Source organism: Xiphophorus maculatus, chromosome 12 (genome assembly GCF_002775205.1).
Source record: "Xiphophorus maculatus strain JP 163 A chromosome 12, X_maculatus-5.0-male, whole genome shotgun sequence".
NCBI lineage: Eukaryota > Metazoa > Chordata > Actinopteri > Cyprinodontiformes > Poeciliidae > Xiphophorus > Xiphophorus maculatus.
Window position 1 is genome coordinate 2276764 of NC_036454.1, and position 142606 is coordinate 2419369.

The 142606-nt window shown below is 40.7% G+C and overlaps 6 protein-coding genes across 12 annotated transcripts; 4 read left to right on the forward strand and 2 right to left on the reverse strand.

Annotated features, from left to right (window-relative positions):
• Positions 1-208: 208 nt before the first annotated feature.
• On the forward strand, positions 209-23847 carry LOC102219343 (discoidin domain-containing receptor 2-like). 6 transcript variants are annotated; one of them, XM_023343619.1, is made up of 21 exons: positions 209-556; positions 11160-11258; positions 11357-11459; positions 11579-11654; positions 12061-12213; positions 12370-12517; positions 12625-12733; positions 12804-12993; positions 13765-14005; positions 14128-14229; positions 14307-14443; positions 14548-14659; positions 15930-16046; positions 16651-16725; positions 17251-17268; positions 17764-18008; positions 18700-18827; positions 19273-19470; positions 20170-20404; positions 20473-20622; positions 21477-23847. In XM_023343619.1, exons 2-21 carry the CDS (start codon positions 11198-11200, stop codon positions 21609-21611), a joined length of 2733 nt encoding a protein of 910 aa, XP_023199387.1. In that variant the 5' UTR covers positions 209-556; positions 11160-11197; the 3' UTR covers positions 21612-23847. The 6 variants fall into 6 exon arrangements, with proteins under 6 accessions (XP_023199387.1, XP_023199389.1, XP_023199388.1 ...); XM_023343621.1 differs by having other exon boundaries at positions 14310-14443; XM_023343620.1 differs by having other exon boundaries at positions 14131-14229.
• Positions 23848-32935: 9088 nt separating this feature from the next.
• On the forward strand, positions 32936-39692 carry LOC102219592 (protein-lysine 6-oxidase). Its single transcript, XM_023343201.1, has 7 exons — positions 32936-33780; positions 35555-35663; positions 36676-36807; positions 37491-37647; positions 38165-38260; positions 38383-38498; positions 38834-39692. The coding sequence occupies exons 1-7, from the start codon at positions 33255-33257 to the stop codon at positions 38838-38840; spliced, it is 1143 nt and encodes a 380-aa protein (XP_023198969.1). The 5' UTR covers positions 32936-33254; the 3' UTR covers positions 38841-39692.
• Positions 39693-43321: 3629 nt separating this feature from the next.
• On the forward strand, positions 43322-57529 carry sncaip (synuclein alpha interacting protein). Its single transcript, XM_023343739.1, has 12 exons — positions 43322-43450; positions 46964-47051; positions 47138-47210; positions 47996-48531; positions 48685-48859; positions 48925-49151; positions 49899-50078; positions 50767-50880; positions 51865-51990; positions 52071-52240; positions 52336-52425; positions 53367-57529. The coding sequence occupies exons 2-12, from the start codon at positions 46995-46997 to the stop codon at positions 54307-54309; spliced, it is 2691 nt and encodes an 896-aa protein (XP_023199507.1). The 5' UTR covers positions 43322-43450; positions 46964-46994; the 3' UTR covers positions 54310-57529.
• A 5969-nt stretch (positions 57530-63498) lies between these two features.
• Positions 63499-68250, reverse strand: LOC111610268 (RING finger protein 214-like). Its single transcript, XM_023343206.1, has 6 exons — positions 67927-68250; positions 67009-67238; positions 66807-66940; positions 65829-66057; positions 64920-65129; positions 63499-64693 (listed from the first exon to the last, which is right to left on the reverse strand). The coding sequence occupies exons 1-6, from the start codon at positions 68045-68047 to the stop codon at positions 63968-63970; spliced, it is 1650 nt and encodes a 549-aa protein (XP_023198974.1). The 5' UTR covers positions 68048-68250; the 3' UTR covers positions 63499-63967.
• A 1515-nt stretch (positions 68251-69765) lies between these two features.
• snx2 (sorting nexin 2) lies at positions 69766-91842 on the forward strand. Of its 2 annotated transcripts, XM_005809745.2 has the most exons (16): positions 69766-69965; positions 74480-74579; positions 75724-75884; positions 76026-76092; positions 77016-77059; positions 77409-77550; positions 77801-77879; positions 79503-79578; positions 82222-82335; positions 82728-82821; positions 83483-83688; positions 84533-84676; positions 87248-87259; positions 88926-89006; positions 89087-89158; positions 89453-91842. In XM_005809745.2, exons 1-16 carry the CDS (start codon positions 69864-69866, stop codon positions 89501-89503), a joined length of 1545 nt encoding a protein of 514 aa, XP_005809802.1. In that variant the 5' UTR covers positions 69766-69863; the 3' UTR covers positions 89504-91842. The 2 variants fall into 2 exon arrangements, with proteins under 2 accessions (XP_005809802.1, XP_023199680.1); XM_023343912.1 differs by lacking the exon at positions 87248-87259 and having other exon boundaries at positions 69768-69965.
• Positions 91843-136290: 44448 nt separating this feature from the next.
• Positions 136291-142413, reverse strand: ppic (peptidylprolyl isomerase C). Its single transcript, XM_005809746.2, has 6 exons — positions 142183-142413; positions 139783-139896; positions 139309-139402; positions 139010-139077; positions 138677-138793; positions 136291-138286 (listed from the first exon to the last, which is right to left on the reverse strand). The coding sequence occupies exons 1-6, from the start codon at positions 142285-142287 to the stop codon at positions 138158-138160; spliced, it is 627 nt and encodes a 208-aa protein (XP_005809803.1). The 5' UTR covers positions 142288-142413; the 3' UTR covers positions 136291-138157.
• Between the last annotated feature and the right edge of the window lie 193 nt (positions 142414-142606).

A 142606-nucleotide genomic window follows, 5' to 3' on the forward strand; every position in this document is an offset into this window, starting at 1 on the left:
CCTCTGGCTCAGACGGATTTATTTCCCAATAACACAAGAAATCATCTGAAAATTGTATTTGATTTTTGTTCACAGGAAAGAAAAAAACAGAGAGACGAAATTTATGAGGGGAGCCAAAAATGTTCACCATGTGGCTGAATCCCAGAACCAGAACCAGAACCGGGAGGAAGGGGTGGAAATGTCCCTCTCTCCCTCCGTAGTTCCCTTCTTAGGCTCCTCTGCAGAACTTCTCAGATGTCAGAGAGTCAGAGGCTCATGTTGCCTTCCTCCTCCTCCTCCTCTTCCTCCTCCTCCGGTTCGGAAACGGGATGTGATGTAAAAACAGAAACTTTTTTTGTCTTCGGAGTTGATCGGATTTTTCTGGATCCGAACGGATTGTTCCGAAACAAGCCGAATCTGATCAAATCAGGAGTTTTTCGGAAAGTCGCCGGGAGTTGAAGAGACGGATCGACTCCTCCACCATGACCCAGTGAGGGAACCCGAACCGAGCCGAACCGAGCCGGGGAGAAGCTGTGAAGCTGCTGCGTTGGACCCGGAGAGAAGCAGCGGAAAACAGGTAAAAAGTTCCGAACCTCCCGAACCCGACCGGACCCAGAGGTTTCTGAGATTAGATGAGGCCTTCAGGAGACCATCGGAACTCTGGGTTTTGTTCTGAACTGGACCCGCTGGTTTTCCAGGAATTATCCAGATCCGCTCCATGAACTGGGACTAATCCTTCCCAGCAGCAGAGCAGAGACTGGACCGGGTCTGCCGGACCGAAACCCGAACCTTTCACAGGTTTAATGGAAGTTAGAGACAAGCAGCAGCTGGATGGTTCTGTTGGACCTGCAGCTGGTCCAGAACAGAACATCTGGATTAATCTGGATTATTAATCCGGTCCATTCATTCTGTTCTCGGTCAGATGTTTCAGGTCGGTTCTGATGGTTCTGATCCGCTGCAGCTGGACCATCTGGACTTTCAGTCCACTGAGGAACCAGACTGCATGCTGGGACGTTGTAATGTTCTGCAGGAACCGGGTTCTGCTGTCCTGGTCGGGTCTGAGTTCTGACCCGGTGCTGGTTCTGGATCGTGACGATGGATTGGTTTAGTTCTTTACATGTCAAATATGTCAGAAAAATCTGATTATTTCTGATTGTCAAAATATTAATTTTAGTTTCTCAGAGAAAATAATCTCAGTAAAAGTTTTGGCAGCACAACATTCCCGTATCGGACCGGTCCGCCCTGCAGCCGGTCCAGACTCCGGGTCAGAGGTCACCTGCAGCACCACAGACCCTCCACCGAGGTGAACTCCTCATGTTGGTTTTATTCTCTGATCAGAGTTCCCAGTAGAAAACCAACAGGAAACTGGTTTCCACTGGTATCACCCTAAACAACCAGTTGGCCTGCTGAGGGAGTCCAGTGGTTGCTATGGAGATGTGGAGAACCGTCCTCCTAAGCCTTGTGAAGTGATGGAGTGCAACAGGAAGTGATGGAGTGGAACAGGAAGTGGAACAGGAAGTGGAACAGGTTGACCAGAACGACCTTCATGGTTTAAACACCGAATTCACTTTCACTTCAGAAAAAAAATAAATAAAGGAAAAAAGGAAGAAAAAAAAAGTCAAACTACAAAAACAATTGGACAAAACATAAATGTATGTATAAATATATAAATACATTTATAAATAAAATCAATTTTGTTAATTTTTTATGTATATTTTAATTAATCAAAATAATATCATTAGTGCTAAGAACCATACAAAGAAATGCAGAAAATGATAAACCCAAAATAACATATATAATAATTGGACAAAAGATTTTTAGTGATATTATTTATTTTTCTCTCCATCCCAACATTTTGTTTTCTTCTGGGTTTTGTTGTCAGCGGCTGCAGATGTTTCTGTTCAGAGCGTTCTGCTGACTCAGCAGCTCATGAAACATGTTTCATCATCGCGCTGAGAGGAAAACGTGTCTGCAGCCTCAGAGCGGCTCCACTGACAGCTTCCTGTTTGTGTTCTGGTTCTGATGGAGACGGAGGCTCATCTGGACTCCTTCCTCCTCCTCATCATAACAAACCTTATTCAGCTGTTTGTCTGAATCCCAGCAGTGAGTTCTCTGAGCTGGACGCGGTTCTGATCCGGTTTCAGGTCGGGGCGTCTCTGTTTGGTCAGATTCTGGTGATTCAGAGAAAACCAGTGGAGCTGGAACACCTGCTAGCTTCATGGTGCTAGCTTAGCATGCTGATGTCATCTGACAGCAGGATGTGAGGTCGTGGTCTGAGGCGAGCGGCTGGTGGACAGGAAGTGGCAGCATCATGCTGACTCCAGTGAGGTTCTGACCGGTTCTGGACAGCATGGTGAGAAGGAACCAAACACTCTGGTGTGTCTGGACCGGTTCTGTGAGAGTTCAGGGGAAACTGGGAAACTCTTCCTCCATCAGTAACTCTGCTTAGAGTCACAAAGTGAAGGCTCTCAGATGAGTGACCTTTGACCTCCAGTGGATCTCCGACACCCTGCTGCCTGTTTGAACCTGAACTCAGAAACCTGCAGTGAAATGAGGAGAAAAACCTCCAACATGAGGCTGAGATCTCACTGACTCTGTGTTTCTGCAGCAGCAGGTCAAACACCAGGGAGTTTCTTCTTCACTGAAACAGAACCTCGGTTCTGATGGTTCTGACCAACATGTGCTGGTTCCCCTAAAACAGAACCTCTTTGCTAAAAGCGATTTTTTTGTTTATCTAACCTAGGCCTGTCACGATAGCAAATTTTGCTGAGCGATTAATTGTCTCAAAAAATTATTGCGATAAACGATAATATTGTTTGAAGACCTTTTTACACTGATTTAATGGAAATGACGTAATAATGATGTGATTTCCTGCCAAAGACAGATACACTTTATTTTCAAAAGAATATTTAACACTGGAGCTGATAAACTAAATAAACAAAACAACCAAAAACAAAATGGATTCTCAGTCTCCATTAACAAAAAATGTACTTGATAAAAACTAAACAACATAAAGCCAAAGTGGAAATAAATACTGCATTCAACCAAAAGATTATGAAGTCTGTATATTATGTTGCCCTTCAGTAATAATTAGATTTAAATAGAGAAGACGGGCACATCGACTACCTGATGCAATAGTTCACACTAACAACAATCTTAGATCGTTGGTCTTTCTAAGATTGTGTGGTGTGTTACGGTAGATCGTCATGGCCGCTCCGATCTAAATCAGAGGTTTTTCCCCGACTGGGATCTTAACGCAGCCTGTTGAATGTGACAGGCAGCCAATCAGAAAGCCTGGATTCTCCTCAGTGTTTTCTGAGGGGAAATTACGGAGGGGAATCCCAAACAGCTGACACGGCGCAACACGAAGTCCAGCGGACATCGGAGATGATATGTGGAAACAACATTAATGTTTATTCAACATGCAAAGAATATAGAAATGACAAGAGGAGGAATTGGAGCGAAATTGCTACGCAGTTGATAAACCCGGTAACTTTTCAGCTGTTCTTCGTTAACGTGAGGTAAATAGGTTCTAATGATTTTCATTCAGTCAGGACTTTACGCTGACACTAGCCACATGCATTGCAGGTAGATTGTAGTAAATCATTGATTAATGCCTGACTTTAAAATTAGTTCACTGAACTTGTAGCCATTATTTTGTGCCCATTGTTGGACACCACACGGCAGGACCGAACCCAATTGAACCGTTATACCTAGGATTTCTGTCGACTAATGTGTGGTCTGTCAGGTTTTGAAAATGGGCCGACAATCGGCTGACAGCTCTAAGATCGTGTAGTCTGCGCTGGGCTTTACACTAAGGAAATGAGGAAGGGAGGATCAGTGGAGAGCACCGGAGTTGAGCCTTTTTTCATTCAGTGTCATCAACAGAAAGAGAAAAAGGTCGGAAGAGAAGATAATGCCGATAATTGAAATGACATCGATAGTTTTAATTTATCGTACGATTAATCGATTTATCGTTTATCGCGACAGGCCTAATCTAACCTAGAAAACATTTATCTGGCGTCCCTTAATTTAAACTGTATAAATTTGGATGTATTTGAACTTTCAGCAGGTTAAAGTTCGACTTTGTGGAATTTTTGATGGTTAAGAATTCAGACATTTATGTTCATGCTCTTATTTTGAAGGGCCTGTTAATGTCAGCAATGTTTCAGTTGATTCTGATTATCAGTTCAGAATTTCTGATTTTTGTGTTTTATTTTATGGGACACAGAGTGACATTTTTAGGCCTGTTGCCTAGCAACAAGAAACCCTCTTGTAAATGGTGGGGTTGTGTATGTGTGTGTTGGCGCATGTGGGTGTGTGTGTGTTGGCGCATGTGTGTGTGGGTGTGTGTTGGCGTGTGTGTGTGTTGGCGCATGTGGGTGTGGGTGTGTGTTGGCATGTGTGTGTGTGTGTTCTCTCCAGAAATGACCGTTAGCTTCAGTCTTGCCATCAGGACTCGGTGAGTTCCTGGTTGTTTGCCCTCAGAGACGTTATGAACAACATAAACTATAATCAATCATTAATAATGATCAGAAACATTTGACACATCCAGCCTGTTTTATCGTTGAACTTTCCTCACCCTGAGCAGCTTCATGTTCACCTCAGCTGGACATGAAGCAGCTCAGTCTCTGGTTCCATCAGAACCAGTTTCTGGTTCTGTTGGGGTTCTTTGGGTCTCCACGCTCAGGTTCCCAGGTGGGTGTCGGTTCAAATCCCTGCATGTTAAATCAGGCGCTGCACATTCTGCACATTCCTGCAGCTCTGCTTCTACACGGTGAGCGGCTCCGCGCCCGGACGGCCTCCTCTAAGGTTTCTGCTCTCTGCTGCCGGGCCGGCCGTCTCGGGTCGCCACCCAAACCCAAACCGGAGCAGGAACTGAAGATGAACTCAGGCTGCTCTGACTTCCTGCTCAGGTTCAGTTCATGAACTGAAGGGTTTAAACTCAACCTGACACCAGATTCACTGATTCTTTGGCTTTTCTTCAGGTTGTACCTGAATGTAACACAGGTGGCGCTCTGTGTTACATTCAGGTACAACCTGACGCTCTGCAGGGATCGGACCAAATACTCTGGGTGAATATTAATGAATATATTTTTCATCCATTTAGTGTAAAATCACTGAAATCATGAAGGAGGAGAATGTAGAAGATGAAGCCAGAACAGGATCTGCTGTTTGACCGTCCAACTGAATTTATGTCCATCTAATGATGGATGGCTTCAAACCAAATGTTTATGATTTTAGAATATTGTTACAGAATATACATATTATCTCTAAAGTCTGTTTGTTGTAGGAAACTCTAGCAGCAGATGATCCATCAGAGGTTTGTTGGTTTATCAGCTGCTGCAGCGCCGTGCAGCAGCTGAACGGTGAAATCTGATTTGAATCTTAGTTGTGGATTTAATACAGTAAAACTAAAGGAAGATCAATAGTTTTAGTCAGCAGAGATATAAAGTTACAAATACAAGGAAATAATCTTTGGTATATTTTGATCCTGACCCAAATGAAGAACCGAACCTCTGATTGGTTTTTGGTTTCCTGGGAAACGATTTAAAGCTGCGGTTGGTTAAAGCCTCAAAGTTTCTGCTGCTCAACTTTTAACTTTTATCTGAAACTTTAAGAAGCTGCACATGAATCTTCCTCCAACATTTCTGCCTCCTCAGGCGTTTATTAACATATCCACAAAGATGAGAATCATTTTTACGGAGAAAACAAACTGAAGCAGAAGGTTTCCACAGAGAGAACATCTGAACTTTTCTGTGTTTGCTTCAGAGTTTGATAAGAGAATCTGTTTGTGTTTTTAAGAAGGAAGTTTCTTCCTGTTCTGGTGGTAACAGCTGGAGCTCCTTCTCGTCTGACAGCGTCCCACATTCAGCACATCTGGAACAAAATGTTTGCTGTTGCATAATCAGAGCAGCAGCACCGACCCACAAACACGAAGCATCAGCAGGGCAGCATTCACTCTGAGACACGTTGACCCAAACTCTCCTTTCAGGACACGTAAAGTTAAAGATGAGTTTATTTACCAGCAGAAACATCGTCCTCAGTACCTCCTGGTGAAACCGCTGGACTCTCGGCTTTATCTCCATCTGGTCATTTTCTCCTCTAACTGGCTCAGTCCAGCTGAACCAGAAATAAAAACATGTTTGATGCGTCTTAAAAAACTTCCCCAGAAATCCAGTCATCTGGATCAGTTCTGGTTTCCACAGCATCAGTCCAGTCTGTGTTAATGGAAAGGCACCACATCCTGGGGGACATTTACGTCTCCAGCCAGATGAACACGTTCACGGCGGTGCAAATGAAACGGACAGGAAGTGAAGCAACAGGAGAAACGTTGATGTGAACAGAAAGTTTCCTCAGAGAGAGAATCATGTTGACCGTTTCACCTGATGCTGTTTGCTAACCCAACATGGAGTGGGACGCGTCGCCTCGCTTTCTATGGTTTCATACTTAATGTGCTGCTTATATCAAAAGAGACAAAGGAGATTTAATCATGTCTGACTCAGTTCAGGTCTTAAATCATTAAATCTCGAACTGCTCTCTGCAAACGTTCCTCCTGTTTACCTGCAGCTAAAACCTTTTTCTTCTCAGTGTCTGAGCCAAGTGAAGGAGAGATGGTTGGACTGAACATGTTGTCTGAGATTTAACTTCTCTTGTCCACCACATGATGAGACTTTCTGGTGGAATAGCGTTTTGAGCTACAGCTAGCTAAACCCTCACAAGTCAAAATCAGACTGAAAAGTGAGACTTTCAGCTGCTTTCCTTCACCATAACTTGCTAATATTTTAGCAAACACAGTCGCTAAGGGGAACAGAGGGCACATCAGAGTAAGAATGCTGGTCAGAATTGGAGCAGGAGTTATACTGCCCATCTGAGTTTGAGTTTTTGTTGAAAGCAGTTGTTCTGTAATGTTACTGACTGGGTTCTTCTCAGAGCACTTTTAAATCATTTGTTGTTTGCTGGTTTGTTAGGTTTCCTCCAGTCTTTCTAAGTCTCATGGTGTTACGTACTGATGCGTCCTTCACATAAAGCAAACCGTGCAGCGTTGGTTCAGCTGCTGCTGTGTTCTCATCAAGAGCTAAAACCCAAAAGATGCTTGAAAAAGTATAAAAAGGATTAAATATTCCCTGCAGTTACAGGTACGAAGCAGGACGAGTTTTGATGCATATATTTATGATTTCATAGAGATGAAGCTGGATGGAGTCAGCCTGCCTCCAACGCCCCAAAATAAAAACAAAATAACTTCAACTATTTCTTTGAAAAACAGCATCTTAACCAGATAAATTTAAACTAACTTTGAATTTTTAATTATGAGAACACACTAAGAATAAAGCCTCTAATACACTTTGACCTTTAACCTTATAGCTTCAGGACTATTGCATAAACCAAAGGCTCCAGACTGAGGAAACGGTTCTGGGCGTGTTGTGCTGTTGGACCATCGGGAGGCCGTCCATGTTGGCCTTTTGTCCGCAGGTTCCTCTGCTGCGTTGCTCCCAGTGAACTCTGCCTCCTTCACCCCGATGAGCAGAGATCCGTGTGAGGAGCCGAGCCGAGCCGAGCCGAGCGGGAGGAACGGATTCCTGTGTGTTTGTGTGAGCCGGAGACGGCCCGGGGAAACGGAGCACACAGAGAAATCTGGGTTGCGTTGAATGTTTGGAATGTTGAGGCTTTTGGCTTCAGTTGGTTCTGACGAAGGAGGAGGAGGAAGAGGAGGAGGGACGGGAGGAGGAGGAAGAGGGAAACAGACAAAGGAGATAAGAAGAGTGAAGAAAGAAAAGAGAAAAAACTCTGGAAAATGTTGAGAGGAGAGCAAACAGAGCTAATTAACCAGAACCAGAGTTATTTTAGATGATTGCAGCTGAAGTCCATTCCATAAATCATCTGAAGCAGCTGAAAGAAATGTTTTAAACCTCCAGACTTTAATCATCATTCTGTTATTATTGAACAGGTTTTGGTTCCTTCATTAGTTCATAGAAACTGATTGTTTCCAACTGAACAGAGAAACTTCAAACTGCTGATCAACATAGAAGTTTGGTTTTTGTTCATCGCTGAGCAGCTTTTCGTTCCGTCGCAGGAGGAAAAGCAGGAAGTCAAACCGTTTCTCTTGTTTTGGGTCGACGTAGGTTCTGGTTTGTCCCAGGTTCTGCTCTCAGCCCGGCCCGTTTGCTGCCTTTTCCTCTCTGCTGGTTTCCTGTCAGTTTAATGCACATTAAAAGCTACCGGTGCCTGTAAGGAACATTTACACCAAGCCTTCACCAAGAACCTTCTCATGTTCCACGTCTGGTTTTACTGAAGTATTTTATTTTTCCCGGCACCAAAATCGTCTGATTTTATTCAGGGATTGGAGATGAAATGAGTCGGTTTGTGTTTGAGGCGTCAAACGTTCAGTAAAGCAACTTTCTTCTTTGTTTTCCTTGTTTTGTTGGGAGGATTCATGTGTTACTGAGTTAAATTCTGCTGATTGGGTTTGGAATCAAAATGTTCCATAATTACAACAAAACAAGTTTAATCAGAAATGTCCAGAATTTGAGCCTCAATGAAAGAATCTGCTGCCTGGTTGTTGGTTTGGGGAAGATAACAGTTCAACCTTTGTGTTTTTAGGGTTCCACCTCGGAACATGATGCACACTGAGCAGAACCTGCAGAGGTTCTGCTGTATGTTTTAACTGTAGGGTGTAATACCACGAGCTGCCAGGCGTGGCGCTGTTTCAGGCCTGGCCCCTCAGCTGAGATACATTCTCATTATTTCTTTTACGGCTCCTAGAGGAGTTTTATTTCCCGCTGTGGAAATATGTTTGAAATTATTCTAAAAATGTTTGAAATGATGTTTTGTGTGCAGATGTTTGGTCGGTTTAACCGTCACCTCATCTGGATCCGGTTTGTTTTCTGTCCCCCTTGTCTTTCCCTCTGCTGTCATGTGATTTGAGCTGCAGAGATGAGCAACGGTGCAGGAATCTGAGCTCCAGCCAGAACATTACATAAAGCTGCTTCCTCTCCCTCGCTCTGCCTCCGGCTCGGCCTTTTCCTCTCTGGACGAAGTCAATAAAGTCACTTCCTGAGACCAAGACAGACATTTCTGACAGAAAAAAGTAGATTGTTTCAGGAGCGGCAGGAGGAAACGTTCAGGTCATCAGATATTTTCAGCAGCTGGTTGAGTTTTGTTGAATAAGCAGCAGAATAATCTGAACCTTCCCCAACATGTTGCTGCAGGTTTAGTTGCTGTTGGAGTTTCTGTGCTGAATGGAGACGGAGGTGAACCTGGAACATGAGCTGCAGCTTTCAGCTCCAACAGGCAGCAACTCACCTGCTGCCTGACAGGAGAGACGAAGTTACAGTCTAAAGCTAAACGGGGGGAAGTTCAAAATGTTCCCATCTTATTCAGTCATTTAGAAATTTCACAGTTTAAACTAATTTTCTAATTTTGAAGATAAATATTTTGTTTCCAAATTTAATATTGAACTTTAAACTAAATATTTAGTAAGGAAGATAAACATTTAGCTCTTAGTTTGCTAACTAAACATTTAGTTTAGAGCTAAATATTTAGCTTACCCTCTAAATGTTTAGTTAGGCAAGTGAATTAGGTAAATAATTTTTTAACTTGCTAATTAAATAATTATTTTGAAAGTGATATTTTTAAATGAATGAATGAATAACATGGTGAAAATATGATAGAAATATAATTTTCTCTGGAGGTTTTATTCATGTTGCAACTTTACTAGTTTCCAGGAAAGAATAAAAGAATATTTCATAAAACATTGATAAATTTTGGTCTTTAAAATGTTAATTGGTAATGGTGTGAAAATGAATCCTCCGTTGCCGTTGCTGTTGCCGTTGCCGTTGCCGTTGCCTGCTTGTTGCAGGGCAGCAACAGAAATGATTGTTGCACTGAGCTTGATGCTAATTTAATTAAATGTACATTTTTTCCACTGATCAACTGAAGACAAAGTATTTGTGTTGCTCTTGTTGTATCCAGATTATTTTTATCTGCCTCTCTGGGGGCTGATTGGGTTTGTTCCTCATTTTCTTTGGTTTTTACTTTAAACTTTGGGATTTTGTCTGCATTGTTAACTTTTCATGCCATGTTAAAAGAGTTTAGGTTGTTAAATCTCAGGATAATAAAAGTTGTTATATCTGGGTGTCCAGAAACATTTAAATGACCTCGTGAACTTTAACGACCTTTTAAAGTTCAGCTCTTTTCTTCCCTTCTTTGTTCTCTGGATCTTTTCTTCGTTTCTTTCTGCCTGTTTTTCTTCCTTTCTTATCGGCTCAGCATTCTTTCTTCCTGTCTTTGTGTCCTTCCCTCTCCGGTTCGTCCTGTCCTCGCTCTTCCCGCCCCGTCCAGCTGTTCTCCCCGGAGACGTTCGTCCCTCTGAATCCAGGACTTGGCAGCAGAAACTGGGCTGTGATCATAAATGAAATCTGTGCTGGAGCCTGAGATGTTTCTGTTTGTAACCTCAGAGCAGCAGCAACATTATGAAATCCCACAGAAACGCAGAGACGTCGACCTGCAGCAGTTTGGTCGAGTCTCAGAACCAAACAGAAACATTTCTGCATGTCCTGGACCGGGTCTGACAGTAATTAAATCAATTCTGTCTGTCGCTGCATTTCGTAACAGGAATGTTGGATCTTTGTCTAAAATGTTTGACGGCTGAAGACTGGAGTCGTAGACTGAAACTCTCTCAGCTCTGTGGGTTTTTTATGTTTCTAAAAGTTAAGGTCAGAAAATCCCACATCAAACTGAAACTGTCTGGATTACTGGTCACCTTGGCAACAAACTCAAAACAAGCTCAGGATGCGTGGCTCACATCCTGCTCATAACTGGATGGATCATGTAAACTATTTAATAAGATTTCATGTTTCTGTGAATATTTCATGTTTTATGATCTTCTGTTTAACTTCATTAACTCTCGATTCTGGTTCTGGTTCTGGTTGAAAGACAAATTAAAACTGTTTAGAGCTTTAAAGGAAAACTTCTCTCTAAAAAAGTAAAAATGCTTCCATAAATAAAGCAAATGGTTCTAAAAGCACATGGAGGGAAATCTGCTTCAGTTCCTGAAAATCAGAAAATATGGAATGAAGATGGAATCTGATCTGTAACCTCAGTGTAAACATCATCTGTCACTGAATAATAAGAATAAGATGATTTATGTAACTTGAATGATTTTTCCTGTTTCCTCTCAGAGATGTAGCGCTCCTGCTGGTGAGACCGTTGGACCATCATGCACCTCTTCCTGCTGCTGATCCTTCAGCTTCCAGCAGCCAGCGGACAGATCGATCCAGGTGAACACGCCGAGACAAGATGGCCGCCCCGCCGTGGCCCAAATCAAACCCCGACGGTTCTGGGAACTCCTGAGTAAAACGTCTGATTCTGTGTTCAGAACATTGTCGCTATGCGTTGGGCATGGAGGACGGACGGATCCCCGATCAGGACCTGACGGCGTCCAGCCGGTGGTACGAGACCACCGGGCCGCAGTACGCCAGGTCGGAATACTGGTTTTGTGAAATCATTTTTAATGGAGGTTCTGGGTTCGAATCCCAGCCTGGCTTCTTTCTGCATGAGTTTTCAAATGAAACCTTTTACCAACATGTTTGACTTGCAGGTTGAACTCTGAGGACGGAGACGGTGCCTGGTGTCCTAAAGGACAGCTGGAGCCTTCAGACTCCCAGTTCCTGCAGGTTGGTTTCAGAAAGGTCAAAGGTTAAAAATCAGTCTGAACAGCAGTTCTGCAGTGGCTTAAGGCTCTACATCAGGGGTCTCAAACTCCAGTCCTGGAGGGCCGCAGTCCTGCAACCTTTAGATGAGCCTCTGCTGCAGCACCTGAACAGAATAATTAGGTCATTAAGGTTCTGGAGAACTGATCTACACCAGGAGGAGGTCAGTAAGTCATTTCATTCCAGTGGTTTGTACCTGTGGCACATCTAAAACCTGCAGGACTGCGGCCCTGGAGGCCTGGAGTTTGAGACCCCTGCTCTACATGGTTTAGATGAGGGGAAGACGGTGAGGTGTGGAGTGGAAGGTGGAGCAGGAAGTCTGGTTGATGCTGATTCAGACTGAAAGGTTTGATCTGATGCTCTGCCGCAGATCGACCTGCGCAGACTCACCTTCCTGACGCTGTTCGGGACTCAGGGCCGGTACGCCAGAGGTCTGGGGAAGGAGTTCGCCGCGGCGTACCGCCTGAACTACAGCCGAGACGGACAGCTGTGGAAGTCCTGGAAGAACCGGCTGGGAAAGGAGGTGAGAGACCCGAACAGCTGCGGCTCGGTGGTGGAGGCGAGACGGAGCTGGAAGTTAAGGAGGGAACCAGTTCAAACTGGTTCACTGAGTCAGAGCCAGATTTTACTCTGTCAGTAAATTTTATTTTAGTTTTGTTTCCTTCATATTTCCACTCAGGTCCTGGAAGGAAACAAAGACACCTACGGCGTTTTCTCCAACGACCTGAAGCCTCCGATCATCGCGCGCTACGTCCGCGTCATCCCCGTCACCAGGCTGTCCACCACCGTGTGCATGAGGGTGGAGCTGTACGGCTGTCCCTGGGAGGGTACGGCGCACGCTGGGCCGCCCGGCTCTGGACAAAGATCCGTTTCAGATTTTGATAATGATCCAGCATGAAGCAGAACCTTTCAGGTTTCTCCCTGCTGTCTGCAGACGGACTGCTCTCCTACAGCGCTCCAGAGGGTCAGCTCATGATGTCGCCCGGTAACCCGTCAGTAATCAGTCTCAACGACTCCACGTACGACGGCGTCCACGAGAAAAGGTTGGGGTCGGTAAACACCAGCCGGTCCAGTTCCCCGGTTCCCTCTGACTGACGGCGTCTCTCCTAACAGGAAGCTGTTCGGAGGCCTGGGTCAGCTGACGGACGGCGTGACGGGCCGCGACGACTTCCTGGCCATCCGCCAGTACAACGTGTGGCAGGGATACGACTACCTGGGCTGGAGGAACGACACGCCGGGGACTCAGGGATACGTGGAGATGGAGTTTGTGTTCGACAGGCTGAGGAACTTCACCTCCATGAAGGTCTGCAGCTCAGCTCTCTTCTCATTTCACTCAGACATGCAGACGTTCTTTACAGCATCCAGAAAGTTCACAGTTACAGTTACGAATGATCCTAACCACACTGGCCCTGGGTGAAATGTAATTCTTTCCCTCTTAAATCATGAATTAACTGGGATTAACCACTTTTTCTGGCTCCATTTAACTAACCACACTAAGGCCTGATTACTGCCAGACCTGCAGAAAGTCCCTGACACGGATCAGAGTGGAGAGGTTACAGAGACTCTGAGGCTGTGGGACTCAGAACCCCCCAGGGAGAAACACCGTCCAGACATGGAGGAGAGAAGAACCTTTCCAGGACGAGCCGACCCAGAATCACTCCAACAGCTCATCAGTGACTCAGGAGGTTCAGAAGAACCCAGAACATTCAAAGCTTTAAAGGCCTCACTGCCTCAGTTAGAGAGGAACTAAACCTCCTGTGAACGAACAGCAGACAGATTTAAAAACATTTCACTGCAGAGGGCGGAGCCAGGAGACACGGAGGGGCGGAGCCAAGAGACACAGAGGGGCGGAGCCAAGAGACACGGAAGGGCGGAGCCAAGTGTGGGGCTGAACAGAGGGAGTTTAGTGGGCTGTGGTCAGACTCTCCAAAAAAGCAGCTAGTAACAAATGTAGCGATTTTTGAACGTGAAGAGTTTGTCTTGAAACAGATATTTGTTTTTCCCAACATTGACCCATTTGTCCTCTGAAGTCTCCTCTGTCTTTCTCTTCACTTCCACCTGTTTCCTGATGCAGGTTCACAGTAACAACATGTACAGCCGCGGCGTGAAGATCTTCTCCTCCGTGTCCTGTTGGTTTAAGCCTTCCCTCAGCTGGGAGCCAGAGCCCGTTTCCTTCTCCACCATCCTGGACGACAGGAACCCGAGCGCCCGTTACGTCACGGTGCCGCTGAGCCGCCGGGCCGCCAGGTCGCTCCGCTGCCGCTTCTACTACGCAGACGTCTGGATGATGTTCAGTGAGATCTCATTTCAGTCAGGTGACGATTCAAGCTGTCGGCGTTCCTCAGGGCTGAGTGTTCGGTCCTCTGCTTTTTACCACAAAGTCAAACTTTGTGCAGATTGTAAGATATAAAAAAATGACCATGTTTTTGTTTACTAGAAGACATCATACTGCCAACACAACAGCCACTGATGGGGACATCTGTTCCAGGAGGACATAGGGACATCACCATGACAACAGCACCAAAGACCGATAACACAGGTAAGACAACATGTCATTTTCCTTTAGATTGTTTAGTTTCCTGCAGAAACCTTCATGTTTCCTCCTGATCTCCTCAGCAGCTGCTCCGTCCCCCAGCAGCAGCTCAGACAAGACGCCCATTCTGATTGGCTGCCTGGTGACCATCATCCTCCTGCTGGTCATCATCATCTTCCTCATCCTCTGGTGCCAGTGTGTCTGCAAGGTGCTGGAGAAGGTGCAAAGATAAAAAAAACATATTTTTTAAACTCATCTTAGTTAGAATCAGTCAAAAACAGATCCTGTGAAATGAAAAGTCAAAGTTTCTTTTTTCTGACCCAGGCGCCTCGTCAGATCCTGGACGAGGAGGTGACGGTCCGCCTGTCGTCCTGCAGCGACACCATAATCCTGCAGACGCCCCCGGTGCCGCCGCGGTCCCGGCATCCTCCTGCAGGTAGCGCTGTCACTGTGAAGCCTCAACGGTTCACCTGTTCAGATCTCATGATTCATTACTGTCCCAACAAACGTCGGTCTTTATGTTCTGAAGAGACAGAGCAGGCAGCTGCATCATGTTTTCTCACAGAAAAACAGAAGTTTTCTGGACACATTTTGACTGTTGTAGGGATGAGATGAGCCATAATTCATATAAAGGTCATCAGAGGAAACATCTAGAGCTCAGATGGAGGAAACATTTGTCAGCAGAAGGCCAACAGCACACAGTCTGTCAGGACAAATGGTTTTCCAGCTGCAGCCTCAACTCTTCCAGCACAGAGATCAACACGACTGTCAGAACCGAAGCCCGACCCGCCACTCAGGCTTTGTGCTTCTGTTTATTCAGGAAGTGATGCCAGTTTTAACAGCAGGAAGTCATGATGGCTGCAGGGTGAAGCTGCGGCTTGTTCCCAGATGAAGTCCTGCTCTGTCTGAGTTCTGTTTGCTCCTCAGCTTCCTGCCTCTGCAGAGAAACATGGATGTTAAACTGGGCCTCAGGTGGGACCAGTGACATCGCTCTGAAATCCCACTGAGCTTCTAGAATCTGGATTTAGCATCGAGGCCGACTGGACATGAGTGAACGTTTAGTGTTTCCGTAGCTCTGATTTCCATCTGGTAGATTTCACCAAAGTTTATAAAACACTGGAACAGACAGATGATGGGCAACGCTAACTAAACAGCTAGCTATGCTAACTAAACAGCTAGCTACGCTAACTAAACAGCTAGCTATGCTAACCTTAAAGCACTAATCAGAAACATTAGCTCTGCTATCGCTAAAGCGCTACAACAACATGGCATTTAGCCGAAGCTAACATTCAAATGCAAATACGGTATCTTGATAACATGTTATATCGCCCTCAACAGTTCAAATTTGTTATTGCGCCTCAGGATGGGAACAGAACTGATGGTTTCAGTTTGATTGTTGTTGAGTTTTTAAAACTTTTTGACCAACTGACCACAGCAGAGCTTCAGTCAGAAAGAACATCAGTGGATTTTAAACCGTTAGTTTCTACACAACAGATTTTAAACTGTTTACAGTAAAACGATTCATTCTGGGTTTTCTAATAAACGTGATTTGTTGCACCGTAACTCAGGTAGAGAATCTGAGGAGAGGAAACAGAACTGCTGCGTGTTCCCCCACTTCAAAATAAGAGCATGGATATGAACGTCTAACTACTTTTTAACAGCCGATAACAAACCTTTATTTGCTCACGTTGTATTTTTGTCCCCAGGCCCCACCAACACCGACCCCCACTATGAGAGGGTCTTCCTGCTGGACCCTCAGTACCAGAACCCGGCCGTCCTGAGGAACAAGCTGCCGGAGCTGTCGCAGAGCGCCGAGGCTTCAGGTAAACCAGATCTTCACTCACTTTTATCTCCTCACAGTCACATGTACCGACCCAAAACGAATCTGCTCCATTTGGCAGAACCAGAACCTTTCTGTCTGCTGTAACTGGATCCCAGCTGGATGTTGATGGGAAACATTATGAGCTCCTAATTAGGCTAATTTAAATAGTTTGTTTTCAAATAAAGGTTTGAATTTATACCAGTAAAACTTTGGGTAATGTCCCTTTAATATTCCTACTCCAGAGAGGACAGATTATTCTTTTGCTCGCTTTTCAATTACATAGATTTTTTTAATTTATCATCTCTGGTTTATTTTTGTGATCATTTCTAATTGTACTTAATTTTATAATTTATATTTAGTTTTAGCCGTTTAGCTGCCAGATCTGAAGGCTTTTCTGTAAATGTTGCGTCTCTGCTCCACTTTGCCCCCTGGTGGCCATTAAGAGCGCCTCACCCTCCCAGCAGGAGAACATTTTATCGCCTCCTTCACTTTTCTCAGACTCTGTCGGTTCTGTCTTTTCTTCTCGTCTGGATCTTCCTGCATGCTCATTCTCCTCTCCTCCTCCTGCAGCTCTCTGCCTCTTTCCGTGTCTCCTCTTCCTCCAGCGCTCTTCCTCGGTAATCCTCTCTATGACCTGCTGCTGCTGACTTCCTGTCGCCAGACGTCAGGATGGCTTGGTGGTAAGAGATGAAAGGTGTGACGACTTGAGACGTTTTAAAGAACATCAGGTGGAAGAGCGGGGATTCGGAGTTTAACGCTCTGCACAGTGAAATCTAGAAAATCAAAGTTAAACAACTGAAAACAAAAAGACAGAAGATATAAAAATATTTTTGGATATTTTGTCATTCTGGGTATCAGTCAGTGGAACCGTCTCCAGTAGTACAGATACAAAAGTCTAAAAAGTATTAATATTTTGTACATATTATTAGAATGTAATTTAATAATTACTCAACACCTTAATTAGATATCTGTATAATAATACTGCAACCTCTGTATTAATATCATATTAACTGAAAAGTGATTAACTGGTTTTTACATTAATAATTATTTCTCTCTCATCCTTTACCATCTTATTATTGAAGCATTAGATACTAATTTGTTCTTTACATAATAATACTCGGTAAAAAAAAAAAGAAATATTATTCTATAATTGAGCCATAATTAATGTTTACTACATTTATCTTTTTTCCCCCAACACATTCCAGGTTGCTATTTTATGTGGTGTAAGTGTCTTTTATTATGCATGTTAAAAATATGTAATTTATTTAAAATGATCAACTTGGCTCACCATCCTTCACTCTTAATCATCTGGTGTCACATAATTATTAGATCTTATTTCTCTACATAATCAGGAAGCTTTAGTGGCTCCTCCTCCTTTTCATCACTAAGGTCACATTGTTTCTTTATTGCATTACATTCCTGCAAAGTTCATTGTGTTGCATGTTTGAGGTTTTTTTCTACCTGATCTTTTCTCATTCTACTGATTCCTGGATATTTTTATACTGAAATAAAATCTTCTTGTTAAAATCATATTGTAACTTAAACCTCCTCTAGTATTTAATTCCTCCGTCTTTGCATCGAACTGCAACATGAAGTCTGAGCTGCTGCTGGTCTTACTGCCATGATGATGATGATGATGATGATGGTGATGATGATGATGATGATGATGATGATGATGATGATGATGATGATGATGATGAAGGCTGTGTGTCTGACAGCGTGCGGCGGCGGCTACGCCGAGCCGGACGTCACCCAGTGCACGCCTCACCAGTCCTTCAACAACAACGCGCCGCACTACGCCGAGACGGACATCGTCCGGCTGCAGGGCGTAACCGGTAGCAACATGTACGCCGTCCCCGCCCTGACCGTCGACTCCCTCACCAGGAAGGACATCTCCGCCGCAGAGTTCCCGCGACACCAGCTCATCTTCAGGGAGAAGCTGGGAGAGGGACAGTTTGGAGAGGTAAAACACTGGCCTGGTTTTTACAGTTATTTCTTTTCATAATGATTACAAGGCTTAATAATCAGCTTCATGTTAATATGCCAGATTTAGCCAGAGATGCTAATTTTCATCTTAGTTTACAGATAGAAGTTGTGTGATTTACACATTTATAATAAAAATAAAAACAAATCACAATAATAAAAAAAACTGTTACTTTAAAAATTATTCAAAACATCTGTACAATTTTAATTATTATTTAGTTTAATTTAGTTACTTAGTTTAGTTTAGTTATTTAGGTTAGTAAGTACTGCTTAAATGATTTCATAAAACAGTTTGAAGAAATAATAGTTTTTAGTTTTACTGGAATTTGGAAGAGAAAATGACAAAGTTTATATTTCAGTCCCTTTGCTAATTTCTCTTTTTGTTTTGGGTTTTTCTGAGTTTTGTTTGAATCTGAAAATCTTTTAGTGACCATGAAGCCGAACCATGAAGGACTTTATATGAATCAGTCTTCATGTTTTCCAGCTCATATTTCTGTCATATCTGACTGAAGATATGAACATGATGTTTCTGTGTTTCTGTTGGCGGTGCTGGTCTGACCTGCCTGCGACCCGCCTGCGACCCGCCTGTGACCCGCCTGTGACCCGCCTGTCACTCGCTCGTCATGCAGTGATTGAATGAAGAGAATCAGAAACTCACTTCCTGTCTGCAGGTCCACCTCTGTGAAGCCGAGGGACTCCCAGAATTCCTTGGGGAAGGCTCGCCTCTTCCCGACAGAGACGGACGCTCGGTTCTAGTGGCGGTGAAGCAGCTGAGGGCCGACGCCACGAGTCAGGCCAGGTACGCAGAGAGACGGACAGGGTCAGAGGTCAGAGGTCAAACCCTGCCCCTGCCCTGCATTGATGCAGAAATTCATACAGGAGGAGCCCAGACCAGAACTGGGGACATAGAAATGATCGTAGTTTTCAGAAACCTGACATTTCTTTTTTTATTGATGTGATTTAATATTCTGATCCACTGAGAGCCATAAATCATCAATATTACCAATAAGTTGTAATAAAATACATCACTCTGTATAATTTATGAGTTTTCCTGAAACTTTTCAGTAATAATCTCATTGATTGGAATTTTTCCAACTGGTTTCCAGTCGGCACTGCAGCCTTCTGGGTTCAGCCTCCATCAGCTGGATCCAGACGGAGAGTTTAGTTTGTGTCTGAGGTTCTGACGTTTACTAAAATGTCCTCTGTCCATCTTCTGTCCTCTGTCCGTCCTGTCTGTCCTCCAGGAACGACTTCCTGAAGGAAATCAAGATCATGTCCCGGCTGGACGACCCGAACATCATCCGGCTGCTGTGTGTGTGCGTGTCGTCCGACCCGCTGTGCATGGTGACCGAGTACATGGAGAACGGAGACCTGAACATGTTCCTGTGTCAGCGCGAGATCGAGAGCACGCTGACGCACGCCAACAACATCCCGTCCGTCAGGTGCAGCGCCGCGTCGCGTGAAAACGCCGCCATACGTGATGATGTCATAAAGTCTGCTTCAAAATGAAGGAAACGTCATCAGAACCGCAGCGTGTCATAAACACAAAACTTAATAAAAGCAAATTCTGTAAAATTCAGTTCAATTCAGTTTATTTATACATTTCTAATTTACAACAAATACAGAGTCAAGTTTTACAAATAATCATTTTGTTTGAATCAGTATGTAAGAACATTATTACATTTTGTGCTGATTATTACAAAATGTGGAGATAATTCTGCTTTAGAAATCATAATCTAATAATTTGGCACATTATGTAATAAATGATCACAAACTGTGTTCATCCTAATAATTATGGTTCTAATAATAATCTTGTATTAAATACGCATTTCAATGTAAACTTTGGTTAATAAATCCTGAACTTTTGGTCATTTAGTCTAAATGACTAAAACCCAGAACATTTGGTTTGAATCTTCATGTTGTTCAAAGCAAAACGATTCAAAATGTTCAAGGATTTTATTTTAATAAAGCAGTTTTATGATGTTTTGTTACATTTTAAAGTCTGATTTAAATGCATCACTGCATATTGCAGCATGGCTTTTCCTCCTGCTGACTCCGCCTCCTCCTCTCCTCGGACTCCGCCCCTTTATCTCCTCTGGCTCCGCCCCCTCTCCTCTGACTCCGCCCCTTTCCCCCTGCAGCCTGTCGGACCTCCTCCACATGGCCGTCCAGATCTCCTCTGGGATGAAGTACCTGGCGTCTCTGAACTTCGTGCATCGTGATCTGGCCACCAGGAACTGCCTGCTGGACCGCCGCCTCACCATCAAGATCGCCGACTTCGGGATGAGCAGGAACCTGTACAGCAGCGACTACTACCGGATCCAGGGCCGGGCCGTGCTGCCCATCCGCTGGATGGCCTGGGAGAGCATCCTGCTGGTGAGGGGACGAACCCAACAGGCCCACAGGTTAAATGAGCGGATTAAACATCCTGCTGCCTCCTGCAGGGGAAGTTCACCACGGCGAGCGACGTGTGGGCGTTCGGAGTGACGCTGTGGGAAATCTTCACTCTGTGTAAGGAGCAGCCGTACAGCCTGCTGTCCGACGAACAGGTCATCGAGAACTCGGGCGAGTTCTTCCGGAACCAGGGCCGACAGGTGAGACGGGTCCATCAGAACCAGGCTGGGAGTTCTGGTCTGTTCAGAGTGTAAGAAGAAGTTTGACCACAAGGGGGAGCTGCTGTTATTTTGCTGCTTGTTATCCTGAACTTTTATTGGGATTCATGTTTTTTACTGGTTTGTTTCTTTAAAGAGAAATTCAGCCAGGATGAAAGTTATCAGTTAATGAGTTAATCTAAAGTTTATCTTATTGATTGACTAACAATTAATTGATAAGCACCAATTTTCTTAAAATCTTGAGTTTTGTCTGGTAGTAAGAGGACTGAGCATCTCTAACATGGAGGGCTGCATTTTTCAGAATAGGTCAAATTAAACAAACATTAACTGTAAGGTTTTTCTATCAGCTGTATGAAATACTGACTGAAAAAACAGAAGATTGTGATTTTCAGACATTATTAATCTTAGACATATTTACGAAACATAATTAAACAGTAATCTAGGAATAGAAAAATAAAACCTAGGAATGAAATATGAAACACTCAAGGAGTTTGTTGAAAGTTTATATTTCTAAACAGAATCAGATGAAATACATTTTGCATCCGACACCAGAGTCTCTTTCCTGCTCTGGGATGCTTCCGCCATCATTATTTCTCTTACAACCATCAACTGGCTCCGTTTAAGGTGGCGCCCCCTGCAGGATGAAAGAATGTCTAAGTGACGTTTTTAGTTGATCGATTGGAAATATTTTGTATCTAAAAACCATTAATCGACTATTAATTCTAAGCTGATTAATTGTTTGGTCCAACAGAACCAAAGTTGGACTGATTTCATCAGAAACCCTAGCCGGCTGTTTTGTTGCCATGGTGACTGAGTGCTGTTCTCCTGACCTCCAGATCTTCCTGTACGCCCCTCCTCTCTGCCCGCCGTCGCTCTTTGAGCTGATGATGCGCTGCTGGAGCCGCAACATCACGGACCGACCCACGTTTGAGGGACTTTACCAAGCCCTGAGGCCCCACGTCAACCAGTGATCCACCGGGGGCCCGCTGGGCCCGGCTGGGGCCCCGCTCCGGCTCAGGGCCCCCAGGGCTGCTGGGACTCCTGTATGGTGACAGACATGAACATGATGGACCAGAACTACTCTGCTGGAGAGTCCCGGCGGCTGAGGTCCGATCTGAGGAGAACCCGTCAGCCTGTGCTGAACCTCAGCGCCTCATCAGTCCCTTTAGGAACCAGATGAACTTTCATCGTTTGTTTTTGTGCCAGATGTTGCCTGAAACCTGATTTCCTTCCCGTTTTTGGCTCCCTTGGAGCCCAGAACCCGCCGGCGTTCAGCCGCTGGTGTTTCTGTCTGCGTGGTTCTGGTTGTTGTTGTAAAGCACTGTGTCTGTGTCTCAGTTATTCATGTTCGTAGATAATAACCCACACTGGAGCTAAAGTCAAAGTGTAGCGTAGACTTTTTGTTGTTAAGGTTTTATTGCTTTTTCATATTTTGACATTTGTTTGGTCGTTTACACAGAAGAGAGTCGAGTCCAAGTTCAGTTTCCCAAGAACTAAAGTAAATCATATTAAACTTCCTTTTTCTATGTTCAGACAGAAGTACAGCTCAGAAAACTCCTAGATTGTGAAAAATGTTTTTGTTCCTCTTTGCAGAAAATGAAACTCATGATGAAGATTTATTATGGAGTCAAACATTTCAAACCTTTATTTCTTGTAATTTTGACTTGGAGAAAATAAAACCCCAACATTTTTAACATATTCTAAGTTAAATATTGGAAACTTATGTCGAGTTTCAAATGTATTTATATAGCATGTTTCCAATAATTCAAGCTGCATAAAATGTTTTACTATGAAAAATAACCAAAACGTTAAAGACAATTTGCTAAAAGCCTTTCAGTTACTGACGCCCTCCAAAAACGGCCATTACTAGCTGCTTGTTCTCAGACTGCTGTGTCCAAACACACTCATGGAAAGTTGGGTGGAAGAAAAAAGTGCAGTAGGAAAAGGTGCAAAAGCAACAGGGAAAACAGCAACAGATGGTTGAGCACAAACTTCTCGAGTCTGGGAGTTTCACACAGAGTGGACTGAGGCTGAGGACAACGAGTGCCTCACCTGGGCTCAGGACAACCAGAACCGGGCTCAGGACAACCAGAACCGGGCTCAGGAGAACCAGAACTGGACCGAGGAGAACTAGAACTGGACTCAATAAAACCAGAACTGGACTCAGGAGAACCAGAACCGGGATCAGAAGAACCAGAACTGGGCTCAGGAGAACCAGAACTGGACTCAGGAGAACCAGAACCGGGATCAGAAGAACCAGAACCGGGCTCAGGAGAACCAGAACTGAAAGTTTTTATTTCATTTGGAAGTCAAGGTCCCAGACTCTGGAGGAGTGGAGGGAACCAGGATGAAGTTCCCACAGTCTGTGATAAACTCGGATCTTCTGCTGGTACCAATATCTGCTTCTATCACCATGGTAACAACAGCAGACTGGCCTGACCTTTAACCCCAGAGAATCTATGGAGTTTGGTTTTGAGGAAGATGAGTGACACCAGAACCAACGGTGCAGATGATCTGAACGTTTGACAGGAACCTGGACCTCCAGAACCTCAGCAGAACCTCCAGGCTGCATCAACACTGGAGCCCAGACTGAGACCTAGAGTCTGAATATTTCTGCTTAAAATATCATTTTAATGATCTGATGTAATATTCTGGTTTCCTGAGACGCTGCATGTTGGGTTTTTATTCTAACCAGAACCATCAAAAGTACAAGAAATAAAATCTGGAACATTTCACTCTGTATGTAACGAATATAGAAGATGTGAGTTTCACCTTCTGAAATGATGAAAAATATGGAGCTTTACTTTGGAGATTTGATGCAAACAGGAAGTCCAAAGGAAGAGTCCAACCTGTGTGTTCTGGGTTCTGCAGGCGGCTGTGAACCTGCAGCTGTAGATCCGATCCGTCCTGATCGGATCACGGTGAGACGCTAAAGTTTTAAAACCGGTAGAACTGAGGATGTTTCCTTTTTGAGCTGTAAAGTTCTTTACTGTCATTGAACACATCAGTGATTAAACCTTTAGAGGATTGTTGCTGTTTGGAGTCGGATCGGTCCTGATCTGACGGAACCGTTCTTCTTCTTCTGTTTGAAGCAGCAGATCACCTGGAAACTGATGGAAAGTTTCCTGGAGACGTTGAATCCTGTTAATGTCTGACAAAGTTACAACATTAAGAAGTCTATATTAAAGCTCTTATTTTATAACTAAACTTGTAGTTTCATTTCTAATTGTTTGGATCAATAATTGTGCCTCCGTGAGATGATGACAAAGTTCCAACTTTAGTTGCCAACTGAGGCTGGAGCTGCTGAGAGAAACTCAGAAACAAACTTTTCTCTTCTTCACTGCTGGAGTTTTACCTGGACAGGTTGAAACTTAATGAAGCTCAAACTGTTTCTGTTTTCTAATGCAGGATGTAAAAACAGAAGCTGAAAAGAAGAAATAATAATTTAATATTTCTCTTTTTCAAATATGAAAACATGAAACTGGGACTCGTATTTATTGTTATCAGATGAAATCAGTGGAACATATTTCATGATGAATGAATCATGTACACACACACACACACACACATACATATATGAGTATGTGTGTGTGTGTGTGAATATGCACACACACACCACTGAAGTGTGTATTATCAGATTCCCTCTGAATATAATTGATGACCACACTCCATCCGGCAGGTGGCGGTAAATGCACCTTAAGTTGGTTGCCATCCGCCAATAAAACACAAAAGAAGAAGAAGAATCTGTGACGTCATCAGTTATGCGACATTTACTTTTAATTTCTATTTACCTGATCATTGGACACACAGAGTTCGGTTCCGCTGTGGTTCTGCTTGGCCTCAGTCTGCCGTGTTCAGATGTTCATCATCTGTTTGGACTCTCAGGCGTAACTTCCTGAAGGCTGGTGGACAATGTCCCCCACGGTGGGTCTGAAGGGGACAGTCCCCAGCAATGGTTCCTACACGCTGGTTCCGTTATGTGCCTGCACCTATTACCGGACAGCAGCTGCGCTGTCTGATCAGAACAGCCAGTTTAAGATTCATTTAGAAAAGTGAAGGACAAATCCTCTCGGAGATCTAGATCAGTGGATTGGATGTCACGTGACTTACTGTGCGCCACATGCGCTGATGCTTTGCGTCAAGAATCTGTGGTCGAGAAAATAATATTCTGAAAAAAGGGGATGCGATGTTTCGCTATTAATTGTCAAGATAACAAGATCTCAGGTCAGGAAAATGGTTCCCTGGTTCCTCTGAGTTTCCTCCAGACGGTCCAGTCTCATGTTTGTCTCTTTCATTCAGAAACACATTTTCAGATTCATGGATTTAATCTGGTTCTTGTTGAAACTTTACAATTATTCATTGAATGCTACTTCCTCTTCCAGTCCTTTAAAGATTTAAACTGGGATTATTCCAGGATCAACATTTTGTTTTTCTGTTTCCAGTCAAAGCTTCACTCTGAATATCAAGATGTTGTTTCTCTATAGTTTTCTCTTTCACTCATCAGTCAGATTTCATTGAAATGCTGGATAGTTTTTGTCAATCACTGGACATTATCTGTGCTTGTAAGCTCCTATTTTGCTAAACATAATTTAGTTTTGAATAATAAATCTTTATTTTATTCATTTTATATATTTGCTGTGTTTTGGTGATTAGTAAACAGATTTTTCTTCTGAATTTTGTAATCATTCTGTTTCTCTCTCCAACTGTCAACATTTCAATAAAACTTTTGCTTCAGTATTTCAGTTATTCTGTCACAACACTGACTTTCAAAATAAGTCAGTGTTATGTTTTTTTTCTACCTTTAAATAAATTAGCAGCAAAAGCATAAATGTGCTGGATTTGTCTTTGGTTCTGAGAAAAGAGCAGCAGGGTGACTATAAACCAGATTAAGATTTTTGACCTTTTAAAACAAGAACTTTCATGACTCTTGGTTTAAACCAGCAGCAGTTTTAAAAAAATAAAAAAGTTGACACCAATTGATGAAGATCAGAGGTAACTTCCTCAAAGTATGAAATGGAAAAATCTTAATATTTATTTTCTGTTGCATTCAGAACTTCTACCTGAAGCTTAATACCTGCAGAGCAAATTTTCTCCTAAAAAATCCCAGGAACTGGAAAATTAGATCTTGATTAAAACTGGAGCTCAGTGTTGAACAGAAACGGCCTCATTGCTGCATTTCTCCACTAATTTAAGTATAAATTTTACATTTAACAACAACATTTGATTTTAGCTGCTGATGACAACACCATGTTGGAGAATGAAGAACTGCTTCGATGATCCAGTCGCTAAAGTACATGCCTTATTATGATTGTCCTTTTACTGTGTGTCCAAAAACATATAAGACAACCTGGAAACACACACACACACACACACACACACACACACACACACACACACTCTCACACACACACTCTCACACACAGGATTCATTCAGCTGCTTCTGTCCTGAGTCATATCATTCCTGAAGTCTCCCAGTGCCACTGGCAGCCATGCAAGCCCCGGCCATCACACCTCCTCTGCCGTGTTTTACAGATGATAACATTCACTTTGGTTCATCAGCTGTTTCCTGCCTTCTACAGACTTTTTGTAAGTTGATCTTAGTCTCATCTGCCCAGACCATTGTTCTTCCAGAGCTGTGTCGGGTTTTCCTGTAGATAATTTTAGTCCAATCTAGCCTTTCTATTCTTGAGGCTCATGAGTGACTTTCACTTTGCACCAAACTCTATTAACTTCCATCCAGGTTTGACTTTATGGTAGATTAGGATATCGATCCACCTCCTGGTTCTGGAGTCGACAGGTTCACGAGTCCTTTCCTTTCTCAACATGCACCAGGCTATTGTTTTCAACAATCCTAGTGTTGTTGAAAACCCTTCTTTAAATGTTTTTTATTTTATATTTGCAGGTTAATGATGTTTTGCTTCACCTGCATGGAGTGTTGCTTTTACCGCATGTTGTCTGTCCAGATGTATAGACCACACATGAAATTAAGATTAACTGATAATGATCAGCCACCCACAGGGTTGCACATGTTAAGCACAAATATAGATGCCCTCAAATAATAGCTGAGTATGTATATCACATCCATCTCTATTATAAACCTATATATTGAATATATTTAAGTAAACAAGCAAAATACAACACATATTTTTGTACATATTTCAGACAAATCCTATCAGTATTTGTTCTCACTGGTTGCTGAATGAAGTGGATTGTAGAGAAAAGGCCTTTGCTGATCAGCTGCTGCTCACCTGGAAGAGAAAAATGTGAACCTCTGATTTTGTAACTGTATGTTTTTTGAAGCAAAAGCTAAATTTAACAGACAAAGAAAGGAAGGGGCTTTGTTCTGAGATCTGGGCTCAGTGACAGAGGTTTTCATAAGGGTGGTTCAGCGGTGCCTCTGGGCCAACAGGAGGCCACAGACAGACGCATTGCCAGGTTTTCATTGTGATGTAATCTTATAAGAGCTCCATATTTCACCAAAACTTCAGCACAAACTGACAAACCATCCATTAGGAAATTAGGACTCTTGCAAAGATGTTCCATGTTTGTTAGTTTTCATAAAACCGTCCGCTGTGACAGCAGCTTTTATAACAGTATTTTTTTTCCAGATGATGCTAGAGGAGGCCCAGCCAAACCCAACCTGGCTTTAATTGCTGGTGCTGCTCTGCAGAGGTTTGGTAACAAAGACGAGTATTTTTATCTCCTCAGAGTGAGAAGTGTCACGTCCTCAAGGACACTCCGTCAGACTCACATGAAATCCTTCTTTTCTGGGTTTCTGTTCAGGTTTTGATGTCAAACTGTTGGGTCCACCACTCATACAACACTCAATACAAACAGCCCTTTCATTTGAACAGAACCAGCGTTTTCATTTGAACACTCACTTCAGCTCAGTGTTCAGAGTGAAGCGTAAAGTTAAAGAGTTTCACCCCATAAAGCAAGAAATCTGGATATTGTGACCATATTGATAAGAAACTGAGGAGGATCTCTGTCTAATACCAACCCAGCTTATTTTTATATTTAAGTCCATAGATTAGAACAAGAATAAACAGATGAAACTGTTAAATACATCAGCTGTGCCTCAGGCTGCCACCGTTCCTGCTGTCCTCAACGTTACGTAAGAGAAAACTTTCTACCAACAATCAGGTCTGGAAACAAATTTAAAATATTCCAACAACATCATTAAATGGATAAAACTAAAGAAACAGAAAGTGGAAATCTTTAAGAGACCAATTTTAACAATAACCATTAACTTTTATGCTAAAAAGTCCAACTTTACTCAAGACATTGAAGCCTCCATCATTAGAGTCATATAACCTCTGAATGGCACCAGAGTGGAGCCCTGAGGAATCCCTCATCTGATCTTTATAAATGCACAAATAAAATAATCTGATCAAAAACTACCTGATAAATCAACAGATATGTTGGTTTAAGACGAGGAAGGTTCTGTATTGGATGAATCCCACTCTAACCCACAGCTGACCCAGTTTAAGCTGTTATTCTGCAGATCGTTCAGATCTTCTCTGTTCTCCAGGTTCACCTGCACCGCTCACTAACACATGTTTCTGATCTGCAGCAGTCACGTGTGTCACGTCTCCGTTTCTTTAATTCGACCACATGAATCAGGTCTGCGGTTTTTACAGAGCAGCCTCAGGACTGTTTGGGTTGAATTCAAACATTCTTGCTGTAACGTCATTTTACTGTCCTGCATCGTTTCCAAAGCTTCCACACAGTTGATCTGCTTGTTGTCCCGTAATGTTTCATCTCTCTCTGCCGTATCGTCCTTTACAAACCCAGACCGACTCAATCTGGTCCAGCAGAGCCGCTGCTGGTGGAGTGTTTGTAATGTTTGGGGTTTCCATGGCTCTTTATGTGTCCTGTGTGCAGGAGGCCCCTGCAGGTGGCCTGCTCTCATTATGAAGCCGTGTAAACCGCTCAGATCAGGCCGACACCTGCTTCTCATTGGGCCCAGAGCTGCGGCTGCTGCTTGTATACCTGAAAGCACAGAGCGCTGCGATACCTTTGATCTTTACACAAATGCAGTAAAAATGCAGCTCCTGTGCAGACAGGTCATGTTTTCCTTTAGCTCTGAGGAATTTTGAGGAAACTTTGCACACGTGCTGCTTCAGGCTGCTGCGTGGCTACCTGGAGATACTCACTGAAAAAACCAAACGCCAGCATTTCCTTCACCAAACCCCCCGATGTATGTCAGCCTCCACTGTCTGCAGCTCTACAGTAACTTCAAGTGAAGCGAACCTCTGATTAACCGCCATGTTGGAGGTTAAACTCTTAGTGTGCAGTTTGGCAGTAAAGTTTTCAGAACTAGTCCTGTTTGGACTGATTTCATTCCACCTTACAGAGATGAAAATAATCCTTCATTCCTGTTGGAAAAGAAGCCAGAACTGGAGGAACGCCCTGCTGCTGTTGTTTTTGTCGTGTGACGTTTCCCAGCTCATCAGCTTGTTTTCCAGGTTTTCCAGGATCAGACTCCTGACGGAATGACTTCCATGCAGGCGAAGCAGCTGATCGTTTGCAGATCCTCCTGCTGTTACAGGAGGGATGAGAGAACTGGGTCATTAGAGGACGAGGAAAACTCATCATCCCCGACTGAGTCAGCATGAAGCTGGGAGGATCAGGATGCTTCACAGTCCAACATGAACTGACTGATATTAACACATTTCAGTGTTTGTCTGATTATACTTTGTTCTAAGTTCACAAACATTTAGTTTTGAGTGTCTGCTGACTTAGACTTAGACTGACTTTATTGTCATTTTGCATGCACAGGGTGAATACAGAACGAAATTTTGTTGCATACGGCTCAGGACAATGTTTTGAGCTTTCAATGTTGTGAGGTTACTCCAGAGTAAAATAAAATACAGTATAAAATATAAATATAAAATATAAAGTGCAGGACTGACAGTAAAATAGAAGTTATTTAGCTCTGTACATGTGCAAGGTATAAAGTGGAGACCAGATTTTAAGTGCAGTCCAGTTAAGAGTTCAGCAGTCTGATGGCAAGTGGGAAAAAGCTGTTTCAGAACCTGGTGGTCCTGCACCGGATGCTGCGGAACCTCTTTCCAGAGGGCAGCAGGGAGAACAGTCCATGGTGGGGGTGTGAGGGGTCACTGATGATGTTTCGGCCTCAGGACACGCAGCGCTGGGATGAAATGTCCTGAATGGAGGGAAGGGGGGCCCCGATGATCCTCTCTGCTGTCCGCACCGCTCTCCTCACGTTCTTCCAGTGGGAGGCGCTGCAGCCTCCACACCACACAGAGAGGCAGCTGGTCAGAATGCTCTCTATGGTGCTTCTGTAGAACGTCTTGAGGATGGGCGGGGGCAGGATTCTTGACCGACTCTGGTGGCGACTAAACTTTAGTGAATGATGGGACTTTTGGCTCTTTGAATGGAGCCCAATCCTCAGGATTCATTCACTTCAAATGATCCATTTTTGAAATTTTCTGAAAATAATCCATTTTATATACAGTTTTTATTCATTTACAGAAACCTGGTATCTGTGGGTGAAGTTTACAGTAAAACTTTAATGATCTGAATTAAAGCTGAACTGTTTTTCTTCCTTGAACAGGTTAAATAAATCTATGGGCTACAAAACATTTTGGGCACAAAATCATTCCAGAGGCTTTCAGTCTGCAGAACGATGGTCTGCCCATCATTCTGCCTGTGATGATCTCCTTTCACAATGAGCTGTTTAATAACGAGCTTTGATATTAAATGTGTAATATCAAAGTATAAATATCAAATCCCCACCCAGTTGTTTCCTATAAAAGTGCCTTAATAATATTTTAGAGATATTTGTAAAATAGAAACAAAATGAAAGGAAAAAAAAAACATAAACTTGAGTTGCTGTTGCAGAAACAAATATCATCTTATGCGCAATTAAATATAATTAAGGCAAAGTACTGATGGTAAACAAGAAGAAGAAGAAGAAGAAGGAAGAAGAAGAAGGAGGAAGAGCCTCCTGGCCTTTTGTTCAGGGTAAAGAATCGGACCTGTTACATCCACTGCCCTCTAGGTGTCGCCATAGAGACCAATCTTTGCTCTTGTGTTTGTTTGCAGACCTGCTGTCACACCTGGAACCACTTCCTCCTCATCAGTGGATTGGATAAAAGGTTTCTTTGGTTTATTGTTTTGGCCTCAGAAAGCCTGAAGTTTGTGTTTGTAAAGTCCTGAGCCAGTGGAAAATAAATAATTGAGATATTAAATTTAACTTCTTTTAGTTATCGGCTTTACATTTAATATACAGTTTGTGTTCCACCATGTTCCACCCTGACCTGTCATTAACCTCGGCCTCAACCCGGCTATCAACACAGACGCAACACCTCTCTCCCTGAGTATGGTGACCTTTGACCCAGCTGGGAGATCTGTTTGCATGTGGAGGTTTGGTGCTTCCATGCATATTTTATTCAACATAAATAACATGGAATCATAATTTCAGCAGATTTTCAGTTCTTGGTTTGAGGTTTTTCTCTCACCTGAATCCATCCTTATCAAACTCTGGGTTTCCTGCCGGGTCTCGACTGGGTCACCAACCCAGCAATACTCACCCGTCCATCACCAAACCAGCACCTGGTTCAGCCTGGACTATGCAGAACATCCACTGATTCAGGTATGGATTATGGATTAAACATCTGCACTGAAGTTTCTAAATGAAAGTTTTAGATTTTTGACTTCAGTAATAACTGAAAGAAAATGGTGAAGAAAATGTGTTACTGAATGTAAGAAAAGCAACTTTTGTTCCCAGATGCATCATGAGAACCTCATGAATTCAGAACCAGGTTGTAGAAATCACCTTCTGTCTTCAGCACGTTACTGAATGAGCTCACACACCAGACCACAGAACATAAATAAAACCTTCGGCTGAACGCGGTTGAGAAGGAAAGTGTTGCGTCTCTCTGGGTGGCAGATTGTGTGTTTTACAGCGCTCTCTGCAGAGGAAACGTCTCAGCTGGTAAAGCCTCATTTTCACCTGTTTAAAGCATCCTGGGCTCCCAGCAGGAGACAAGAGGTCATTTTCCCCAGTAAAACCAAACAAAAGCATTTTGTATGAAGAGATCAGCTGTAGAACAAAGACGGCACAGGTTTAGTTTCAAACGCTGCAGAAACACCAAATGTTACTTTAGACCAGTTTCTAGGGTAAATATCTTTTTTTCATGTTTTAAGTGAAATAATCTGTCAGTAGAACGAAACACTTTTTCATCAAGATTGAGGAATTATTGACCTACAAGAAGCTCCTATAGCTTGTTATTTTTGTTTTATTCAAGTATGCAAACATATTTGCACTAAAAATAGACAGAAATATTTGGTAAGATTTTGTGTTTTTGTAGTGAAGATGGTAAAGATTCATAACTTTTGACCTTCTATTTTATCACATTACACTTTAGTTGTTAGCATCTCTTAAGGGATTTTCTGTGACAGATCAACATAAAGTAGAGCGCAGCTGTGAAGTGGAAGAAAAATTCCTCATGTTTTTCAGTTTTCTTCAAATCTGAAAAGTGTGGCATGCCTTTGCCTTCAGCTTTCTTTATGCCGATGTTTTTAAACTTTTCAGCTCTAAATGTGCAAAACTGATATACCTCCAAAAACTTGCAGCATTTAATTCAAAGAAAGGTTGTTTTACCAAAAGAATTACTTCAAAAGTGTAAATACTAATACATTTTTCATAGTTCTTTCTTAAAAAAAAAAAAATGCATCATTTTCCTTCTCATTCATCACTTTGAGTTGGTCCATTTCCAAAAACCTCAAACAGACATTACTGGTCGTCACATGACAAAATAACAAAGACTCTCCATCACTGAGCTGCTCTGGTGCTTCATGTTGTTTAACGTCTGTGATAAATAATCTGAAAACAGCAGAGAGGTTCTTCAGTTTGAAGTGACTTTGAGTCCGAAGTGAAACCTCAGAATAATTTCAGCCTCAGCTGTGACCACTGAGATGCTGTAATTAGAGACAAACAGGCAAAGCTTCACACTGGAAAATGGAGCAAAACTCAGATTTTCACTCAAATCACCTCAACAAGCTGAAACCTCTGGAAAAACTCCGGATGGTTTTATTGATTTTGTGATTATGAAAAATAATTTGAAAAGATGTGTGGCAGTGATTGATTATTCCAGATGAAATGATGCAGCTTTGAGCTGCAGCTGCTGCACTTTGGTTTGGCTGCAGCACAATTGCAATTGTGTGACGCCTGCAGCACCAAGCAGCAGCAGCAGCAGCAGCAGCATCATTATGAAAGAATCTCAGGACAAAGAGTCAGACCACAGCTTCAGGCTCCAGCTTGTTTACAACTAAACTGAACTTTTCAAACCTTCAAGAATCAAACTAAAGACGTTTTCAGGTTAAATGAATTGGATGAATTTGAAGAGAAATTAGTTTTGATTTGTCATTTTTGTTTGTTTGTGGTTAAAACCAGCAGGTTGATCTTTAGTTTCACAGCTGATGAGAAGTGAAGAGTTAAACCTTCCTGTGACTCAGGAGCTGCTGGAGGTGGAGAAGCTCTTCCTCTCTCACTCCTCCCTCCATCAGAGGTTGGAGCAGCTGAGCTCCAAACCTCCTCAGATCAGCAGCTGAGCGGAAAGCAGCGGCTCCTAATTTATTGAACCATGAAGTTGCGCTCTTTTGCACGCGTGGCGCTGTCCTTTGCGCATGTTTGCTTCCTCTGCTGCTTTCTGGAGGCAGTTTGCGCTCAGGAAGCTGCTGAGTCTGATGCGCTCCGGAGGGGGTTGACATGGCAACACAACGGGCAGGTCTTCAGCATCCTGAGCCGCGGGGCCCAGTACAGACCCACCGGGAGGCGGCAGAGCGGCTCCCCGCGCCGCAGCGACCCGGTCCTGGTCCTCAGCAGCGCCAACGACACGGCGGCGGGCGCTGCGCCCCGGGGGGCGCCGCGGGTCCCCGCCGCCAGCAGCTCCGCGCAGCTCCGCGCCATGGCGCGCCGGCAGCCTCAGGCCGCGGGGGAAGGTGGCTCTGCCCCGGCCAACAGGGAGGACGTGATGGTCGGAGATGACCCCTACAACCCCTACAAGCGCCACGGCTACGACCCCTACTACAACTACTTTGACACGTACCGCAGACCCAGACCTGAGGCCCAGGCCCGGCCCGGATACGGAACCCGGTACCACCAGAACGGTCAGAGCAACGCCGAACTTTTCTATCTGAATGCTGCCATTTTGAGTTTGGTTTTGTTTAATTAATTAATAATTTGAGTCATTCATGTTGAATAATAAGTTAAGTTTCTGTCTTCTGGATTTTTATGTCTTTCTCTCATGAAATTCCTGCTTTTATTGACTCGTTACTGCAGCTCAGGCCCCCAATCAGCTCCCAGCTAAAGGAAGACAGATGTTTGACTTCATACTGTAAACCTCACAGCATCTTTACCGAACCTCAACTGGTCCAAACAGAACCGTTACAGCAGCATCAACAATAATAAGAGAGGAGTTCAAAACAGAAAACATTTTAAAAATGAGTAAATATTAGGAATGTGAGGTGTGGCTCATTTTGCAAAAAATAAGTTTCTGATCTGGAATCAGATCTGATGGTGAGAGAAAATCCATCCTGAGATTCACTATAAGAACTCAACAAGTTGACTTTCTATTGTCCAACCAACAAATAATTATTCTGTCTCTGAAAATAATTTTAATAAACATGAAGAGAAAAACTCACCAGAACAACTCAGATATTCAGAATGAGGAGTTCAGGTTCTGTTGGACTCAGGGAGAAAAACAGAGACACCGAGAGACAAACCACAGAAAATAAACACACACACACACACACACGCACACACACACACACACACACACACTCCAGCTCAGACCAGAACCAGGATCGTCTCGTTTCAGTTTATGTAATCAGTATATTCAGTTAAATTACATCTGTTGATAATTCTGCATTGGATGTAAACAAAGATTTAACCTTTTCTTTTAACAAAACAAAAAAACTTGAAATAAAAATGATAAAACAGTTTTTGTTCATCCTAACATGTCTGATGGATTTTCAGCTCCACTGAGGTTCTGGTTCCTCTCAGGACAGATTCTGATTAAACTTCGTTCTCAGTGTCAAACCTTCGGTTCTGGTCTTTTTGCCTCTCAGGTTTAATCAGAATCAGGTGGGAAAGAGAATAAAAAGTTTAAATCTAAGAAGTGAAACGGCTCGTACTTCCTGGTTTCTCTTCGTTTTATTAGACACAAGATGTTCAGTTTTTATTCCAGATCTCAGCCAGCAGCTTAAAATTCTGACTTTTTACAGTTTCCTTCTGATTTTGGTTAATAAATCTCAGAAAAAAATTATTTGCATTCATAATCTATCAAACACGTTAAACATTAAATGTTTCAGTTGTTCCTCTGGTTCTTCTATGACTGCACAAGAAGAGATGCCATTTTCTACATGACGTATTTTAAGTTTGAACTTGTATAATTCATAATGAAATATTGAGCTTTTCTTTGTTTTCATTCAAAAGCGCCCCCTGTTGGTTATAGAGATGTTATTGCAATCTTTCCAACCCAGGCTCTAGAACTACAGAACCAGAACAACAGATGAAAAGGAACCAAAGAAAGAAAGAAACATGGCATGTTGTTCTTTTCAAACCTGTAAGATTCAAATTTGGAGATTGATTTTATTTTTAAAAAGTCAGATTGTAACACTAGAAAGAACTGAGAGGCTGCAGCTTCATCTAAACCAAGTCTGATTTCATTTAAAGCAGAGATCAGTTAATATCATTATATCATTAATATAAACATGTTTCCTGTCATCAGAAGAGGTTTTATAGTTAACTTTCCTTCAGTCGTCTTCTCTTTCTGACTGAAACCGTTTAAAAGTTTCTGTAGATCCATGTTTGGTGTTCAGATATGTTAAAATGATCTTAAAGAAAGTTTTTCCCCCCTGAACTGCTTCCTCCTGGCTGCAGGTCTCCCGGATCTGGTTCCGGATCCGTATTACATCCAGATCGCCTCGTACGTCCAGCGGTCGCCCATGTACAACCTGCGCTGCGCTGCTGAGGAGAACTGCCTCGCCTCGTAAGCTCTCCTCTTCCTCAGTTTTATTGGTGAAGATATCAAAGAAATATTTGAATTTCCCAGCCTGCTTTTTAAATTTGGTTCTTTCTGTTTCCGGAACCGAGTCCAGAATCAGTAGAGATCTGATGAACCGCTTTGGTGTGGAAACAATCACCTCAACTGGAACGTTAACGAAACATTAATGACGATGATGGCCTGGCTCTTTCTATGACTTATTATGTGAACAAAATTATTTAGGTTTGATTTTAAACGTGTTTCTTAATGGAAACACAGCAATCCAAAATTGTGTTTTTTCGACTTTAGCAGAATATTGACAAAGTTTTGCTCACATTTGTAATGAAAACGCAGCTAATGAAGCAGCTAGTGTAGCAGGAAGCCCAGAGCAGAAAGTTCAACTTCAGGAAGCTCAGATCCTTCAAGGTTCGCTGCAAACTGCTGCAGATCTGTAAAATATCAGCTGGTTCATAAATCAGGAACCATTTCCTTAGTTTAGAGAGATCAGAGATCAGCTGATATTCTGCTAACGCCTGAAAATGAGTTTTTTGTTTTGTTGCTCTGCTGTGACAGAGGGATGACTGACACCTCCAGGCCACAGTTAACAATATTCACCCAATGTTAACAACTTCAAGGCTTTTCAGACAAAAAACAAAATCAAACAAACTCAGAATCAGCAGATCAAACTTTTTAAAGATCAGCCAGGAAACTACAATCATATAAATATAAGTCAGTTGAAAGCGACTTTTCTTCTGCCTTCATCTGTTGGGGCAGCAGCTGCTGCTGCTTTAATAAGAGTTACAACAATCTTTAATTTGCTCTGGGATCAATAAAATATTCTGAAAGTTTTCATTCAGACTGGCTGCTGATCCATCTGAGCCACATTTATGTTTCCACCAAAGAAAAGTGAAGACATGATATTCTACATTAAAACTGAAAAGCAGATTATTTTTTTATCCTTTCTGTTTTTAAAGGTTGTGAATTTGTTCTTTCGACATGAATAATCTCTGTTTTCCAGCTCGGCTCGCTACTCTGCTGATTATGACACCAGAGTTTTGCTGAGGTTCACTCAGCGGGTGAAGAATCAGGGGACGGCCGACTTCCTGCCCAGCAGACCCCGATACGCCTGGGAGTGGCACAGCTGTCACAAGTACGCAGATCATTACAGATTTCCACTTTAGGTCTGATTTTATGGAGGATGAAGGTGAAAACAAACCCAACAAACTGCAAACTGAGTTATTGTCCTGAAATTCTTCTATTAATGTGAACATATTGTTATATTCCACCACATAACTGAGGAAAATCTGAGTACATTAATGCAAAAATATAAAAGAAGGATGTTTAGCCTCATTGCTAACATCACCTTCCTTTAAAACTTTGCTTTGATCACCATAAATATTCTGAAATTACTCAGTTTAATCACATTTAGAGCACAACTAAAACCAAGAGCTGAACATATTCCTAAATATTTAAATAAAACAACAAGGAACAGAACATAATCAAATTTGATTAAATTAATTTATTAATCATAAAACTAGAAAGATTTTATCATTGCTAGATGAATTAGAATATGTCTAACATTGAATTAGCTTTTCTTCTATAGCTCAGATTCATGTGAGGGATTTTAAATAATCTGAAATATCAAACATGATCCAAAAAAGGAAAATCTGAACTCTGCCCCCTGAGGAACTCCACAAGTGAATGCAGCAGATAAAAATGATATTAATCTACAGGATCTATTTTACTCACATGTTTGTCGGTAAGGTTTAGCATCTTTCTGGAATATTTTAATGATTTTTAGTTTTTAGATTGACCTCCGTCGTGTTTGTTCAGCCACTTTCACAGCATGGATGAGTTCAGCCTGTACGAGCTGCTGGACGCCCGGAGCCACAGCCACGTCGCCGAGGGCCACAAGGCCAGCTTCTGCTTGGAGGACACGTCCTGCGACCCGGGATACTACCGCCGCTACGCCTGCACCTCACACACCCAGGTACACACACACCTGCTGAACATATTTCATTCTTCATGTTTTTGTTATTTTTTCCCCACTAACATTATTTCAAACAAGAAAATAAAACAGGCAGTAGAGAACAAGGTACAGACATAAATACAATGACAATTACTGAACATGTAAATTATAAACTTATTATAAAATGAAGTTGGTGCTCCGGGGTTTTTGAATTGAAGTTAGCGCTGTAGCATTAGCTTCCACTAAATACTGCGTTGGTGTAGCTAGCTGTTTAGTTCTCAGTACCCAACAGTCTGTAGAGGTGGAGGAATGAAGCATAGTTAAAGCAAGACAGTGTCATCACCAGACAGGTCAAAGTTCATGGATGTGATGGCTGGTGATGCACTGTGGCGCCCTCTATAGGCAGCAAAATGGAAGTAGAAGATTCAGTTTCCTAAAATAAGATTCACCTGCTCCAACTGTAAATAAAGACACAATGTAAAAATAGTTTAAAGTATAAAAATCTAAAGAAGTTGTTTTTGCTGCTGTTGGTGTTCAGGGTTTGAGTCCCGGATGTTACGATACCTACAGCGCCGACATCGACTGCCAGTGGATCGACATCACCGACGTCTCGCCTGGAAAATACATCCTGAAGGTCCGGATGAAAATCCCTCCTCTCTTTATCTCCGTTCAGCTGTTACAGTGGAGATTAATGTCCAGCCTGTGAAATCTCATGTCCAGAAGACAAACCTGTTGGCGTTCCCTGTCCTCCTGCAGGTGACAGTGAATCCCAGGCAGCAGGTTCCAGAGTCCAACTACAACAACAACGTGGCTCGCTGTGACGTTCACTACACTGGCAACGCGGCTCACATCTCCGGATGCAGCCTGACGGGGTAAAACTCTCAGACTGAGGGAAACCTGCAGCTTCAGGGATTATCAAAAATACTGGAACCTCCAGAAACATCTGCTTCACTTCAGCTACATAACAAACATCTATGGAATCCCTCCTTATATAGATTACTAATTAAAATACTTAGTTTGAGGCTAAACATTTGGTCTCGAGGTAGATATTTACATTTATTAATTAATTGTTAGCTTCCTAATTGAATATTTAGTTTGGAGCTAAATATTTACCTTGCTGTTTAAATTTTTAGGTTAAACTGTGAAACTTGTAGATGAAAGATCAACCCGGTAACTTGGTTGTGTTTGTCTTTGTTTGTTTTTGCAGGTATTGAAAAGAATCTTTAAAATGAGCCTGAAGACAAAGTCAAAGGTCGAAGTTCATGAAGTTAAAGTTACACTTTGTTTACATGAGACCCAAAATATTCACTTATAAGCAAACGCCTGAAGCAGAGCGGTGACACGTTTCCACAGCAGAGACCCGGTTCTTACTGGACTCTGTTCTGGTTCCTCGTATGGGTTCTGTATTACCTCACAGCTGGACTTACTGGTTTCCTGCTTCTTCTTCTTCCCTTACAGGTTTTTATATTCATGGCATTTACTGATGGAGGCTGATTATTTAGTTAGACTGTATGGCAGAAATGAAGATTAACGCAAAGCTTAAAAACTATTATTTAATCTAGTTTTATCTGTGTTAGAGTCCCAGGGAAATATGAGCATTTTCTCACAGTTCAGAAATATTTTCTTCAAATCTGTTTATTTCTAGAGCAAAAAAACAAAAAAAAACTTTCCTTTATAACACCAAGACTTTTTTATCTGCATGTTTTCTCTTGCTTTTTATATAAAACATGATATGTGATGTTTAATTTAATCATTTTAAATAATTTCTAGATATTTTTACAGGAAACTGACTCAAACTTTGATATTTCCTTGATGGTGATAAAGAACAGATCTTTGTCTTTTGGTGCTAAAACCAGGTTTTCCCTCTGTGGCTTTTCATTTCTATTAAGTAAAGCTGCAGTCAGATTTCTGTGGATGTGTGTGTGTGTGTGTGTGTGTTTTCTGCTGTGGGGTGAGGAGTGGAGTGTGTGTTTGCCTGTAAACACACGAGCCAGCCGGGCTGTAAACGGATGAGCTCCCAGTGTCGTCTTCCATCGCTGCTTCAATAAATTTGGCTTAAACTTGAACTCCTGTGTTTGGATGTTTTAACACTAGGATGATACAGTTTTCGAGTCCTTCCCATATCGGCTCAACAGGGCCAAAAGGCCGGAGTCCACCCTGACGACTCTGATGGCTCAAATTAGCATCCCTTCTTCAATTGTAAATGTGGTCGTTGACCGTCAGGCCAGAAGGTAGGAATGTGAATAGTCCATGTTGGGGGTGGGTATCTATGATACCAGCAGGAGATCAGGTCTCCTGTAGGTAGTGCTCTTCAGTTTAGTTTTGAAGCATACATGAAGTGTTTTTGGAGAGATGTGACCTTTTGCAGCTGATCCATGATGTTGTGCTGCATTATCCAGGTCATTTTGCCAAATGTACATAGAGTTTGCAAAACATAGAATCTGTTTCAAAAAATATGCAAAGGTTTTTCTAAAAGAAATTAGTAATGTTTCTCTTTGAAATAAAGCTAAGAGGGTATAACATGACAGTTTAGAAATAAACTAACCAAATTAATTGTGTTGATCCACCTCAAAAAAATCATGCAAAAAGGGTAAGCAAAAGAAATCTGGGAGACTTTGCACATGCAAATTTGCATGCAGCCTTTTGTGCTGTGGAGGATAAATAGGTGACTGCTTCACCTATTTAGTTCACAAGAACTAATGGCATTTATTTCAGTCATAATCTTGCGGGGGGTGACCAAGGTTCCATCACTATGTGACAGCTGGTCAGCAAACCTGGCAAACATGATTGACATGGCAGCACTGAATGCACATGTGCTTTATCAGGCATGCATTGGGGTGCAGGAGAGACGGGTGGACTTCCTGGTTGAGCTTGCAAAAGAGTTGGGTAACTCTCATGTGAGTGAGAAGAAGGCACACAAGGAGAAACTGCTTCGGCAACAACCTTCCACACCCAGCTCAGGCAAAAGGGCGAAGTGTCAGGTCAACCATCGATGCAGGATGCGTGTCCTGAGGCCGAAACATCGTCAGTGACCCCTCACACCCCCACCATGGACTGTTCTCCCTGCTGCCCTCTGGAAAGAGGTTCTGCAGCATCCGGTGCAGGCCCACCTGGTTCCGAAACAGCTTTTTCCTACTTGCCATCAGACTGCTGAACTCTTAACTGGACTGCACTCAAAAACTGGTCTCCACTTTATACCTTGCACATGTACAGAGCTAAATAACTTCTATTTTACTGTCAGTCCTGCACTTTATATGTTATATTTAGATTTATATTCATATTTTATACTGTTGAAAATGACAACAAAGTCAGTCGAAGTCGAAGTCTAAGGAACAATTGTGCAACTGTGAGATGCGTTGAGGCCATTACCAGGGTACTGATAAGGTAATGGCCCTATTTACAGAACAAAAGCACCTGCTAGAGAAAATCCTTCAGGCCAGTTGGACTATCGAAGCCGATATAGGTATACGTCAAAGTGGACTAACTCTAGCCATTCTAGTGTACAAAATGATATTTTAAATATGCATCGTCTTCTTGATGCACACACATTTACACACTTTAAACTTTTCACATTCTGTCACTTTAAACCAAGAAACTGCAGTGTTTTGTGTCAGACCAACACAAAGCAGCACAAAGTTAAGTGGAAGGAAAACAACATGTAGGCTTGATTTTTATTAACAAAACGACACTGAAAAACTACGACAGTATTAGGGCCACGCTAAGAACACAAAAATAATTAAATTACAAAAACAAAGTAATAATATTAGGAAGTCATTATATTAGGAAAATACAGTCAAAATAATAAAATATTATTTTTATAGTATTACAAGAATAAGTCGTAATATTACAACTTTACTCTGGTAATTTTATGACTTCATTCTCCTAATTTTTTTTTTTTTTTTCTTAGCATGACTCTAATACTCTGTCTTAGAGAAATGCAGAAAAAAAATGTGTATGTTCATAAAATATTACTTTTCAAAATATAAATGTCACACACCCAGGTTTTTACGAGTGTTTCTTCTTTCTCACCATTAAATATAACAATCAGGGCAACACACAGATGGTAAACAACTACTTAGCTATAAACATCAACCAAGTAAGAACCGTCCAGTGAAACGCGGCAAAGAAGAAGAAAACTCTCAGGTTGGACTGGAAACTCTGGCAGAGAGAGTTTGTCTCCACCTAGCGGCCAGACAGAGGAAGTTCAGCGTCACTCAGCTTTAAAACATCTTTCTAGCTGTTATTTTCTGAGTTTGTCACTGGGTGGCGGTGTTGAGCTGAAGCTGCTGATGCTGGGACTTCAATGTGCTGCAGTTCATCACTTTGTGTCATAAAATATATCAATAAATGTCACAAACTTAACAATATTAGATTTAGTCCTGATTTAGTCCTGCATCTTAAAAGTTGATGCAGATATTTATTAATCTAATAAAACTAGTAAATAAGTAAATTAAAGTAATTAGCTGCTTAATAAAGTCAAAAATTTACAACTGCTATATTTATTCCACTATAAACAAATCAAATGATATTTAAAAAAGATAAACCTATAAAAATATTTAGCGTTAAGGAGGAACGTGTCATGTAGACATTTATTGATTACATATCTGAGCTGATTGAATCAATAAAGTTTATTTAAATAAGAGCAAAATGAAAGTTTTATGAGAATTAAATCTGTTAATTTTCACAGTGTGTTGAGAATAATGATTAAAGCATGGTGTTATAACCGGGTTCTTTTATTCTAGGGATAACGGGTCCAAATAACGGCTCTCCTCCTCCTGTCTGGCTGCCAAAGATCGTCTATTGTAACGATGAGTCACCCAGATCGGAAAGAAAAATAAAGCTCAATTTTTAGCAAGCAGCATCTTCAATTTAATTTAATGTAATTGCAGCAAATTTAAGAAAGCAGCAGGAAAATCTGACAATGCTTGCATTAGAAAAATCTATTTAAAAAAGTTCTTAATTTTAATGTTCTGGTCTGGCAGAAAATCAATAGAACAAACAAAAGCAAATATTAACTATTTTCTCACACTGTGCACAAAACGGATGTGTGCCCCCTCATGCCGCCCTGGTTGGTGAGCCATGTTAACCATATCAAAAAAATAATTTAAAAAAATAAAACCACCACTGACTGTGATAACAAAATATGTGTTTTAGTTTACATCATGTTATAATAATACAGAAAGATCCAGATTTCGTTCTGGAGTACAGTAGTGTTTAATTATGAGCAAAAAAAATTAAAATAACTGAAAACTGATTAAATGAATCCCTGTTTTTCACTCACTAAATGATGTCACAATTTACGTTTATCCACAACTTTAAAAAATATTGTTTGTTTTGTTTTATTTTACAGAAATTTGATTTTCTTTTTTAAAAATGTATGACAAACATTATTATTTCAAATATAAAACAGCTGCTGTTATGAATGATTTCCTTAATTTTCAATTATGATGCATTATTCATTAAAAAAATATTTAAAAAAATATTTGTTCTCATGTAATTTATTTTATTAATCTTGATTTCTAAACCTTAATGTATTTGTTTTCTTGCTGTTTTGCCCCTTTACATTCTTCATAATGCCATATTTTAACGGAGCAGCTTCGGCATCCCAAACAGCAGTAACTCTCCGTGTTCGTGAAAACGTGTCGGAGTGAGCCCTCCTGTCCTGCGCTCCTCTCTGATTGGCCCATATGTCAAAGTCTTTGTGCTCCTGAAGACGTCGAGGCGACAGCAGGGAAAAAACAGCTGGATCAGCTAGCGGCTCCGCTGGCTCCTCCAGCCCCTCCACCGGCTCAGTCCTCCGGGTTCCCACCCTGACTTCGATACGGTACAGTCTTCCACGGCTTTCCATGACTCCCTGAGCGGGCAGCTCCAGGTTTCCCAGCCGAGCCGCCGGTTCGACCCAGTTTTCCAGCAGCTTTCCCCGTTAGCCAGTTAGCTGATTAGCCTGTTAGCTTAGCTGCTGATCCTGCTGGAGGATGAGCGGATTAAACCAGCTGGCAGCAACAGTCAGGACAGTTCAGATCAGTCTGGCTCTCATCCCGGCCTGAAAACATTCAGCTCGTTTTTAAACTGGAGGAAAATTTACCTGGAATCACTAAATGTTGCGTTCAGGTGTCTTTAAGTTTTTAATTAAATGGGCAGAAGTTTATCTGTAAACTTTCCAGAAAATATTTTTTTTTCTTTAAAAGGTAGTTGCTAAAGGACAGAAATTTAAATGACTGAAATTATGTTTACTACTAGTTATCAGTTATCATTTTATTCTTTAGGGAAAAACGCATAAATGTTTTATTCTATTGGATGCAAGTTTACAGAAAATACATGCTTAGATTTTATTGTCTGTCAGGATCAGTTTTCTTTAAATTTAGCTGCTGAATGAAACCGGATCTGACTGAGTTTGTTTTTGCTGCAGTTAGAAGGAAACTCGTCATTTCCAGGTTCAAACTCCAGGAAAACCACGAATCAGAACCTGCCCGTCCGGTTTGGGTCAGGTTCTGGTTCTACGCTGCATGGCTGGGTTTTTACAGGGATTTAAAACTTAAATAATTTAAAGCCTTAAACAGTGTTGAGTGATGTGACATTATAATAACTTTAACCTGAAGAAGCTGTTGACTGAATTGTTCAGATTCGTGGTTCTGAACTATTTTTATATTATTATGATTCATCTGCAGACAGAAAATAATGAAGTTAAAATTAAAAGATTTAATGCAGTAAAAGTGAAAAAAGGAAATTGAATTTTTGCTACACTTTTATAAGATATTCCATTTTAGGTCGTTTTTTTCTTTTAACTCATTTTTTCAAAAATAATAATGCATAAAAATCCATGTTATGAATTTTTGACCTAGTCAAGAATTTGACACCCACATAAAAAATTTATCTTTTCTCTTTATTTTTGTAAAATATTGTTTTGTGTTTTTCTTTAGATAAATCAGATTTTAAATCTCTGGATCGCTCAGAACCGCTCGTCGGATCTCGTCGGTTTGCTCTGATTCGTCCTCTCGTGTGTTTTTTTTTTTAGCTGTTCTTACTGGTGGAAACATTTCCACTGACAGAACCAGACCCAGTTGGTTCTAGTTCTGGTTCTCTCTCAGTTAACCAGCCTGTTGTTCCCTTCGGTCTGCTGCGTTCAGTCGGGTCGGTTACAGGTTCTGGTTCTGGTTCTAGCAGAACCTCTGATGCTTTTCTAGTAATGTTCGGGTGGATCTTCCAGAACCGGTCCGGAGCCGCCGACCCGCTGGGCTTATTTTAGCTGCTGGCAGCCGGGTGGATCATCAGCTGTTCACATAAACACGGCGGCCAGATGTTTGTTCCCATTTTCTCTTCGCTCTTATTTTCAGCTTCCCGACCCAAACGGTTGTTATCCGGGCCGGCCCGGTTCTGTAAGCTGCATTTAGGGGTTTCAGCTCGGCGGTTCCTCCCACACAGAAAGCAGCTCCACGGCTTTCTGAGCGTCCTGCGGCCTCAATGGAAGCTGGACCAGAACCAGAACTTTTTATTATTCTGTGGACTTCCTACTCCTGCAGGTTCTAACCCGGTCGGGTTTTCTGGACGGTTCTGCCATCCTGTGAGCAGAGGTCTGATGCTGAGGTTCTGGTGGGTCTGTGAGCCCGGACAGAACCAGCGGATGAGTCCAGAAGGACCCAGATGTTCTGCTGGGACCAGCAGAAAACGATCCTGGAACATCTGGATGTGATTCCAGGTCGTTCTGTTGTTGTTTTACAGTTGGGTTCTGTGGAGTAGGGATAGGTAGTCAGTAGCTGTCCTGCTGTAACAATCAATCCATCAAGTTTATTTATGTTGCACATTTCAGTAATAAGGTAGTTCAAAGTGTTCACATGATAAAAACAAATAAAATCATAAAAACTTGGTTCCGGTCGCAGTAGGAAGAGGAATTGTTTGGTTTCAGAACTTCAGATTTTCTTACACCCATTCGAGCTACTACAGAAAAATCCACCAATCCTGAACTGCTTGGTTCTGGTTCAGGATTTCTGGATTTTTTTCTGAATCAAAGCTTCAAATTATCTGCAGAAAATTCACCTATTTGTGGATTTTCCCATAAAGCATGTCTAAATAACAGAAATTGCAGCTTAGAATCTGAAATACTTTTTTTCAATGCTGCTTGTCTCACTGTTGACTGATGTTTACAAACCAGCCAATCCAGGATCTTCTTTTATTTTCCTTGGTTCTGATTGGCTGAACCCTAATGAGTGGCAATAAGACTGAAGATGTTAGCTTCTGATGTTAGCTTCTGATGTTAGCGCTGAGGCGGGTCCACTGTGAATTAATACATTTTAAAGTATTATGTAAAAGTTACGTTTTAAGTATTACATCATATTAAATCAGATTCATGATTTAAAATTAATTATGTGAAAAATTTCTGCCACAAAGCAAATTTGTTAGGATGTTCGTAAACAAACATCAGCAATATCAATAGTATAACTGATATCGATTATGCTATTGATATTGCCTCGTTCGTTACCGGATACTTAAGTTAGTAAAAATATATAGAGAGAGAAAATGTTGGTAAAAAAAAAAAATTATTTTCTCTTTTTTTGGCTAGAAAACATTTTATAGCTTAAAATATGAAATGATTCAAATATCACTTTTAATCTCAAGTTTGAAGTATGTACTGTATGTATATAAATTTATATTTTAGGTAATAAATAATTATTTACTTGTATCTCTAAAATGTATTTAGATATTTATCTAAATAAATATTTAGTTTGATATTTATCAATTATTAAAGATGGTATTAATGTAGATATTTATGTTTGTATTATATCTAAATAAATATTTATATATATCTAATTAAATGTAAATATTTAGCTGTATATAAATATATCTAAATAAATATTTATATCTACATATCTAAATATTTAGGTATATTTGGATATTTATATCTGACATAATCTTAATCTGCATCACCAGAAGTATCAGTATTAAAGTTTCTCCTGGAGCCTTTCTGCTTTTTGACCTCTTGACCCTCTTTGGGCCGGTTCTGGATTCCAGCTGGACCTCTGTGGTGTCGGTTCGACCCGGTTCTGGTCGTCTGAGGTCGGCTCCTCAATAATCCAGATTATCCTGCTGTTTGTTGGTTTCAGCTCTGAGCTTCAGTCCGTTTACTGCTGAGGGGAAAGTTCTGCTGAGATTGGACCCGACTTCCAGAACTTCCTCTGTATTGTGTGTAAATCTGGGCCCAGTCGGGTCAGAAACCCAGTTTTTACCAGGGCTGGCCGGGTTTCCTGCAGCCGCTTCCTGTTTGATTCCTGCTGATTGTGCCGCGGCAGCAGAGCAGAATGTTCTGGTCCGGCCCGGTTTGTGACTCAGTTTCTGTCTGCAGCTGGTTCTGATTCTGATGATGAGGTGGAAACATGGAGGCTCCTGAATACCTGGATCTGGATGAGATCGACTTCTCCGATGACTCAGTGGTCCGTATGGAAACCCAAAACCACGCTCGGTTCTGTACCGACCCGTTTATGATTCACAACATCAGAACCTATCATTTGTTTTCCAGTATTCTGTGACATCACTGAAGAACATCCCAGAACTGTCCAGAAGGAGCGATGGCCCGGCAGAGGAGAGACCAGGTGAGCAACTGGACCGGACCGGTCCTGATCGAACCGGACCGGACCGGACTGTTGGGTCATGGAAACTGGTTCAGATCAATGTTTCTGCAGCTTTCTGAGGAGCTTTGTAATGAACTCTCTGAAACTATTCTTGGAGGAATTGTTTTGTTTTGTTTGTTGATTTGCTGACCTTTGACCTGTGAATCATTCTGGAAACGAATAAGAAGGAAAAATCAAAATATTTAAATAAACAAAGAAGAAAAAGCAAAGAAGAAATGTTAAATAAGAAAATAAGTCAATGTATGATTATGAATTTGTAAATACAAGAGTTACTAATAAATACAAAATGTTTAGAAATTGTAAAAAAATATAAGTGATGTAAACAAAATCCATTTGAAGTTCAACATATGGAAAAAAGTGAGAGTAGATAAAAAAGTAAAGTATAGAAAGAAGTAAAAGTTACGATAAATTAAAACAAAATAAATGCAGAATATGAAAAAAAATTAGCAAACAAAATAGTGACAATTAAAAATCATGAAAAAAAGGGAAATATTGAGATATAAAAGAAAACTAATAAAACAATATGCTTTAACATGAAATGGTAAATTACATAATAGTAATAATGTTACTAAAGTTTTTCACATCAGGAAACTTCAGAGACGTTTTCATCAGAGTGGCAGATTTTTTAACCCTCTGATTTCTGGATTCAGGGATCATAGAACCAGAAAAGGATTTTAAAATGAATAAAAAACATCCAGTCTGCTTTTTAAGGATTGTTTCAGTCGGAATATTTTCTTCTTCTGCAGCTCCGGCCATCAACTGGAGCCGCGGCGTTCCCTCCCACAGCGGGGCGGGGATCAAACCCACGGGCCTGGCCGAGGTCCACAGCAAGTTCCGTCCGGTGAAGCGGGTCTCCCCCCTGAAGCACCAGCCCGAAACCACAGAGTCGGACTCGGACGGGAAGAACCAGAACCAGGGTCCGGTTCTGGAGCAGAGCGAGGTGGGTAAGGACGAGTCCGGCTCCGAGAAGCAGGCCGGCGCCTCCACGCCGTGCGACGGCTCCGGGGGCAAGGCGAAGGTCGGCGGGGTCGGCGGCAACGCTCAGGCTCTGTTCGGGGAGCTGGAGCACTACGACCTGGACATGGACGAGATTCTGGACGTACCGTACATCAAGTCCAGCCAGCAGATGTCCACCCTGCCGCGTGGCAGGCGGTCTGCGGCGGGGGGCGGCGCCGGGGGAGGAACCCTGGAGAGGAACCGAGGAGGAGGAGGAGGGATGAAGAGCTCCACTCTGACCTACAACGAGCCTGTGAGCCTGGGCAGCAGCAGCAGCCAGACCCCGGTGAGTCCAAACGCCTGGTTCTGATCCTGCCTGGTTCTGACGTCTCACGATCCAGTTTCTAGTGTTTTTTCTAGAAAAGAAAAACAGTTTTTTATTTTTAATAAACGAGCCTCTGTGACCCTGAAGCTCCGTCTGGGTTCTGCTCTCCTGCAGTTCTGCGTTCTGTCTCCGGTGAAGTGGTCGGACCTCAGGAAGTCCAAGTCCATGGACCCGGACCTCCATCACCTGCACCGCTCCCCAGGAGGAGCCGGCGGCGGCGGCTACCAGGCGGAGCCGCCGCCGCCCGGCCTCCTCAGCTCCTCCTCTCTCTCCTCCTTCTCTGACGCAGGTGGGCTGTGAAAAGTTTCCCTCTGACATCAGGAAACGCTCTGACCCGATCGGTTCTGCTTCCAGACAAGCTGCTGTCAGCGCGCGTCTTCCCGGACCCCCAGAGCCAGCGGTCGGGGGCGGAGCCTCCAGGGGGGCTGGCGTTCCCCCTGGCAGGGTGCATTGTGGGTAAACCGGACGCCTCCAAACCCTGGACTCCTGGAGGAGGAGGAGCGAGGGGAGAGCTGGACGAGGAGACGAAGAAGAACCAGAACATCATCAACATCGTCAGGGAGGGGCAGATCTCCCTGCTGGTGGGTGGAGGCATTACAGCGACCTCAACGATTTCTACACACATTTCATAAAAACTTTAATTTATCTGCAGGAAACGGAACCGCTGCAAACGGTAGGACTGAAGCAGGGCTGGACAATAAATCAATAATCACAATATCACAATGGACACATGATCAATATCGATAGATGATATGTCTGATAGAATGGAAGATCATTTCACTGAGCTCCGATCCAGAACCGCACAGCATTCTGGGAGATGTAGGCGGAGGAAAGGTTGGGTGGCATCAACTAACTCACTCACTCAGGCTGGTTGCTTAGCAACAACCTGTTGTGTTACCCAGTTCAGGTTTTTTCCTCTGCGCCTCCTAACAGCTGAAAAATAAAAACCATGGAGTGAAAACTGTAGATAAAACAGGAAATGTCAAAATGTCACGTCAGCAGTTTGGCAGAATTTCAGACATTTAAAACGAAAACTGAATCGATAATTATTGGTATCGACTGATATGAAAGCTGACATCGTGTTGTTTTTTTGTTCCAGCCCTGTGACTGAGTGATTGATTGAATATTTTGAATTAATGAAATAAAAGATTCTTCCATCCTGCAGCAGCAACTTAAGCTAGTTAAAGAAAATGCTGATCAATGTTTTTACTCTTCTTGATAAACAAGTGAGAGATTGGAGAGCAGTTTTATCGTTTCCATTTAGTTTAAAGTGATCTCACATTTTAATATGATAAAAAGGTCTCTTCCTCCTCCTCTTCCTCCTGCAGCCTCACCTGGCGGCCGACAACCTGGAGCTGATCCGAGACGAGGACGGGAACAACCTGCTGCACGCCGCCGCCTCTCAGGGCCACGCCGACTGCCTGCAGCACCTCACCTCCCTGATGGGCGAGGACGGCCTCAACGAGCGCAACAGCCAGCAGCTCACCCCCGCCGGCCTGGGGGTAAAGGTCAGGCATACGCTTCCCGAATGTCCCACTATAGCATTGCGGTCAGGGCTGGACTTGGACTAGGCCATTGCCATATTTTATTTCATTAGCTGTTAAATGTTCTCTCAGCTGAATCCTTTAGGATTTTCCTGCTTTTTCACTCATGTTTTCTTTTTCTGCAGCATCAAATCTGAATGAGCTCATTTAAAGTTTCAGACTGTTGTTCTGTCTGGTTCGGTTGTGAATAAAGTACCGGATCAGCGTCCCGACGGTTCTGGTTGTTTTTGTTTCTGCTGTCCAGTTAAGCTTTGGTTTAACTTCCTCTGCAGACAGGAAGTCGGCTGTAAAAACTCTGATAGGCAGGAAGATCAGGTCTGAGATAAAACGCTGTGAACGCTAACAGCAGCTGGTCTGTCCAATCAGACAGAGGGAGGAGAGTTCAGCCCAGCTGCTCTGATTGGCTGCCAGACAGGAAGCTGAGTGGGTGCTCTCTGCTCTGATTGGCTCATCTAGTTGAAGGAAGACAGATTTCCTACCAGCTGATTTTTAATAAAATATGTCAGACAGTCAAAGTTTGTTGATGTTGGGATCAAATTGTTTAGAGCTCCGGGTTCAGGAGCCGGTGTCGCTCTGCAGAACTCGGATCTGGGTAATGAGAGTGTGTGTGGGTGTGTGTGTGTGTGTGTGTGTGTGTGTGTGTGTGTTTCAGAACGGCCATCTGGAGTGTGTGAGGTGGATGGTGAGTGAGACGGAGGCCATCGCCGAGCTGAGCTGCACCAGAGAGCATCCCAGTTTGATCCACTATGCTGCTCGATACGGACAGGTAACCACGGCAACACCTGCAGCCGAGTTAGCGTTACCTACACTCACTGCTTCAAGTAATCAACTAATTCACTAATCGATTAATAGTCAACTGATGTATATGAACCCAAAAACATGCAATCTGCTAAAATAAAACATTCAGAGCATTAATGAAGCCAAACTGTAAAAAATAAACATTTTGCACTGAAGATGAAAGAAATGTTTTCAGAACTGAAGTAGCAGTTTTAGCATCACCTGGTTCAAATTCTGTAAAAAAAAATTAAAATCTCATATTCAACATCTCTTGCTATTAATAAGTTCATCCATCAATAATCACCAGATCAGTTCAACACTGTATTAAATAGAAAGTTTATTGATCCCTTTAGGATTTTCCCTCAAGGAAATTGTAATTTCTGTCTTCCACACAGGACTCTTAGGTATACAGCTTATCTAAAAAAGGAACTAAACTATTTGTATTTTTATGTATTTCAAATATTGTGTAAAATAAGATAAAGTGGTTCAATGGAAAAATCTGCAGTTATTTTTCCCAATTCATTGACTGAATAAACGATTAGTAAAATAATTTAGTTGCGGCTGAATACACGATGAAGCTGCTCTCATGTTCATATTTCCCCAGTTTTTATTGTCAGAAAGTGAAATAAATGGCATTTTGATTGAAATCTTAAATCACCTGAAGCCGTTTTCCTCACTAATAAACTCCTGGTGCAGTTTAAACTCAGGTTCAGCCGTTTCAGCAACGCTGTGCTCAGTTCAAGGTCATCACGTAAAAAACAGCATCATTCAGAAAAATCATTCAGAAAAATCCAAAAGTATCACTTTGTTCTCCAGAACCAGGTTCTGTCCAGTTAGAGCTAAATAAACGCTAAAGAACTCCAGAACCATTTTCTTCATGGCTGTTATGAAGCTGCCTGACGCGCTGCTGCCCCCTGTGGTGTTATGAGGTAATGCTCCACCTCCAGGAAGAAACCGGTTTGGTTCTGTGCAGGAGAAGGTTCTGCTGTGGCTGCTGCAGTTCATGCAGGAACAGGCCATCTCCCTGGACGAAGTGGACCAGAACGGAAACACGGCCGTCCACGTGGCGGCGCAGTACGGACACCTCACCTGTATCCAGGTAACCTGGCGCTGGGCGGCCGGTTGAATGAATGTGTGTCCTGATGTGTGGAAGCTGAGCTCCTGCCTCTGTGAGTCCAGACTCTGGTGGAGTACGGATCCAACGTGACGATCCAGAACCAGCAGGGGGAGCGGCCGTCGCAGAGCGCCGAGCGGCAGGGCCACACCACCTGCGCCCGCTACCTGGTGGTGGTGGAGACCTGCATGTCTCTGGCCTCGCAGGTCGTCAAGCTCACCAAGCAGCTCAATGAGTGAGTGGGCCCAGATCCAACCTGACCGCTGGACCAGAACCAAACCTTCAGCTGTCTGAGAACAAACTGAGTTTCTTTCATCTGATGTCATTTAGACAAACAGCAGAGAGAATCAACCTGCAGAAACACCTGCAGAGGCTGATGGACCCCAGCAAGGCTGAGGGGACGCCGTCCAGGTCACCTAGGTAACGCACACACACACACACACTTGCTGCACACACACTCACACACACTGCACACACACACTCACTGCACACACACACACACTCACTGCGCACGCACTGGACACACACACACTCACGCACACTGCACACACACACACATGCACTGCACACACACTCACTGCGCACACTGCACACACACACACATGCACTGCACACACACACACATGCACTGCACACACACACACTCACTGCACACTCCTCTACACTTACAGTGAACAGTGTATCTGCGCCTCCTCAGAAAGCCTTAAATTCATTTAAAATAATAAACTGGTCTTTATGTTAATCCTGGGTTTTTAATTTTGTCCTGACAGAAATATTGAATCTGTTTGTTTTCTTTAACATCAGGTAAAAAGTTGAAGGTTTTAGTTTAAAGTTGTAAAGACTAAACTCAACCAGGTTTCAGCAGCTTTTGGTTCTTCATCTTTCAGATGTTTGTTTTTCTCTATATATCTGCTGCTGTTCATTTCAGAAATACATTTTCTTAATGGAATCATGGCAATTTTAAGAAAACTTGTTTTTCTTTTATTAAAACTTTTGGCACCAGGATGAGGTGAGTTTTTTTTTTATCGTATTGAAATTGGCTTATTTAAAAAACTGAGTTGGAAACGATTTGATCAGCAACCAGATGTTGCTACCAGATGTTAAACCATGAAGAAGACGGCAGGAAGTGGTTGGAGGATGATGATGGTGTGGCAGTTTTAAATGCCTTAAACTGACTCGTGTGATTTTAATTATTTCTTATTTAATAGAAAAACCACAAATGTAAAATTGTGTTTTTAACATTAATGGAAACTTGACAAAGTTTTGAACAGTTATAATGTGAAGAGTTCAGGACGTTCAGCCGTCAGGGAGCTGATTGGTCCCTGGTGATGATGTGATGTGTGTCCCTCCCTGGCCTCCAGTTCCCATCAGCCCCTGGTGGAGGCGTGTCCAGAGCTGCTGCTGACGGCCGAGGCGGCGCCTGGCGACGGACACTGGTTGGTCCGGCAGGGGGGCGTGGCTCCGGACTCGGTGCTGCGGCAGCTTCTGGGGAAAGATGGCGATGGCGTCAGAGAGAGGCTGCAGCCGGGGGCCGGCCCGGGCAGAGACGGCCCCGGCGCCGCGGGGGCCCCCGGGGGCCACAGGACCGGCCTGCTGGAGAGGAGGGAGCTCAAACTGGCCAGACTCAAACAGATCATGCAGCGCTCTCTGAGCGAGTCCGACTCCGAGGGCTACCCGCCGGAGGAGGGGCGGAACCAGGCCGCGCTGCGACCCGATAGGCCGACCCACCTGCCGATCGCAGAGGAGGAGCCGGCGACCAACCACCTCCATCAGGTGATGAGGAAGCACCTCCCCTCCTCATCCTCGGCTGAGAGGAAGCTGGCCTTTTCTCTCAGCGGGTCAAAGTCTGTGGACAGCATCGGCTACACACCGTCGCCCACATCCAGCGACCCGGACGCCACGGAAACCAGAACCCCGGAAACCCCCGCCGCCGACGGCCAGAAGGTCGCCACCAGCCCCAAGAGCGCCCTGAAGTCGCCGTCGTCCCGCAGGAAGACCTCCCAGAACCTGAAGCTCCGGGTCACCTTCGACGAGCAGGTCCACAAGAGCTCGACCAATCAGGAGCCAGAACCCAGCCGGGCGCCGCCGAGCAAGGACAGGACTGCGGCCGCCAGCTCAGAGGGCAAGAGGTCGTTCGGGACGTTCCGCTCCATCATGGAGACGCTGAGCGGGAACTCCAACCACAGCAACAACAACAGCGGCGGCGGCGGCGGTCCGGTTAAACCGTCAGCCTATCAGAACTCACCTGGCAGGAAGTCCGTTGGGGGCGGAGCCAAGGGCAAGAGCCGAGTCAGCAACGTCTGACCAGCCGAAAACGGACGAGGCACAGAACATGAGAACCAATCAGATCGTAAATATTTAGTGTTTCATGAAAACTGATCAACTTCATTTCAACACATGAAAATTAAAGTTAATTAATTAAAACATTTTGTAGCTAAAAATAAACGGATCATTTTCCTGTTAACTCGTCCGACTTTAAAGGAATCTATGGCTAGCCTTTAGTTAGATCTAACCACGTTAGCTAGCACCGTTAGCTAAATCTAACCACGTTAGCTAGCACCGTTAGCTAAATCTGACCACGTTAGCTAGCACCGTTAGCTAAATCTGACCACGTTAGCTAGCACTGTTAGCTAAATCTGACCACGTTAGCTAACACCGTTAGCTAAATCTGACCACGTTAGCTAGCACCGTTAGCTAAATCTGACCACGTTAGCTAGCACCGTTAGCTAAATCTGACCACGTTAGCTAGCACCGTTAGCTAAATCTGACCACGTTAGCTAGCACCGTTAGCTAAATCTGACCACGTTAGCTAACACCCTTAGCTAAATCTGACCACGTTAGCCAGCACCGTTAGCTAAATCTGACCACGTTAGCCAACACCCTTAGCTAAATCTGACCACGTTAGCTAACACCGTTAGCTAAATCTGACCACGTTAGCTAACACCCTTAGCTAAATCTGACCACGTTAGCTAGCACCGTTAGCTAAATCTGACCACGTTAGCTAGCACCGTTAGCTAAATCTGACCACGTTAGCTAGCACCGTTAGCTAAATCTGACCACATTAGCTAGCACCCTTAGCTAAATCTGACCACGTTAGCTAACATCGTTAGCTAAATCTGACCACGTTAGCTAACATCGTTAGCTAAATCTGACCACGTTAGCTAGCACCCTTAGCTAAATCTGACCACGTCAGCTAGCACCCTTAGCTAAATCTGACCACGGTAGCTAACATCGTTAGCTAAATCTGACCACGTTAGCTAGCACCCTTAGCTAAATCTGACCACGTTAGCTAACACCCGTAGCTAAATCTGACCACGGTAGCTAACATCGTTAGCTAAATCTGACCACGTTAGCTAGCACCCTTAGCTAAATCTGACCACGTTAGCTAACATCGTTAGCTAAATCTGACCACGTTAGCTAGCACCCTTAGCTAAATCTGACCACGTTAGCTAACATCGTTAGCTAAATCTGACCACGTTAGCTAGCACCGTTAGCTGGAGCCAACGTGAAACTGGAACAAATTGTAAGTTAATGAAATGATGTTTAAATGAAAATCATCTTCATGAGAACAAAATGTTTCGTTAACTGAAACAGCCTGAGTTAGAAACGCTGCTCTCTTTCTGATTAGCTTTTCCATCACAAGCTGCAGCTTTTTGTTGACATTTTCTTGAGTTTTTCACAATAAGCTCTAAATTTATGAAGCCGTTGATCCTGACAGGTCCGGTTCCCGACCCGGTCCTCCAGAAACAGTTCTAGGTTTCTCCAAAGAATTTCTTTTCTGACCCGTCTGTCCAGATCGAACCGCCACATTTCATTTTTGTTTGTTTTCAGCTCTGACTGAAAGAACCCAGTCGGTTCTGAACCGGTTCTGAACATCTCAGGTTGTCAGAAGTCCAAATTCAGAGCTGATGATGAAACTTCTGGTTCTGGATGACCAGAGGAGACTTTTAGTCTGGATTTGGACCCCAAACCTTTCAGTGCCTTTTAAACCAACAGGACCCCTAAAACTAGGCGACTGCAGCTGATCCGGTTTCCTGGTGCTGGTCGGGATTCTGGATGAGTTGCTGCTCTCTGCTTTACTTCTCTTTTCTATAGTTGTTTTATTGTAAGCTTAAATCGGGTTCTTCATGAACCAAATCATTTTTTAGATCTTTAATGAAATGATTTAGTTTCTGGTTGTTAAATTTCACATCCCTGGTTCTGAGACTTTCTCCGGGTTTTGGTCTCATCCGGTCCTCTGGTTTCCTTTTGCCTTTAAAAGTCAGAAAAACTGGTAACTTTTTAATAATCTCCATTTAGGGATTTTCAGTTTAAATGTGTTTGGATTTTCCAGTAATTTCCAATTATTTAATGATATAATTGAATAGTAAATTCTGTTTCCTTTTTTATAAGCTTGATTTAAAACACCGTCTCAAAACTACACGACCCACAATGCATCACAGCAATCTGACACAAGTTGTTCATTTTGAACAGTTTTGTTTTAAAGGTTCTCATGTTCTTTGCCTCAAATCTTCAACCTTTTTAAAGTTTTCATAGACGGACAGTTTTTGTGAGGTGAGTCTGAATTCTTCAGGTTTCGCTTGTTCCTTCATTTTTATCTGATTTTCAGTGGGAAACGTTGGAACTGATTCATGTTTGTTTCCTGAACTCCACTACAGACGAAGTATTTATGTTTCTGCGCACAGTGTTACAGTTTAAACTGAAATGTTTTAATCATGCACCAGCACAACAAATACTTTAAAAAACCCACTGTACATATTTTATTAGTATTTAAATTGTTTACGTTATATTCCACGTTTTATTTCTTCATTATCTATGCAGTATTTTTGGCATGAGGTAGACGTTAGATGACGGGGAGGTTTGAAGAAGCACCTTCTACATTTTATCTGCATGAAGTTTGAAGTGAGAGGAGAAAGTTTTCTGCAGCTTGTTTTGATGAAGCTGGAATCTGATGCTCCGTTTATGAAAACCTCCAGGAGTCTGATTTTTGTTTTTTGGTCGATTTTTAAAGTTTCTGTTTGGCACCAAAGTTCTTGAACAATCTCCTTCAGTGAGTCCAGTTGGTTTACATTCAAAATGATAAAATGTTCAGCCGTTAAATTCTCTCTTATTGGGAGCTTTGCCTGGATTTTCAGGTTATTTTTACAGATCTAGCGCCCCCTGGTGAGAACTAGGGGATGTGCAGCAGAGTTCAGCCTCTGTCTCTGTTTTCCATTTTGTCAAATTCACTTCCTGGGTTAAAGGTCGTCGCTGTGAGCTTCTGCTGTGCAGTTTGCTCCTTCATGACCTCAGCACCATTTTTAGAGGACAGTCTGTCTGTTTCCAGAAATTTCTTCTGATTCTGGTTGTTTTTTGTAAGTTAAAGTTTATTTTGGGATCAAGTTCAGACAAAAACATTCTGATGATCGAAAAACTCCAAACAAAAGAAAAACCCAGAACCTTGTTGAATGAAGGCGTCTGATCTGAGTTCACAGTGTGGAGGGCTTCAGACAAACTGAAATAAACTTTTATTTCTGGACTTTCATTTGGAGTCACGTTGATTTTCTCAGTTTTATTTTCACTCTGACTGTAAAATATGAATCTTTTTTTGTTTTGTTTTTTTAATCTCACAAAGTCTCAAAATAATCTTAAGGTGTTGTGACTAAGGAAATATGCCAAAGCAAAATGGTCTCTATGGAAGGAAGGGAACAAAATAAAACACTTCAGAAAGTTTTTCCTCTGATGAAGTTTGAATTTTAAAAGTTCACTGAAAAACAGGATTTTTTTTCATCACATTCAAAGCAAAACATTTTATATAAAAGTGAACAATCACTGTTAACTTTTACATTTCTTTGGTTTTTCACCATTTCTTCTTTTTGTAGAAAGTATGCCTAACTTCATTAGGTTGCTAATTAAATATTTAGTTAGAAATCTTAATATTTAGTTTGGAAAATAAATAGATGTTTATTTAACAAGCTTAATATTTAGTTTTCAAGCTAAATATTTAGCCTGCTAACTAAAGGTTTAGCTTGCTAAAAACAAAAGAACTATTTTGAAACTAACAAGAATAAATAAAATGGTAAAAGAAATATGACTTATTTGTCTGAGAGGCTAAATAACCCAGATTGTTTATTTTTAACTTTACAAACAGCATCATGTTACAAACCTGATTATGAGTTCAAACTGCCATTTAAAACAGCAGTAATAAGGGTCAAAGGTCAGACAGTTGTTAACTCATCACGGTGTTTTCCTGAATGTCCGGCAGCAGAATATCTGTTTCCTTCTCTGAGTCCGCCTGCAGGCCTCCAGAGGCCCTCTCAGGCCCCAGGACCCCACTTTTCACCACCCTGATCGAGACGGATGTGTTGTGCGAATTGTTCTCACTGCTGGTTTAATGGACGATTCATAACGGAGCGTGTATTTATTTCTGCGCTGTTCAGCAGCATCAAAAACAGTCACTTACCGGCGGTCAGGATTTATGGTGTTTGGAGGGCAAATTGGTCTTTGATGGTTCCCACGCAGCGCCGCCGCTTCCACACGGAGCCTAATGGGGCCCGCTCTAATGGCCGCCCTCCATCACGGCGGCAAATATGAAACACGAGCTCGCCGTGTGACAATTAGTAAAACAACAAGTCGAGATGTGAGGAAGGCTGAAGGAGCTCACAAAACAAAAACCACAAGCTGTTTGTTTTCTTTCCTCCGTCCTGCAGCGGGGGGGCGGGGGGAGTTAAGCTGAAAAATTAGGCCTCATTTATTGGACAACAGTTTGAGTCGATACCCAGGGGCCTCTGGACGAGGCTCCACAGCCGCTAATTGGTTCACTCTGTTTGCTGGGGGCCTCACACACCGGCTCCATGAAACTGGGAGAGACGAGCCGCTGATTTGACAGCCGGGGGGGCGGAGGCGTGTGGGGGGGTCATGTATAGATTTTTGTGTCTGTTGTTTCGGCTTATTTGTGTGCTTCTTTTACTCAGTCAATCAAATTTAATTGACACCGCTGGGCTGTGGCCAGGGGCCCCGCGGCATGCTGGGATATGACAGGCCTTTAATGCCAACGAGAGGGAGAGAGAGAGAGAGAGAGGAGGTTCTTCTGTTTCTGAAGGATGGAGCGTGGGGGGGGGCAGAGGGGTATGGGGGGGCAGAGGGGTCTGGGGGGGCGGTGACCCATCAACGGCATTAATTGATGTAACTACGGCGATGACTGATGCTAATAAATCCAACCTTTAAGGAAAAAGGTAATTGGACGACGCCCTGATCAAAGAGCCGCACTGATAAACACCATTCGTCTTCCAGCGAGGCCTTCAGACACACACACAGTTAATATTCAGATCAAACTCTACATTTACATTTTGCCCAGGACTGAATGTCATGTCAGCAGGAAGCGTTTTGTTCCTGTTCCATGAGTCCAAAGAGAAACCGGTCATCACGGCTAAATATTTAGCTTCAAACTAAATGTATAGTTAGCAAGCTAAATGTTAGCTTGCTAACTAAATATTTAACTTACAAATTAAATATTTAGTTCGGAGATAAATATTTAACTTGCTAACTAAATATTTAGCTCCAAACTGCTTATTTAGCTAGCAGGCTAAACATTTAGCCTGCTAGCTAAACATTTAGTTAGCAAGTTAAATATTTGTCTCCGAACTAAATATTTAATTTCTAAGTTAAATATTTAGCTTGAAATTGTGAAACTTACAAGTGAATAAATAACTAGAACTCAATCATCTTGATGATTTTTGAGATTTTCTTGAAAATATTTTGTGGATTAATGAGACAAAACGAACCTCCAATCAGCTAAACCCAAATGAACCATTTCAGAAGAAGCTACAGTCAGGCATGGTGGTGTCAGTATGATGATCTGGGCCTGCTAGAGAACAAAGACACCAAAAGATACAAAACGATACAAAGAGGAAAAGTCACCAAAAGGCATTGCTGAAGAAGGTCCAAGCATATAAATGGAAAGTTGAGTGGAAAGAAAAAGTTTGGTAGAAAAAGATGCCCAGGTTGCAGAATTTGGGGAGATTGTCGAGGTGAAAACTAACATCTGGAAACGTTGTTTACGTCACAGTCAGTGATGGTTTGGGTCGCCTTGTCGTCTGCTGGTTCTGGTCCGCTGGGTTCTTCCTGAACTCCTCAGCAGAACCTGAACTAAATCAGGATGTAAAGCTCAGCTTCATTTCGGGCCAACAGCTGCGTTTCCTCTGCTTAAAGGTCCAACCTGGAAGAATTCAAATCATGGAAATAATTCACATTATTTTCAGCCTTTATTCATAAAATGACATGAATTGTGACCTTGTAGGAAATATATTTTTTTATTTTGTTGTTTTTGAATATGTAACAATTTGCACAGAGAAAGAGTAAATGAAATTAGTACAAGTTTAGCAACTTTTCATATATATTATAATCATATAATCACATTTTTTAGGCTTTTTTATGCTGCTGAACTTTGATTTATTTCTTATCAATACTCCCTCATAAACATTTAAGTAGATGATTTAATTATATGTTAGACTAAAATTTAATGTATGTTTCTTATTCTATTATTCTGTTATTCCTTTGCTTTTGTCATTGAATTTGATGAAGCATCCAAGTCTAATATCGTTACCTTCCTAAAATGTCCAAATCATTTTCTGGATTTAATTGTATTTCCTGTAGTTCCGCTGCAGGGCCAGCAGGGGGCAGCATTGTGCTTCAGAGCCCCGCAGCAGCAGTTTGGCATTTATCCGCCCAGTCCATGGAGTTGACTTGGTCTTAAACCAGCAGCGGATCCTTGTTGACGCGTTTTTCTCCTGAACTGCCCGGATCGGAACACGCTGCCGTAAAGCGGTTTGTTTTAACCCTGAACTGCCCGGATCGGAACACGCTGCCGTAAAGCGGTTTGTTTTAACCCTGAACTGCCCGGATCGGAACACGCTGCCGTAAAGCGGTTTGTTTTAACCCTGAACTGCCCGGATCGGAACACGCTGCCGTAAAGCGGTTTGTTTTAACCCTGAACTGCCCGGATCGGAACACGCTGCCGTAAAGCGGTTTGTTTTAACCCTCCTGTCGCTGTATTTAGTTTGTACCCTAGAATTATTGTTTGACCTCCTAGAATCAAATCTGCTCCATCAGCAGAACAATTAGTCAAGTTGTTTGTTCCTTATCTGACCAACAGAGGTTCTTCCCCAAGTCTTGGGCTCCGGCCCGGTTCTTTTGCAGGCGAACAGGAGAAAGGTCCGGAGCCAGAACTTTCTTGCACAAAAGCTTAAAACTGACATCTTTCCTCTCTTTAGTGATTGTTGTTCCACATCTCTCCAAATCTGAACTCCTTCCTGACTTCTAGGTCAGATTGACCCAGTCCATTTGACCCAGTCCATTTGACCCAGTCCATTTGACCCAGTCCATTTGACCCAGTCCATTTAGTTTAGGTTAAAGTATATCTTAGTGTGAACCAACCAAGCAACATAATGTAACATAATTATATTCCTCTACAGACTCCGATCGTTGCAGATGTTCTGCTGAATGTCACACAAAGTTCCTCTCAAACACAACATCGATTTCTCTGCACTTTCCTGAAAGTCTGGATGTTTTTAGCCCAGATCTTTAACGAGCTGCATTTCTTCACCTCCTGGAACATCTGGAGAAACATCTGGAGAAACATCTGGACAAACCGGGAAATGGTTTATTGATAGAAGAATCTGCTGCAGGAAAACATCAGAAATGATTTCTCTCCATTTTTAGAAGTTTAAATACGTTTATGAACTGTAAGAAGATGTTAACATTAACATTTACTTCATACATTGGGTTCTCTCAGGGGTTTGCAACCTGAGGCTCCCAGGCCACAAGTGGCTCTCTGGCTGTTCCACGCCGGGTCTTGATGACTTTGTCTAACATTGTGAACTAAAGATTTTTAATAATAAAGTAGCATAGATAAATTTTGAAACTTTCAAAGTAGAATGGCACTAAAATTTGCTTGGAATATATTTGTGATTCTGTTTTTCTTATCAGGTTGGAAAAAATTAACTTGTTGATATTTTCCACAAATATCAGGACCTTAGAAGAAAATGTATCCATGCTCATTTAAAAGTTTTGTCTTTTCTCTATTTAAAACTTAATAATAGAAGTAAAATTTTAGATCTACAAAAATAAGTATTTTTGTGTGTGAAAGGTCATGTGACATTTACTCTAAATTTTGTTTATTTAGCTCAAAAGCAAAATGGCTCCAGACCCCTGGTCTATGTGAAGAAGGAATGAAAGAAGTAAAAATAAATTAAAAGATATTTTACAGGTTTATCAAATGTCAGCAGGGGGCTTTTGGCCCCTTTAGCCCACCTTTGGGTCTGTCAGTGGTCAGTAGCTTAGTTAAAGAGAAAATCAGTTTTTAATGATTCTCACCCCAGATTTAAGGATGCAGCAGTAAATAACTCCTGTTCCTCCTGAGAAGGTTTTTCTCTGTGAGGAAACGAGACTCTGAGGAATCAATTACCCAAAGTGACGATCAGTGGAGGCGTTTCTGGATTTTACAGGTTTGCTTTATGGCAGACGTTCCCTTTAACTCCATCCTGGATCACAGCACAGACCCAACCCTCTGCTCTCCCCCTCAGTGAAGTAATAGTCGAATAAAACTCTCCCATTTCACGGAGGGGTCCGGCGGGAGCCTCGTAAGGGCCCCTGAGGGTCCCCACTCCGCATTTTGGGAGCAGTCAGTCAGGGCCGCGTTTACAGGCTGCAGTAATGATGCTTGTTTGTCCAGCGGTCTGTAAATCACACCGACATTAGAGCTGCCACAGGAGACACAGCAGAGCATCAGCAACACCCCGGAGCCGAGCCGATCCATAACACACACACACACACACGCACACACACACACACACACAGAGCAGGAGTGTTAAACCCACGGCGGCCATCTTTAACAGCAAAAACTGGAAGCTCAGCTGAAACTGAAGCAAAATAAAGATGTTTTAAATGAATTAAAGAGGAAACAGATGATTTAGGTCCTAATGAAACTCGATGAGTTTGTTTCTGTTGCGGTCAGCAGGGGGCAGCATACCAACAAGTCCTCACACTGACCTTCCAATAAAACCAGCGATTCTTCCTCTGAACACGAATCAGGATTTTTAGAGGGAGATCATGAAATTTTATCACGTTATCAAGCAGCGATGTCACCTTCAGTTATTATAAAGATGATTTAAATATCAAACATGAATTAAAAGAAATTTGACACTTTGAAATTAGGCCTCTGTCTCTTTAAGAAGCTCCTATTCTAGTCAAACATGGCTTCTGTATTAACCCTTTAATGCACAGGTGTCAAACTCCAGTCCTCGAGGGCCGCTGTCCTACAGCTTTTAGATGTGCCACAGGTACAAAACACTGGAATGAAATGGCTTAATTACCTCCTTATTGTGTAGATCAGTTCTCCAGAGCCTTAATGACCTAATTATTCTATTCAGGTGTGGTGCAGCAGAGGCACATCTAAAAGTTGCAGGACAGCGGCCCTCGAGGACTGGAGTTTGACACATGTGGTTTAATGTTTTTACCAGCAGCTCCTATAATGAGCTCAGCTGATCCACCAGGTGTTTTCCCACTGAACAGTTGCCATGGAGATGAAAGCATTTCTCAGAATCAAGGGAAAACTCCAGGTTTGTCTTTGATGAGGGAATAAATTATAATTTAATAAGGAGCTAAAAAAGTCTAGTTTACAAAACACTTCCCGTCCAAAACCTCATAAAATAACAAATGTTTGATCTGAATGATCTAAAATCAATCAGAAATCAACAGAAATGGATTTTATTCTTATTAAAGTTGATTTAATTTATTAACAAATTAATAATATCAATAACTTCACTGATTTTCACGGTTTCTGGGTTCAAATGAAGAACCAGAACCGAGACGCAAAACATGAAACATGAAATCAAGATTCAAGGAAACAGAACCGGAAAGCGGTCCAATCTGGGTCGTGTAGCAGTCCGGTGTGGTCCGGTCCGGTCCGGTCCAGTCCGGTCCATTACTGGCCTGGACAGAAGGGACAGGAGTTGTTCTTGCTGGACTGGAGCCACATCTGGATGCATTCTCTGTGGATGGTGTGTGAGCAGCTGAGCGGGTGCCGGTTCTCCGGGTCCACGTGGTTCTGGCACATGAGGCAGAGCTTGCGGGGCCCGGCGGGGGTCGAGGGCCTCTGGATGGGCCCCGGGGCGGGCCGGCCGATGGGCCCCGGTGCCGAGCGCTCGCTCTGGCTCAGCTTGAAGCCGACCTGCTCCATCAGGTCCTCCACCGACATCCCGGCCAGCGTCCCGCGGGAACTCTTCACCTGCTGCAGCAGCGACATCAGCTGCGGCTTGCCGCACTGCGGGAACCGGGCCCCCAGCTTCTCCAGAACCTTCTCCAGCTTCTCTGCCGGGGCCGAGGGTGCGGCGCCGGCCGGGGGCGGGGACGGACCCACGGGCTGGACCGGCGGGGACGGGGACAGGCTGAGAGGGGGCGTCACCCTCGGCGGGGGGCGGGTGTGGAAAGAGGGCGGAGCCTGGTGGTGTGAAGGGGGGTGGGGGTAGTACACGTAAGGAGGAGGGTGATAGGCGCCGCGGTGGATGGGGTGGCGCGGGTGGGGGTGTCTGTGGCGAGGGGGGTAATAGTGTGGGAGGGGGGGCTGGTAGAGCTGGTGCTGGGGGGGCGGCGGCATGGCGGGGGGCGGCTGCGTCACCGCCTGCATCACCCGTCTGAACCTGAGGTCGGCCTGAGGAGACAGGAAGTGCTGCGTTAGTCAGAGAGGAGCTGAGACGGCGCCCCCAGGAGGCCACTGGGCGCCCCACCGGGGGGCCACCAGGGGGCGCCAGAAGTTATAGACGGATCAAACAGTTTCATGTTTTATTGGAGTTACAGGAAAAATTCTGTGGGAAATTCCAGACGGTTTAAATGAGCTACAACATTTCCTCTCCCTTCCGGACCAGTAAGTGTCTCACCGTGGGGACGTGCGGCAGCGTCGGCACGGTGATCCTGGGGAGGGACTCCAGCTCACGGCCCTGCTGCAGCTGCTGCAGAACCTCCTGGAAGCGGCTCTGCAGCTCCGCCTGGCTCTTCCGGACCAGACTCTCCTTCTTCTCCCACTTGCCCCGGTCGTGGTGGTACTGCTGAGGGAACTCCACCCGCAGGGTGTTCAGGTACTGCGCCACCTAGAGGAGACACGCAGGGTGAAAAAACAACAGTTATGAAGTCTGAATGTTTCTGAATGGAAAAAAAACAAAATCTCACCAAGAATGTTTTAGTTTCTGGTGCAAATATCTTAAATTTGTCTTATTTCAACTAAACTAACTTAAAAGTAACTTTTCAGTGAGATACAGCAGTTTATTTTGAGTCAATAATTCCTTAATATTGATAAAACATTCTCGTCCCACTGGCAGATTATTTCGCAATAATCTGCCAGTGGGACGAGAATATTAAGGAATTATTGAACTAAAATAAGCTCCTATATCTCACTGAAAAGTTACTTGCCATCTAGTTTTGTTTTATATTTTTGTAGTAAAATATTTGCTCTAGAAACTAAACAAGGAATTCTTGGTAATAATTTTTTTGTTTTTTTTACAGTATTGTTGGAAAACTTTAGCATGTACTGTCCCTTTAAGACAGATTTAGTCTTTTTGACAAAATCTGTCACATTTAATTTGAGCAGATTAAATATGCAGGATAAGCAAAGAAAGCAGGACTGAGTGATTAATTCATTAAATCAATTTTGATGAATTAGGGTTTTCTTCGCTCCGTCGGTCTTTGTTTACCAATATTCTGAATTATTTTCAAAAATAAATAATAATTCTTGCAGCCTGGCCCCAATTAGAGGAGAGAAGGTTCCTGGAATAAAAGCCTTGTGTCCGAACCTCTTTGAGCCAGGCCTCGATGCGGGACATGGCGCCGTCTCTCTGCTTCTCCACGGCGGTGATCTCGTCCTTGAGGGCCTGCAGCTGGGCCTTGGTCGCCTCCTTCTTCACCCGCTCCATCTCCCTCCTCAGCTGCTCCAGCTCCTCCGCCCAGCGCTGCTGCTCCTCGCTCTGCTCCTCGCTCAGCGCAGACAGCTTCTTGTCGCTCTCCTCCAGCTCCTTCGCCAGTCTGACAGAGGAACAAGTCGGGTCACATGGTCAAACTGCAGCTTCACATCAAAGCATAGTGTTAGAATGGCCTAGTCCAAGGCCAGACATATATCTACTTGAAAATTTGTGGAAAGACTAGAGATGCACCGATCTGATATTAATATCTTTATTGATCTTGATAGTGAAAAACATTCTAGATTGGTATCAGTGAAAATGAGCCCAATCTATTCAGTCTAATTCTATGTTTATTTACTTTACATTATATTTAAAAAGCCTAATTCCACTTTCTGAATCATTTGAAAGGTTAATAATTGTTAATTATTAACATTTTGTTTCTGTCAGTTTCAGTTCTTTATCATATATTTTATATTGTCTGTTTTCTCCTGACTGAACATCTCAAGTTGTTTTTTCATGTTTGACCAAAAGGTTTAAATATTTATTTGATCAAATAAATGTATAAATCAGTACATTTATGTCTGCGTTTAAAAAAAGAAACATTTTAAGTAAATTAAGTTGGTTTTCACTATAAGCAGATATTAAACCCCAGATATCGGTAGTGAAAAATGTGGATCGGTGCTTTTTTTATTTAAGACTTGAGCCGGAGTTGTTCATCGGAAACGCAGCAGACCTTCCCGCAGCAGCAGACCTTCCCGCAGCAGCAGCAGCAGACCTTCCCGCAGCAGCTGCGGACCGGATCCCGTCTGTAAACAGTTTCCCCTGCAGAAGGAAACCTTGAGGAAGCAGCCGGAACCTCAGGCGGCTCCTCACCTGTTCCTTTCCTCCTCCGCTCTGTTCCTCTCCGTCAGCAGCTCCCGTTTCTTGCTCTCGAAGTTTTTCCTGGTGGCCTTGGAGTTGTTGAGCTGCAGCTTCACCCGCAGTGACTCCAGCTTCTCCAGCAGAGCCTGGAACAACAGACGGTCAGAACCCAGCGGAACAGCAGCAGCGGCGAGTCGAAGTCAGTCTGGGTCACCTGGTGCTGCCGGATGCCTTCCTCCCTCCTCTTCTTCAGCTGAACTTTATGCCTCTCTTGCGCCTCCTTCTCCTCCTCCTGCTCCCTCTGCAGACGCTCGTAGCGCTCCTTCAGCTGGGAGCCGAACTGGAACACAGCAGCCACCTGGCTCTCCCAGTCGGGCTCCGTGTTGACGCCGGTGTCCGTCGTGGTGCTGTCCGTCTGCACAGCCTGGACCTTAAAGATCAGGTCTGGGAGGAGACGGGCGGTTCATTAGGAGACGATCAATCAATCAAACAATCAGGAGGAGTTTAATTTCCTGATAAAGTAAAAACAAAAAGCTTTAATCTGACTTTATTGTTCAGCCTTTTTCTTCCTTCCACTAAATCTTCCATACATATGGAAGATAAAGTAATTTATTTCACAATTACCTTGCAAGGCTACAGTTATAAATTTGTAAGTAATAATATTCATGCATCTGTATTAAGAATGTCGTATTTATTGATCTGATAAACTAAATTTGAGGTTTTCTTTAGTTGTGTGCCATAATCACAAATATTATCAGAAATAAATGTTCACAATATATACGATATATAAGTTTTATTAAATTTGCAGTTTATGGGGATGTTTATGTCTTTGGAAACAGATTCCGATGAGTGAAACTTTATTGTATCAATAAAAACAGAGATCCTGCTACTTTTTTAACACATTAAAATTATTTTAATAGAATCAGGAAGAAACGTGATGAAGTTGTTTTAATAAACTATTTAATTCTACATAGCAAAAGTGTTTCCGTTCAGTTTGTCGACATAATGAGACTATTCAACAACAGTCTGAAAGTTTTGTTTTCTTGGAAGTTTCTTCTTCTTCTCTAGATATAAAACGGAACCAGAACCGAACTACAAACACATTCTTCTGACACGAACACCGAGATTTTACCTTCAACCGTCATTTTAGCCAACTCCAGGTCTAAGTCCACGTCCAGGTCCTCCTCCTGGATCTGGGTTCCCAGCTCCTCGTCCTCCTCACCGGGAGCAGCTATTTCCCAGTTAGCATACATGCTCCTACCTGAACTACAAAAACAAACGCGAAGACTTCCGGCTGACGACAACACGCCAAGCTACCGGTCCGTCCGCCTGGTGGATGTCTCAGTGGGATTTATCTTCGTTTAACAAAAACGCTTTTTAAGAACAAAAACCGATTTATTTTACTATTTCAACACGCAGTTTACAGTTTCCGCTAGTTGCCCACACGGATGTTTGTGCTTCCCTAAAAAAGGTCCGGCGGAAATACTGTTACCGTTGGGACGTTACGGAACAAAGATCGTCTATAACATCTAATGCACAGGAGTCAAACTCCAGTCCTTAAGGGCCGCAGTCCTGCAGTTTTTAGATGCGCCACAGGTACAAAAAGCTGGAATGAAATGACTTAATGACCTCCTCCTGGTGTAGATCGGTTCTCCAGAACCTTAATGACCTCCTCCTGGTGTAGATCGGTTCTCCAGAACCTTAATGACCTCCTCCTGGTGTAGATCGGTTCTCCAGAACCTTAATGACCTCCTCCTGGTGTAGATCGGTTCTCCAGAACCTTAATGACCTCCTCCTGGTGTAGATCGGTTCTCCAGAGCCTTAATGACCTAATTATTCTGTTCAGGTGCTGCAGCAGAGGCTCATCTAAAAGTTGCAGGACTGCGGCCCTCCAGGACTGGAGTTTGACACACCTGATCTAATGAATTCACAAGTAATAAAAAAGTTGTCACCTAATAAATTTGATAACAAGAGAACATTTTTAACACATCTTGGATAGGGTCGGTTTGTTATCCGTTATAGCTAAAGGAATTATTAAATTTCAAATAAACAAAACTAAAATTATGGGATGAGGTTAAATATAAAACAGTTTTTAAAGCCAGAAATTGTTAACTTCCAGAAAACTTTCCTTTTTGCAGCTAATCGGATTCATTCCACATGGAGAATCAGGGAGGGCACTGACCTCCTCAGTGAATTTTTCCTGTCTATACAGACATTTCTGTCCGTTCCTCCATTCATTTCTTCATGATCTGACCATCCAACCACAACTTCTGCAGAAACATTTGGGTTACATTAATGATGAGGTTAAACTTTAACATGGACTGGGAACCCACACATCCTGGACACACACTCTTTCAACAAAGCACAACATATATACATATATTTACAAGATGAACAAAATGTTATTTTTTTATATCTGTACATGTTTATATTTTAAATATCTTTACACTGAGCACAAAGCAGAACGAACGTCATATTCCTTGTTTGTGTTCACCAACATGGTGAGGAAAGCTGATTCTGATTTCACTCTTCTTCTCACTGTGAGGAAGAAAGTACTGAACATTTATTTGGGGAACATTCAATGTTCTCATTCTGCAATAATTTGGTCACATTTGCAAAGTTTCCTTACAGAAAAAGCTGGAAAGAACGTCGTATTATCATAGTTGTAAATAGTGCTCATTAACAGTTAACCCTTTTCTTTGGATGAAATATATGATGTAATAATTTAAAAAGAAACTAATTTAAAACATCTGTTACTTTTGTTAAAACTTTGGATTTAAATAATCAGAAAATTGTAAAAACAATAACTCTTAATCTGCTTCTCATTTATCTTTATTTAGATGTTGTAACAAACTCTTTATTCTATGTACTGGGATGTACTTCTGTGTACATTTGCTAAGAATGAAATAAAAATAAAACTTTAATCAGAGTGAGCCATCTTCGTTTTCCCGCTCCTCTCTGGTTCCCAGCAGGACAGTCACATGACGCAGCAGGAGAACCTCCTGACTCCTGCTCCTCCTCTCTTCCTGTCAGCTCCTCGGTGTTTGGACCTCCGTTAGCAGCAGAAACATGGCGGACACAGCCCGGGACCCTCCACCGGACCGAACCGACTTCCATGAGGTGGAGGACGGAGAGGACCTGTTCCCGGAGCCGAGCGCCGAAACCCCGGAGGTGAGGCGGGAGGGAGGCGGCGGGGTGATGGACGGGGGAGGCCGAGGGGAGGCAGACAGCCGGGCAGGGCGTGATGGCTCCGGCTGACAGCGGAGGAAAACTCCGCTTAAATCCAAGCACGGATGAATGGAGTTCGGTTCGGACGGGTAGTTCTGGTTCAGTGTTGTTTTGGAGGAGAAGCGGGATTTTACCTCCAAACAGTGGCCTTCACGTACAGGAGCCGATTAGGTTCCCTAACTGTGAGAAATAAACGCGCAGGTCAGGTGACGGTCACACAGGTGAGCATGGTGGTGCTTTCAGGGGAGGCTAGGAAAAAAGAAACAGTTATAATGCTGCATTTCAGCTGTTTTCTGCTGTTCTTACATCTGTTTTTTATTTTCAACAATAATTAAAGACAAATAACATTACAGAATAAAGACACGAGCTTAACATGTTTATGGGTGTTTTACAGTCAGAAAAGGAAATAAAACCTTAAAGCTTAACTGAATTATATTTGTTCGGTTCGGGTTGGGGTTGGGGTTGGGGTAAGGGTTAGGGATAGGGTAACACCATAAATAAACCAAACCTTCGCTGTTTTCTGAGTAAAAGTCACAAAGTTGCCTTGAAGGATTTCTTCTCCATGTTATCTTCATATCTGAAGGACCGTTGACTGATGACGTGGCTGATCTGGGTTTGTTTTGGGTTCTGAACATGTTAATCAAACTATAAACAATAATTAGAAAAATGATCATCAACCTCTGAAGGTTGGAGCTTCCTGCTGCTCTCAGATAGGATCTATGATCCGTTTCTCACGGGAAGAGGATTCTTCTTGTTGCTTAGAAATGCTTGAAAATGCCTGAATTTGATGTTTTTAGAAACTGGATCAGTTTTGTGCTGCTTTGTGAGGTCAGTATGTGCCACAGAGTGAAGAAACCAACATCAGCAGGGTTTACAACCCATCAGGTTTATGGGATGAAGAAGTGAAATCAAAAACTTGTTGTAATATTTAGGAGAGCGCGTTTCGTTTATAGATTCACCTGGTGGTTCAGAAATGCTTGAATTGGACTTTCAGAACCTGATCTGAGCAGAAAGCAGCTGGAGGTCCAGCTTTGGTTTTATTTTAACAGTTTGGACTTTTTTCTGTCTGGTTTCTGAATTAAAACAGTTTTTTGTTTAAATAATTTTTTTTAACTGTTTCTTTGCCACTTTTTTAGTTTTGCTGTTTAGGTCCAAAACAATCGATTCATCAACATTTCTGAGTTTCTTCACTGGTTTACCATTAAGTAAACTTTAAAAAAAAAAAAAAAAAAAAAAAAAAAAATATATATATATATATATATATATATATATATATGTAAAATATATATATAGTTATATTAGTGTTATATTGAAGCATTTTGATCAGTAATGTTTTAGTTTCTACTGGTGAAAGGCTGTAAGCAAATGAGCAATTAATCAATCAATCGGTTCTGATAATAAATTAAAATGAGCCCAATAATTTCTGTTCTGATGAGCTGTAATTCTGCTTACAGAGACTTCATAATCCATTTTATTCATGGTTTGGTTGAGTGTGGTTTATATATATTTTTTGTATTACTTGTTTTGGGTTGTTTTGTTTTATTTTGGATATTTGAAGATATCTTCCAGTTCCTGTTTTTTATAATTTAATGGTCTTTGAGAGAGAAACTTGCATTATTGTCCCAGTATCAGTAGGTGACTCAAGAAAGGTTTCAAAATGACAATATTCTGGTTTATCACATCGATTACTGGGGCTTTTTATCACCAGTAACATTTGTTATTCTGACAGGCCGAGCAGTGACCCAGATGTTCATATAGCAGGCTGGACTGGGTCGCCTTTCTGGGAGGTTGGATCCATTTTATCCTTCAGAACCGCTTTAATCCTGCATGGAAATGATTCAACAACATATCAGAACCAGTCCTCTGAGGTTCTGGTCCGGTTTGGCATGAAAACATCACAGTTGTTCGCAGCCTGATGCTCTCTCTCATGTTCTCCTGTCCTGAAGAGGAACCACGGCTCAGCTTTCAGCTCGAAGTCTTTACTGCTCCTGCAGAGGCTGGAATAAAACTTTATTGCTGCAGAAACACAAACAGTGACAAAGCAGCAGCAGAAATGGGTTTATCAGGACCTAAAGTCAGTTCAGAAACAAACTACACAGCATGCACCCCCGCGCCCACACACACACACACACACACACACACACACACACACACACACACACACACACACACACACACACACACACACACACACACACACACACACACACACACACACACACACACACACACACACACTAAAAGAGGCCTGGTTGGCCTCTTTTGTCCTGTCAGCACTCTGGGTTTCATTCCTGGTGATGATTGTCTTCCTCAAGTATTACAGCAGCTATTCAATGATGTGTGTGTGTGTGTGTGTGTTCATGGTGTCGCTGCTTCACAAAGCCTCGTTAAATGGATGAAGGATGTTTTATTGCCTTTAAGATGGACCGGGGGTCAGGTCCAGTGCTGATTAACCTGTTTCCTCCTTTGAGGCGTCAGTTTGCAGAACTGGATCTGATTTTGTTTTTGGTTCATGATGATCCACTCTCAGCTGGGTTCTTATTGGGTTTTGCTGCAACTATGAAGCACAGAAAATGTTTTGCATTATTATACGTACATTTATAACATGGAATTTTTCCCATCTCTGATGTGTAGTGAGAAATAATCAATATTTAAGAATGATTGAGTTAAAATAAGCTTCTATATGTTGCTGAAAAGTTACTTGCAAGTTATTTTTGTTCAGCCAACCCTTCGCTGCATTAATGTTAAATCAAGCAGAAATTGTTCATTTAAATATTTATTTAGTGTTTCTTTTGCTGCAGATGCTTCAGTTGCTTTGTTATTGAATTTTACGCAAAATAAATTCTTATTTAAAAAAAGAATTTGAATTGTTTATTTGCATTTTTACATTTTTGATATTGTATAAAATAAGATTAGTTCATTTAAATAATTTTTATTTGATTACTTGATTAATCGTTAGAACAATCAGTTGCTAAAAAAATTGTCAAAATTAGGACTGGAACTAAAAATGTACAATGTGAAATTTATTTATATAGCATTTTAAAAACAGGTTTCTGCACCAAAGTGCTGTGCAAAAACCAAAAAGTTGATGAAAAGAGACAACAAAGAATTAAAAATAATAATAAATAATATTATGTCACTATCTCTGAACTTCAGGACCCAGATTACAACAGATTCTGTCTGAGATGATAATAAAATGTTTATTTTCTGATTTATCTTTTCATTCTGAGTTTTTGTGTTTTTTGCTTCATCGGTTTGTTTCTGGGTGATTTCACTCATATTCATCCTGGTTCTGGTTTTAAATGTGACATTTTCCTCCTTGGTTTCCTTCACGCATTGCTGAGTAAGAAGGGAGGAAGTCGACCGTTATCATCACTCATTTCCTCCTCACTCGTTCATCCTCTCCTCTTTTTTGTCCAGTCAGCAATAATCTGTCTGTCTTGTCCTTCTTTTGCTCTTCCTGGACTCCAGCTGTGAGCCCGGTTCTGTTTCTGTCTCTACAGGCTTGTTGTTTTTAATCCAGCTCTGACCTGAGAAACCTCCACCTGCTGCCAGACACACCCAGCAACACGTCTGCCATCTGCAGCAGCACGAAAAACGACCCTGTAGTTTAGTTTCAGCTGCATCACAGGAACGTTGCTGGGTTCAGGCTGAAGGACGCAGCATGTGTGGCGAAAAGAGGCCGTTGGTCTTAAACTGGTTCAGCAGTAAAGTTGCGTCACTCTGTGGTTTGGAACTGAAAACTGCTGCAGTATGACTTCATTTATAAGCTTTTAATGGCATAAAGTAAATCTGGGAATATTTGTATTTTAGCTAGCAAAATTAAATTGGAAATAAGATAATTTTTTTAGATTAGCCTTACTTAAAAAATGCTACTAAGCTAAAATTTGTTGCAGCAGTGGTGGGTGCTTCTGCAAAGCAACACATCTAAAGTCAAGTTGGACACAAACAGGAAGCAAATTAATTCATGCATTCTGCAAGTTCAGCATTTACAAGTAGAAATTACAAAACTGTTAGAGGAAAATTAAAAATGTCCCGTACTGACTGTGAGATACATTTATTTAGGTTTTCACTCAAATCCTGTTTTCATCGATCAATCAAGTTTATTAGTACAATACATTTCAGTACAATACAACAGGGCAGTTCAAAGTGCTTTACATCATAAAAACACAAAATAAAAAAGTTACTAAGTAAAAGTTAGTTATACTTTTCATGAAGAATTTAACTTGTTCTGAAAATCCCATCATGAACATTTTTATCTTTATTTTCATCCACATCAGATGAGTTAAAAAAACAAACCCAAACTAGTATATAGTTTATGGGATGTTGGATTATTTCAGAGATCCTGGATGCTTGTTTGGGTTTCAGTTTGTATTTGTTCGGCTCTGACGTAAAGAACCTAACATGCTTATTTGTTTTTTTTAAGTTGCTTTAAATCTCTGTTTCTGTGTGTTTAGTCACAACCAGCCAGTCTGTCTGCTGTGGACATCAGCACCAACGCAAATGGACCCAAGCAGGACTCATTTTTTGATGATGACAACGAGGATCTGTTCGCAGGTATGAACACACACAGGATAATAATAACAAATAGGTAATTTTTACTGTAGTTTATACTTTACTCAAGGGTCTGAAGTGTTTCCAGTGATGTTTATTGACCAAGAGACAGCAGAAGAAGTGCTCAGAGGGAAATGGAGCGAAAAGATCTGCTGTGGCGCCCCCTCAAGGCAGCTGAAGAAAAGATTGAACATTTTGGGGTTTTTTCACTTTGTCATCAACATTGAAGAATAAATTATTCTTAAGTAAAATTACATGCAGTTTCTGTATTCAGAACTTACATTATACATTACTACATATATTTTGATGTTTTTTGTTAATATAATATTTTAACACATTGTTATTGTAATGGTGTGTTTGTTCAAGGTTATGATACAGTCTGAATTTCATCTCATCTTATTTTTTACTCGGATAATAAAAACTGTACAGTTTTTGGGATATGAAATGAGCCATGTTGTAAATGACAGCTCCTGTTTTTCCTTTAAATATGGAAATGATCAAGTAATCAAATTGAGGGGCCATATCGGACATTCCAGATTTTCATGTTTATTTATTAAAAGGGAAGTATTTACTTTTAACAGTATTTTACGTCACTATTCTGCTTTAACTACTCAAGACAAGAATTTCATGGTGAAGATTATCTGGAAAATCTTTTTAGCAAGGTTCCAACTCATAAACTTATTCTTTTAAATCACATTTTTGTTTAAGGAATTTCATATCGGCTGCTTCTTAATTCATTAATTGTTTTTTAATCACATGTTTCAAATAATCTGCTTTTATACCCTTTTGCCAATATGTTGCTGATTTTGCTGATATAGCTTTAAACCTAAACTACAACTTTGGGATATTTGTGTTTGTTAAAATTGGTTTTGAAGGGTATTTCATGTTTAGGATGTGCTAACTTCAGCATTTTTCTTGTATTGTCTGTTAATGAGATGTTTGTTTCAGATTGTTCTCTCAGACTTTTCATTCAAGAGTCCCTGATGGGCCTTTGGTGATATTTTAATCTGTGCGAAATAACAACATGAATATTTGTTTAAAATAGAAGAAGAAAAAAAACCATGGAGGACATTTTTGACCCCATAAAGCAGTTGATACCCAGGAGTTCCACTGAGAAATGATGGCGTGTATGTGTGTGTGTGTATAGAGGCTACAGAGGAAGTGTCGTTGGACAGTCCAGAGAGAGACGTCTTGCTGTCTGACGGCCCGTCGCCCGCCATCACTCCCATCACGCCCCCCACCTCTGTGATAACTCCTCGCATTGGCCACACACATGACGACATGTTCACACACTCCTCCTTTGACGAGGTAATCTCTCACACACACGCACACACACATGCACACATCCACCCCTACGCGCACACACACAGTTTTACTTTAAATATGAAACGCTTAAAAAATTATGTTTCCTATAAAAAACTGAAGTTACTTTATTTCTGTTTCCTGTAGATTGAAGAGGAAGAAAGTGGAGATTCATTCGACATCCACATATCAGTGTCAGATCCTGAGAAAATTGGTGGGTTCTCGCTGATAAAGTGTCCCTGTAGCCCTGAAATAACTCAGCATGTCCCAACATTCAAAGAGATGAAACAAAAAGTTGGGCAGAACAAGAGTGAGATGATATTTTTCCCCAGTAGAGGACTAAGCTGAATTTGCTTCATCAAATTTACTTAAGTTTCTGAGGTTATTGGTCTAATTGGTGCAGTAGAGCCCCCCGGAGGTTCTACTTGTCACTGCAGCTACAGTACATTTCCAACAGAATAACTTCATTGTTTGGAACTGAAGACATGTTTGTTCTGAACAGACAACAAATTCTTTACAGTGTGTCCACACATCCTTACAAAGTCTTAAATTGATGTATCTAAAATTAATGCCTTAAAATTTCTTACTCATGAAAAAGTAAGGTTGCCTTAAATATATTAATCAAATTTCTTGGATTTTGTTGTAACATGACTATTTAATCTCATATAATCATGTATTTTATTTCATATTTTTAATTGTGGGAATTTTTTGTCTTGCCAAATGTTGAGTCACGAACAGACATAGTGTTTTGTGACTAGTAACTAGCTGCTAATATACCCTTGCTTGCTAGCTTGTGTGTTATGTGTTAGTTCAAATCCATGCTAGACTCAGTACATTTCTGTCATGAAACACGTGTTAAATTTCATTCATAAAAGCCTTAAAATGTGTTAAATTAGAGTTGGTAGAACCTGCAGGAACCTTGTTTTTATATGTTCACTAATACTCAACTTGGTCCTCAGTTCCTGTGTTAAACATTAAATCAGCAGCAGTAAATAAAACGGTTAATAACCAGTTTAACCAGTTAACTGAACTGTATTCTTCCTTCAAGCACCAGTTATTCTATTTATCAGAGTTTCTGTTTTAAAACATCATGTCATGAAACAAGCAGAGCAGTTCAAACTGGTATCTGTGTTTCAGGTGACGGTATGAACGCATACATGGCCTACAAGGTGACAACGAAGGTGAGTTTCATCAAACTGAGTTTTTATCTCCCGTCCAGGTCAAATCAGAACCTCGGTGCAGAAAAATACTCCTTGATGACATATTTTTACCTACTAATGTTTTATTTTTAGCCCTGCATCGCTCTGTTAGACAACAGTTTATTTTAGGAAAGCATTGATATAAGAGATGCATCTTGATTCCTTCTCTGTGCAAATCTTCACTGCTTAGCTTAGTGTACAGTTTCCAGACCTCCATGATGTTCTCTGGCTGGTTCCTTCACAGAACCAACTGCTGGAACGTTAAACTAACGTTCCAGCTTCCTAAATTATTTTAAAAGCTTTTAAGTCTTTCTCTCTGTGTCGCTCCCAGACCTCCATGTCTCTGTTTAAGCAGAGAGACTTCGCAGTTAAAAGGCGTTTCAGTGATTTTCTGGGTCTGCACAGTAAACTGGCCTCCAAGTACCTGCACATAGGGTACATCGTTCCCCCTGCACCAGAGAAAAGCATTGTGGGTAAGTTGAACTAGAACCACGACAGTCCTGGGCCTTCAGTGACCGAGATTATCAGGTTTGCATCATCATCTTCTGCTGAAGCTGAAGAAAACTCATGGAGAATTTTTGATTCCTTACAAGCAGTTCTCAGTAATTTATCTCAAAGCAAATTATTAGTCAGAATGTCAGGAAGAGGAATTGAAACAAAGTTTTAAAGTGTTCTCTTAAATAAATATTTTAAAATATCTTAAATATTTGTTCTTTTCTGCAGGGATGACCAAAGTGAAGGTTGGGAAGGAGGATCAGTCATCCAATGAGTTTGTGGAGAAACGGAGGTCTGCACTAGAGAGGTACGAAGAAGAGGAAGAAACAAAATGTAGTTAATTATAAAACCGTTTTTGTCTTAAATTAGTGTTACTCATTTTTGAAGTAATATTTGCTGCTACATTTATTTTAATAATTTGGTTATAAAGTAATAAAAGAAGCTTCAAAAACTAAACATATTTTCATCAGTTGTTCAACTCTTGCTTAGAATCATAATCCTGATATTTACTCAGTTTTATTTAATAAAGCTGCACAACGCTGGCTTTGAAATATGTAGTGCAAAGAATTACAGTTTAAAGAGTAGAGATGCACTATGAAAAATTTGTTCTGTTAATTTTAGCATTGTTTTTTAACTGCTAACTGCTACTAGCATTAATTAGACCAGCAGTTCTAAGGAGCTATCTGGAGATAATTTTGCTGAGCGCTGCTACGTCCCAACCATAAGTACTAGAAAATTTATCAGATGATCATCGAACTACTTTTAATTTTGTTAGCAGTTGTTACTCAGGTGCTAATCACTACTATTATAAATAATACTGATTACTGAACTACTGGTAATTTGCTAACAGATGCTAGTTGCGGACGCTGGTCCTTCAGAAACAGCCAATGTTCCTTTGATCTAAAATTAGCACTTTAGACAAAATCAGTAGGTTTACACCTGACCGCTATTTATGTTAGCAGTGTTTTGTTAGCTGCTAATTGCGTTAATTACCCTAGCATTGCAAGCAGTGCTAAGCAGCTAACTGCGGCTAATTTTGATGCTGCTACATCCTAACCACTCATACTTCTGATAAAATTAGCAGGCGATCACCTAATCATTATTAATTTATTAGTAGTTGTTTAGGTGCTAAACGACATTATTATGGACTATATTAATTTTGTCAGCAGTAGTTAACTGCTAACAAAATGAGCAATTTTAACAAATCTAGAAGGGATCAGCAGCCAATCACTAACTTTCATTTTGTTAGCCTTGAAATCAGACATAGCTGATATTCTGAATTAAAACATTTATTTATAACTTAAACAGAGAACATGAATACCTTCCATGTAAATAAAAAACTGAGTTTAACCTAAACTGTCTAAAAAGGTGAAAAATGCTGCCCCTGCTCCCATTGTGTGTCTGCGTATTAAAGTTCAATGAGATCAGAACAGTAAAGGCTGAAAGGTTAAACTACAAATATTAGATACATCATTATCACGACACACATCCTGTGTTTGTATGTAGAATACTGAAGAGGTTGGAGGGTGAGGAGGCGGGTTGACATTCTGCTGCCCTTTATTGATGCCGTTTGACTGGCAGGAAGGTCAGCCGGAGACAGCTGATGGAGCTCAGAGTGACAGAACTACATGCTGATGGACAAACACTCAGAAACGCTTAATGAGGACAAAAATCCTCACTCAGGAATTTAGGAAACACATTTTTCTTTTTTGTCATAAACTGTGAATATTTATGATTTAGTGACCTCGTTTGCTTCTCATTATTGGCTTCCCAGCTTCACATAGATTTTCACACTTTACTAAAAAGTAAAGTTAGATGTTTGGCAGCAGTGGAGCATGTCAAGCAGGAAGCTGCCCTGCATTAACAACCCAGATGTAGTCGAAGAAACGCTGCTCTTCCTCTTCTGATCGGTATTTCCTCCCTGCTTCAGGTATCTGATGAGAACGGTCAAACATCCCATCCTGCTGAAGGATCCTGACGTCCTGCAGTTCCTGGAGAGCACCGAGGTAAATCAGACGCTTTAACCAGGAGCTGCAGCCCGCTCATTATCGCCACTTCTCCACATTTCTGCCTCATCTGGAGCCCCTTTTAATAAAAAAGACAAAGAGCAGCATCAATACTTAGAAACTGCTGCTGGTTGTGCTTCACTGCAGAAAATCAACACCTGCAAACTGCTGGTGTCTGATCTCCAAATTGGAAGTTTGTTGCTTTAACTCTAAATTGAAAAACACACATTTTGTTTGATTTTACCCAAAACCGTCTTTACTTGGTAATAAAACGTCATCATCTGTACTCCTGTCCTCCTAAAGAGGGAAAACTGTCCCCAGGAAGCTGAATAACTGCCAATTCCAAACAAAAGATGGGTGATAAAAATCCCTCAACGATTCCAGGAGGGTTCAGGTTGTTTGGTTTATCATTTCAGGAACTTTTAAAACAAACCATCACAAATGGCGTCGAATCTGGTTGTCCAATAAAAATAACATTAATTGGCCAGTTCTTTCTCCCCATCTGTAGATTATTCAGTGGTTGTTGTAATATTAAAAGAAACCACCATTTTATTTATGTTTTTAGGTTTTAAAATGAAGGAAATCATCAAACTTTAGCAAAAAGAGGATGGATACATATTTTTCTATGGGGTGTTAATTCTGAAAAAAAAAAAAATCAAGGAAATAATGTAAAATATATTACTGGTACTTTTAATATCATTCTGTCCAGTTTTATGAAAAAACTTCTAAGACCTGTTTGTTATTGTGTTTAAAAATATTTTTATTGTTTTTTGTCATTTTTAGCCAGACGTTTTTAGAGCCATCGTGTAAGATTCAGATCTGCATGTTGCAGATTTCTGGTGAACATCTTTTGCTTATCAGTTCACTTTTCTTACATTTACAGTATAACTAGCGCCCTGTGATAGCGTAGCCCCGCTCCCTGATGAAATTAGAAAAAGCCAAAGTGGGCGGAGCCAAGAGACACCGGAGGCGTGGCCATGTGTGGGATGAGCAGAGGGGCTTACTGGGCTGTGAGCAGGACAAGAGAAGCACCGCTGCCAGTTTAAGGATTTTGTTGCTATTTTTAGCAACTTGTCAGACTTGCTAGCTACTTTTTTTTCTTTTTTTTTAAAGCGACTAGCAAAAAATCTACTTTGTTGTTTCTTATAGGAGACTTTTATGGATGTATGAAGTGGACGTTAACTACGGTGTACTTCTAGAACCAATAGGAAAATTCACCTGCAGTATTAAACACACAGAGAGCAGCACTGAAAAGGTTTTAGGCTAATAGAAGCAGAATTAGGCAAATTTACATGAAAACTTAAAAATAATTCTCAGAAACATAAAGATGGCACCCTCAACATATTTACACTGTTTATCTGCAAAAAAAAGTTGATTTTAATAAATGAATGAGAATACTTTGTCTGGAGATTAGTTACACTAATCTGACCATAATCTGGCAATTATTTCTGCCCAATTAATACACACACATTTTGCATTTTAGTTGCTCAATCTTGAAATGTCCTATTTTCTCTCTGATGTTTCTAATCCAAATTTGAACCACTGTGACAGATGATCGATTATAATCCATTTTCAACCCGACTCAAACCTGGCAGATAATATTTGAGTCATAAAACTAAATTTCCCTGCACTGGAGTTCTGGGTAGGAGAATTATTAAATGACTTTAAGTTGCTGCTTGAAGCCTGAGCGGAACGAAACGTCCCTTAGGTTGGTTTTATTTTATACCTAAAACGTTGAGTTTGAAAAGTACTAAAACCTCCAGCCGCTGTTGGAAAAGTCGCCAAGGTCACCAGTAAATGAATTTATTCCGTCATTTATTTTGTTTCTTTCTGGAAAATCATTTGTAATACTTTTTATCTTCAGCAAATATAAACAGCTTCACTTAATCCAATAAAATTTGACTCCAGTATTTGTTGAGTTTAACTTTTAGAAACATCCGGTCACACAGATAAATAACACTTCTCTCTGAGAAAAGGCTGGAAACTCGGATGTCTTTGTTTCGTTTTTTCCCAACAAGGTCAAACCAGAGATCCTCTGAAAACTAGCGCAGGCTTTAAGAGCCGCCGACGTTTCCTGTTTCTTCCATTTATTTCCACTCACACTTAATCGCCTGCAGCGTGTCGTCCTGTCGCCTCCGACCGATCCGCCCTGGTTCCTGTCGACCCGACGCCTAACTGCGGCCGGGATTGTTCTGGCTCCGATAAATGGCTGCGTGTCACAGATCTATCAGACGAATCGCCGGGAAGCTGAGCGCGGCGTTCCGTCCGGTCCGGTTAATGAAACACGAGCGGACGAGACGCAATTTAGAGCTGCTTTCCCCCCGTCCCTCCCTCACCGAGGGCCCCGGGGACTCAGCCGTCCCCTCAGCGCCGCCGCCGCCGCGCCGGCTAAATGAGATCTGAGCGGCCGGAAGGGGAAAAGGTAAAACTTTCCCAAAATGAAGAAAAATGAGCCTGTTTCCCACCTGATCCGATTGGTTCTGCTTCTGCTACAGTTGCTCCGCACATAAAGTGGCTGATTTAGGAGCAAGAAAACATCAGCAGCGTTCCAGGAGAGACAGAAATGAGAATGATAAATTAAATAAAAATAAGAGCCGCAGAAAAATCAGCAGAATACGGATTAAGTTTAAGTTTGTGTTGCAGCTGCCGCGCGCCGTCAACACCCAGGCTCTGAGCAGCGCCGGGATCCTCCGGATGGTCAACAAGGCCGCCGACGCCGTCAACAAGATGACCATCAAGATGAACGAGTCGGACGCCGTGAGTGGAAGAAAACAGAGGGATGAACAGAGAGAGGGAAAAGGAAGGAAAATGAGCCTGGATGCTGGATGCAGAGTAGAGAGTAAATAAGAAAGTTAAAGGATGGATGGAGAGATGGAAACGACAAAGAAGTTAAAGAGAGAGGAGAGAAAGCTGCTGGAAACAGGAAGGAGTAAGATAGGAAAAGAAAAAAGTTGTGACAAATGAAGAAAGGAAGAGGTACAGAGGAGGCAGCAAAAAACTAAAATAGATGGAGGAATCAAGGATAAACAATACAGATGAAATATTAAAGAAGAGCAGTGGGCGAAAACATGATGAATGAAGGATTTAGTTTTACAAACTGGGAGAAAGTTTCAGCCGTTCATCAGATTCTGTTTGTGTTTTTCCATCAGTGGTTCGAGGAAAAGCAGCAACACTTTGAGAATCTGGACCTGCAGCTCAAGAAACTTCACGCCAGCGTGGAGTCGCTGGTCTGTCACAGGAAAGGTACACTTCCTGTTACCAAAATAAAAGCATATGAACTAGTTTGGCTTTTATACATTTAAAAATGTCAATATTACTTGAGAGATTTGTTGTGATTTTGTTAATGCTTGTCTTAAAAAATAGAATCTGATCTGGTAGCTTTCTTGAGTCTTTATGAAATAAATCAATAATATCTAGTTTTAGCTGTAATTGGTTGAAAAAGACTCAGAAAAACCCAAATATGCCCCCAGTAATCAGCTGATGGAAATGAAACGAATCATGGAATTTATACTGGATTAAGAAAAGTGAGTCATGATGAAACTGTAAAATTGAATTAATTGATATGCAGAACCTGCTGTTGGCAGAGCTCTAGCCATTTTATGGAGAATGTTTTTCCTTTCTGTTGGTGTTTCCACAACCTTCCAGCCGTAAAATGTATGTTCAACTGAAGATCCTCCTCACTTCTCCTAACATTTAGTAATGTTAGGTGATTTCTTAAGGCTGAAGGTGGTTTAATAATAAAATTTATCTTAAAGAAATCAAGAAATTCTAAGAATTTTCCTAAAGTGACGTCATTAGGAGCTACTTTTAGTCTGAGAACTCTTTGATCCGACAGCTGAGAAGAACGATAATCATCCTGACGTACGGATCAGACCTTTAAGTTCTTCATCTTCCTCGCCTCCAGAGCTGTCTGTAAACACGGCGCAGTTCGCCAAGTCGGCGGCCATGTTGGGGAACAGCGAGGACCACACGGCGCTGTCCAGAGCTCTGTCCCAGCTGGCCGAGGTGGAGGAGAAGATCGACCAGCTGCACCAGGACCAGGCCAACGCCGACCTGTACCTGTTCTCTGAGTTACTGGGCGACTACGTCCGGCTGATCGGCGCCGTCAAGGTACGACGGCAGAGACGGCGTGGAAACAGCCTGCAGGAAAATCTAAATATTTACTTTGATTCTTTATGTTTTCACATCAGACGTCTGAACCAGATGTCTTGGTGCTACCGCAAAAACTAATATCTATGATCTTCCTGATCTCCATTCTTGTGGTTCAGCCAATCAGAGCCAAGGACAATGAATGGCGCTTCTACAGTAGCCATTTTGCAAATGCCATCTGATAGCTAGTCAATTAGCACGGTGTCCAGATATTTCAGCTTTTATGGCTGCATTTTCTTTTGAATAATTTAGACATGCTGTACAAAAAACATCTGGTTCCACATAAATGATCTGCTAATAATTTGGAGAAAAATCCACGACTAGACGGAGGTTCACTGCAGTTTCCCTTTGGACAGACGAGCTTTTCTGTGTTACGAAAAAGTTCTCAGAAATGTCTGAATGTTGTCTGAACTGCAACACCAATGAAGAACATCATCATCATCATCATCATACATTTTTAACCAACGGTGAGAAAACTCATGCTAATCCTCTAATAGCTCTACGTCGCGTTTGCTAACTTTAAAAACATTTAGCACAATTAGCTTCCCCTAAATTAATTATTCCAGATGAATTCTAAAGCGCCAATTTACATTTAGTCATTTTCACATGGTGGGCGTTAGCTCTTTAGCATTAGCTTCTTCTAATTAGCATGGTGTAGCAGAATTAATGTTTTCCAAACCGTTTGGGGAAAAACATTTTCTCACAAATATCCAGTTTGATGACATGAAAATCCTAATAAAACCTGAGAGGAAAGTGTTTTAATTTCTGTGACTTTTGTTCTGAAAGTGAGCGTGTTTGTGTCCAGGGAGTGTTTGACCACCGCATGAAGACGTGGCAGAAGTGGCAGGACAGCCAGATGCTGCTGCAGAAGAAACGGGAAGCTGAAGCCAAACTGCAGTTCACCAACAAACCGGACAAACTGCAGCAGGCCAAAGACGAGATCAAAGAGGTGAGAGAGTCCAGAACCGACCGGGTCGCCGGGCAGAACAGAGCTGTGGTTCCAGCTGTTCGGGTTCTGCTGGTACCGCCCTGAAACGGATCAGAAACAGATTCACCTCAACTCATTTTCATCCCTGTTGTGGTTTTCATACAATCACAGTTTCATTTCCTGGATTTTCTTCAGATATTTTTTCACAGAATTTTCAGCTCAGTGAGAAAGAGTGATGCTGTGGGCTTCCTAAAAAAACTGGCAATCACCATGGCAACCTTTGTTTCAGCATCTCCTGACATTACTCGGAAGATTTTCTATGATCAGGAGAAATTGTAATTTTTAACAGGAAGTTGAGGCTTTGTGGATTTTCAGATTTTTACAGCCCATAACTATTCATACCCCCAGCAGATTTAGATATTAAATTATTTTAATTTTAACAATAAGTTTATTTCTGATGGGAAATAAGACAGACATCTATCAAATCATAAAAAAACAAAAATATATCTGTTTTTTTATTCACATTTTATTAAAGGACATAAAATGTGGAGAATAATTTTTAACCTTAATCTGACAGCATTAGATCTTTTTCTGTGTTTCCTGTGTTGATGATCTCCAGATTTTCACTGATTCTCAGAATCGTATCGGGAATCGTCTGAGTCGATCCAAAACATTAACATGTCGGCCTCGTTAAAAGAAACCTGAATCTGGCAGGGTATGAATACTTTTGACCTTAACTGGACTTTTAAAAACAAATTAATCAACAAATCACATCATTAATTTTATCGACTTTCATCTGAAAAACGGCAGAACGTGTCGACAGTTTTACAAGTGATCACTCTGGATCATAGTTTATCGTTTCCGGGTCGTTTTTTTTCTTGTTCATGTTTCACTCATAAAAATTGTTCATGTAGGAAAATTTCTCACAGAAATCAAACCTCAGGCTGCAACAGGAAGCTCTTGATCAGGGACCTTTAACTCCAGGTGGCAGAGTCTGGAGCGCCCTCTGGCGGTGAAAAGCAGCATTGGTGCAGTTTCTCCCCCTGCTTTTTCCTCTTTGTTTGCTCTAAGCTGTGATTATTTTTCTGAAAAGAGGCAAAATGTTGATCTGATCTGAAGAGAGAAGAAAGGAAACTTCTGATTAAAGCTGATGCAGAATCAAAGGATGCACATTTTAATAAAAACTGAATTTATGAGCTGCTTTGATGGAACCAGTCATCATCGTTTCCTCGGACTCTGCAGCGTTTTGCTCTGATCAGCTGAATCCTTTCCCAGTGAAACAAAGCGGATCCCGTCCGGCAGCCGGCAGAAACTCGGCTCAGTCATCCGAAAACTTCTTTTCCTTCCCGTCTGCAGACTTCAGCCCAACTCACAACGACAAACAGGAGAGTCGAAAAATACTTTATTAGAGCTTCTGTTGAAGCCGTCACTGCACAAATTCACCCGTCAGAACCCACAGACACAGCGAGGCGAGCGAGGTCGGGGGTCGGAGCACCGGGGGAGGGGGCCTGTCCGTCAGAGGCTGCAGGCGCAGCGATCGCAGTAGAGTTACAACCCACATTTATTTGGAGTTTCCTGTCAGCAGTCGGGCTTCGGCTCTGACAGCAGAAAACACACAGCGGCTTTTTCTGACGGGAAAACGAGTTTTCCTCGCCGCTGCAGCTGGAAACCTGCAGCTGATCCGAACCGGAGCTGGAGGGAAACCTGGGAGCAGAACCTGGAAAAATTAAAACCCTGCAGGTTCAGCTTTACACCAGGCAGAATCAGCAAGTTAACTCTAATATTAATAAACAGTTTCTGCTGCAATGCAATCTCTAAGTCAAAAACTTAAATTAAAAAGTTGCATATTTTGATTTTAAAAAATTCAATCATTAATTCTGTCAAAATAATTTTCCTTTCTTGGTTGAATTAAAAAAAATAATAATTTAATTTTGAGTTCAGTTATATTTCTAATCATCAAGCTTCTTTGTGACGAAGGCTCCTCCGCTGTAAACCAGAGCATTAGCCCACACTGCCCCCTGTGGGCACCAAACTCAAACTGCAGTCAGCTGGGAAGCTGCTGCTCTAAAATCTGTTTAAAATCGCTGATGTGTCTAAAACTGGCCAATAAATACATTTTAACCTTAAACTAAATCTCTGAAGTATTTAAAAACTCAAACTTAGACATTTTCAGGTTTTTTTTCTAGAAAATTTCTGAGACTTTTTGGCAGAAATTTGCTCCTTTTTTCTATCTTCAGTGGCCGTAACTCGTTGTAAATGTCTGCTCTCAGTTTTAATAAACAGAAAGAAAAGTTTTAGATTCTTTGGAGCAAAAACTAAGGAATATTTTCAGAATATGAACTTCTTCTGCTCCAGACATTTTCTGAACTCCTAAAGTTTTAAGTTTTTCATTTTTCATGAATTCCACTAAAGGATTGAAATTTAGCAACATTTTTTCTGTAAGTGTGCAAATTTTCCCTCACTGGTTTTGTTCTTCCTCGCTGTTTGCTCATCTTTCTGGATCTTCCTCTTTGGTTCTGGAAGCTCTGAGTTTATTTTCTCCAGCCTCTTAAATTTTGTTGCATTTTCCTTGCCATGCCTTCCCACCACCAGGAGATTGAGGAGGTAGGCCCCGCCCCCGCCTGTTTCTGTCTGTCCGTGTGCTGCCTGCCTGCTGCCTGCTTCACGCCTTCATTTGCCTCATTTATTTCACCTCTAGCACATTTAGTTCTACATATTTTTGTTTTTGCTTATAGTTGTGTTTTCACATCCATCCATCCTCTGCCACATAAATTAGCCTGAGTAGAGATGAAAAGTTTTCTGACCTTAAATTTGACTTTTAAAACCTCGAAGTTCCTCTGAAACGTTGATTTAATAAGGAAAATACTTCCTGTTTAAGTAGGTTGCTGGTTTAAATCCTAGTCTGCTCTGATTGGTTGAACTCGTGGCCTGATCAAACCCCGCCCACCCGTCTTACTTTGTCATTGGATGAAATGTTGGTACACGCCCCCAGGAGCAGAACCTAAATGATTTTATTCAGTCCAAAAAGTGACTTAATCAGAATCAAGAAATTACACTGAAGTTTTTAAATGTTTCTATTAATGAAGCTGAACTTAAAACTAAATTTCATAAAAACTTAAAGGGACAGTCCAGATTTATTTACAGTGCGGTTATGTCAAGAGGTTAAGAGCAGTAGATATGTTACCTGCATCATATAACAGTTTCATAGACCTTTTTTCATATGATTGTTTTATAAACTCTTAATATTGTTGCCAGATTTCTATGTGGCAGTTATTGTATTAATTTCCAGAGATTATGGTAGGTTGTAGTTTTGAACAGAATGAAAACCTGTTAGAAAACCTCCAACTTGTTGTCACAACTCAGCTTTTATATTTTTTTCCTTTATTTAATCAGGTAAACCCCGTTGAGATCTAGATCTCATTTTCAAGAGGGACCTGAAACAAACTTCACTCCCCGTCGGGGAATCGAACCCTGGTCTCCCGCGTGACAGGCGGGGATACTGTTTTAAACTCCACTGATCACAAAATCACACTTTAAAAAATGATTGGTACCAACAACACTTTTTAAACTGATGTTACTGAAGCGTTTTATAAGCTGGATGGACAGAAGTGATGAGTTATTAAAAAGTAATTTTATAATGTGGAATATTTTTCACCTGGGAAATAAAATACTAAAATTTAGGGGTTTTTTTCTAAATTTCTCACTGAGTTTATGCTGCTATGATGGAGTCTTAAGAAAAAAAAGCAAAGTTACCAGAAAAATGCCACAGAGTACGCTCGTAATAATACAAGAATAAAGTCGTTTTAATGAGAATAAATTCATAATATTACTGGAACAAAGTTGTAATTTTATGAGAACTCCTGAATCCAATCTTTTTCAAATTAAGGGAATGTAGAGCGTCTTGTGAAGTTATACATTATTTATGTTACTAAAAAGAAAATGATTTTTTTTTAACACATCATCAAATAATTTTTGGTAGCAGGACTTTGTAGAGATTGTGCAAACGACTGAGTCTGTTTCAAAAAAGAACCACAGACTTGTGAGCTGATCATTTATAGCTCCAACTAATTAAATAGTTCTAATTAAAATGACTTTTTCTCATATTTTTACAGTTTTTATACTCAAAATTTTATAAAGTCCTTAGCGCAGCCCTAACCTCTGCCATAATGCTGGTGCAACAAAAAGTAAAATGACACATTTGTACCAGGCAGTGTGTGTTAAAACAAATAAAGACAGAAACTCTGAATATTTTCTGCTGTCTGTGTTTCAGTTGGAGGGAAAAGTCCAGCAGGGCGAGAGAGACTTCGAGCAAATCTCCAAAACCATCCGCAAAGAAGTCAGCAGGTTCGAGGTACGAGTCGGACCCGGCTTCATTTTAAATCCAACGCTTTCTGCTCTGTTAGTTTAAATTCATCCGTGTTTTTCCTGCAGAAAGAGAGAGTAAAGGACTTCAAAATGATCATTGTTAAATACCTGGAATCGCTGGTTCAAACACAGCAGCAGGTAAAACATTTTACATTAAACCTGAGTTACACATTTCATTGTTCGAGAGTTAAAGTGACTAAAAAAAAGACTTGTTTTTGTTTGAAATATATTTTTGTGGAAAATGTTTAAATTAGCAAATTTTTATTATTCATAATGTTTTATAAAAAAAATAAAAAATTGAAACAAAACAGGAAATTAATTTGAAGTTGTACATTTTTCTTTTGTGTCAAATTTTTTAAATTGTTGCTGCAACTTTAATGAGAATCAATTTATGGCAAAAAGCAACAGAATCGTCTGTTTCCTGACCTGCAGCTCATTAAATACTGGGAAGCCTTCCTCCCTGAAGCCAAGGCCATCTCATAGAGCCCCGTCACGCAGCAGAGGGACTGACTACACTACCCATCATGCACCTCTCCTCCTGTTTGACGTGGAAGCCAAGATGAGGAGCGAGTCAGATAATCAAAGTGTCTTTTTGCAATTAAAAAAGCAAAGTTCACAGTTTGTGGTTTTTGTTTTTGAACTGAACTGATTGATTTTACGTCCCGAATTATGATTCAGGAAACAACCAAATTCTTATAAAGCCTGAAATAAACAGTAATTTCTGTCAGACAGTGAACGCAGCACGAGTTTACAACACAGAAGAAAGACAGCTTTAATCTGAAACATCCAAAGCTTTCATTGATTTATTCCAACATCTGACACAAGGGGGCGCTTTATCGGGACATTTCTATTAAAGGATCATTTAAAATTGCCCAACGAAAGAAAAGTGTTAGGTAAAGAAATTAGTTTTTGGATTTATGGAAGCCCATTGTTGTCTAAAAATGTAGAAAAAGTTTGAAAGTTGAAATGAAAGCAGAAAATAAACTCTGTTGCTTTTTCAGCACAAAAACTAAAATCTTTTACTTGCAGAAATACAAAAAACAACAAAGCTTTAATTTAGTTTTTAACTTTCAGTTATTTTCTGGCTCTGTCAATTAAAAAATCAGCCCAAACAGTAAGAAAAATTGAATACATGACTAAACTAATTAACAAATGTAGAAAATAGAAAATTTCAGTCAATTTATAAAATTCTAAATTAAAATTTCAGTCACGCTTCCTGGTTTCAGATTATTAATTATCAAGCTGATGTCAAAATCATGCAAACATGGTTACAAATAAAAATGTCTTGAGATGCTAATATGTTGAAAAGGTTTGACAGCAGTCCAACAGCTAAATGTTGTTCGGTGTTTGTGCCACTAGATGGCGCTGTGTGATTCATACTGGAACTTCAAAACATTGCAAACATTAGAAGGTTAAACATTCAGTATTTCAGTTTAAAATACGCTCATAATTAATAAAATTGTTCTGCTTTTTTGGCAACAAGGAGCTTCCGTACTTAATGCAAAATACTCCATTACCCATGAGCCTTGCTGAGATCAGAAGTTTGTTTCAGGATTTTCCAGAGAGCTGCACAATCCTGGAGCTTCAATGCAACATTCCCTGCCTGGCAACTGAGTTGAAGTGCTCTCTGATTGGTTGTTTATATTTTTTTACTTTTTCTGTTGTTTTAGTGAGCAAAGTTACTCAGAAAGATCCAGAATATCATTTAGAACCAGAACCATTTTCCACCTTTATTCACTGCATTGAGCATGAAGCTTTTTAAACATTTTTCCAAAAACAATCCTTCGCCATCAGCAGAGGAACAATTACAGCTTCTTCAATCACTGATCTCATCATAAAGTTATTCCTCTTTGCTATTACTTCCTGTTAAACCTTTCATAATAAGAGCCTTGTTTCTGTTGCTGTATGATCGAAAGTGAAGGCAACGTTTTTGTTTGAGCCCAAACTGGAAGAGTCTCTCCCTCTGGTTCTGTTCACTGCAGATTTAATAAAAAGGTTCAGTTTATAAAAGACTGAAACATCTGATAAATTTACAATATGTGGCTTTTGAAGTGTCCAAAATGGCACTTTGGGTTATAAACAAACATCTTTTATTTCTAAAAATTTGTTCAGACAGAAATATAAGAACAGAAACTGGTTGGATTTTCATAAAAAACAGATTTCTGTTCAATCAATGTTTTTTTTTTTTTGTATAATCTTTAAATTTATTTGCAGACTGAACAGAACCAGTTTATGTTCTTTATATGAATAAACCGGGAAAGTGAAGGTGATGCTGTGAGCTGTTATTTTCCTGAAAGTGTGAATTTATCAGCTGACCGTTTGTCCGTCCCTGAAATAACTGAAGACGTTGAGTTTTTTTTTTTTTTATCCGTCTGTGAATCTTTGTGAAAGCTGCAGTTTTACATGTTTTGTAGCAAACCCTGCAGTTTGTTTTGATGTTTTTGATTGATTTTAAATCACGTTGCAGAAAAACGTCCAGAATCAGTTTGACCTGAAAGTGTTTTCATCTCTAAATGGTTTGAAACCGAAGAAGAAATGGAAGCAGCTTTGATTTTGAGTAATTTAATCTTCTGCATATTTCCAGCTCTGCTCATCTGAAATCTCAACATTTATTGGTTTGTATGATTTTTTAAAAATCTTTTACATTCTTGTTAACCATTGATGTGCAATGGTTGGGAAGGTTTTTGCTGATTTTCTTTTGTATTTTCAAAGACGAAGAAATTCTTGATTGTTTGGAAATCTTTTGATGTGACATTCCTGCAGTGCAGCTGAGCTGATGATTGAAGACTTTAATTACAATAAAGAATGTATCTCATCCTTTATTTTACTGTGTTCTGAGTATTTGTTTGACCTTTAATGCTTTAATAAAACACTCCTTTGTAGATGATGTCAGCTTTAGCTGTTGATAGATTTTTTTGAGTTTGAGTTTACCAACTAACATCTATATACATTTTTAATAAATACAAATATGTACACATTATCCCGTTTATAAATATTTTATGTTTTAGCCTTACACCCAAGCGCAGTTATGAAAATTGCCCACAATTTTGTCCCGGGACCTTTCCTGTCCCGGAACCAATAAATATTGCCCGTATCCCTGGGGAAAGATTTGCCCAAACACCCTGGAGAGGAAACGGAAAAGACCGGTGAGCGTCTGAATTTTACTATTTAAATTTTCTTCTAATTGAGCGAAATTGGTGTCAAACGTTTGTGCAACGAAAGTTTTTGTTTGTGCTGATAATTTTTAAGATGAAAAAGTTTAAAGCAAACAAAATGTATAAAAATTAAGTTTGCTATTTGTGCAACGAGAATATTTGTCGCACCGTTAATTAACAAAATTTGTTTGATTTTGTGAATGTAGACGGTCTGGTTGACCATCGATAACCTCTGGAAACATTTACTAATATCTTTAAAATGATAGCAGCACAAACGACACTAATTCCGTTTGATTTAAAGTAAATTGGTTAACCAACCCACGTCTGCAAATGGCGACATGCTAGTTAAATATTCAGTAGTTGAAACTTCTGTTGATGTACAAATCTTTGCTTAAAGTGCAACCAGTGCTCAGTAAAGTGTTTTTAATAAAGTGCTTTTAAAATGGACCCAGTAATGAAGGCGTCTTTATTACAAACTGATCAGGTTAAATTAATCAGGTTATTAGATCAGAATAATCTTATTTTAAGTTTTTTATTTTGACTCTGATAAATGTTCTCTGTGTTTTTCTAACCCAAGGCTAAATTTAAATACAATAAAAACCTCACTTGTTTGAGTAACTGAAATAAATTAACTTTTAAATAATTTTATTTATTTAATATATGAATATACAAACAGAGTTGTGAGGAGTTTATTAAACATAAATGTGAACTACAGTAGGTGTTTTAACCTTCTGACTGTCACAGTAAGATGTCAGTTTGTAGATATTTTACTGTAGTTTGTGTTTTTGTCTCTCTGAGTGTCACCTGTGTTCTGCTCTTTATTTTTCGCCGTCCTGACACTGGAAATGTGAATCGGTTCCCCAGGCTGTCAGCCGGTTTCCCATCAGCTCTGCATATCTGAGCTCAAACTGCTGTCAGAAAGTTGCCGCTGTGGTAGTTTGCATTGTGGCTGTCGCTACATTGACTAGCTGTCATATTCATGCTGAAGGTTTCTGCACAACACAATTCATATCTGACTTTATTAAAACCGTCCTGAGCAACAGTTATTATTATTAACGCTGCATGTCAGTCTGGATTTCAACATGCAGACTCCAGACTAAACTTAAGCACTTTGCCTCGTCATGACCTAAAAACAATATTCAAAATAGTTCAGTTCATTTGTAAATCAGTCATTTACTTTAGTGACCATTTGAAATTGTCTGCATTTTTACTCTCGTTAAACTATTTTAATTACTCACCCTTAGCATTTTCTACATATTTTTGACATTGCATTGTGATTTTCCTTTAGTTGTAGTATCTGCTGCTAATTTATGTAGCATGAATTTGACTGATAAAATAATTTAAACAATTACATTATCAAGCTAGTATTTAATATTTAGCATCAATTATACAAATATTTGATATGGCTAAACTCTAAACTTCAACTCTTTCAGTACTTTAATATACAAATTTCCATAAAACGACTAATGTGTTTTGATTAATTTTCTTCTTCAACCATCATTAGCTAAACATAAGTTAGCTAGCAGTTAGCATTTAGTAGTAGCTAGCCAGTATTATCTCTGGAAAGTGTGCATTGATGCTACTATAGGTATTAATAAGCACAGACCCTAAACCTGTGTATGTAAAAACAAAAAACGATTAGTTGCATAAAAAAATGTACACATTAAAATACATACAAGTAATGTATGTAATTAAGTAGTAGAAAGTTAAATACTTGGTCCTAATTTTTGTATGGAAGTTGTTTTTGTTTTTAGCAAAGTGACAACATTTGTTATGAATGTGTTCTGTATCAATAAACTGAATTAATGATGAACTGATTTGTGTAATAACTGTCTGTTTTCTTTCATCCAGCAGCCTCAGCCTTCCAGGCTCTTCCAGGCTCTGAATAAAGCAGGTAAAGCTGCATCCTTAACCTCCCACTATCACTTTAACCGAAGAGTAATGGTTCATGCAGTTTTCCAGCTTCACCTCCACCTCTAAAAATTTCACTTTGACTAAAGAATAATGCGTCTGCATCTGTTTTTCTCGCTCAGCCTAACCTCTCGCACTCACATGACTCCAGAATAATGTAGATGTATTTATTTTTACCCCCTCAGCCTCGACCTCCGTCACTATCAATCTGGCTTTCTAATAATGTAGGCACATCTTTTCTGCTCACCCTCCTCACCTCTCAATTTCCCCGCCACCTCAGGATAATGTAGGTGCATCTATTATCTCTGCTCTCTGCTGCGCTGCTGTCTGCGACCCCGTTGTTAGAATAATGTGGCTGCATTTACACAACCTCACACTCTATCTGACAGGGTCGGGGAATAAATAAATAGCCTTGCATGCATGCTGAAAGCACACTTTCTCAGCTTGAAGCTTTAAAATCATGCAGAGAAATCATCTGTTATTTTAGCTCAGGAGTTAATCACCAGATGGTTGCAGATTTTTGTTAACTTTCCCCTGTTTTCTCCGGAGACACGGCCACAGAGCAGAGAGAATGAAACAAAAAGCACTCAGAGGCTGATAAGAGTGTTGTTGCAGCTTTTATTTATCATATCTCCAAATAACCGTGTAGCTGTTGTGCTGTGGTCAGGATACAGTGACCTCGCTTGATCAACTACTCCCCTCTGCAGCCTGATAAGAGGGCTAATATAACAACAAGCCGGTCTGTAACTGTAATTATTTCTGCGCTGTCAGAGGAGGAACGAACCGCGGGCCCTCCAGCCGATTTAAATCTGCAGGAAAACTAAAAAAAGGAAAAAAAAACACAAGAGGAGGAGGAGGGAAAACATCTTCAACACCAGCAAGACAAATATCAGCGCGGCGTCCCGACACGCCTGGAATTGGACCAGTTCGTCATGCACAACACGAGAGCACACATTCAAACGGCCAGTCAGAACCGATCCAGACTTTACTGCAACAGCAAACCAGGTTCTGCTTAAGACCAGAGAGGAAACGCTGAATAAACGGATCTTAGCCTCTCAGTTCATCTCTGCAGAGAACAAATACAAAATCAAACATTATCCAAATTAAAATGCATAAACCAAAGTTTCATGCTTTTAATTATTCTAATTATTTATAATGTACATTTGCTTAAAAGTGTAAATTCAAAAGCATTTTTTAAGTTGTAAACAGACTCATGAGCACTGTAAAAAATTTTAGTTTTATGATTGTAGTTTTTTCTATTTTTTTTCTTCCACTCAAGAAAATGAGAAAACTCAAAAATCTGTTTTAAATGAATAAATTATTAAAGTATAACTAACCCTGCTATGAAAGCTTAGCCCCGCCCCCTGACTCTGAGGGGCGTGGCCAGGTGTGGGGATGAGCAGAGGGGCTTTAATGGGTCAGCAATATTTAGCAACTTTTCATATAAATCAATCAAATAATAAAATAAACTGAGGAATCTGAAAATTAATTTCCTCTAATACATGTAATCTGCATTCTGTTTAAATTGTTCCACATAATTCAGACCCAACTGAAAGAAACTTGGTTTCAAAGTTATCTTGTGTTTTATTAACTTTAAACTCTAATATATTTAAAAGTAGTTCAACCCATATGTCTGTCTGCACAAATGATCCTCCAGATTTAATTCCTAACAGGAAGTTTTTTGTTTTGAAGCAATCTGATTTGCTGACAGGTTTTAGCTTTGTGCTACACTGCCCCCTACGGGTTTGGCATGTGTAAAACAACGCTTAGGGTTAAAGTTGTGCAGGTTCATGTGGATGAAAACTTTTTGTGAAACCGATCCTGTGTGAATTATATTGTATTTTTAATAATGTGACAGAAATATTTGTTTTTATAAACACCCGGCTGTTTGTGAACGAGCCCAAAGATTTTAAAACTGAGCATAAAGTTCAATAAAAGTTCAGTATGTAGAATATTATGACTTTTCAAAGCCTACATTTCTGATTACGACCAATAAAAGAATCATTCTTTAGCCGACTGCCAATGAAAACGCTGTAAAAAAACAATAAAAAAAAAAACAGTTTATCCTTCAAAGAGCCATTTTAGAGACTTTTGTCTTTTCTGGGCTTCTGTAGCTAAAAGTAAAACAATCTTGTTTATAGGGAAGAAAGAGCCGATGGTTAATGATGGTTTTATTTCATGAAGTCAGTTTACCGTTTGATTGTTTGGCGTTTGAGGGAATTCAAACAATAAGATAAATTTTTTGTCTTTATTTTAATTTCATTGTAAGTTTTTCCGTAACAAGTTCCTCGTCCCGACTGCCTGGCTGCTTATCTGTAAATTTGTTCATTCTGGACCTGAAACTTAAACTCCTCAAAGTTTTGTTCGACCTTGAAAGCTGCTTTGAAGCCGCTGCAGCATAATTGTTTAGAAACTTTTTTAAAAAAATGTCAATTGTGGCTTTTATTGTGAAGCTGGGAGGATGTATGGGCCGGCGTCGCCCGGTGATAGATGACACGATACACGGCTTTCCTGATTTCGCAAATTTCTATGAAATGTGTCCTGAGTTCATGGAGGCGAGGAGATAAGGGGCTGGATGAGGCTCTCCGGCCAATAGGATTCATCTGTTTCTGCCGCTTATCTGCTGATAGAGGAGGACTCTCTCCTTACCTCCTCTCCTTCCCTCTGCTTCCTCATCACTACTTTTATTATTTCTTGTTCTTTTTCCTCTTTTTTCTATGTTCCTCTTCTTCCCTGTGTCACCGTTATCTGCTATTTTTATTTAATAGGATTTCATACTTTTTAATTTAGTTCTGATTTAGTTTCAACTTTTTTCACAGCGTTTTCTTAGTGCTGAAAAGTTTCTGGCCCAATTAATAAAAACTAATCATTTGCTAACAGGCATTCTGGTTCTGAAACATTTATGAGGTAAAACTGTGTTATCTGCGTTTACATTACAAAAACTTTAATATTAATATAAATATGAATTAATATGTTTCCAGGTATTGACTGTTTGTGTGGCTGCCCAGCTGAAGTGTGTTTTCTTTTACACATTAATATTATGTACCAATGATTTGGTATAATCAGGTTTATTTAATTATTTGTGCTACTTTTAAGTATTTATTATTTTCTCCTGTTTGAAGCATTTTGTCTCTGTTGTGCTGCATCCGTCTCCCGTCTTCTAAGACTAGTGTTGAAGTTTTTGTTCTTTGCTTATGTGGCCAAAACAATGAAGGAAAAACACAATAAAATATATGAATAAACTGGAACTGCAGGCAGTTATAAAAGTAAGTCTGTCTGTGGCTCCGCCAAGCGACAGCATCAGACCTGTGTGAACCGTTTGCTGCAGCGCTCTGTTCACAGCAGTAATAATGACGGACGCCGTCTACAAATCAGTTTTAAACTTATTCAGTAATCAGAGCTGACAGTATCGCCACAAGCTAATTAGGTGAAAGAAGCTAAGAAAACCAAATCATTGAGGTGCAGAATTAAGACGAAGGTCTCATGAAAAAATGGATGAAATGCGACGTGAAAGTTCTGATGCCTTAGAAACTACCGGATACGTGTCCAGCTTTAGTGCCACATATTGAAGTGGTAACTATTTTCCTGATGGCATTTGTGACCAAGATGGCAGCGGCCATCTTGGTAGGCAGTTGCTACAGAGTTGCTATGACAACAATAAACAAGCCATAAGCTTGGAACTAACAATATAAGTACAATACAACTTTTTTCCAGTCACAATATTTGAGTACTCTTCCCACCTCTGTGTAATACTTAGATAAATATCAGCGATATTTATTTACTGCTGAACTAGCAAAATTAGCTTAGCTCATGTAGCTTTTATCAGACGGACAAACTTTACTGCTTCCAAACAACATTGGCTCAGCTGTAGTCCAGAATAAAGGATGTTATCAAGATGATGTATTCTGTATCCTTCATAATAATTAAATCTGTTTAGCAGGTAAACTGATCCAGAGTCTTTGTTTCCCGTCTTGTTAAATAAAATCGGATCCAGTGTTTCTGTAAAACCCTCGGCGGTTCTGTGTCTCCGGTAAAACTGCCAGCGCTGCCGTTCGTCGGGATGAGACACTAAATCTTCTTTAAGACACCTCCAGCCTTTTTTCAAGGTCTTTTTGTTTTTTTAAGGCTCTTTAAAACAACATTGATTGTTTCCCAGAATGACTTTCTGTCGCCGTTTTAATGATTATGCAGATGTGAGACAACCTTTCCGTTTGACGGCCGGTTCCCACGGGGAGGCGGTGACACGGCGGCGGCTGCCACGCCGACAAGCGACCGTCACCCCCCGCCTCACTCTGTCACCCCGCCTCACTCTGTCACCCCGCCTCACTCTGTCACCCCGCCTCACTCTGTCACCCCGCCTCACCCGTCCCCAACCAGACCCGTTCATTCCTCCTGTTCTGTTCTGAACTCTAATGGGACGCAGATAAAAACCTTTTTAGGTTTCAGAACAACTTTTTAGGGATCAGTAGTTATTTTTTGCAATATGTCTACATCAGTGGAGCCCAAAGTCGGTTCTGGAGGCCCGGCACCTGCATGGTTTATTCTCTCCCTGGTACCATCAACCTTTTCAGCAGGTCAATGTTCTTCTTAGACATCACTGGGTCCAGGTGCGTTAAACCAGGGACAGACTAAACCATGCAGGATGCCGGGCCTCCAGAACCGACTTTGGGCTCCACTGGGTTATATGAACAGAGACGGATAAAATAATTATTATATAAGGCATTATTTTTTTATATATGATTTATTTGGGGGAGGTTAATTACAAAATAGGCCAATTATTGATTGTTTTTTAAGTATCTATTTTCTGTCCACACTAAATAAATTCATTTATTTTGTAACATTTTGCTAGAAAAGTTTATTTATGAAACAGATTTGTGATATGAAGGAGTTTTGTAAAGAAAAATACTTTTTTGTAGATAAAATTAAAAAATACTGTATTATTCCCAAAGGAAAATTAAATGTTGTAACAACTCATTAAATCTAATTCTTCAGTTATTGTAGATGGTAATGGTGTCTTTAAAATAGAAATAAAACTAAAAGTGAATGGCGTTTTAAAATAAATTAAAACTTGTTTTTGTTGTTACACATATAGTCAACATCATACAATGTAAATTTTTCCACGTTATTTAAAGAAAGTTTATTTTTTAGGCAGTTGCTAAAACCATCTTAAAAATGAACACAATTAGAATCAGATACACATAAAATAAACTTTAAATTTGTACGTTAATGCTGCCTAAACTCGTGAACAGAGTAAATGAAAGTAGTAAAAGCTTCAGTGAATCATATTTTCAGTTTTTATCAGTAACAGTAGATTTGTTTCCTGTATGACCAGATTTAATCCTCATGAATCCGTAATCTCGTGTAAAACTCGGCTGCTCCTCCAATGACAGCCCAGCTCTGATTTATTCCCCCTGATGATTGGCCGGCTGCAGTCGCCTTGACAGTCAACCTTCTTCATCAAATCTCCACTTTTCCTCTCTTCTTCCTCAAATCATTTTTCCTTTCATATCAGGTTTTTTCTCCACTCTCTCTGCTCTGCCGCCGGTTTTACTTGACAGGAAATATTCCAGGCGATGCGGCGTGGTTGTAGATCTCCGGCCGTGGCAGACGCCATCAATCCGCCTCATTTGCATACATAAATCTATCGGCTATCTGACACTTGCCAATATCCTGGGCAGCGGGAAGCGGCGGTGCTGAGTCGGTCGGGTCACATTATCATTGGTGATGGAGCTTTGATGAAGTGTGACAGCGCCGCACGGCTGCTGACTGACTGAGGAAACACTGTAAAAAATCACTCGTTACTTCTAGCTGGTTCTAAGTATGGAACCAGAGGAGTGCAAGAAACACAAACTATATGGAAGCACATAAATTATAGTATGTCCAACTTTAACTGTGTTACCATATAATTACAAAAGACATTTTGAAAATAAATTAGCTTAACACAAAAAAACGCCAATTTTGACAAAACCTGTTTTTTGACAAAAAGTCTTGACGCCAGTATGAAGTGAGTTTGTTTGTTTTTTTGGTTTATTTTGCAAAACTGCAATAGAAACAATTTTTTGCATCACCAGTCACATGATCAACAACCAAATGTTACTACTGCTGCAAACTAGGAAGAAGAAGATGACAGGAAGTAGTTGGAGGATGATGGCGCGGCGATTTATTTATTTTTTACTTTTATTTTTTTAAATGACTCATTGCGCAAACAAACGTATTCACATGCAATTTTTATTGTTTCTTATTTAATTATTTAATTGCTTGTTATTTAATGGAAACAAGCAATTACAAAATAGTTTTTTCAACATTAACAGAAAATCAACAAAGATTTGCACACATATGTAATGGGAATGCAGCTTGTGAAAATAATATATTGAAAGTATACTTAATACTTTCAATAAAAAAAAGTTATTAAAAGTCAGACATTAATCCAAGGCACAGATTCTTGAGGATGGACAAAGATTATTATTATTATTATTTAATTTTTTTAAATGAATTTGGGTTTTGCAAGTTTTGTACTTTATATAAAACTCAAGTGTAAAAATTAGGAGAGCTGTATTAATACTTTGGGATCTTTATTATTAACAATATTCAAGTGGAAATTAAAAAGTTAGTAAATTTTTTTAAGAACAACATGGAGCTATATAGTGCAGTGGTCCCCAAACCCTGGGCCGCGGACCGGTACCGGGCCGTGGACCAATTGGTACCGGGCTGCACAACAAATAATTAAATATTTCCATTTTATGTATTATTTGAGTCTGGAGGAGCTTTTATTTTGAAAATCCTTTAACCGGACTCTCTCGGTTCCGTCTTGCCGCCAACATGGAGCCACAAGCAGCAAAATGAGTCAGAAACGGATCAGATTGTTTGTAAAGTTTCTTTGTGAAGGGAAAAGGCCCAGAGAAGAGCCAGGAGGATGGATTTATCCCGGCAGGTGATTCCCACAGTCCAAGCTCTGCATGATATGGTGACCGGATGTTAATGAGGCAATGAAGCTTCAAGCTGCTTCTCCACTAGAGACCAAGAACCCGGAGCATCAGCAACACTTCCGGTCTCATCGTCTCTCATCTCTCCCAGATGGACCGTCTGGTTGCAGAGAAACAAGCTCAGGGCTCCATTAGTCGTTATCCTGAGTTAAAGTTTTCACCAAAGTAAAATGTTCGTTTTTGTGGCGCATCTGTATCTTATTTTGAAGGGATATGTAAACATTACCATAGCGACCAGAGCATTAGGGCAGTGGAGAGACAAGAGGAGAGGAGCTTGTTAGTTTTAGGTCTGGTTCACAGGATTTAAGGATTGTGGGCCGATTTTCCAAACCTCTGAGACCACAGAGCCGATAAAAGTCCAACAGGTTCGGTCGGTTTGTGAGTCCAGACACACGGCAGGAGCAACACACCACAGAACCGATTCCAGGAGAAAATTCAGTAAAACATATTCAACACAGCACCATGTATCACAGCACTCACTGCAGGACGTTGTAAGATTGTCGTAAAGGGAAAATCGGAGCAAGAAAATCAAAGTCTTTAGCGGGAACACCAACATGCAGAAGCATTATCTGACGCCCCCCCTTGCTCCCCCGGGCCGCACCAAAATTGCCAAGTCTTGACCGGTCTGTGGTAATAAAAAGGTTGGGGAGCACTGGGCTAGAGGAGGTGATACAACATGGATCAGTTCAGACCTGCTGATATGTAAGACTCCTTGAACTGCTCCAAAACTGTCCTCAGCTCTGGACACGTTCGTGTTAAAGTTCTTCTACAGATTCTCTCCTGCTGTTCAGAAGTTATGATTTCACGTTTCCACAAACTAACATGTATTGGACATTATTTGCTGTTTTGTAACATGAAATGTAACGTAAAAGTCTCTATTAGAAGTCTTTTTATAAATTATGACATTTACGCCTTAATGTCTCTGTAATCTTATCCAAAGAAGTCGGATATCATCCCGTACGTCCCGTTCAGGAACCGTTTTATTCAGCCTGTAGTTCTGGTTTTATGATCCGGTTTAAACTGGAAACACACCAACGTTTCCACCTGAGCGTCCTGCTGTTGGCAGTGTTTTTATTCCAGCTGCCTCCTGACTGCTTGCATCTGAGCATGTGCGGCTCCCTCCTCACCTGGAGGTGTTCCTGGTGTCGTCGCCGTGGGAACGACCCGTGACAACCTGCTGTTTGTGCATGCAGGAGACGGCCGGTGGTGCCGGAGCCCAGTTAATAGCTATTCTGTGGTAAAGCTGCGGTCCAGCTCTCATCAGCGCCGCCCCTCCCCTCCTCGTCGCCCTGATACAAACACAGAGTGGCAGAATTTAATGAAGTTCTGTTCTTTAAGGCCGGGATGGAGCCGCGGTACGATCAGCCCTCTGCACCTTCTTCTCATCTGTTTCTTTGAATAGTTTCCGCGCGCCGATCGATGGGCCGGTTTTCTCCTGGCCTTTCGGTTCTGTCACCCGTCATTGAGGGATGCAAATTCACATCAGAAACTGGCCTGACACTTTTCCTGTCAGCGTCCAGAGCGCGAAAACGCCGCGGCTCAGCAATAAACGGGGTGAAGGCCTCGTTTCTCAGAGAGAGGGAGACCTTTTCCATCAAAGTTTTCTCTCTTTGCTCTGACAAGACGAGGATGTGAAAGGACACCCGGTAAAGTTCATCTCTCTCCAGAGGCTGGGGAAACTGCAAAGACAGAAAAGGAAGAAAAGTTCTTTGATTTCTGCTTTCTGAGGGGAGAAATAAAAAAGTTTTAGAAACTAAATGAAACTAAGAACAACCTGTGAGGGAAAGAAAACGGCTCCAACATTTTTCTTGGTGACATAACATGAAAAACTGCTGCTTAAGAAAGAAAAGATCATCCATCAACTGAACTGAACTCATTATTTAGCTTTTTTAGAGATGTATTTTATGGTCATTTTTGATTTTTCTTGCAATGATTGTTTCATATCAAGTGTATGAATGCTGGGTGACCACAACTAAGATCAAAAGTCACATTTAAAATGTCAGGAATTGGGTACAAAATATTATATCTGATCCCCACAGAGGAAATGTCTTGAAGATCGTTGAAGACGAGTATCGGACAGAAAAAATCTCGTCTCAGAAATCATCTTTCCTTCCAGATCACACGACAATCAACATGTTTAATCTGGTGAAAACCAGAAGGGATCAACCAGAGTCCCTGGGAAACTTGATGCTGCTGTTATTTCTGAAGCTTGTCGACACACAGACCTCAGATCTGACCTTTTACTTCAGATTATAGAGAACGTCTTCGCCAGACTTCAGATTTAGTCAGAACAAATCCTTCTTCATAGTTTTTCAGAAACGTGAACGTTCAACGTGCAACTACTCGGCCGGCTCTTTGCGGAGTGGACTTGACCATCAACCATCTCCAGTGCATCGTTTTCCATCTTTCTTTTCTTTTTTCTTTTCTTCGATCCATGAAAGTTCCTCCCTACAGAACAAACTTCTAACATTTTATTCCTGCTAGTTAATGTTTTTAACCAGATTTAGTTTCATTTGTAAATCTAAAAAGTCTTAGAATTATCCATAATCAATACATTTTAATATTGATTAAACCTTTAAATAACTTCAGTTAAGATTTCTGTTCATATTTAAACTATCGCTGCTCTCCTTAAGTAGAATTTTATGAAGTTTATAATTTTTTTATCTAGTTGACAGATTTTGAAGATTATTTTGTAAGTTGACCTAAAAACAAAAAATGTTAATAACTATTTTAAAGCCTAACAGTCTGACCCTGTTTTACCTGCAAACCCAGAGGGTCCAGTAATAATCCGAGTTCTGCCTTCTTCCGTCTCTCCTGGGATTTCCTTTGGGAAACTGAATCGCCGGGGAAACGATCACATGATGTACTTTCTTCTTCTTGACCCACTTTAAAACTTCTTCACTACAGTGAAGCTTAAAAAGCTTTTTACTGCTGCTCTTAGAAACTCTGGTTACAGATGAAAACAGACATGTTGGAAATATTTCAGCAGTTTTAATCTACATTATGTCCTTTTATAGAACTAACTTAGAGAAGGACGCTAACATTTAAAATAAAAACTTGAACACGTTTGAAGTTGGAAATCAGTGGCCAAATGGTAAAACAATCAGTGGGAAAGTTTCCGGGAGATTTTATCACAAAAGGTCACAACCTTTAAAAATTGTTGCACCATGGTAACGATGAACATAAAAGTGTTTCTTCCCCTGCAGTCCAGAACCAGACTCCATCTTTGTTTACTCCCCAAGATGGAGGAGAACGTCGGTAAATAGCCAGTCGGAAAAATAATCAGCGACGATGAATTTCTCTTACGACCTTCCATAGAAAATGTTGGAAAGTTTTGTGTCACTATGGTGATAACGTTGATAAAGTTGATAACGGTAGAGGGAAAGATTTTCCAGATGGCCTGAAGCTGCAGCTTCTGGTCCTCTGAGTGGTTTATCAGTTTTACCCAACATGTTGCTCTGCTGTTTTTCAGCTACAGTCATTTGTTTTTGCTGATAATTAGTTATGAACGTTGCTGTTTATTTGATGCTTGTGTTGCTGTGGTTACCCTGATTTTTAACAGCTTACTTGGTTAAATAAAGGTTGAATGAGTAATGCTAATGCTGCTCTGGTTAGCATAATGCTAATGCAGCTTTAGATAAATGTTGCTAATATTAATTTTTTTAAGTTAAAGATGATGCTCTTGTTGCCTTGTTGAAGTTGCTGCTGTTCTGATCATGTTTTGCTGATATTGTGATGTTTTCTGGGTCAGATTCTGATGGAACTAAACGGGTTTTGTTGACTCAGATCTATAAACATTCATATCTGTTTGATTTTGCTGAGTTCCTGGTTGCCAGATAAATCCAGGAATAGTTTAGTGTTTCAGTTCCAGCAGAACCTGGTTAAGCCAGATTTAACTTTTTATTTATTTTTTGGTAAAGTGCCTTTATAGGACATTCTGTCCTTTGGGATCTAAAGATTTAAAGGCATTATAAATAAAATATATTATTTTTTGTTGTGAATTTGGCTTCTATACATAAACTGACTTGAAATAACACAGAAAATCCTAATTATATCTTTCAAATAAACTCAATTTGTGGAGCTGTTCCACTCTTTCCTTTGGATTTTCTGCAGTTTTTCTCCTGTTTTGTTTCTCTGTGAACTTATTTCACCAAACCACCTCTTTGTTTTTCCATTTTCTTCCTTTCCCTTCTCTCCTGTTTTCTGCTCATCTTCCGCTCTCTTCTTTCGGCTTATTAAGATCTCAAAGATACAAATGCCGGCAAGTTGATTGCTTTCCGGGAATCTGTCTTTAATAATTACAGGTGCAGAAGGTCGAGGTACCGTTGTCGGGCCAGAGAGTAATGGAAAACTAGATTTTTTTCACTAAAATACAGAGAGGGGTTTCGGGGGGAATCTATATATTGACAAGCCATCAGCGAGCCACGAATCAGAAGAAGTGCTTCAGACTTGTCGGAGAGAACGAAGGCAAACTATCTGTGATGCTCCGGGTGTCTGCGGCCGGGTTGAGAGGAGGATCAAACCAGCCTTCATCTCCTGAACCAAAGGAGGAGGCCGCAGAGTTAACCTTTCTTTTTCTGATGACTCCCTCCTCTTTTCATCCAGGACCTGAATCAAAATGTAAATGCTGGAGTCTCAGAGGAGCGCGGGGCTCTGGGATCTGTTGGTATTGATTATATGAAGTGAGTCGGAGTCGCTCTGTTCGGCGGCCGAACGTGTTTTCCCCTGACGCTCGGTGACAGGAGTTACTAAGAGTTCAGCTGGCGTCAGCCTCTGCTGCTAATGATGTTTCTGCACACTTGGGCATCAGATTCAAGGACTTTTAATCATCTACAAGACTTTATTCATTTCATAGAAAACCAATTTTTAATACAATGATGAGTTTACTGGTTAAAAAAAGGCAGGCTGACATCTTTCTATTATTTTTTAAAGAGTATTAAATGTGCTTGAATTGTTGCGTTCCACAAATAGGATTATTGAAACTATGTTTCAAAGGAAGAAACTTTGAATTACTTGGATTCAGACAAGAAGTTTCTGGTCAGTTGTTACTGAAGTGACTGAGATGAATTTAGTTGTCGGCGTTTTTCACCTCACGCCCAGTGGAGACATTTTTGGATCCACATGTTGCACAGTAAAATGTTTGGGAACCATCGTTTACTGCAAACTGATGAGGTTGAGACTCGGTGGCATCTTGTGGAGGAAATGCAGTCAAATGTTGAAGAACGTCACATGGAAGAGATTATAAAATATAGAAACTTGTTTGATACATTAATGAGGGAATATAAGGACCTTCAGAAAACAAACTGTGGTTGGAAATGACTCAGACTCAGGGTAAGGAAAAGGTACTGTCAAAGTAAGTGGAAATACTGGAATATGAAGGAAAATTAAATTAGATGCTTACTTTCTCCATAGTGACACTTATTAAGCCTATGAATGCTAATCTTCTTACCTTGTAAAAAATGTTCACTGCAAATCAGCAAATACACCAAGAGCTGGTGATGGACGATGTGATCCGTCTGATTTCCTAATCAAAACCTTTATGATAAAGTAAAAGTTTGCTTTGCCTCCTGGTCTGTTTATGCAGCAGCCCATGAAATTTTTTACAACATAACCGACTAAATAAAAGTGATATCAGGCGATCAGTTGTTCTTTACGGGGTTTACAGGAGTTTACGTAAATCCTGTTGACGTCTGTCATGGTGGAGTGGGCCGCTTTCTGAAGACCGTAACGTCAGGAGCAAATGGAGACGGACTGCTCAGAAGGAAAAACTTTCCCAACATCTTAGTCTAATTCATTGTTTACATGCAGAATTTCCTGGTTTGCTACCAAATCTGCAGGTTAAAGTTTTGTCGACTTATTGAATTTAACAAACAATTTCTAATTCTACACCTTTGACCCAAAATGTGACAGAAAGATGATGATTAAAACTCGTCTTTGTCTCAAATTCAGGTCATGTTTGTTTGACCTGTGACCTTTACCTTATTCCACTGTTTACATTGGATATTGTTGCCTTTGCCATTTCTGATATTTCTATAAAATAAACACCTTGATGCCACATTCTGGACAGAAACAACAAGGTTTTGACACCATGAGAAGCTGAAGTTGGCCTTAAACTGATGGTTCCCACGTCTGAAGTGAATGTTTTTCTAGCAGTGAAACTGAAACCTGCTCTGAGTCGTCGCCGCAGCAATGAAAGGAAACCATCAGCCTCCGCTGAAGCTACGTTTGCATTCCTTCGCTTGATGTGTTTTACTGTAAACATGGACTTTAAAGCCCAACTTTCCTGCCTTCTGAAGAAACTTGATTTTCACTAGCTCAATTATATTTTCACGCTTGATGTCGCGCAGGGAAAGCGTCCCATGCCGGACGGAGAGGTTGTGTATTTTTAAAAAGTCAGTGTGAGCTTATCTTGTAATCTCAAGTTTTTCAGGTTTACTCAGAGCTGGATGACGTGTTGTGGAGTGAAGTCTGCGCTGCAGCCCGGCGTTTCAGCCAACTGATCCATCCATCATCGCCTCATAGACTCTCTGCTGTGTTTTACTCAAACGTGCTTTTTGTTTGGAAACCATCCATCATAGCTCTGAGCGCGACACAGCAGTCCAAGAAGCCAAACACAGAAAATTCTTTCCACAAATTGCTTAATTTTCATCCTCATAAATTGTGCTGTGTGAACATATCCCGACACTTTATGGCTGTTTATGTTAAAAGTTGAAGTGATCCATAGCTTAGGAGCATGAGAGCATAAATTCAGTTTTCACATGCGAGCCTCAAGAGTTTTTAAACTGATTAAGGGTCTGAAAGCACCTCTGATTATCATAACCATACACAGAATATACACCAGAACACTTCAAACATTCAGATTAGTCACTGCTTTTTTATCAAAGCTGAATCGAAACCTTCATGGTGAAGTCTAAAGAGTAAAAATTAGGCTGTAAATTACAAAATAAATTATAATTTCCACTTCAATAACTATAAATGTGTCAAATCCTTGGAGAGGATCCTTTAGTTTTCAGCAAATATTATTCTTCTGTAGAAATATATCTTCGATATTATTGTTTTTTTCAGTATGAATTAAATCAACTGACTGCTGTCAGCCACAGTGGTTGCTTGCTGTGTTAGTTATTTAGTTAGAAAATAAAATGGGAACAAGTAGTTTAACAACCTACTGCTAAAAAGAAAATCAACTAAAACATGGTGTTCTTTACGTTGGCTGATGATTTGATGCAACAATCGTTCCTCTCAAGTTTATAAGCCTGAACTAATAACTCTGACAGTTAACTGGCTTTTCTGTTTATTTAAACGTTTTGTCTCACAAACTGAGACCCCCTGAATGTAGAAATAAAAAAATACTGAATGAAAAATAGTTTCACTGAAAATGGTGGGTTAAAAAAAGCAGAGAACGTCCAAGAAAAACTAAAAGATTTAGTAAACTTAAAAACAACAATTGATCAAGACCAGATAAGTTTGCAAGAAAGTCTGGCTGAACAGAGTTTTTATTTCGCGTTTTGCTCTTAAAATATAATTTTTTAATTTTGAGTGGATCATTTAACTCTGAAATCATTCAGTTTAGTGGTTTGGATATTCTTGGAGACAGCACAATGAACATTTTGACTTTCTTTACCGTGTTTTTATTTTTTGATTGCATTCCCATCTGTCCTGTTTGGTTCGCTTTAAACTCCGTTTGTTCAGAAAGTCCGGTTTGTTGTGGAGGTGTGAATGCATAACCCAAACAAAAAATCTGACTCTGGTCCGTCTACACGCCTCAGTTTGGTTGAAGTGAACTCTGGTTCAGTTTGAATGTGAACCCCAAGCGGACCGGAGACCGCTCCAGAAGCAGGAAGTGGACTACAGCGCAGGGCATTCTGGGTAAAGACAACCAAACCAAACGCCTGGGCTCGTGGTCCAATATAAAAAAAAGAGAAATCCTCCAACTGCTAAGATCTGACTCCACATCAGTTTGGTTTACGTTTTGTGAAGAAGGAAGTTGCGCTTAGTGTCTCCTTCAGAGGTTTATGTGTCGTTTCTTTCAGTAGTTCTTGCTGCAGCGCCCCCACTGGTGAGGAGGGGAACATGTTGCTCAAAGGGTTTGGTTGGTTTGACTCAGAGCAGAGAGAAAGCAAACACTGAAAGTAAAAATGTTTGGATAAGTTGAATACATTTTTTTACGCTTTAAGGTTTACTAACATCATGCCTAACCTAACAAACACATTAAACTGTTGAACTCTTATTTTTTCTTCAACTTCCTCATCAACTATTCCCATAAAACATCCTCCCTCTGCCTCCTCTCCTCCCTCCAGTCTTTGTTGGCTCTATAAATAAGTCTCTCTGCTGCCCCGTTTCGCTGCTGCTCCCCCGTCCATCCGTAACCCCGTCCTGCTCTGCAGCTGATCTTCCTCGGCCGAGCCCTCAGGTACCAGGATAACCGGAAGCAGAGGCTGGAGCATGCATCACTGTCAGCCTAAATGTGGAATCAGCATTTCTGAGCGGGCCGAACCTCCGGCTGGGCCTAACCCCTACCTGGTCAGTCCAGGCAAGACGCCGTGGCCCCTGAAGGCTTCACACCTCCCTGGTATTGATTTTACCTTTTTTTTTTATCTGCAGAAACAAAGAGACTTTCTCTGTTACATGATATATCATAATCACATCATTTGTAGCTTTGAGGCCACAGATGTGCAGGAAGCGAGCCGACGTGGCTGACAGAGAGAGACCTAGATAAAAAAGGGTGGCCTGTCTGAAGCTAAAAACTAATTGTAGCGTCAAAATTTCTGCTCCATTTCCCAGTTTCTACAAACTGCTGTAGAATCAAAACTGCAACCAGAAGATATGAAGGCTTTTTACACAAACTGATGGGATTCCTGCAGGTTTTACTGAAATGTGACAAGCTAGTTACAATCATATTCAGTACATTAAGATATTATTAAAGTTTATGTCAGTGGCTCAGTTCACAAAGTAAGACAGTTTATTGATTAGAATGTTAGTAGTGATGATATTTTTGATTACAGTCAATGAAAACATTTAAGATCAGAATACTTCATTTGGTGAATGGATGAAACTTCTTATCTGAAGTTATGCAGTGAATCACAAGTATTCACTTTTAACTGCCCATTTTAAGTCGTTGAAACACCAAATATATCTAATATGCATTCATAGACACATTGAAACAGTTTTTGTGCTAGAAGCTAACATGAACTGACAAAAACAAATGGTTCTTCCAGATCAGCTGCAGGTTAAATCCATTTGCTCCTCTTGGTATTTCAGCTTCCAAATCAATGTTCCTTTAAAGTTGTTTAGATTTCAGGCTTATTTTTGCACAAAATTATTTAGATAATGAGATTTTAGTCTATTGAGTTCTGCCTATTTTGGTCTATTATAAAATTATACAGCCGTACATCTTTCAAAAGCAGAAGTGGAGCCTCCTGCACAACCAACAAGAATGTAGCAAGTGGTTTGTGGATGGTAAGACAACCACACCTCCCTGTGGTCTTTTCCAGCAGCCATTGTGCGGTAAAACTACATGACCAAACAAACTGGAGTACAGTTTGGGTTGCTAGGTAACGGGTTGGGCTTTGCTAGGGTTGCTAGGTAACAGGCAATGCCTGCTGATTTGTGACATTGTTACATTTCTGAGTTTTTTTGACCTGTTGACATCGAACTGTTTTGTATGCGACACCGAGCTGATAAGGTTGAGTCGGCGCCACCTTGTGGACGAAATGCAGTCGAATTTTGAACATCTAATGGAAAAGATTCTAAACTATAGAAAAAGGAATGGAAGCATTTTCCTTCACCTTCTTTTTTTCTTTAAGCTAAAAGGCAAATTATTTTCTCTTTCTTCTTCTCTGTTGACGTCATTTGTGGGAAATGAAGGAATTTGTCATGAAAAATGTCAGAAATCGGTTCGTTGAACCATGAAATCTCAGCAGTCCCGTCGGTTCGCTGCGTAGGCCCGGGTATGTGGGAGCCTTTAGTCTTTTACATTCCTGTTTTACAGTCATTAATCTCAGGATTAACTGTAATCACTCTGGCGACTTTCAGCTAATGGGTCAAGCCGAAACGAGGCTGTCGCCGCCCCCATGCTGCGTCGCCATGGTAACGAAGCAGACGGACGTCTGGACGGCTGTCAGGATCAGTAAAACCGTCTCTGTCAGAATCTGTTTTTCTGTGTTCATCAAAGGAGGAGGAGAGGTCAGTCTGTCGCTCTTCAGATGCACATCTGCATCTTCGCTCCTCCTAAATCCTCTCACTGCGATTCGTCAGATCAGGACGGATTTTCAGCAGATCAGGCTTCTTCTGAAGTTTATGAAGGCTTTTTTGTTTTTACAGTTTTGAAGAACAAAAAAATCCAGCAGCCTCCTGGATAGGGAGGAGGAATCCTCCCACATTCTTCTTTCCCTGGCTGTGATGTTGACCCCTGACCTCTGACCTCTCAGTGGAGTGTGTCGGGGATCATCATTAGGCTGGTCTGGAGCCGCTGGGAGACTTCCAGCTCCAGATTCTCCACAAAGCAAAGATTTCATCTCTAGACACAGCAGCTCAGTGTTGCAACTTGTTTTTCTTCATTTTCTTTGACTTTGCTTCTTCTGATTGTTTTATTTTATTACTGTTATAATCAGAAGGTGATTTATTCTGCTGGAATGCATCATGTGTGACCCGTAGTGAAGGCGGACTGAGCATCAGTAAAACGAACAGCAGCAAACATTCACACCTGTGCACTCAGGTACCAGCTGTGTTCAGTTTTTTTATCCAGAGACAATTTTACAAATGATTATTGAGGAATTTTATGATTTCTCCAATAAATCTTCACACCTAAATAACCACATCTGTGGTTTGTGCTGCAGGCGTTTTGAGTTTGCACCTTTTGTCCGGGTTCTCCTTCCCACCATCCAGAGACAGGCGTGTTGGGATTACTGGTCCTGTAAAGTGGCCTGGTGTGTGTGTGTGTGTGTGTGTGTGTGTGTGTGTGTGTGTGTGTGTGTGTGTGTGTGTGTGTGTGTGTGTGTGTGTGTGTGTGTGTGTGATGGGCTGGTGTCAGTAGGGTATAATCCACCTACAGCCCAGTGATTGTTGGAAAAGTTCTGGCCATCAGACTCCTAACCAGGTCCAAATTGGTCCTACAAGGTTTCAGTAATTCAAGATGTTTCACCTAACCTTTAAAATGAGGTTACTAGTCACAACCCAAAACCTGAAATATTCCTGCAGGTTGCAGGTAAAAGTAACGGGAAACATCCAGTAAAGTTCTAGGAAAGTCAATAAGACTAATGAACACCAGGTTACAAATCACCTAAATTTCAGAAAAATACCCTTTAAATGTAGAGCGATGGGATGTTTGATGAATTATATAGAACTATTCACCTGAACCTGATCCATAAATCAGTTCACTACTGTCAGAAAACACACAACAAAACATTTAAGACATTAACAGATTTATCTTGCTTTAGAAAATAAAGCAAAATAAATAAATTCCTGCAGAGCGCGTTGATCCCCAGCCAGGATGGAGTTGCTGTTGTTCTGTCCGTTGTTCCTCACAGAGACGATGCTGTTCAAACCTGAAGCTTCTCCACGCTGCGTCCGGGTCCGGCGCCCCGTTCCTCTCCGCTGAGCCGCTTGAATTTATCTTCAGACTTAAAATATCACAAAACTAAACTACTTAATTTGAACTGGAAGAATGGCTGATGAGCGCTTAGCAACATAATTAGTAGTTAATGAAAAAAATCCCACAGACAAACAGTTTTTAGTACGTTAGCTGAATGTGTGAGGATATTTATACATTTGGAGGTACCAAGGTTTTGTGTTTTTATTTAATCTTGATTTATAAATTGTCTATTTTCTATTTCTACATAATTTTTGTTTAGTGAATTTGCAGTTTGCAAGGTTGATTACATTAATATGCAGGCATATCTATGTGTAAACTCATATATGTGTAAACTCATATCTATGTGTATATACAGCAGAGAAAGTCCCAACCACAGGCTGGAGTTGTGAAATAGCTGCAGCTCTAAACTCTGAGTTACAAATTTCTTCTGTTCCAAGTTTGTATGAATTTTTCCTGTCGGATAAACTAATAAATAAAATGAAGGACAGAACTGCAGCCAAATGACCTGACAGTCGTCTGCAAACGTTGGCCTCTGACCGCCTTCAGGCAGGTACGGGGCGGAGCTTCACGGTGCGTTCGCTGTCAGTCAGACACGGGACGTGGCAGAAATTCTCTGGTGGAGTCAGGCTCAGGTTTGCCATCTGTCAGCCCCGTTATTGATCCGGGGTCACACCGGCACCCTGACCCCCCTACATCACACGCACACACACACGCCTCTGTGTGTGTGTGACAGTCGTTTTCCCAGGGTGACGTCTGTCAGTGTCAGCCTGCTGGGCGGCGACACCTCCGTCATTCCTAACCTTTCTAATCCTCCACGCTGACCCGATCAAACCGCAGCCGTCTCTCAGGACGGGCTGCATGCTGAGACACAAAATGTCTGTGTCCACATGTTGTCATGGTTACTTGGTAGTTAAAACAATAGCTGGTCTATAACAGGAAGTCAGAGTTTGAGGTCCGAGTCTGGAGAATGATCCAGGATTCTGACTGACTGTCATCCCGCTGGGGGCGAACTGCTGAAAGCCAAACCATCCGCTTGTTCGTTGTGTGATGAGTTGGCACCAATATGTGTTGTACACAGTTTAAACTTCGGATTAAAAATATTTCCATCAAATGGAGTTTATTGAAGATAAGCAGTTATAATAAAATAAAATAAATGTAATTAGCTCCTATGCTAAGTGTTGTCTGCTGTTTTACCAAACAGGAAAGTGACACTTTTAAATTAATAGTTTCTCTAAATAAGAGCTGAATTCTCCTCTATTTATTGCTTTCATCTAATTAAATTAAAATAACATCATATTGTAATTAATTGTATTTTGTTCTCTTTTTTAGGTTGAATGTGTTCTCTAGCATCGGTGTGGAGTTTTACATTTTAGTATCTTGACAACCAGAAAGGACTCTGAGCTGCAGTTTATCGTTTCAAGGTACAAAAAACAAAGTTTCTTCAGTGATTTTAGTTGTTTGACTTGCTGATCTTTGTATTCCAGGTTGGTTTCTTCATTCTCAGTCGGAGCTTGGAGGAAATTTTTCTGAGGAGAAAATTCCTGAGAGGAGAAACTTTAATGGTTTTTAAGAAAACAAGGAGATATGAAGGTCAGTGACTGCATGGTAAATAATTAGAGCAGTTTTTTCAAACTGGGAAGTTTTTAAGAAAGTTGGAGAAAAGATGAGAAATTGAATGCAATACTTTTAAAATCTTTTTATTAATTAATTTGTTTTTAACTCATTGACTGCTGGTCAAATCCATCAAACTGCTTTGCTCCTTAGTTTAGTGTAGCAGCATGAAATGGAAAAGTTAGTTAAATGGTTCGATGGTATCAACTTCAGAGTGAACAAGTATAGAAAAAACCAGACAAACCACAAAACCCGAGACAAAAGATGATGTTCCTGCCACTTCTACGGGTTTCATCACATCTTCAGTGCAGAAACGACGTGTGAATTAGCCGTTAGCTGCAGCTTTTAGAGATCTTTAAGGTGTAACTCAGGAGACCGGATGGTCTGTAAATGTAAAGAGTTTGGAGTCAAAGTTGCTGTGAAAAACCCTGAGCTGAATAAAAATCCTGTCCATCCTGCAGCCCTGGAAACGTCTTTAACTGGGATTGATGCTCCGCTAGGAGTTTATAGAATGAGCAGAAAAGCAGTTTTCTTCCTTTTCCCATTTGCTGCTGAACTCCTGCTCGTTTGTTCAGATTAAACCTTGCTGACGATGAGGAGGGATCCTTCATCACCTCTTCATCTTCAGACTGCTGCAGGTGATCCAGGCGCTGCGGAGTCTCAGGTTTGATTCCTGCTGGGTTTCTGTATCAATCAAAGCTCAATCCAATCACGCTACAGCTGTGCAGCTCGTGTTTTCTTTCCTGATCTTCAGGACACTCAGACTTTCATCTTCTTTACAAATTAACAGAAACGTTTTTGAGTTTTCCATCATGTTATTCATCAAAAACACACCTTGATTTTTTCATGCATGTTTGAGAAATCCTTTAGTCTCCATGACAACCATTCAGCTGTGTGAATCGCCTGGGTCGACCTAGCTCCACCCTCAGGACGCAGCTCCTCCCCCACTCTGCTCCTTCAGACTAGCCTTAAGTAATTAGCAAACACCTGCTGAGCTCATTATAGGAGCTACTGCTCAGTGAAACGCTGGTAAAACGTTGCTAAAGGGTTAATAGAGGAGCCATGTTGGGATGACTTCCTGGAGGCGGCGCTTCAGAAAGAGCAGAAGATTTTAAAAACACAGAAGCCCAATTTACAGGTGTTAAATTGCAACGTCAAATTTCTTCTTCGTCATTCTTGATTACTTGATTGTGCTATAAAATGTCAGTCAGTGCCTGGAAAACACTTAACACTTTAAATGATCTGCTGCAAAGAAATGTAGAAAACTTAGGTTCATTATCTAAAAGGATATGAAAATCCAGGCTAAATTAAAATTTTCTTTTGGAATAAAAAACAAATAAGCCTGATTTTTGTGGCCCTTAAAGTTTTGACTGAAAGTTTGGATTTCTAGTTTACTGGAAGTGTGTGTGTGTGTGTGTGTGTGTGCGTAGGTGTGTGTGTGTGTGTGTGTGTTTTATCTTGTTTTCATTGTGACTGTTGAATGTCATCTTGTGTTTCACTGCAGTAAAACGTGTTTCTTGATTTCTGTGACGTTTCGTTGGATCTACCTGCTGAATAAAAAGCCAGCTGTGTAGAAACGTTTAAACGGTGATGAATCTGAAATGTGTGCAGCGTTTCTCCCTCTAAGTGGAGGAGGAGGCGGCAGGAAGTAGGCGGGGGTCCAGTTTTTCTTCTTCATTAGCGTTTGTGCCTTTAGGTGTTAAATAATATTAATGACCTCTAGCGCCATTACTTTCCTCTGAGCTCGGCCTCGCCTCAAGTGATTTTATCGACTCGCCACTCCTCCGCCGCGCTGTGTGTGTGTGTTTATGTGAGAGGGAGATTATTCTGCGGCGATATTATCAGGAACTTTAATAAGTTGATTAGCAGCGAGGCGCTATCTGCTAACTGGATCTAGATGATGACGTTGATTGGACGGAGCGCGGCGCCATCCATCTTTCTGATTGGCTAATAACTGAAATCCATCACTGTTTCCCTCGGTTTGGGCCCGACGTGTGTGTGTGTGTGTGTGTGTGTGTGTGTGTGTGTGTGTGTGTGTGTGTGTGTGTGTGTGTGTGTGTGTGTGTGTGTGTGTGTGTGTGTGTGTTTTATTCCCTCCACTTTATCTGTTCGTGTTCATTTTCGTCTTCTCTTTTCCTTTATTTACTCCGCTCTGCGTTTGTTCATTCCACCTCTCCGCCTCCATGTTGAGCTCAGAGTCCTTCCTGTTACTCTGAAAAGGAAAAGTCTTAGTTTTCTCCTTTTTTAACCTTTTGTTTTTTATTTTTATCGTTTGTTTTACTTGGTTTTGAGATGAACTGAGTGTTTCACTTTCAGTTCAACCATGAAAAGGTTTTGATTACATTTCAAAATGTTATACAGTAGTAGAGAGAAATAAAATCATTTGGGAATAAACAAGTTGATATGGAGAGAAAAAAATAAAATTAACTCAATATATAATAAAAATGGAAGATAGAAGATATCAGATATAAATAAAGAACATGAGTAAAAAAGAAGCTTTTAACTTTGGATGAACTAAATAACTAAAAGGGATAAAGAAGAAAAGCCGCCTGTAAAGTTCCTCTAATCATTGAGAAGGAAAATTTGAAATCAAAGAAAAAGTGTGTATTGTGTATTTATCTTCACACTTTAACTCTATTGTTGTAAAATGTTAAATCAAATATGATGTAAAAGAAATAAGACACATTGAAATTTGGCCTCTGTCTCTTTAAAATCTCCTGCTCTGTCTGAAGCTCCGCCTCCAGGAAGTCATCCCAACATGGCTCCTCTATTAACCCTTTAATGTTTTTTACCAGCGTTGCTCTGAGCAGCAGCTCCTATAAGGAGCTCAGCAGCTGTTTGCTAACTGCTGCTGGCTAGTCTGTAGGAGCTGAGTGAGGCTCTGTGAGGCCGAGGCTTGGAAACTGCAGCTCTGAGGAGGAGCTGCGCCTCGAAGGCGGGGCTAGGTCCGCCCAGGCGTTTTGCAGCTGAATGGTTGCCATGGAGATTAAAGGATTTCTCAAACATGCATGAAAGAATCAAAGCAACACTCCAGGGAAAAACATTATAACTTGATGGAAAGTTTTAAAAAGTTGCTTTTACATGATACTGCCTCTTTAAGGATTTCTCAAGTAGTTTGATTCATGCTCTTATTTTGAAGGGGGTGAAAGCTGTTTACACAACATTTCCATTTCCTCTCTTTTTTCCCTGATAATTTTATTTCAAACAAAAACTAAACAGGAATAAAATAAACAGACACGAGATGAGAAGATATTTATAAGTACAATATCTAAGGATGTTACAGAATATGTAAACTATATTATCAAAAATAAATTGGTGCTTGAGGGCTTTAGTCCTTTAAGAGCAGATATAAGTTGAATTGAGGTTTGTTCTTTATTATTAGCATTTGTTTCCCTTTGACTAAAAACTATTAAAATATTTTTATTTTGGATCAATGTGTTGATCCAAAATATTAGCAAGAGAGTTTCACTAATACCAAACCAGCATGTTTACTGTGTGTGTGTGTGTGTGTGTGTGTGTGTGTGTGTGTGTGTGTGTGTGTGTGTGTGTGTGCGTGTGTGTGTGTATGGGGGATTGTGGAGAGACGAATTATTTTTCTTTATTAAGTGAGCTGCTTTCCTCCGGGACGGCAAACACAACACACATTAATCTAACCTGCTACTGCTGTGTCGCTGTGTGTGTGTGGGTGTCTGCGTTGGTGTGTGTGTGTGTGTGTGTGTGAGAGAGAGAGTCTCAGGAGTGTCGGCCAGTGTAGAAACTGTGAATTGGCTCTCTGCTAAGCTCAAAGACTAATTACTCAGAGTGACCTGGTGGCTGCGCTAACACACACACACCCCTACACACACACACACACACAGCCGTCGGTTGGTCAACAGGTGAGTCGGGGTTGGAAACGTTGCTAAACTCTGAGGTTTAAAAGTGTTAGATAATAGATGTTATTTTATTTGAATGTTTTTGGAAAGTCAAACACCTGATAAAGGTTAAAAACTTAAAAGTAGTTTAAATAAAGACCAGCAGAGGGCGCTGTAAGGTGATTGTATTATTATTCATTGGTTAATTAAACACTAGAATATGTTGGTATTGGTGGCTGATGCCATCAGGGCGCTGACTAGCAGCTCCTGACATCTGGCTTAGAATCAATTCAGCTTTTATGGATGGATGTTGGATGGATGGATGGATGTTCAGTTGGATGGATGGATGGATGGATGTTCAGTTGGATGGATGGATGGATGTTCAGTTGGATGGATTAACGTGTAGTTGGATTTTTGTGCCTCCCTCCATCGTTGTTCTCACTCTTGTTCCTCAGAGTGTTTTTCCTTCCGGCGGCCATCTTGTCTTTCGGCGTTTCACCTCGTTTTGTTTCCTGTCTGAAGCTTCCTGGTCATTGGTCTTCATTTGGACCAACACTCTGCTTAATGGACCTGCGTTCCACACCGCCGTGCTACACCAACTGGTTCAACGTGTGGGGGTGGGTGTGTGTGGGTGTGTGTGGGTGTGTGTGTGTGTCAGGTGGCCGCTCTGTAATTAGCCGGGTCAGGCCAATTGACCTGGTGTTGTGAGCGCGTGTTAGCCTCAGATTGCTAGCGTTAGCCGTGATGGATGTGTGTGACTCCTCGTTACACAAACCAGCAGGGAAACCCTGTGACCCACAGCGACCCGACTCGGCTTTACTGGGTTTGTTTACAAGGATCAGACCAAGAAAAAGCAGCCAAACAAGCTGGGAACCAGTTGACTTTCCAAAGCACAGAACAGTCGGTCAGTCCAGGTTGTTCATCCAGTTTGACAACAGAAGGATTTTTCAGGAGAGTCTTAAGCTGTTTTTCAGATTTAAATCTGGATTTCTGGGAAGTTCTGTAAGCAAATATGAGCATGAAAATCCAAACATGTAAAGCTGAGAACACAATGCACAGCTTTTTACCTGATGTATTTATTTTTCTCCAGTTACGGAGAGTCTGCTTTTAATAAGAAAGTAAGTAAACGCCATTAAAATCAAGTGACAAGTCATGAAACACATTCGCCGCCATCCTCCTCCTACCACTTCCTGTTGTCTTCCTCTTCATCTTTTCCACCACTAACATCTGGTTGTTGATCATTTGACTCGATCAATATTTCTATTGGAGTATTGCAAAATAATTTTGATAGAGACAAAAAACCACCTCAACCTAATGCAAAAAAGATTTTTGATAAAAAGCAACTTTATTTTCAGGATTTTATGGCTGTTGTGAGGCCTGTGATAAAAATATTGGATGTTTTTCAGTTCAAATTTTAAACAGATTTTTAGGTGGTTAAGATTAAGGTTAATATTTCAGCACTTAACATCGGTATCAACCGATATTGATGATTTTTTAACATATCGATATCGGATTGCTAAATGAATTAATGTAACAGGGATATTAATATTGGATTATTTTCATATCGATCCATCTCAGCTAAGATCATTTAATTCAAGTTTAATTGAATTTTTCACTAGTTAGGAGTAAATACTGGATTCCTGTTTCCTAAAAGTTTCGGTTCTCTGTTTTCTTTCCAAACTGACCGAGGAAACATGGTGGAGGAGAGAAACTTTCCCAGCAGCTTGTTTAGAAGATGATCGATATACCGGCTCTGATCCGTCTCCGGACTGAAGCTGGCTCCGCCGCAGCGTTTTAATGCCACCCGACACGGATTCAGATTTATAAACGGACCGGAGCGTCCGCGTGGGATGGGAGCAGCATTGGAGTTTCCTCCGGCTAACAAGCAGGATGGATTTGTTCCCGGATCCGGTCCTGACCTGCGATCGGCCTCCTCGCTCCGCACAGATCAGCTCTGAAGCGTATCGACGCGCTGAGGCGGGAAACATCCGGCCTGCTAACAAATGATGAAGCTATAAAAACAGGAAGTCATATTTCCTCACAAAGCTCTTCTTTTTTTGAAAAATTAAGGTGGAAAGGAGGAGACGGATGAGGCTTTAAAGTGACGGCGGAGGTCTATGACTGCTATTGAGCGGAGCGCGTCCTTAACAAATGTCCCCATCAGACGCGGCGGCTGCAGTGAAGCTCGATCAGCCGCCGCTCCCTCCTCTGCACAAGATGGATGTGAGCCTGTGTGGCCTATGACAGAGTAATGTGTCCTGGCATGCTAGTTGGGTTTATTAGCAGAAACTAGTTATTTCTGGGCCCCCCTGTGAGCGCCGGTGTGTGTGTTTCAGCCGTGATAGATGCTCTGCAGCTCCTGTTGATTTCGTCCATTTGTCAAGCGGCTGCAGAAAGGGTTAATCAGCTCTCCTCTCTTTACTCTCTTTCTATTTTTCAGCTTTCAGCCTCCTTCCCTCCATCACCTCCTCCTTTCTCTCTCTTCATCCTCCTCCGTTCCCACACTCGGACATCATGCCAGTCTTTCTCTCAGTTTACCTTTTAACCAAAGTTACATCCACAGTTTGTTTTTTCTATGCACAATATTCTCATCTCTGTTGGTTTTTTTATTATCAAAACCTGCAGGAAAAGTCAAATATTGTCTGATTATAAGAATTTTCCAAAAAGAGGATTTAAATTAATAATTTTCATTAAATAAATCTTTTGAAAAATGTAAGTGAAACAATGGAACAGTTTTATAATCAGGCTTTAATTTAGTATTTATATGATTTATTTTGTGATATATCAACTTCTACAGATATAAATAAGAAGAATTTATACTTTATCGACTAAAATAGGAAAAATGAATCAAATATTTGTAACTACATATTTAAATCTTCAGCTGCTTTTTAAAACAACTATAACTTATGAGTAACTTAATATTTAATTTTATATTTTTACTATGCAATAAAAGATGAAAAGCAAAATAAAACAAACTGAAAGTTTTAGGAATTAATTTCTTCTGATATGTTTTCTGTTCATCACTTTCAATAAATAAAAATCACTTTTTGTTTTTCTGACCTGCAGCTTATTTAGGTTTCCTGGTTTGATTGAATCTGATTTACAGAAACTTTTATTTTGTTTCTAACATTAGAAAAAACAAAATCAAATGAAACTGTTTTCTAACATTTAGTTGGATCAGCAGCAGGTTGAGCTTTGCTCCTCTTCCCACATTTAAACACTTTAATCCTCTTCAAAAAGATGAAGAGCTGTTTGTAGATCATAACTTAAAAATTAAACTAGGAATATAAAACAAATCATCTTTGCAGTCATTTTATTGAGACTGTCCTTTAGTGAGAGTTTTAATAATAACTGATCCATTTTGTTGGCAGCCTCCATTTTCTTTTCACTGAAAATGTAAAAGAAAAAATCCTGAACTTCAACTGATGCTGCGTTTGTTTTGGATCATTTTATCACAATAATCAATCATCTATAATCACTTCTGAGTTAATAATGAGAGAATTATATAATGTTTGCAACTTTTATTGTTAACTTAATGTACGCGGCCATGAAAATTGTTGAGAAAGATTCAGGTTTGGATGTGAATTAATGAAGAAATCTTTTAAATTGAGCGAATGAACGGATTAATTTAGGCCACAATTAATCAGCAGCTGTCCAAATGTTTAATATCAGTTGGACAGAAACTGTGGCTGAAATTGTTCTGTTTAATTTCAACAAATTTTTATTATTTAGAAAGTTCAGGACGTAAAGTAAGAAAATAACTTTTCTCTGATTTCTCCTTCAAATTGAAATCTTTAGAGTTTTATCATTATTTTTAAATGAATCAATTAAACATTGTTGAATTTAAGGTCAAGAAATGAATCATCAGAGTTAAACGCACGACTTTAGAGAGACGAGAAGAAAAGACGTTAACATGTTAAGTGACAAATCAAGTGGATAAAAGCAGTGATGAAGAGGAGGGAGTGATGTCGGATTGAAGGGTGAAACCGGAGAAGAAGGGAAGAAGAAGAGGCAGAGCGTAAGAAACAAACAGTGAAGATAAGAAGTAATGGAGCGAAGCCGGAAGACAGAAACACTCTCGTCCCTCTGCTCTCCATCCGTCTCAGCCGGTGGAAATAAGGGCCTCCTCGCTGTCAGCTTGTTATTTCTCCCTCCTCCCCCTCCGCCTCGCTCGCCCTCCGTCCTGCCGTCCGCCGGCGGTCTGTCATGTGTGAAGGTATCGATTTGCCAGCGTTTTAACCATCAAACTGCAGCTCCGCTTTTTAAACAATAACTGACGGACGGATGGAGGGAGGAGGGAGAGAGTGATGAGGGAGAACAAAAAAGAGGTTAAACGATAAAAACTCAGGAAATTAGGATTCATTTGCAGATGCAAGGAGGGAAGGAAGGCAAATTATTGAAATAATTTAGTAATCAATTAATTTTTAATGCAAATAAAGGTCAATTTGCTGAAAAAAAAGATGTTTTCACATCAGTAACTCAGATAAAACTTTACAAAAATCTATTTTAAGATAAAACCTTCTTTGTCTGTAAACATATTTTAGTTTAAACTAATATTTTAGTTGCATTTTTATCTCCACCTGATTCAGATTCAGGAAATCTGTTCAAATGTTTTCCTATTTAAAAAATAAATTCAGCTTTTTATTTCCATCTTTAACATATTTCTAATATCGTACAAAATAAGCTAAAGCGGTTAAATGAAAATATGCAGAATGTGAAATTTTTTAATCTAATTGTCAAAATAATTGATATAAAATTGATTACTAAAAGTTGCAACCCTATAAAACAGTTACATTCATATTTTTTATTTTTATGGATTATTTTTTGCCTATTCAGCAGTAAATCAGACATGCAATATCATATTTTAATAGAACATTAAAATGATTTTTAGATCTAAAAACGAGTCTCCCTTAACAACAGAAAGGTTTGTAGTTTTCTAACTCAAATATTTTCTGTTTCTTGTTCTAGAAAATATTTTTCATTTATTCCCAGCAAAAAAACATAAGAGCTTTATTTTAATTCATCCCACTTTAATGACTGGATGTAAAACATGGAATCATTTTATGAGTTGTTTTTAGCAGTTTTCATTTTTAGGAGATTTAAATTTTTGCCAGTGAAAATCTCCACATATTTTCATGTTTACACATAAAATATGTGATCAGATGTTCATCTGTGTGTTCAGTAACTGGGATGTTTGTGTGATTAAATACTTTGAAAGTGTCTTGACACATTTGTGATGAATTATCTTTATATAAATAAACTGAATGTGAGATGACTGTGGATGATGTGAACATGTGAATTTCATGGGATTTTTCTGTAAAGATTCAGTTTTTCTGCCAGTTTTAATGATTGAATCTAAATATGAGGATGAAACTGAGAGCATGAAGGAAGTTTAAGTGGAAATCTGAGAGGAAAACGGCCAGTTTGCCTCCAGTTGCACTAAACTGGTCATGCTTTCAGTCTCTGGACTACATGTCCCATCTGCCCCGGGAACGCCATGGAAACGCAACAGACAGGTTTCCCCTGGAGACGTAGATGACTTGTTTATTTATTTATTTATTCTTACTTTTTCTCAATATTTTTAACCAAACAAACAAACAAAAGCTTAGAAAAAAAATATAAATGAGAAAAAATAGAATCAAGTTCTTTTTGATTTTAAGATTCAAATTCTTTCTCTACGTTGAAGGAATTCATTTGACATTTTTAAGTATTTGGCAAAATATATATATATATATATATTATTTTACTGAGGAATCAAATTTACTGAAGTAAAAATGTTAGAAAAAGAAGTGACTGAAATTCAGTTTTTGTGGATCAGTTTGTTGAACTGAGACGTTTTAGTTTCTCGTCTCTGTTCTGTTCAAATTATCTGGTTTCTGATTGAAATCCTGCAAACAGAAAAAACTTTATGGTGTTTTTATGTATTCAAACACAACCGGTTTTGTTTCCATCTCCGTTCTGAGTTTGTTTTCCAGGTTTTTGACTTTTTAAAAGGAAATTAAACCTGATTCATGTCGGCTGGATTCAGTTTCCTCAGTGTGAGGTCACGAGTAGCTCGGGTTTGATCAGACGAGAAGTCCAGAGAAACGGTGCCGAGTCCGCAGGGGTTGGGCTCATTCAGTGGAGCATCTCGTCCCACTGAAGTGTGAAAACAATAAGAGAGATGGAGGAGGATGAAAAGTCCATCCATCCCACTGAGGAAGGAGAGAGAGAGCGCTCCATCATCCCTAAAAAATCTTTTCCTCTCTCTGTTGGTGGCTTCAGATTTACAGCTGAGACTTCATGAAGAGCTCATTAAAAACAGCCAAACTCCCACAGGAAGCAGCAGCATTAAGGTTTCTCTGCTTCATTAAAACTGGATCCAATTACTGAAGTTTTATCCGTGTTTTCCACAAGAATAAGAGAAGTTTATTTTATTCAAATTAATATGAACTTGGACCAGTTTGTCTAATAAAGTGATTATGATTCGGCGTTACACAAATCAGGTGGATAGGACATTTATTAATTTGTTTGTAATTGGGATGGGAGATGAGACAGTTAAAGCTTCATTTGACTCACAGCAGCAGTAATTACCTTTAATCATGTTTTCTAGTAAAGATATTTTTATATTCTCAGTGGAACAAACGGCTCAAGCAGCAGCGTTGAAGATTTACAAACCTATTTTGTTTGTTCTGATTTATTTTTTTGTTTTTAGATCACATTAATGAGAAATGTTAAATAATTTCCCATTCAGCTAAAACATACATTTGTTTGAATTTTCTAATTCTGTAGTTTTCCAGACTAAAGTCAAAGGCCAAAGATCTGCATCCATCCATCCATCCATCCATCCATCCATCCATTTTCTTTATCCGGGTCGGGTCGCGGGGGCAGCAGCTTCAGAAGGGAGGCCCAGACTTCCCTCCCTCTTCCGCGGTCAGCATCACACCATCCCCACTATGAACCAGAGAACCATTTTTGCCTTCAATCTGCCTGAATGAAACTAACTTAAAACCATAAATACCAACATTTTTTTTAAAAATGCTGCTTTTCTTTTCTGATAAATATCCACTATACAGTAGATAACGTGTGTTTTCAGCTCTACCTTCAACCATGATGATACCTGCACCAAACAACTGTTTCATTCTTCACCCACTTCAAAATAAAAGCATGACTATAAAAGTCTAACTACCTGAATTATTTCTTAACAGTAGAACTTTAATAAAGATGTTAAACTTTATTCAACTGAAAGTTTGCAAAACGGCCAAGTAAATTTGTGCTTTGGAATGTATCTATTAATTTAGGGGAAGCTAAGTATGCTAAATGTTTTCAAAGTTAGCAGAATGCTAAAGCGCTAAGCTAAAAATTAGCTGTGCTATTAGCAGATTAGCGGAAGTTTTTCATAATGTGTTCAGATTTCTATTTGAAATTGTTCCAACAATAAAATCACACATTTGATCAAAAATATAATTGAAATAAAATTTTAATAAAGATTAAAAGAACTAAAGGTCAGAGGTCACAGTCTGCTTCTCTGCTGTTGAACATGAAGAGTTTCTGTGATTCAGGAGGAAACCAGATTTTACTAAGCTAAGATTTATTCAGTTAGATATTATCGGGTTTTTCTTTCTCAGGCTGGTAGTCATGTTTGTTCTGAACACATTTTTATCCAATTTGCTTCATTAAAAGTTGGAATAAAAATCTGAATAAAAGAAAATAATCAGAGTGGAGGTAGATGAATTTCTGCGTATTAAACTCCCAAACCTGCAGAAACCAAACGAACTCCCGGCCTTTAGAGGAAAAACGCTTCATGCATTGATTTCCTCTCACCTGCTGCTTTCCTCCCCGCCTGCGTTACTCCGTATATATTTTTCTTTCTTTTGCATAATGTTATTGATCAGCCGCAGCATCACACCGCAGGACCAATCAGCTGTTTACTGGCAGAAAAATCAGCTTCAGCTCCGGCAGAAGCTTCGTCTGCTGCTGCAGCATCGTCCTAAAAACTGAGTTTTCTGAAACAGCAGAGAAAAATAAAAAACATCTGAATGGTGTTCAGGAAAACCAGGGTTTCAAAAACAGTTTTCTTTTTACTTTGTTGACCTTTTTTTACATCCTGTTTATCGGAAGAACTCAACACCAAAAACCAACTTTCATTTCATTTATTAATGCACAATGGACTGTAAGAGTTTTCTAGGTTTGATCCAGTAGAATAATGTCATATTTCATGTGTTTATACATTTTCTGCTTCGTGTTTTTGGCAGAAATTCAGGACAGTTGAGTGAAACCAGCTGTTACATGTTTTTATAGATTGTTGTTGCATTTATTTAAGTCAGTCAGTAGTTTTTACATTTTTTATACATCAGTTCATGTTAGTCTTAGACGCACGTCAACATCTGAGACTTTGTGATTTAAAAACATTAGTTAAGCCAAACCAAACGTTTTTCATGTAGATTCAATAAAAAAGCCAGAAAAAGTAAAAATTTCCATCTCTGTTTGGTGACATGAACATGGAGAGATTTTCTCCCAAGTTTTAAAAAACGGCCGTTTCGTTGTCTCCTCACAACGTCGTTTAAATGTGTAATTTAATAAAAACATCATGTTTGAGGATTCGTCTCCTCGGTAGCAGGATGATGAGGATCTGGACGGTTTCTCCTCATATCTGAACCTTTTTTCAGTTTTCCTGTTTTTCTTCTCCCTCCTCCGCCTGGTATCTTCCCTCCTCACATTCTTCATGTCTCCGCGCAGCGCTCCTCCCTCTGCTCCCCACTTCACTGATAATTAGTTTCAGAGGGAGCGGACCGAGGGAGGGAGGAGAAAAAGGACGGATGAGGAGAGGGAGAACCGAGAGACAAAGAGGGGAAAGATGTTCTCTCCATCGGCAGATCAGACTAATTGTATAACTGCTGCTCTTATTTCTGCTGTAACTGAAGGTGACCGGGCCAGAAGGCAGAATGCAGTTAGCTCAGTTTCCCATCTTTAGGTCACTATTTATAAGATCATGTTGTTGCTTTACAACCAGAGATCTGTGTCATAGAGGTTTAGTTCAGTAGAGAACAGAAAACAGAGTTAATGACGTATTTATTTCATTCTCTGGTTTATTAAATGTTCATTTTGAGTTCATGTTTGTCGTGAGAAAATGAAGCTTCTTTTCTTGACATCTGTTTTCTCATGACGACAGAAAAACTTGTTCTTATTTAGCATCAGGACAGTCGATGTTGGAAATTTAATCTAAACATTTGAGAACAAGAGGAAGAGAACATTATTTTAGTTCAGGTTTATTTGCTTTAATTCATAAAAACATCAAAAAGTCACAAATAGTGAAAACGATGTAGAAATATTTCATCTTGTCAAATACCCTCATTAAAATCATCAATACACAGAAATATGTTGATCAATGATCCATTTACTGCTGATCAAAGTCAATTCTAACCAGCTGGGCTTTTAGTTCTGACTTAAAGAACTCAGTGTTTCGGCTGTTTTTTGGTTTTCTGGAAGTTTGTTTCAGATTTGTGGTGCATAGAAGCTGAAGGCTGCTTCTCCATGTTTGGTTTTGGGGCTGCAGAAGAGAACCAGAACCAGAACCAGAACCAGAACCTGTCAGGTCCAGAAGACCTGAGAGGTCAGAAGGCAGATCTCTAATCTGTCCAGTGATTTATAAACTACCAGCAGCATTTAAAGTCTCTAGTTCTACAGTTTGAAGGACTGTAGAACTAGGTGATGTAGATCTGGGTGATGTAGAACTAGGTGGTGTAGAACCGGGTGGTGTCTCTATCTTCCTGGTTCTAGTCAGAACTCCAGCAGCAGCGTTCTGGACCGTTGGGTTGTCAATCAGACCTGTGAAGACGCTGCTGCAGGAATCAAAGCCACTAAAGAGAAACTAAAGCCTGGATGAGTTTCTCTGATCTGAGACTTTAGTCTCTGGTCCTGGAAATGTTCTGCAGAAGGCCCACTGTGGAACCGGCTTTATGTGGCTCTGGAAGGTCAGAGGTCAGACTGATCTCTAGTTTCTAGCTGGAAGAACTGAAGCTGTGTGTTGACTGTAGATCTATACCTTTAGATTGTTCCTCTTTAGGCCAAAAGATAATAACTTCAGTTTTGTTTCAGTGCAGCTGAGCAGTTGATTCCCTCTCATGCCATGCGGTGGGCATTAAGGGTTTTTCCTAAGGAAGACGGTATAAATCATGATATGTGACCCAGGCAGGTTTGGATCCTGGGTGTCCAGCATGGCAGCCTGATTTCCTGCTAACTCTCTGGCTGCTGGCCGGAAGGGAATCGATGTAACACCACAGCCAGGTGGAGAAACATCCGAGGAATATGAGCTGGAGACTCACCTCCCAATGGGGGGAAAGTAACTGAACTAAGATCCTGTTTGGGTTCCAGATACAAACCAACAGCCTGGTTCTGACCAACCAGCTGGATGTTGATAAGCAGCAGCCTTTTCTATTGAGAAGCACAGTGGTGGCTGCAGCATCATGTGGGGTTTATGTATGAGCAACGGGGACAGAAAGTCCACTTTTTGGTCCACATTAGGGTTTGATTACGCATTCACACCTCCACAAACGAACCGGACTTTCCTTGCAGACGGACTGGTTTTGGATTGAAGATGGCTGGTGTGAACACCTGAAACAACTTCAGTAATAAAGTCCACTTGTCTTCTCTCTTTCCATCCAAACTTTATCTTGTTGCCCCTAAATCCTTCTTTCTGCTCCAAATAAAAGTTTGTCTCTTTAGCTCTAATGCCAAGTGACCCAGGTTCTGTTTAAAGGGTTTTATTTTTTCCAGTGTTGTTTTAAAAAGTCAAAGTCGGAGACTACAAAGTAAAATTTGAGAAAAGTCGTAGTTTTAGTAAAACGGAGTCTGACACAGGAACCTCTCTGCCTTTCTCCTCTGTTAGGACTCTAATTGGACGATGAGGGTCCCGCTGAGGGTGTTTGGTGTGTGTGTTTGAAGCATATCTGTGTGAACGTTTCGATTTTTCTGTACTGTCCCTTTTTTTGGTTGTTGTAAGGAGGGAGAAGAGGAGGAGGAGGAGGAGGAGGAGGAAGAGGAGGTGTCACTGAGGCTCCAGTTGTTGTCTGTGACAGGACAGCAGCTGCTCTCTCTTTCTTCTTCTTCTTTTTTCTTTCGGTGACTCTCTTCCTCCTCACCGATGAACGAAACTCGAGGGAAATCATCACCGTGTTTACTTCGGACCCCTCCCTCCTACACCACCCACCTCCCCTGTCCTGGTTCTCTCCAACCTGCACCCCCCATACCTCTGTTTTCCGCCCTGTGATGGGGGTTGTTAGAAAGACAGACAGAAAGTAGCCCCACCCTAAACCCTCTGCCACTTCACTCTCTTGTAAGTGTGTGTCCTCCGCTAGCTTGAGATGAAAAAACGGCTGGGATAGAGGAAGGAAAATGGCCGGCAATTGGTGGTGATGTGCGGGGGGGGAGGGGGGTGGCGAGGATGAGGGGAGTAAAGGCCAGACAATTGGTGGTGAGGGATGCACCAGAGAGGGATGAAGGGGGGAGAAAGAGGCCTTGAGAGGGCGATCAATGCGCTGTTCACCTGCCGTCCACCTCCCCAATTTAAAAAGAAAGGAGCTCTAACGATTTCCCTGGCCAGCTCCCTTCAACTGATGGAGCCGGGAGGGGCGGAGGCGCAGAGAAAGTAGAAAAATTAGGCTTCACAGCGGCTATGCATATAGATGGGGATACGACTGTCAGAAAATTAGCTTTTAATGGTGGAAAGCATGTATTTAAGACAGAAATGAAGCAGGAAAATGGCTTTTAATATGCGTAGCTCAGAGGAGACCAGCAGACAGAAATAGGACTCTTAATGCAGGACTGCAAGCAGGGAGGCAAAAAAATTACTCAACAATTAGGAGTTAATGATGAAAAGGCATTCAAAGAGAAAACTTGATGTTTAATGTAAGAGAGAACGAGTAGGAGATGAGCGTCTGTTGTTGGGATGAATATCAATGAGACAGGAATGCAAGATGAAATTACCTGGAGGGTAATTGCTCAAACTACAGCAGGTTTGCAATACATACACTTTAAAAAATAAAAACAAACACTAAATTATGTTTAGAGCGGAGAGCAGAGAGAAGTGGTGCTGGTGCGGTTTTAAATGGTCCGGGAGTCGGTCAGAACAGCGAGAGAAGGTCAGCGGTGCCTCGTCGACTCATTACCAGCATTTCATGCAGTTTGAGACGAGTCACATTGTGGCTTTAGGTGATACAGGGTCACCATAATATGCAACTGCCTCGATGTAGCTTCCCAGAAGCCCTTTCATTTTCAAGTTTCTCTCTAACCTGTTAATGTCTGGTTCAGTTCCAGCAAAGTTGGATGTGTGTCCATTGGCCGTCTTTCCCTCACTGTGGTTGACGCTCCAATTATGTCTTTTTGCACATGTAACTTTCAGTGGCCAGTTTTTCCTCAATCTCTCAGCATATTTGTTAGTTCCAGGTTGCTCCATCCAGATAACTACGTGTATGCTCTTCTGCCACAATTAGTAAAAAGGTTTGGACCTCAAAGTTTGACCCTGAAGGATACTGACTCTGCTGGACATGGACATTGTGGTGTTGGTGAAGGAACCTTTAGAGGCAAAGGAATCTCTAAAGGTGAAGGAGACTGGAGATAATGGAGGATCTGAAGGTAATCATGATGGAGCCATGATTTTCAGACTCCGTTGATTCTGGAGATTGCTGCTTGAGCTGAAGCTGGAAATGGTGAAGAAGCTGTTAACCAAACAAAGGGAGAGCGGCTACTGCTCAGGTTCTGACCGCTCTCTAAAACGCTGTGACCATTGTGGTTCGTTAAAAGACGTGGAGGCTGAGGGTGTGGCACCTTGTGAAGGGTTTTGTGGTGTGGGAACATGGTGCAAGTCGAAAGATTGCTGGGACCTGCACCTTAGATAAAATTCATGTTTTGAGATCCAGGAAACAGGAGGATCTGACAAAGATACACTAAACTGAGAGGCTTTTGGGATGTGGATAATGGTTACTGGAACACAACAGAGGTGAGTCTAATAACTGCTCAGTGATGAGAACTGTCAAGAAGTAAAAATAGAAATATAAAATAACAAAATAAACAGATAAACTGACCTGCTGAGCTTTAGGTGTATAGAATCACAACAGATTAAGATTGTTGGAAACTATCATAAAAAACTATTGATTATCTGAAGTAGATTTTAGATTTCACATTTTCTGAAAATGTTAAAGGCAAATAGACAAATGGTTAGAGGATCTTCCTCACCTGCCAGGTACTGAAGTCCAGTTCAAACCCTTTCAGTTCCCTGTGAGTCAGGATGGGATTCAGTAAAATAGAGGCTGATTGTCTTAAAGTGAACCGCTCCAGTGTTAGATGTCAGCATGTCTGTGAAATGTCAGCAGACTAATTCATGAGCAGTTAGAGGAGCCGGTGGCCCCACGGTGATTGTGAATCTGAATTGACTGTGTGTCATTGTCATATTATCAAATGTACAATAAGAGCCGGTGATAGCCCTCCTCCGGCCCGTCTGCGTCGCCGCGTGTAAGTATTCATGCTCCTGCTCCTCTGCCCCGACCTGTCAGCCCTGTCAATATGATTATTCCTCCGTCTAATTGAAGTCAGGGAGGAGCGCGAGGCTCGAGGTGGGGATAAGAGGAGGAGACAGAGGTGAAAACTGTTGATGGAAAGAAGAGACAGGCCGGCGGTCATTAGAGTCAGGTGGGAACGCCACAGAGAGGAGAGTGTTATCAGCGTGGCTGAGAGGACGGCTTCCAGATCCAAAACTTAGAAAGTCTTCTGGGTGACATCTGCTTTACAGCATTTAACCACAATCAAAATGCAACTAGCACTAAAAAATGCCTTAAATACTCAGGAGAAAGATTTAGGATTTAATGCTAAATGGTACATGATTTCTAATCCAAATATTCTTAAAAAGAAAAGACTAAATTGTTTTTTTAAAAAGACTGTAATGAATGTTTGACGCCGTGGCTCCAGGTTTCACTGGAGAGGAGAAGCTCATTTTTAACAAGAACACACTGGTAGGAGGGTTTCTCCATTTAACCGGTGCTGCAGCTGCACAGAGCAAATCCTTACAGAGCAAAACCTTTACAGCCAATGTCAATGTTTAAAGTGATTAAACATGTTAAAAATGGCTACAGGTGAGCAGAAGCATGTAGATGAAGCACCAAACCCAGGCATTAGTTCAGTTCTTATGGTGGGATCAGTAACTCTAGTTTCTTTGGTAGCGGATGCATAATCAAACTCTGGTTAACCTACAAACCTCAGTCTGGGTTCGATTGAAGTGAACTTTGGTGTGGTTTGAATACATATGTGAACGCCAAGTGGACTGAAGACTGCTCCAAAAGCAGGAAGTGGACCATAGTGCAGGGCATTCTGGGTAAATTAAACCAAAACAGTGTAGCATTAGCGGGAGAAATGACTCGTGGTCTTCAACTAAAGACAAAAGAGAAATCCTCCAACCGCTAAAATCTGACGCTAGTCCATTTTTGGCTTCCATTTTGTGAAGAAGGAAGTTGCGCTCAGTGTCTTCAGAGGTTTTCTTGTCGTTTCCTTCAGTGGTTCTTGGTGCAGCGCCCCCACAGGCCAGGAGGAGAACAGGTTGGTTTGAATCAAAGCAGAGAGAAAGAGAACCACAGCAGCTGGAGATGATGTAGTTTTGGTTTCCAGTGGCTCTGACTCTACCGGATCAGGTGTGAGTGGATCAGCGGATTTTGAGGAATCACCAACTGTAATAAATGTTTTCCTCTGAATCTGTTAGTTCCCTCTACAAGGTAATTTCAAGTTTGTATTTTTTATTGTTTTAATTTCAGTTTCATTTTCAATCTGTTTATTTGCAACAAATAAGCTGTTTTAATGTCTCTTATGAGAAAATTACAACTTTTATCTAGTTTCTCTAAGATCATATAACAATAGTGAGATATTTCACACAGTGGCATTACAAGTAATATTGCCTCCACCTTAAAGTTTCATTAATGAACAGAATTTTAGTTCTGCAAATGATGCTGCATCTGCGGCTGTCCTCTGATTTTATTGTCTGTGAGTTTTCTTGTGTTTCTAATTCTGTAAAATGAGTATACAGATGTCGTAATTCCTAATCTGAGCTGCAGAATTGGCTGAGATTAATCTGAATCCTGGGCTGTAGCTTGGAGCCGCGGCTGCAGCGCCGCGCTGCTTCACTTTGGGGTTGTGTGTCGGTTAACTGATCGTTCTCTGAGCGGCGCTCTCAATCTGATGATGTTTGCTGCTGACCTTTAAACAACTCTGTCCCATCATCCTCTGCTGCTCTCGCAGGGCCCACAGGGATCACACACACGCACACACACACGAACACTCAAAGTTACAAGGGAAGACAGTCATATAAGCTCAAGCACTCTGCATGTAAACATGTTTTTGCGAACATATGAAAGCACACACTATGCATGTAAAAATGGGCAAACACACACATGAACGCGCACACACACACACCGAGGCATCACTGTCTGCGGTTTGGTGGTAATGAGGCCTGTCATCCTTCCACTCTGCCTCCTTCTTCCTCTTTCCATCTCTCTTCTTTCATTGATCCACTAACGGATCCCCAATATAACAACTAGCAGTCGCTGTGGGAGCTTCTCCTCTTCCTCCTCCTCTTCCTCCTCGACATTCATCCCTCTGGACCATTTAAAAACCTACCACCACTTTCTCCTCCTCCTCCTCTCCGTTGCTTTCTGTTTCTCTCTCCGTCGTCCTCATAAACCCTCTCTGCCCTCCATCTCCGAGTTGAGACAGTCTTGTTATGTCGGCTGACAAACGAAGAGGGCTTTCTCCGATATTCTCCCAACGCTGAAGGTGCTAGTTTGTCCATCTGTCCGTTCGTCTCACCTGGTGGTCCTCTGCAAAAAAAACAAAAAACAGAGCACGAAAAAAATGGAGCGAGCTGAGAGGTTTCAGCCAAAGGAAAGTTACTTTACATCAGTGGTTTTCAGTTATGCTACCTCTGAAATGAGAACCTGATATTTGTTTATCTGTACAATATTCAATCGCCTGTTTATAAAAGCTGAAAATGAGCTGCAACAACTCATTTTATTGTTTTACGTCTTAGAACAATCTCCATGTTCAGTTTATTATCTCAGTTTGTAACATTTAATCCAGACTGCCGTCTCAAAAGAGAAGAAGTGCAAACGAATCCCTGGGATGTGCATTTTAAAATGTAAACACTGGTTTTTATCAGCTTCTTCAGTTTATTCCTTTTCAAACAGATATATAGATTTTTTATATTTTTTGTTCAAAATTCGCAACAACTTTGCTAATATTTCAGTAAATCAGAAGAGATGAAGAAAATGTGACATTTTGTAATGACAGTAAATACAAAAGCAGGAAGCAGACTACAGAGCAGGGCATTCTGGGTAAATGCAACCAGGACAAACATGTGAGACCAGTGCCAGTGAGAGTAACGACACGTAGTCTTTTTCCAATGACAAAACAGGAATTTTGATTTCAAAAAGTAAAAAAAAAACATCTTTTGGATCACAGAAATTTCCACTTTTTTTTCTAGAAAATTTCTGAGATTACTCTAAAAATTTCTGAGTTTTTTGGCAGAAATTTACTCCCTTTTTTGCCATGTATGTACTTGGGGCTCGTAGGTCTTGTGTGGACTGACCAATCAGTTCTTGAATGTAAAATGAGATTATTGTTGGGACAAGGGGGACTTGGCATTAAATTGGCAACAGCATCCATGGTTCAGCACTTCACTGAAATACAAAATATGCAGGATAATAAAGGAATGAAGGAACCAGCCTTGCACCCTGACAAACCTGAGAAAAAGGGCAAAGATTGAGTCGAAAGATATTAACGTCACCTTCTGTGTTTCACACCAGTAAATGGAATATATGTGATTTGTTCTGACTCATTTTCTAATCAGGTTTTGATTTTACTGGCTTGCAGCTCATCCAGCTGACAGCTGGTGGGTAAATAAGTTGGCCTTCAGTAAAAATGAATGTAGCAAGCCACTAACGTCTGTTTGGAGGCTTTACGCTCAACTTCCAGTCAGGAATCTGCTCACCTTTAGCTGTTTTTGCTGTTGTTAACATGTTAAGATCTGGCTTTTCGCAGGGGGCTGCGTTGATCAGACAGCTGTGATATATTTCACTGTTTTCTGTTGACTTCCTGTCTTCCTCCAGAGATTTCTGCTCCGCTCTGACCTTTGTGTTCGAAGCCGTTTTCCTGCCGCGTCTGCGTTCGGATCCGTTTATCCGTTTGTTTCTGTGTGCGTGTGTGCGTTGTAGAACAGGGGAAAACAAATCACCCGCTGCAGTTCTCATTAGCAGTGGTTTGGTGTCAGCGCTGAGAGATCAGCTGTCAGCCTCTGCAGCTTCACCTTTTACAGACGATAATTACACCGTTTAACGGCGCCACTTTCCCAACTAACACTCGGCCGACCCAAATGGGTCTGGTTTATTCAGGATAAAGTCGGAATGTAAAAAGTGTTTTGATTTTTTATTGCATGTTCAAAACTGAGTATAGATGAAAGCAAATTTTGTCCAAAACAGTCGTCATTTACCTCATTAGTAGCAAAATACAGCATGTTTGGTCTGCAGTTTGTTCCTTCTACATTCATATGAAGCTTACATGTAAGAGGTTCCATTTGTAAAGTTACACAATCAAAAATTAACAGCAATAATTTTGAAATATTACTAAATAACCAGCAACAAGAGAAAAATAGTGGTTCATCGTTCATAGTCATATTTTCACCATGTTTTTCATTAATTTATAAATATCACAGTTTCAACTAAATATAGATATTTAACTCAAAGCTAAATATTTACGTCATGGCTAAATATTTAGGTAATATGCAAATTCAGTTGCCGGTAGCCAAAAGTGGACTACCAAAATTAAAGCTGGCTATTGTGGACCTCTACTCCAGCTGGAGAGACTGAACTGATGAAGATAATCGTTTCTTTTCCTCTTTTCTTGTACAACAGTTTAACTATTTAGCTTGTCAATAAGTAGTTCATTTGCTAGAAGCTAACTATTTAATTCAGAGCTAAATATTTATGATTTGGTATTTTCTGATGATCTACCACTGCTGTAAAACTGAATGTAATTTTCAGATTTTTTGAATAGGAAGTGCCAAAAAGACATAAACAACAGCATCTCAATAATGGATAAAGTCACTGAAAGGTGAATTACATTTTAAATGAAAAGAAAAAAATCTGTCACACATAAATCATTTTAGAATAATCCACAGTTTTATTGTAGAAAAACATCATTGGTTGGCACTTTGCTCTTCTGATAAATTCTGCATAAGATTCAATATAAGGATAAGCATTGTTTGCATTTAATGCTACAACAAGTCTTTCAGGTAATAAAGACAGCTGGATAAAAATAACAGTCAACTTATCCAACAGGATCACAGTCATTGACATAATGCAACAGTTAATATCAGTACTGACAGGGCAATAAAATTATCATCACTCATTCCACATTATTTAATATTCACTTATGCAAATTTGTGCTGTAGTTTTAGTAAACATGATATGATGCATAAACCTTTTGAAAATGCAATGAAAATGGTTTTGCTACAACAACATTTGACACTTGCTACTGAGTTGGGTTTTTTTGGCATAAAGTTAAAAACAGGCATTGAAAGTCTCATATGTTCAGATTAAGTGCATAAGATGTGTTTCATAGAGCTGAACGATTTGGCACAGAGAGCTACAACTCTGGGTTTTATTATTTCACAGCATCATCTCTGCATTTATAATAATATCCTCTGTAAAAAAGTAAAACAGCCTATTTTATGTTTACAAAGATACTAAATATACACGCATGCCAACATAAACTACAGAGAACCTGATAAATTAGTATTAAATAAAACTAACTGGTGACATTGGTTGAATATGTGCTCACATATATTACTAAAATTTATTGTAATTTGTGTCCAATGCAATAGGTTTCTAGATTGTTTCTGTTCAGATTTTGGAAATAAAAATCTTATGGGAACATATGAGAATAATAAAGTATCATAATCTGGTAGATCAGTAAAATTGAATTAACATGCATCAATAAAACCCTATTTTTTATACAAACATGCTTACTCTTTTATTAATAACACAACTGCATAACGTGTAGATAGTATGTCACGTTCCAACCAGTGTTGTGCGTAAATAGGCTCTTTCACAAATGGAGTTTATATTTTCACGCCCTTTACCTTCAGTCCTTTTGGGGCTTAATGCAGCCAAATTGCCTGTTGATGCCTTTTCTACACATACCAGGAGTCCTATAATTCCTGATGAGAAAATTTAATCATTTGTTCAACCCATTGATGCCTAATGTCGCTGATTTGCATCATAAATAATTTATATTGGTTGTTCATAATCTATTAGTATTTGATTTAATACCTGCTCAACAACTAAAATGTTTTTTTTAAATATATAAACATTAAGGGATTAAATATTAAAACAGCCAGTAGTGCTTTCAGTGTGACTGTAATGCAAAGATCAAATTTTTCAGTCTGAATTTCAGTTTCTTTTTATTCTGGTATTTGACAACAGAAATAGAGAGAAATATTTGGGAACTGTATTATGATGCCTTACATGGTTTTAACTAAACTTTTACAAACATTTAAAAAGTTGTTTTATAATATTCATCCTTGATATGATTTGATATATTAGCATGAATAATTTGTGAATTTGTGTCAAATTAGTTAATATGAAGGCCAAACCTACACAACACTGATTCTAAATTTGCTAGCTCACCCACTTTTCCATGTGGTAACATCTAGCCCACAGCTAGCAGGCTAGCATACCTTTGGATCATGTAAACATGCTAACATTAGCTAGGATTTAGTTAGCTTTTCAGTGATGTGTCTATTATGCTAGCTTGCTTGCATTTAATCCATTGTTGGAATAGTTTCACTTTTTTAGTAGCTCAAATGAAAAACTAAGTTTCTCTAAGAAAATCCAAACATATATCCTGTCCAATGTGTTAGCATTACTGTTAAATTATACAAATGAATTGAAAAAATTAATTTGGCACTAACTGAAATGGAGTTTCACATTGATATTCAGTGTCTGTCCTCCAGAATACGGTGTTTACCAGCCCTCCACCTCCACCACGAATGGCTCTTTGACCGGGATCCGGCCGCTGTTGACGATGACGCATTCGGTGTACGGCAGGTTTCTGTCGTTGGTGTCCTGAAGCTCGATGGTGTGAACGACAGCCTGCCAACAGAGATGCACATGCAGGTCAGACCAAGGGTGTCCAAACTTTCAGACTTCTAAAATCGTTGAATCAAATATATTCATGGGCCAAGAAAAAAAATCAAGCAAATAAAGGGATGTTAATCATTGTAGATCGAAAATTTAAAAACGTTTTTGCACATCTGCTGTGTTCAAAGAAAGGTATCTAGTTTTCAAATTCTTTTAGACTTGGTTGAACAAATTTATTCTTAATTATAATAACAGAATTTGTGTCAGTTTATTTCGAACGCTATACTTAGCAGTGTTAAATAAATTAAATAAAAAGGTTTGGTACAGGAACCAGTCAGTACATTGGGTCACTGGTTCTACTGATAACAGACACACAGAGTTGCGTTCCAGGTTTCAACCCACCATCCCGTCCAGAACTTTGCCGAAAACCACGTGCTTCCCGTCCAGCCAAGGTGCTTTGGTGGACAGGATGAAGAACTGAGAGCCGTTGGTGTCCGGACCAGCGTTGGCCATACTCACCTGGTACACATACATGCAAGCACGCACACACACACACACACACACACACACACACACACACACACACACACACACACACACGCACACACACACACACACACACACACATGCACCCCCACACATACATTACAATTGTTAAAGCTAAATCTGAGAAAAACAAACAAACTTCCTGGTCCAGAACTATTTTCCGGGTTTAGGTCCAGAGCTTGTGCTTACCCAGCTAGCTCCTATATGTTTCAGTTTAAAGTTCTCGTCTGCAAATGTTGTACCATAGATGCTGTGACCTGGACAAAAATGTGACATGAAAAGTAGAGCTTGATGAGTTTTAAAACTTATCATTGCAGATAAGTGCATAGTTAAAAGCTAATTTACCACAAACAACTTAAGATCCAACTGTGTGTTCTTATGCATCCTAAGGTAACATTTATAGACCCAGTAGATTGAATCAAATTGATTTGTTTGACTTTTGTGTTCATTTTGTAAATCAAAACAGTCAGTTTGGGTTTCGTTCCCACCTCCGGTTCCGTCTCCAGCTGTGAAGTCTCCTCCCTGGATCATAAAATCCTTGATGACTCTGTGAAACTTTGTCCCCTTGTAGCCGTAACCTTTCTACAGAGACACAGATGAAATTGTTAGCTGTGAAAACTCCTTTGCTGCCACAAGTCAGAAAAGAATTAATTTATCACTGATAACTCCTTCAAGAAATAATCCTAAACTCAAAGTGGACAAAAGCAGAAAAATAGCTAATATTACAAAGCATTTTATACAAATTTTGACAGCAGAGCAGAATTTGATGAAATAAGAGTTTTTATTCCAAAACAAACAAGTTTGTTTGAAGGAAACTGTAGTTTAAATCTGAAACATATTTATTCTGCAAAAAAGTAATGCCGATTAATTTTAGTCTGGATTGAAACTTTTCAGTCCTTTTTTCAATTTTTACCACTGCATGAAGAATGTTTTATAGAGCAGCCTGTGCTGTTGTACTGTACCTCTCCTGTTGCCAGGGCGACAAAGTTGCTAACAGTAAGAGGGACAACCTCTCCAAACAGACCAATGACGATGCGCCCCACCTCGTGACCTCCCACTGTGATGTCAAAAAACACCTGGATACAGAAAGCACAGAATTTTATTAAAACTTATATATCTGCATCTTTGATTAGTGAGAAATAAACAAAAGTAAAAAATATTTAAAAGCATTCATTCAAAAATCTTTCAGGTTTTCAAATTGTTTCATGTTTCCAACCTTTCTCCTGAGGGGGTAACATGCTTTTTATGTTCTAAAAAGTTAGAACATAAAAAGTTCTAACTCTTTAGAACTACTCCACACTATCCCATGCAATGCTTTTAACCTCAGCTGTTTTTGAATCAGGACTATTCCAGTTATTAATTCAGGAGAGGAAAAAAATCCCACTTAAAGAAAATATTCCAGTTACTAAAACAATCCTTTATGGTTTTTCAGATTTTAGGCACCTTAATTGATAATCCATAATTTTCTGTTTTTATTTTTAAGTGAGGCAGATTTATGATCTTTATAAACCAAGAACCCAGTCACTCACATAAACTAACTACAGCACACAAGTTTCCATAATGCAATATTATAGAAAACTTATTAGAAGTTATAGAGAAATTTTGATGGATTTTTTTAGCAGAAAACCAAAAGACCAGTAACTGAAAAATGACAAAAAACAAAAGTCCATCCACATCACATCAGGCTTTACCATGCAAACTTTATTTATAAAGCACTGCAAAAAACCCACAGCTGAACCAAATACTGCACATAACTGCATACTAAAACCATGCATTAAAAGAAACACACATAATATGCACCAATAATAAATCAAATACCAAAAACAAACAAAACTAAATCTGGGGTTGGATAAAAGTTGATTTTAAATAGTGGTGGGACTCAATTAGAATCTTTAATTGAATTAATTGCAGGGTGTGTAATTAATTAATCACAACAAATCAAAAACATATCAACAAAATAAAAAACATTCTCACTTCAAAACTCCTTTTCGCTGATAAATTATTGTTTAAAAAGACATAATACAGACATTGGTGCAAACTAGAATAGCATTTTGTTATTAGCATTAGCATCTGTGCTGCTGCTACATGGTTAGCATTGAGATGCTATTTAAGGTTTGAATAGTTTTGCTGATAGGCTATCTCCTTTTAGCACAACTAAAAGGAAACTGGACAAAACAATAGTCTTTTCCAACGACCAATCAGATGGTTTTGAAGCAGAAATTAACCCCCAGTGAGCCGAGAGAAGCGGTTTTGTCTTCCATCACTGTTGTAGGTAAATCTGTGCGTCAAATTACTGTTGTACCAGAAACATATGAATGCAAAGGTTCCTGCACAATACATTTATATGTTAATAAAAAACAAATAAACAAAAAAGTGATTAATTGCATTAAAACTTTTAACATGTTAAAATCCATGTAATTAGTTGATAAAAAAATGTATATTTAAAAGTCCCACCCATAGTTGTTTTTTTTTTTTTTAGATGACTAGGTAGTGAAGAAAAGCTCTGCAGGTTGGAGTTACTCAGGTCATTTTTCATAGAACTGACGACATTTTTAGAAATGCTCTTTCCTTTTTAACATACACAAAGCATAGAAACCTTTATTAAACCTCCTATTAATTAACTGTACTCTACATGCATCCCGAAATTAAAACAGGTTCTTGCCCCCTGGCTATATCTGGCCCTGACTGCTTTTATAACATTGTGTTTGCTTCTTTACACAAACTGAATCAGTCCACTGAACCGTTCATTCCTCCAGTGGCTTCAGGCAGGTTTTAGTTCTATTTTTATGAAGGTCAGAAAGCGAGCAGTCTGTTTCTGTGTGTGTGTCCTGGGAGGTTCCAAAAAGTCAGGTCAAAAACTCAATAGGAGTGTTAACAAAATTTAAACTTTTTATTAGATTTTAAAATAAATTTAGCAATTAAAATTATTTTTAAGTCTTTCAGAAATGGTGGTTCCCATTAAACATGCGTATCTCTGTGCTCCACATGAGGTAATATAAACGTGTATGTGTGTGTGTGTGTGCGTGTGTGTGCGTGGATGCCCTGCAGGCAGACGCACTGCGTATTAAGCATAATCTGAGTGGACACGTGTACAGCTGTGAATGTGCGTGTCTGTGCGTGGGCTGGCCCAGATGTTCTGGAAGAATCGGCAGATCCTCGGAGAGATAAAATAACGGGTTGCTTCTTTCTGCTGATGCGGGACCTTAGCTTTCACTTCACCTGTATGTACGCGAGTACGTGCGTGCGCGAACTTCGACGCGCGCTCCTGCACCGTGCGCGGCTCCTTGCCACGCACGGAGATGCCGCTGCTGTGCGGTAAGGCGGCTGTGCGGTTAAACAGATGCAGTAAATATGTCACCCACCTTCTCGGTGACCTTCGGTCCTCTTCGTGAAAAGGCGCCGGACACCGAGTGCAGAGCGGCGGCAGAGAGGCAGAGCAGCGCTGGGAAGATCGATCGGAGCTCCATGGTTTCAGAGCCGGACTGAGCGCCGTCAGCGGCCCGGCTGGAAGTGACGACGAGGCGGGGGAGAAGAAGAAGGATCACGGCGGGCCGGGAGACTGCGATCCAGACCGGCTACATCAGCAGACCACTCCCCCCGGTGGGCCGAGCCCGAATCACAGAACCGCCCATAAAGAGGACAGAAAGATCATTATAACAGATGAGTCAGAATCAGGAGATCATATCTGGCTTATAACAACAACATAGTTATGTAGCAACCAGTTTATTTTCTATTCTTTGTAACAAAAGTAGATAAAAAGCGTATTAATATTTATTTTCCACATGT

What these genes read in the sequence shown, in the direction of transcription:
- ppic (XM_005809746.2), bottom strand. Translation starts at nt 142,287, where the DNA reads ATGGAGCTCCGATCGATCTTCCCAGCGCTGCTCTGCCTCTCTGCCGCC. An exon ending in AACATATAGGAGCTAGCTGG is followed by an intron (nt 138,794 to 139,009) that starts GTAAGCACAAGC and finishes TATGTGTACCAG; the next exon opens with GTGAGTATGGCCAACGCTGG. An exon ending in GCAAAGTTCTGGACGGGATG is followed by an intron (nt 138,287 to 138,676) that starts GTGGGTTGAAAC and finishes CTCTGTTGGCAG; the next exon opens with GCTGTCGTTCACACCATCGA.
- LOC102219343 (XM_023343619.1), top strand. Translation starts at nt 11,198, where the DNA reads ATGCACCTCTTCCTGCTGCTGATCCTTCAGCTTCCAGCAGCCAGCGGA. An exon ending in GCAGAGCGCCGAGGCTTCAG is followed by an intron (nt 16,047 to 16,650) that starts GTAAACCAGATC and finishes CTCTTCCTCCAG; the next exon opens with CGCTCTTCCTCGGTAATCCT. An exon ending in GACGCCACGAGTCAGGCCAG is followed by an intron (nt 18,828 to 19,272) that starts GTACGCAGAGAG and finishes TCTGTCCTCCAG; the next exon opens with GAACGACTTCCTGAAGGAAA.
- sncaip (XM_023343739.1), top strand. Translation starts at nt 46,995, where the DNA reads ATGGAGGCTCCTGAATACCTGGATCTGGATGAGATCGACTTCTCCGAT. An exon ending in AGGGGCAGATCTCCCTGCTG is followed by an intron (nt 49,152 to 49,898) that starts GTGGGTGGAGGC and finishes TTCCTCCTGCAG; the next exon opens with CCTCACCTGGCGGCCGACAA. An exon ending in CTCACCAAGCAGCTCAATGA is followed by an intron (nt 52,241 to 52,335) that starts GTGAGTGGGCCC and finishes GATGTCATTTAG; the next exon opens with ACAAACAGCAGAGAGAATCA.
- snx2 (XM_005809745.2), top strand. Translation starts at nt 69,864, where the DNA reads ATGGCGGACACAGCCCGGGACCCTCCACCGGACCGAACCGACTTCCAT. An exon ending in CCTACAAGGTGACAACGAAG is followed by an intron (nt 77,060 to 77,408) that starts GTGAGTTTCATC and finishes TGTCGCTCCCAG; the next exon opens with ACCTCCATGTCTCTGTTTAA. An exon ending in TGGTTCAAACACAGCAGCAG is followed by an intron (nt 89,159 to 89,452) that starts GTAAAACATTTT and finishes CCTGACCTGCAG; the next exon opens with CTCATTAAATACTGGGAAGC.
- LOC111610268 (XM_023343206.1), bottom strand. Translation starts at nt 68,047, where the DNA reads ATGTATGCTAACTGGGAAATAGCTGCTCCCGGTGAGGAGGACGAGGAG. An exon ending in GGCTAAAATGACGGTTGAAG is followed by an intron (nt 67,239 to 67,926) that starts GTAAAATCTCGG and finishes GTCTCCTCCCAG; the next exon opens with ACCTGATCTTTAAGGTCCAG. An exon ending in TCGAGGCCTGGCTCAAAGAG is followed by an intron (nt 65,130 to 65,828) that starts GTTCGGACACAA and finishes TGTCTCCTCTAG; the next exon opens with GTGGCGCAGTACCTGAACAC.
- LOC102219592 (XM_023343201.1), top strand. Translation starts at nt 33,255, where the DNA reads ATGAAGTTGCGCTCTTTTGCACGCGTGGCGCTGTCCTTTGCGCATGTT. An exon ending in GAGGAGAACTGCCTCGCCTC is followed by an intron (nt 35,664 to 36,675) that starts GTAAGCTCTCCT and finishes TCTGTTTTCCAG; the next exon opens with CTCGGCTCGCTACTCTGCTG. An exon ending in CTGGAAAATACATCCTGAAG is followed by an intron (nt 38,261 to 38,382) that starts GTCCGGATGAAA and finishes GTCCTCCTGCAG; the next exon opens with GTGACAGTGAATCCCAGGCA.